General features: G+C 39.2%; 1 protein-coding gene and 2 pseudogenes across 1 annotated transcript; all 3 read left to right on the top strand.

Annotated features, from left to right (window-relative positions):
• The first annotated feature begins 7,755 nt into the window (after positions 1-7,755).
• On the top strand, positions 7,756-10,334 carry LOC134756850 (eukaryotic translation initiation factor 3 subunit F-like; annotated as a pseudogene).
• Positions 10,335-36,056: 25,722 nt separating this feature from the next.
• Positions 36,057-37,288, top strand: LOC101130153 (putative vomeronasal receptor-like protein 4; annotated as a pseudogene).
• A 9,973-nt stretch (positions 37,289-47,261) lies between these two features.
• On the top strand, positions 47,262-97,860 carry LOC129524656 (B melanoma antigen 3-like). The gene is made up of 4 exons (XM_055350934.1): positions 47,262-47,321; positions 49,911-50,011; positions 89,090-89,252; positions 97,778-97,860. Exons 1-4 carry the CDS (start codon positions 47,262-47,264, stop codon positions 97,826-97,828), a joined length of 375 nt encoding a protein of 124 aa, XP_055206909.1. The 3' UTR covers positions 97,829-97,860.
• The last annotated feature ends 46,319 nt before the right edge of the window (positions 97,861-144,179 follow it).

The raw sequence follows: 144,179 nt of genomic DNA, 5'->3' as shown, positions 1-144,179 counted from the left end.
TGTAAATGTGTGTGATTGTGTGTGTGAGTGTATGTGTGGGTGTTTGTGGGTGTGTGTGTGTGAGTGTGAGTATGGGGGGTGTGGGTATGTGTGAATGTGTGTGATTGTGTGTGGGTATGTATATGTGTGGGGGTGTGTGTGTGTGCGTGTGTGTGTGTGTGCACGTGCACTGGCCCAGGAAGCAGGAGCTGTGTGTGTGGGCTTCAGCACCTGCAGGGCTTGAGCGCAAGGAGACAGCCTCAGGGTCCTTGCACAGAACAGGTGGCAGGGTGTGCCCGTGGGGCAGATGGGGACTTTGGGACAATGGTGGTGTGTGAGTCCATACCTGGCTCCAGGATTCAGGAGGCCCATTTGCATATCCCAGGTGGGAACCTGTCTGGCCCCGCCTGACCCTGCTGGCTGGCGCAGGCCCCTTCAGTGAGGCCAATTCTCCAAGGCTGGGGTCTTCTCCCAGGGTCATGGGTGAAGGGGTTTGGAGGCTCCCTGCGTGGTACTGGCCTGCTGGGGTACACACAATGCTGCCATAGCCAGTCTGCCCCAACAACCAGCCCGGGGCCACATCTCAGATCTCTCAGTCCTGAGGAGCCCGGTGCCCCACCCCTCACATCCTCTCTTCCTGAGTCAGGGCCTGGGTCTCGTGAGCTGAGTGACTGATACTTGGTGTCCTGGATGAGGTCGTGATGGAGAGGGGCCACAGTGGGTGTTTCCTGATCCTCTTTCAGGAAGGTGCTGCTGCCACTGCAGGGAGGACACATACAGGATGCCCCTTCCTGCCCCCTGCCTCCCATTGGGCCCACAAAAGCCAGGGCAAGCCTCCCCTCCCTGCTAGCCACCTGGTCTGCTTCCCAGAAATTCTGTCTTGCAGGCTGTTGGGAGGATCTCAGTACTTTGTAAACTAAAGCAAGGGAGGAGTGGCCATTCTCTCTCTTTGTTCATTTATTCACCTTTTCATTCATTCCTTCTTCCCTCCATTCCCCCATCTGTCCATCCTTCCCTGTCCTGATTGCTCACGCCACCCCCCTAGCCCCTCCTGACCTGATCCTTTGGTTTCTCTTCAGGGCTTTCTGTCTCCTCCCACAGGGCTGAGAATGGCAGCTCAGGGACAAGTGGGGGCTGGGGACTGCTTAGTCTCCCCAGTGGCTCTCAGGGGATTTGAGGGTTTGACGCCAGCTGCCACCCCGGGCTGTGCCCCTCCTCTGCTCAGGAGGACATACAGGGATGCGACACCCACTTAAACTCGAAGTTGCAAAGATGCAAACGAGACTGGGGTATCAGGCACCAGAGATCACCCGTGGGCACGTGGCTTTTGGGAGTGGGGACCTGCTGCCACAGATCTCTGAAGAGTCTGGACCTGCTGGGTCTCACCGAGTGACTGTCTGGGGGTCTCCATAGCATGCCCTGCTGTGTGCGTGACGGTCACTGGTTGGGTAGGGGTCTCTACTCTAAAGCTCCCTCTGCCGGCATCCCCTCGAACTGTCCCTTGGTGAAGAGAGGATGTGGTTTGCCCCAGTGTTTTATCAAACAACTCTCTCCACTTCCAGTTTTAAGAAGCTGAGAGTGGAAGAGAGCCTGGGGCTGGCCCCAGCTGCTGCTGTGAAACAGGGGTCACTGGATGCTGGGACCCTGGCCGGGCTGGCTGGAGGCCTCAGGAAGAGGCCTGCTACAGCGTCATCCTGGCCAAGATTCCTCCCTGCAGAGGACCCTGGCCACACTGCCACAGGGTCTGCTGGGGCCACCAGAAGCCCATGCTCCTGCCTCCATCTCTCCCCTCTGTGCTCACCTCTCACCAGGAGGCCCTCCCAGAGTTCAGTGTCCTGCTTTTTTTTTTTTTTTTTTGAGACGGTGTCTCACTCTGTCACCAGGCTGGAGTGCAGTGGCGCGATCTCAGCTCACTGAAACCTCTGATTCCTCGGTTCAAATGATTCTCCTGCCTCAGCCTCTTGAGTAGCTGGGACTACAGGTGCCAGCCACCATGCCCAGCTAATTTTTGTATTTTTAGTAGAGACGGGGTTTCACCATGTTGGCCAGATGGTCTCTATCTCTTGATTAGCCCGCCTTGGCCTCCCAAAGTGCTGGCATTACAGGAGTGAGTCATGGCGCCCGGCCTCATCTCCTACTGTTTCAGCACCAGGTTTTATTCTTAGGATTCTGCTACAGCCGGAGCCCCTGGGTGCGACCTCCTAAGATTTCTGTGAGTGTGGACCCAGCACCGTGCCTAGTAGACATACAAAAGGAGCATGGTGACAGTGAGGTCTGTCATCTCCAGCATAATGACTGCTTTGATCCTTGTGAAAAAGGTGATTTTTGGCTGGGTGTGGTGGCTCACACCTGTAATCCCAGCACTTTGGGAGGCCGAGGGGGTGGCTCACTTGAGGTCAGGAGTTGGAGACCAGCATGGGCAACATGGTGAAAACACGTCTCTACTAAAAATACAAAAATTAGCTGGGCATGGTAGCGGGTGCCTGTAATCCCAGCTACTTGGGAGGCTGAGACAGGAGAATCACTTGAACCCAGGAGGCAAAGGTTGCAGTAAGCCAAGATTGTACCACTGCGCTCCAGCCTGGATGACAGAGCAAGACTTGGTCTCAAAAAAAAAAAAAAAGAAAGAAAAGTTTATATTTTTGTTCTAATGGTTATCTTAATATCTTCATTCTATAATTATATGTTTTATATAATTATAATAGCTATATAAGATATAATACCCCTAGTATGTTGTTTTTTGGATATTCTACTCGTTCCTGATGGTTAATTTATGTGTCAACTTGGCTAAGCTATGGTGCCCCGTTGTTTGGTCAAATACTTGTCAATATCTTGCTGGGAGGTTATTTCATAGATGTGGTTAATACTGACAGTCAATTGACTTTAAGTAAAACAGATTACCCACCATAATATGGGTGGACCACCTCCAATCAGTTGAAGGCCTTAAGAACAAAAACAGGTTTCCCAGAGAAGTAGGAATTCTGCTTCAAGACTGTAACACACAAACCCTGCCTGAGTTTCTGGCCTCCTGACTGCTCTACAGATGTGAGGTTCCAGACTTCGAGATCAACTCTTACCTGAATTTATAGCCTGCTGGCTTGCCCTACAGATTTTAAACTTGCTAGTCCCCACAATCATGTGAGCCAATTCCTAAATAAATCTCTCTCTATGTATAATCTATTGGTTTAGTTTCTCTGAAAAGCTTTCACATCCAGTTTCCTGGATGTTAAAAATTACTGAAACTAGCTAGTAACTTTTTTTTTTTTTTTTTGAGACAGAGTTTTGCTCTTGTTGCCCAGGCTGGAATGCAATGGCACAATCTCAGCTCACCACAACCTCCACTTCCTGGGTCCAAGCAATTCTCCTCCCTCAGCCTCCTGAGTAGCTGGGATTGCAGGCATGTGCCACCATGCTTGGCTAATTTTTGTATTTTTAGTAGAGACAGGGCTTCTCCATGTTGGTCAGGCTGGTCTTGAACTCCCAACCTCAGGTGATGCACCGCCTTGGCCTCACAAAGTGCTGGAATTACAGGCATGAGCCACTGCTCCTGGCTCCTAGTAAATTCTTCTTTTCCGTGATGTGTCTCTTACTGCTAATAATACTTTTCTTCTTAAAGTCTACTTCATTAAAAATAGTTATGCTGGGCATGGTGGCTCATGGCTGTAATCTTGGCACTTTGTTGGAGTTCGAGGTGGGTGGATCACTGAAGCCCAGGAGTTCAAGACCAACCTGGGCAACATGGCGAGACCCTGCCTCTACAAAAAATATGAAAATTAGCTGGGTGTGGCTATATGATATATTTTGTATCATATTTTAGATACTATATATCATATATGTTATATATCTTATGTTATATATCATATATTTTCTATAATATATATAATATTATATATATTATATAAGAAATATATTATATATGTGTTATATATGATATATAATATACAATATATCGTATTAATATATTACATATTATATATTATAATATATCATATATATTATATATTATATATGTAATATATAGCACATTATAATATGTAATATATATTATATATGTCATGTAATATAATATGTCATCTTATATATTATATATAATATGACATATAATATATTTTATATATCATATATATTATGACATATAATATGTATTATATGTTACATATATAATATATTATATCTTACATATATATTATATATGTATATAATTTTTTTTTTAGACAGACTCTTGTTCTGTTGCACAGGCTGGAGTGCAATGGCACCATCTTGGCTCACTGCAACCTCTGCCTCATGGGTTCAAGCAATTGTCCTGCCTCAGCCTCCCAGGTAGCTGGGACTGCACCACACTGGGACTACACCAGCTGCCACCATGCCTGGCTAATTTTTTTGTATTTTTAGTAGAGACAGGGTTTCACTGTATTGGCCAGGATGGTCTTGATCTCCTCACCTTATGATCCTCTTGCCTTGGCCTCCCAAAGTGCTGGGATTACAGGCCTTAGCCAAGATACATGTTTTTTAAATGAAGAAAAATTTCAAAGGTACTCTGCTTGGTACAATAATCAAATATGTAAATTGAGGAATAAAACATAACCATGAAACATATTTATAACTGCATATGGAAAATACAGAGGATAATTTTTTAAATAACATATTTTGAAAGCATTAACTATTAATTTGAAGAGTTCGCATTTGACAGGCCAGTATGAACATACCTTGAATGCAGCACACAGATTCCCCATAAGAAATCAAAATCAGGGAAAATGAAACCACGAAGGTTCAATCTGCTCTGACCTTTGAAAAACTCAGCACAGACAGTGGCACTTAGCACCAAGGGCAGGAGATCCCTAATCCCATCACGATGGCGATAGGGCATAAACATTCCAGGGTGAAGGCACAATCCACATTGTGAAGTCCAACTGCTGCCATGTAGACAGGTGTGCTTTTACATGTATAGGAAGGTCATTGAAGGCTCAGTGTTTTGTTTCAAAAACTGAATCCCAAGCGCACTCATTATTTTGCTGTGCTTCTTAAAATAAGTTATGAGATGGGAAATAGGGCACCCCCAAATATAGCCAATAGTGGGAGTTTCAAATTGAAGAGTGGCACAACTGATACGTCGAGAATAAACAGAGATTCCATTCTGTTTTTTCTTTTTCAACTTTTATGTTAGATTCAGGGTGTACATGTGGAGGTTTATTACCTGGGTATATTGTGTGGTTCTGAGGTTTGGGGTATGAATGATCCCAACATCCAGGTACTGAACATGGTACTCAGCAGTTTTTCAACCTTTCCTTCCTCCCTCCCCCTCCTAGCAGTCCCTAGTGTCTATTGTCACCATCTTCATGTCCATGGGTACTCAGAATTTAGCTCCTACTTATAGGAACATGAGGCGTTTGTTTTCTGTTACTACATTAGTTCACTTCCTGGATTCCAGCTCTATCCATTTTCCCTCAAAGAACATAATTTTATTCTTTTTTGTAGCTGCATAGTATTCAATGGTCTATATGTACCATATTTTTATCCAGTCCACTGTTGATGGGCACCTAGGTTGATCCCATGTCTTTGCTAACGTGAATAGTGTTGCAATAAACAAACCAGTGCATATGTCTTTTTGGTGGAATGATTTGTTTTCTTTTGGATACATATTCGGTAATGAGACTGCTGAGTTGAATGTTAGTTCTGTTTTATGTTCTTTGAGAAATCTCCGAATTGCTTTCCACAGTGGCTGAACTAACTTACATTCCCACCAAAGGTGTATAAGCATTCCCTTTTCTCCTTATCCTTGCCAGTATCTGCTATTTTTTTTTTTTTTTGACTTTTCAAAAATAGTCATTCTGACTGGTGTGAGATAATATCTCATTGTGGTTTTGATTTGCATTTCTCTCATGATTAGTGATGATGAACTTTTTTTCATGTTTGTTGGCTGCATGTATGTCTCCTTCTGAGAAGTGTCTATGTCTTTTGCCCCTTTTTAATGGGGTTGTGTTTTGCTTGTTGAATTATGTTCCTTATGGATTCTAAATATTAGACCTTTGTTGGATGCATAGTTTGTGAATAATTTCCCCCATTCTGTAGGTTGTTTACTCTGCTGATGTTTTCCTTTGCTGTGTGGCAGCTCTTTAGTTTAATTAGGTCCCATTTGTCAACTTTTGCTTTTGTTGCAATTTCTTTTGAAGACTTAGTCATGAATTATTTCCCATAGCCCATATCCAGAATGGTACTTTTGAAGTTTTTCTTCTCGGATTATTGTTGTTTGAGGTCTTAAATTTAAATCTTTAATCCAACCTGAGTTAATTTTTGTATATGGTGAAAAGGTGACCAGTTTTTTGTTTTTTTGTTTTTGTTTTCTGTTTGTTTGTTTTTTGAGAGGTAGTCTTCCTCTGTCACCAGGCTGTAGTGGAGTGGTGCCATCTCAGCTCACAGCAACCTCCACCAGTGGGTTCAAGCGATTCTCCTGCCTCAGCTTCCTGAGTCGCTGGGATTACAGGCACGTGCCACCACACCCAGCTAATTTGTGTATTTTTAGAAGAGACAGGGTTTCACCATGTTGGCCAGGCTGGACTCGATCTTCTGACCTTGTGATCCTCCCACCTTGGCCTCCCAAAGTGCTGGGATCACAGTCATGTGCCACTGTGCCTGGCCAATAAGGTGCATTATTAACATCAATAAAGCTCTGGAACCAGCTTTCACCATATTTGTGTTTAATTTACAGTTTTTCTCAGAGTCTTTGGAATAGATTCCTCCCTCCATGAGCCAGAGAACTTACAATGTTCACTGCAGTGTCTTTAAATGTAGCAGTAGCAGCTGTGGGTTGAGAACACAAGTCTTCCACTTTTCCTTTTAGAGACAGCCATTCACGGTGCTCTGTGTTCTTATTCAGCATTGGGTAGGGGCATCTGGGTGCTGGGCATAGCACCAGTGCCCCATGGAGGAGGGAGGCAGGAAGCCCCTTTCTTCCTTCTCTAAAACCTTTTTTCTTTATGTAGATCCAAGTTTTTAGCCTATATCATTTTCTTCTCTCTGGATAACTTCTTTTAATATTTTGACAGATCTACTGACAGCAAATTTGTGTTTGTCTGAGAAAGTCTTTATTTTTCTTCACTTTGGAAAGATAATTTTGCAGGATACAGAATTTTAGGTTGGTGGAATTTTCTTGCTTGCTTGCATGGGTTCTGAAGAAAAGTTTGATGCAACTTTTATTCTTATTCTAACATGTGTTAGGCCCTGCTAAAGCCCAAGGTGGTTAGACTCTTGTGAAATAGTTTCCCTGGGGCAGGCTTTTGCTAAGGAGAACGGAACACCCAGGGCGTATTTCAAAGTAGTTACTTTTCCCCTTCCCTGTGGGAAGCAGGAGGGAATTTTTCTGTGATGTGCATAACAGCGTCTGGCAGAGCTCTTGGAGGTTCATGAAAGTGTAGGGCCCCCTAAGACTGGGCTCCCTTAATTCTTAATTCTCAAGTTTATGCGCATGGAGCCTCCAGCGATTTGTTGTTTACATGTAAGTCTTCCCACCGTGGTTCTGGCTCCAGTGGCCAGCCTCCGATCCTGTTAGGCTAGGACTCACTGCCTCTCCAATTTGGGGGATAACGGTTTGCCCCGTTAACCTCAAGTCTCTGATGGATCTAAGAAAAGTTGTAATTTTCAGTTTGTTCAAGGTGTTTTTTGTTGTTGTTGTGAGGACAGGAGTGACAGCTTCCAAGCTGGAAAACAGAAGTCACATTTGGGTTTTGTTTCAAGATATTTTTCCAATGACAGAGAATGATGCCACACACATTTCCATAGATGTCTTTTGATGCAGATGTGTGTGCGTTTCTGTTATCCTAAGAGTGAAATACCTGAGTCCTAAATGTGCTCCTTTCTAGAACCATTATTCAATGCCAAACACAGTATCCCCTCCAGCAGTGATGAGAGTTCTTGTTGCTCCAGATTCTCTCCAACACTTGGTGTTCTATCTTTTACATTTTAGCCGTTTTGGAGGATATGTTATCCTGTTGTGATGTTAATTTGCATTTACATGAATATTAAGAAAGCTGAACACATTCAAGTTTTGCTTTTATAAATTACACATTTAAGTGTTTTACCCATTGTTCTTTCTCTTAGTGATTTTTAAGAGCTCTTTACATATTGTTGATGTGAGCCCTCTGTCAGTTCTATGTGTTCATAGATCTGTTTCCACTCTGCAACTTGTCTTGTCACTTAGTGGTGTCTCTTAATAAACAGAAATTCTTAATTTGAATATAGTCTAATTTATCAATTTATTCCCTTAGAACTATGGCTCTTTGTGATCTGTTTAAGAAATCTGTTCCCATTCATGGTCATAAAAATCGGCTGGGCACGGTGGCTCACACCTGTAATCCCAGCACTTTGGGAGGTCAAGGTGGGAAGATCACCTGAGATCAGGAGTTCGAGACCAGCTGGCCAACATGGTGAAACCCTGTCTCTACTAAAAATACAAACATTAGCCAGGTGTGGTGGCAGGTGCCTGTAATCCCAGCTACTTGGGAGGCTAATGCAGGAGAATCACTTGAGCCCAGGAGGTCAAGGCCGCAATGAGCAGTCATTGTACCACTGCATTCCAGCCTGGGTGACAGAGCAGGATGCTCTTTCAAAAATAAACATAAAAGTAAATCTAATGAGCTCTAGGATTTCTAATTTGAAGATAGAAGCAATAAACAAAATGAGAAACCAAAATACATTCGTTTTGATTAAAGCAGAGGTCAGCCATAACTCTGAACCTAAAAAGGAGGTCACCTGAAGCAGCTGTGAGTGAGCAGGGTAAGATAGGAAGCAGAGAACCGATGCTCATTGCCAGATCTTAGGAAAAAAATAATAAATTAGGATGACTTACTTTTGCAAAATTAAAGAAATCCCCTGAGGTGCTAATACAAAATTTCATTTGTGATAGGACTAATAAAGAAATTCAGCTAGTAGTGCGATCTGTCATGGACTGAGCTTGATTCCAAGAACAGAAGAGGCAGGACCAGTGAGAAATAGCACAGACATATTTGCAAAAGCAGCCCTCCCACGTTAGGAAGAAGGGATACTTTTGCACAGTGAACAGCACTACAACTGCTCATCTCTTTCATGTACTATCACACATGGAATGACTGAGATAATCCTGTGTTCCACACATAGTCCTCCCCGCCCCTACTGAATAGAGAAACCCAATTTCACCTTGGCTATCTCTAGATCAATTACCTGTTAATAGGCCTGCTGTTTTCTTTACCGTTAGTTTCCAGAAGAACTAAATATCCCCAAATGGTATTTCAGCTTCCACTTAATGAAACCTGTCATCTAAAGCCAGACCCTGGCCTCAGTGCAAGCTCCAGCACAGACCCCAGCACCCGCTCTGCTTGGTCCTGCTCTTCCAGGGCCCTTCCCTGGTGGCCGTGTGGTCAGGCTGCATCCAGTCATTTTGGCCTCCACTGTGGACAGCTACGAGAGACGCAACAAGGGTGCTGCCCGAGTTATCGGGACCCTGTTGGGAACTGTCAACAAACACTCAGTGGAGGTCACCAATTGCTTTTCAGTGTCACACAATGAGTCAGATGAAGTGGCTGTTGACATGGAATTTGCTAAGAACATGTATGAACTGCATAAAAAAGTTTCTCCAAATGAGCTCATCTTGGGGTGGTACGCTGCAGGCCATGACATCACAGAGCACTCTGTGCTGATCCATGAGTACTACAGCCAAGAGGCCCCCAACCCCATCCACCTCACTGTGGACACAAGTCTCCAGAACGGCCATATGAGCATCAAAGCCTATGTCAGCACTTTAATGGGTGTCCCTGGGAGGACCGTGGGAGTGTTCACACCTCTGACAGTGAAATACGCATACTATGCACGGAATGCATCAGAGTTGACCTGATCATGAAGACCTGCTTTAGCCCCAACAGAGTGGTTGGACTCTCAAGTGACTTGCAGCAAGTAGCAGGGGCATCAGCTCGCATCCAGGATGCCCTGAGCATAGTGTTGCAATATGCAGAGGATATACTATCTGGAAAGGTGTCAGCTGACAATACCATCAGGAAGGTGGGCCACTTCCTGATGAGCCTGGTTAACCAAGTACCAAAAATAGTTCCCGATGACTTCGAGACCATGCTCCACAGCAACATCAATGACCTGTTGATGGTGACCTACCTGGCCAACCTCACACAGTCACAGATTGCCCTCAATGAAAAACTTGTAAACCTGTGAAGGGACCCCAAGCAGTATGCTTGCTGGTCTAGGTCTTAACCCCAGGACTCAGAAGTGAAGGAAAAATGGTTTTTTTGTGGTCTTGAGTCACACTGAGACAGTCAACTGTGTGTGACTCTAATAAACGTAGCCTACCTTTTGTAAATTAAAAAAAAAAAAAAGAAGTTAGTTTCCTCCCTGGGGAATCAGTATCTCTAAATGAGGAGAACCCAAAGTTTCACAAAAGGGAAGAAAAAGTCTGCAAGTGCAAATTAGGCATAATAGTGCAGGGAGCCCCCTCCCCTTGACTTTCAGATTCATGTGTTTTTGTTGTAAGATAAATAACACTACACGGTGGTCACTGACTCTAAGTTTATACCACACACTGTAGGACAACATCCCAACCTCACTATGTGTTGTTTACCAGCTGGGAGCATTAACTGAGTTACACGATTCCATTCCATCATGTCAGATTCTTCTAGGTGATGGGGATTATGTTGTAAATCCAATGAATTGCACAAACATGAGCCTAATACCCTATTTTTTTTTGCAGTGAAATGAATTCCTTAGTCAAAAACAATGTTGTATGGGATATCATGATGGTGAATAACAAATTATTTAAGTTCACTCATGGTAGTACCAGCAGAACAATTGCAAATGTAAGGGGTGAGTTCGTACCCAGAATAAGTGTCTATTTCGGTGAGAACAAAATCCCTGAGGGATGGGTTTCAATGTCATCAATCTGCAAGTTGACTTGGTAGCCCCTGAGGGAAGGCTGTCATATTAGCCTTAGTTGTTCTACATTGGTCCAGATACAATTTGATTATGTAAAGTCGTGAATACCTTCTAACCTTAATATTATGTGCATTTGTCCATGAGCCCATTGAACAAGTATCAGCTGACTAACATCTATTATATAACATGTCATTGTACGCATATGATTACTCCTCTTCAGTGGATTCCCTCTAATAAGAATTTACTTGGGCTACAAGTATTTTCATACTTTGTGTCTATTTTAAGAAGTCATCTTCGGCTGGGCGTGGTGGCTCACATCTGTAATCCCAGCACTTTGGAAGGCCAAGGTGGGCGGATCACGAGGTCAGGAGATCAAGAACATCGTGGCTAATACGGTGAAATCCAGTCTCGACTAAAAATATAAAAAATTAGCTGGGCCTGGTGGTGGGCACCTGTAGTCCCAGCTACTCAGGAGGCTGAGGCAGGAGAATGGCATGAACCCAGAAGGTAGAGCTTGCGAGCTTGCAGTGAGCTGAGATCGCGCCACTGCACTCCAGCCTGGGCGACAGAGTGAGACCCTGTCTTGAAAAAAAAAAAAAATCCAACTATTCAAAAGTAAAGAAAAAAATATGTCAATCCCCCATGTGTCCACTGCACAGCATCACAAATTTTAAACCATGCATGAGCTCACATTTTGAATAGAAGGATCTTGGGGACAGGGGACACTAAAAGCCCCAAATATGATCCTGTGTGGCATAATGGTTTTTTGGTAAATGCTATACTGCAAACAATGGTGGTCGCTTAAGATAACAGAGCTGAAAAATTCTTACCATCTAGTAACACTGTGGCCATGATGACATCATAGCACAACGCATTACTCATGTGTTTGCAGTGAGGCTGGTATAAGCAAACCCACTACATTTGTCAGTGGCATTAAAGGTTAGCACATCTAATTATGTACCATATGTCATACTTGGTAATGATAATAAATGACCATGTGACTAGTTTATGTACAGTTGCTCCTTGAACAGCATGGATTTGAAATGCACAAGTTCACTTATATGCAAATTTCCTTCTGCTTCTCCCACCCCTTAGACAACAGGATCAACTTCTCCTCTTCTCTTCCTCAGGCTGCTCAACATGAATATGCAGACGAAGACCTTTATGATGATCCGCTTTCACTTAATGAACAGTAAACATATTTTCTCCTCCTTATGATTTTTTTAATAGAATTTTCTTTTCTCTTTATTATAAGAATACAGTATACAATTAACAAAGTATGCATTAATTGTTTATTTGATCAGCAAAGCTTGCAGTTAATAGGCTATTAGTAGTTAAGTTTGGGGATAGCCCAGAGTTATATATGGATTTTCAACTGCACAGGAGCTGGTCCCCTAACCCTTGCACTGTTCAAGGATCAACAGTATTTACAATACTATACATTTTATTCATATTTTAGAGTGTAGTACTTCTACTCATTAAAAATAATTAACTATAAAACAGCGTCGGGAAGGTCTTTCAGGAGTTCTTCCAGAAGAAAGCCTTGTTATCATAGAAGATGACAGCTGCATGTATGTTATTGCCCTTGAAGACCCTGAAGACCTTTCACTGGGACAAGATTTGGAGATGGAAGACAGTGATATTGATTATCCTGACCCTTACAGGGCTAAGCTAGTGTGTGTGTTTGTATGTTTTTAATACAAAAAAGTTTAAAACATAAAAAATAAAAATAAATAAAGCTTATCGAATAAGGATATAAAGTATTTCTGTACAGCTGTTCAATGTGTTTTTGTTTTAAGATGTGTTATTATAAGAATCAAAAAGTTAAAAAAATTAAAAGTTTATAAAGTTACAATAAGCTAAGATGAACTTGTTAAAGAAAGAAAAATTTTAAATACATTTAGTGTAGCCTAAGTGTACAGTGCATATAAAGTCTATAGTTATGTACAGTAATATCCTAGGCCTTCGCATTCACTCACCAAGTACTCACTGACCCATCAGAGCAACTGCCAGTCCTGCAACCTCTGTTCATGCTAAGTGTCCTATACTGGTGTACTACTCTCTCTAACTTTTGTAATATATATATATTTTTTTCTTTCTTTCTTTTTTTTGAGAAGGAGTTTTATTTTGTTGCCCAGGCTGGAGTGCAATGGTACGATCTTGGCTCACTGCAACCTCTGTCTCTGGGGTTCAAGTGACTCTCCTGCCTCAGCCTAACGAGTAGCTGGGATTACAGGCCCACGCCAGCACGCCCAGCTAATTTTGTATTTTTAGTACAGATGGAGTTTCTCCATGTTGGTCAGGCTGGTCTCGAACTTCTGACCTCAGGTGATCCGCCCGCCTCGGTCTCCCAATGTACTATGTTTTTACTGTATCTTTTCCATGTTTAGATATTACTATTGTGATATAACTGCCTACAGCAGTGGTCCCCAAAGTTTTGACACCAGGGACTGGTTTTGTGAAAGATAATTTTTCCACGGAGTGGGGATGGCTTTGGGCTGAAACTGTTCCACCTCAGATCATCAGATCATCAGGCATTAGATTCTATTTTTTCTTTTTTTTTTTTTAGATTGAGTCTCCCACTGTCGCCAGGCTGGAGTGCAGTGGCACAATCTCGGCTCACTGCAACCTCTGCTTCCCGGATTCAAGTGATTCTCCTGCCTCAGCCCCCTGAGTAGCTGGGACTACAGGCATGCGCCACCACACCCAGCTAATTTTTGTATTCTTAGTAGAGACGGGGTTTCCATGTTGGCCAGGATTGTCTTGACCTTGTGATCCACCTGCCTCGGCCTCCCAGAGTGTTGGGATTACAGGCGTGAGCCACAGCACCCAGCCTAGTTAGATTCTTATAAGGAGAACACAACCTAGATCCCTTGTATGTGCAGTTCACAATAGGGTTTGCGCTCCTGTGAAGGTCTAATGCTGCTGCTGATCTGATAGGAGGTGGAGCTCAGGCAGTAATGCTCGGCTGGCCAGCCACTCATCTCCTGCTTTGTGCCCAGTTCCTAACAGGACACGAACCGGTGCTGGTCCATGGTTTGGGTGTTGGGGACTACTGGCCTACTGTATTCAGCACAGTGACATGCTGCACAGGTGTGTAGCCCAGGAGCAATAGGCTGTACGATATAGCCTAGGTATGTAGTAGGCTACACTGTCTAGGTTTGTATAAACTACACTCTATGGTGTCCGCACAGCCACAAAATCACGTAATGATGCATTTCTTGGAATATGTTACCATTAAATGAGATTTACCTGTATTAGTGTCATCTCAGGTTTATTGTCTAGTAATTTTAAAAGTATTTGTATATTCTTTCCCAGACACATCATCATACTCCGGTGCATATCTCTATTTTATTCCCTAGACCCACTCTTAATTTTTCTACGTTCTGCTTTTTTCCTTAGGAGACTCACCTGAATTGGATACTGCAGAGATCTCCCTTACCCTCATGCTTTTACTGGGGTTCAGCTAATGGAGGGGGTGACAGAAGATAGGTGAGAGAAGAGTGTGTTTATCCCCCACCTCTGCCCCTGCAGGGTCAGCACAGGCAGACTGTGTCCCTTTGCTGAAGATCACAGCTTCTGTCTGGGGCCTTCTTGGCAAGCTGGCACTGTCTCTAGTCAGGTGACTGCTTGGCCCCTTACTACTTTCACTCTTCTGTCTGGTTCCTTTGTGTCTCTCCTGCTGTGCTGTAAGTAGTCCCTTTATTAGAATCCATCCACATTACCCAGTTATATAAAGACAAATGGTTGGTCACTGATCTAGTTCACTCCCTGAGAATCAGCCTTCATCAAAGATCCCTAACAGTCAGATATTCTGTTGGCCACTCCATTCCTGCTCCCCATTATTCTAGTTGTGCCTTCCTTGTCTCTAGTGCAGTCACAAAGCATAAGCGCCTCCACTGTCACTTGTTCTTTGCAACTCTAGGATCACATCATTCCCCTTGAAATCAGAGAACCCTCAATCTCCCCAAGCCCACAAAATTCAGCCGTCACAGTACTTTTCAAGCATGCCAGCAGCCCTCCCCAAAAAACGAATCCTTGATTTCTTAGAGAAATATCTTCTGGGGCTTCCTGTGGGACACAGTGGGGGTCGGCTTGGCATGTGGATCACACCTGATATTTTTACCCCCACCTCCTACTATTCCTATTCCTTTGTATGCACCTCTCTTTATTATGCTAGGAAAGCTCTGGCAACACAACCTCAAAATAAGCAGGCCAGTGTGGATTCACAGTTTCTGTCAGACAAACTTGAGCACCCCTTCTAACTTCCTGGGCTAAGACTTTAACTTCAGAATCTCTATGTATCCATGTTGATAAACTTAGCCTATGTCAAGATTATATTCTGCATGCCTTAGTCAAACACCATGTAAACCTATGCCTCATATATTCTCTAGGCTTTAGCTGATAGGGATTAGCAAAGTAGTGTGGTTGTTTTGGTCTTTAAACAATGTCCATTTTGTACCAGCTTTCCATTGCACTCTTTTTTTTTTTTTTTTTTGAGATGGAGTCTTGCTCTGTCGCCCAGGCTGGAGTGCAGTGGCACAATCTCGGCTCACTGCAAGCTCTGCCTTCTAGGTTCACGCCATTCTCCTGCCTCAGCCTCCCGAGTAGCTGGGACTACAGGCGTGTGCCACCACGCGTGGCTAATTTTTTGTATTTTTAGTAGAGACGGGGTCTCACTGTGTTAGCCAGGATGGTCTCCATCTCCTGACCTCATGATCGGCCCGCCTTGGCCTCCCAAAGTACTAGGATTACAGGCGTGAGCCACTGCGCCGGGCCGACTCCATTGCACTCTTACAGACCATGTTGACAAAATTATAACTGCAACAGTTAACTACAATAGCAATTTTACCTCTCATATACCACTTGAAAAAACACATCATTCCCGATAACCACATTTGATGATTTAAGTAATCGCAATACCACCGTACACTACAGATGATCAGGTTTCTGTCTCCTCCTGACAAGAAGGTCAGGAATTCATTCTGACTAAAACAGGTCAGCAAACCAGTTCCAGATTCTCATCTGTAAAGATCTATTTCTAGAGGTGTCCACCTGGAGCCTGGTGAACATTGGACATCAAACACCAGGTTGACACTGTTTCTTGATCTTCAACAAAAGCCACACAAACAAGCTTTGGAGAAAGAACTCCCTCCTCTCAATAGATGGTGCTGGGATAAAATGGCTAGCCAGTTGCAGAAGAAAAACTGTGGGCCCCTGTGTCTCACCATGTACAGAAATTAACTCAAGATGAATGAAAGCTGTAAATGCAAGACCTCAAACTATTAAAAGCCTGCAAGGGAACCTAGGAAATACACTTCCTGACAGAGGATTTGGCACAGCATGGATATGCCTAAGTCCCCAAAAGCAAGTGCAACTAAAACAATTATTGACAAGTGGGACCTAATATACAAAAGAGCTGCTGAACAGCAGAAGAAATTACCAACAGAGTAAACAGAAAGCCTACACAATGGGAGAAAATATCCCCACGTATGCATCTCATGAAGTCTGATATCCAGGATCTACCTCAAAAATGTTAAGCAAATAAATCAGCAAAACGAAAACTCAGTGAAGAAAGGGCAAAGGGCATGAAAACACACATCTCAAAGGAAGGTTTATAGCAACCAACGGACAGGACATTTTTCTACCTCAGTAATCATCAGAGAAATGCAAAGCAAAAGGCCCATGAGATAGTATTTCACACTGGTCAGAATGACAATTATGACACAGTCCACAAGAATGAATGCCAGCGAGGCAGAGGAGGAGAGGATGCTGGTCTGCTGTTGGTAGAAATGCAAACTAGTTCAGACACCATGGAAAACGATGTGGGGATTTCTCAAATAACTTTCTCGACATCACCAATCCTCACAAAAATGTCCACAAAAACCACACTAAGAGTCCATCTCATTCCACTCAGAATGAATACTACCAAAAACAAACAAAACACAAATTTTTAAAGGTGACAGCCAGTGTAGACTTACAGAAGAGAAACCTCTTAAATGCTATTGGTGGGGATGTAAATTAGTATACACACTATGAAAAACAGCTAGAGGCTCCTGAAAAAATTCACAGTACAACTACCATGTCAGCTAGAAGCCCCATCACTGGTTCCACAATTAAAGCACTTGAAATCCCTAGGTTGAAGAGAGTTACCCGCCTTCCCATGGGTACTAAAGCACTCCGAACTGTGGCCAAGGTACAAAACCAACCTACCTGTCCGTACACAGCTGCAGGGATGAAGAAACTGCCATAAAGATACACCACGGAATATGTTTCAGCCATAAAGCTTTGGGAAATCCTGCCATCTGCAGCCACATGAAGAAACCTGGAGAACATCAGGTCCAACAAATGAGCCTGGTAGAGAAAGTCCCATGCCACGTGATCTCAGACATGTAGACTGAAAAAAGCTTTATCTCCTAGAAGTAGAAAGTTCAATAGGGATTACCAGAGGCTGCTGGGGAGGTGGAGAGGGTCTGGGAAGGAATCAGTAATGGATACAAAGTTACTCTTAGATGACAGTAATCAATTCTGGTCTTCTATTCTACAGCAGAGTGACTAGCCTTAATAAAAATGTATCATATATTTCAAAGTAGCTAGAAGGAAAGATTCTGAATGTTGTCACCACTCAAAAAGTAGTAACTATGAGGTGAAGAGATGCTAAATAACCTGATTTTTTCATTACTCAACATATATATGTATCGAAATCTTCCTTGTACCCTCTACTTATATACACTTAGTATACGGCAAATAGTGTTTTAAGAAATACAAAGAAACAATGCCAAAATTTATGTGGGAATATGAAACACCCTGAATTTCTAAAGCAATCCTGAGAAATACAAACCATATGGGCTGCATCACACTCCCTGAGCTCTAATTAAACGAAAATCCCTAGTTAACCAACCCATATGTTACTGGCATACACAGAGAAACACAGACCAGTGAGCAAAATGAGGGCGCTCAATAATAAACACAAATTTACACAGAGTGAACACATTTTTCGAAACTCCACCAACACAACACAATGGGGAAGGTTTCCAAAACTAGATATCCATATGCAAAAGAATAATACAGGACTCTTGTTGTACTAAATAATACAGGACTCTTGTGGTACCAAAAAAAAAACCACTTTAACTCAAAAGGATTAAAGATTATTCACAAAACTTGCAACCATAAATCTCTTATAAACACAACCTCGAGTGTGTGTATATTTAGGGAAACTTGGATGTATGCTCACGGTTTGCAAAAAGTGTGGTACTAAATAATACAAATAGTGTGTATTAAATAATAAAAAATATTTTTATTTTGTATTATTTTGTATTTATACTAAATAATACAAAATATATTTAGTGTACTAAATAATACAAAAAGTATGGTACTAAATAATACAGAAATAATTCACAAAACTTGCAACCATAAAGCTCTTATAAACACAACCTCGAGTGTGTGTATATTTAGGGAAACTTGGATGTATGCTCATGGTTTGCAAAAAGTAACAAAAATACAAGGGAAAAATCACTGACAATGGACTGCTTTGGCAGTGATTTTTTTTCTTGATTAGTAACCAATAGCACACTAACCAAGAAATTATACACATGTGGGACCGCATCAAACTGAAGAATTTGTGCCCAAAAAAGGAAAGAAACAACGAACAAAATGAAAAGGCATACTAAAACTTATAAGAAAAGTTTGGGCAAACATACAGTGGATAACAGGTTACTTTTGAAAAGGCACAAGCCAGTAACACTAACAGCTGGCAAAAAACCAAAACAACAGAGGAATAACCAGACCAAAATTGGGCAAATAACCTGAGTAGATATTTGTGCAAAGAAGACAGAAAACGGATTCAACATTTATAAAAACGTGGTTAACATTACTACTCATGAGAAAAATGTAGATCAAAACCACACTCAGATCTTATCTCACTCCAACTAGAATGAACATCACAAAAAGATTAAAATATTTAAAAATAAAATTCCTGGTATGAATTTCCAGAAAGGGGGACTGTTTGTGGAAATGTAAATTGGTATTAACACTATAAAAAACAGTTTGGGGTCCTGCAAACAGTAGGAAAAAAAAGAAATACCATACCATCTAGCAGTCCCACTACTGGCTATACATTCAACCTACCTGTTCACCCACAGATAAAGAGATCAAGAAACTCTCACATACATACACTGGGGAATATTCTTCGGCTATCAGAATAATCAAACAGTGTCATTTAGAGCAACCCAGATGAACCTGGAAAACATTATGTTAAATGTGATGAGCTAGGCCTAGAAAGACAAACACTGCATGATACCACTCATGTGAAATCTTAAGATGTTTATCTTAAAGAAGTAGAAAGCACAATATTGGTTACCAGAGTCTGGGAGACAGAAGGGGAATGGAGAAGGATTGGTTATGGAAACAAAGTTATCTTAACATTAAAGGAATAAATCTGAGTGTTTTCCTCAGCCTGGTGACTGGACTTAACCGTATTACATTTTTCTAAAGAGCAAGGAGAATTTTGAATGTTCTCTTTACACAAAAATAATACCTGTATGAGGGAATAGAGATCCTAAGTACCCTGATTTGATCATTACCCAATTTATATGTATAAAAATGTACCCCTAATTATGGCCCTTTATGTTGTAAAAAAATTAACAGAAATAAATACATAGTGCTAAAAATCACAGGGAACCACAAAAGCAATGAATATCTAAAGGAATCCTGAGAAATACAATCAAAGTGAGAACCCACAATCCTTGATATCAAATTAAATTGCCAAGTTGTAGTTATGCAGTAGATATATGGTACTTGCATAAAAAGAAATATCTAGAACTATGGACAAAAACAGGGAGGACAAAAACAACACAAATATGGACACAGTCAACTGACTTTGATAAAGAACACCACAACGTGGAAGGCAGAGTCTGATCAATGAATACCTTTGAGAAAAATGATATCCGGATGCAAAAGCCAGAAACAGGACCCTTATTTTACACGATGTATGAAAATCAACCGCACCCCAATCAACTGAAGGCCAAAACAAAATACCATAAACCACAAAATGTTTTTAAGTAAAACACAGGTTGAGCATATATTTTAGGTCACTTGAATCTCTGCTAACCTTTGCAAAGAGGAAAAGAAACAAACACCCTGGAAGAAAAACCTCATTGAAAATTAAATGCTTTGTTACTGATGCATATTTTCTAATATGGGTGACCATTATGACACGCATAAAACGCAAAAAAAAAAAAAAAGCATATGGGACTACATCAACGTGAAAAGTTTCTGCATAGCAAAGAAAACTACTTTCCAAATAAAAAAGCATCCCATAGATTACGCAAAAATTTCAGGCAATCATGTAATTCACGAGGAGTTGTCAACTAACGTGTACACAAAAAACACTACAAAGTAGAAAAAGAATCCAATCTAATATTTCACAAATAACCTGAACAGACAATTCTGCACAGATATAAAATTGAACAACAGATAAGAGATAAGGTCCTCAAAATTAACTATTCATTAGAATACTGTAATTCAAAACCACAAGCAGATAATCTCACACTTATTGAATATTCCTAGACAAATTTTTTAAAAATAGGAGGGGCTGGGAGCCGTGGCTCACGCCTGTAATCCCAGCACTTTGGGAGGCCAAGGCGGGCGGATCACCTGAGGTCACGAGTTTCAGATCAGCCTGACAAATATCGTGCAACCCCCTCTCTACTAAAAATAAAAATACAAAAATTAGCCGGGCGTGGTGGCGGGCGCCTGTAGCCCCAGCTACACAGGAGGCTGAGACAGGAGAATTCCTTGAAACCGGGAGGTGGAGGTTGCTGTGAGCCGAGATGGCGCCACTGCACTCCAGCCTTGGAGACAGAGCAAGACTCCGTCTCAAAATAACAAAAACAAAAACAAATTGGAATGGGGGTTTGGTTTTGGAGAACGGGGAACTCATACACTGTAGGTGGAAATGAAAATTAGGGTACACACCATGGAAAACAGTTAAATAGCTGGAAACTCCTCAAAGAATTGAAACTACAGATGTCCCCTGCTCTAGCGAGGTCTCTTTCTAAAGGTCCTGAGGCATAAAAAATAACCCTACACCCCAGCTCAGAGGCCCGTGGGGCTCGGAAGGACCCAGCCCAGCGCTTCACCGCCGGCTCTGGGCCAGGGCCCTCCTATAGGCTGGACGCGGGTCGGAAAGGGGCATAGCCTTCCCCGCGGGGGTGTGGACGCTGCCGAGGCCAGGATCCCACAACCGCCCCAACGCTGATGACTCGGGCCCAGGTGCCCACTTAGAAGTCAGGGCCCGAAAGCAGGGAGCGGCCGAGAAGGAGTAGGGAGACCCAGAGGGTTCCAGGTGGGGTTCATCCCCCTCCACTTACCGCCGAGGCCTGCCACCTCCTCCACCAACAAACGGAAGCCACCACATCTTCTCCGAGACTCGCTCTGACCACGCCGCCGATGCTGCCCGGGCCTCGCACGAAGCGCAGTCTCGGCTTCCGTCGGGGCCTGCGTGCTGGCAGCGTCCCTGGCGCCAGGCTGAAGCACCACCCCCTCTTAAAGGGGCCGCGGCTGGGACTGGGCAGAAGCAGCTTCGGGTTGCACAGGCTGAGCGTCTGCCCAGCCCCAGGGGTGGACGAAAGGCCCCCAGTCTCTCATCCTCCCAGGCACTAGGGCCCTAGAGGTCGCAGAAGCCCCTCCTGTGACCCCAGCCCCTAAATCGGCTCCCTTTGCCTGATGAGCGCCCGGGACCTGCCCCTGCCCTCCTCGGGACCTCAGCTTCACATCCGCAAAGAAAGCTGCCTGGTTGCAGCTCTGGGGTCCCTCAAGCTCGGCGCCTCAGGATCCAGGGTGGGCTCCCCTGCCTCTCTGCAGAGGGGGCCCAATAGCCACGGAAAGCTGGGGGCTGGAGGGACAGTCCCGAGGGCAGCAGGACGTCCTTGGCCTCACCGTCTACATTCGTCCTGTGGGATCCCGGGGGCGTCGCTAGGGCCCAGACTCCTGCGGCCTCACCAGGGCTGCCTGGGTCGCCGGGCTCCCCAGGAGGCAGGCAGGGACCCTGGGGTCCAGCGCTGCCCCCACCTCAACTCCATTCTGCGTCAGCGTCCGCGAGGGGGTCGTGCGGACTGGACCCAGACCCACTCCTTCCCGGGGAGCGGGACCCGCATCGGTCTCTGTGACACCCACGGGAGGGGCCGTGCTGACCTCTCCCGGGGATCTGGGGGCGAGGTGGGGGAATCTCGGCCACCTCTTGAAGCTTGCTGAGCCCCTCACCCCAGAGAGCCCTCAGGAGCAAAGGAAAGGATGGAGAGCCCACACATTTTCTATCTTTCATTTCCGTTTTTTCTTTTTTCCCCACTCCAAAATGAAAGACATGTGTAGCTTTGTCCCCTGTACACCATCCATTCCCCAGGGCCGCTGTGCGGATCCAGACCGCTGGTTGCCTCTAGGGTCCTGGGCGCCCGGCGGTCCGCATGCAGCCCGGGGCCTGCCCAGGTGAGGTCTGCGGCCGCCACAGCGCTGAGGTCCCGCCTGGCTGGGGCGCACGGGCCGCTGGGGATGCTGGCTGCGAGGCTCCGGGGAGGTGGAGCGGGAGGTTGCCCCAGGCCCTGGCTGCAGAGCTCTTGATGTCACGCCTGACACCCTCCATCCACCGCCTCGGGGCAGCGCTTCAGAGCCCCAGCAGAGGCAAGAAGTCGATCACTTCGTTCTTCATTCGTTGGAAAAATGGAAAAGCACATTATAATCCCTGGAACAACCACTTCAGAGATAGAGCAAAAAATTAAAATAGGATTGTAAATGACACACTGAAATAAGTTTCTTTTAAAAATGGTAGTCAATGGAAAAACAGGATCAGAAGACAGGAGAGACAGGGAAAACAAGTAAGTTATCTGACTGAAACAGAATTAGAAACTAACAACAGTAGGAAATATTGGACATCTGAAAATATGTGAAAATTTAACAACCCACCTCTAAATCATTGGATAAAAAAAAAATCACAAGATAAATTGGAAAATATTTTGAGCTGCACCCCATTTTGGGTAACAGACTGAGACATTGTTTCTAAGAAAACAAAACAAACTTCAAAAAGCTATAAAATTAAATGCCAACTTTCCCCTTTACCCAAACTCTCCGTGGCTCTCCTTTGCCCTCAGAGTCAAGCCCATGCTTCTCACTGTGGACTCCAGCACCTAGGTGGCCTGACCAGTGCACACCCTATCACAATCCCCTCCTCTGCCCACTTGCTCACGCTGTCCAGTCACACACACTCTTTATTTTTCCAAATGCCAAGCTCCTGATCACCGCTGGGCCTTTGCCACTGTAGTTCCGCCTGCCAGGACCAGTCTTTCCCTAGACCTTCCCATTCCTGCCTCTTCCTGGCTTGGCTGCCTCTTTCTGGTGCTTCAGGTCTCAGATCAAATGTCACCTCTTCAGAGAGGACTTCATTGAAATCTCTGCCTAACACAGCCCGTATCAAGGTCAACACTTTTCTCTTTTTAGACTTAGGTTTTGATATAAAGAAGTTTCATAAAAATGACTTGGGCAGCTATCATCTGTTTAAAAGGTCCGACTTTGTTGAAATAATTTGGGCTTTCCTGTTCTTTGAGTTTTGATAAAACAACTGTAAAACCATCTGCCTTTTTAAAAAAAGTTGAGATTGATGTATACTTTCCGTTATTACTATTTTTTTACTTTCTGTCTCCCAGGCTGGAACACAGTTGCTCATAGCTCATTGCAGCCTCAAATTACCTTGCCTGTGTAACAGTAGGTCCTCATTCACCTTTCTCATCTACAGATGTTGGTTTACTTAAGCTTTCTAATTACTTGGAGGTCAGCTTAGCTCAGTGGTTAGCACAAGTTGCTAATAAATGCTCGAGTATGAGGGTGCAAAGAAAGGGGTAGGGAGGTGCAAGACTCTTGGCTTCAAATGCCCAGTCCCCTACTCATCTGCTCAGGCCCCTGTCTAGCCTCTGTATCTAAGCCAAACTACACGCCTCCTCCCCTGAGAAGCCCTCTTGGATTTCTCCTGTCCCATCTTCCCTGCTCTATCCTCGGGTGAGTGGATCCACCCATCTGCCTCTGTGCTGGGCAGATGCCACTGCTCTCTGCTTTCTGGCTGGACAAGGCAAGGGGGCAGGTGGGTGTGTAGAAGTCCCCCTAAACCTTGGCCTTTGCCTCATGCCTGGCACATTCAACCTTTGCTGACACCTCCACAGAAATACCAACCTCACCAACATCTGCAGAATGGGCCGCCAGGGTCTGTCTGGAGCTTGGGTGGGATTGTCACTTGACTACAAATACACACACATACACCCTAGGCTTCCAGGTCTGCATTCCTTGGCTGGCTCTTCACACTTGAGTCCAAGACAGGTCAATGGTTAGTGGCTGGATTTGCAAGCATGTGTGTTTCTGGGCAGGATATCAGCTGGGGCAGTCTGAGAGGAAGCTGTCAAGGGAAGCTAAAGAGGAGGGAGTCAGTCACGTCTCTCTTCACCTGTTGCACTCTCTAAATTTTACTGTCCACTCCTAGGCCTGATCTAGAGGGCTGTCTAGTCTAGGGGAGACAAAGTTGGATATATCTACTGCCAGCCCCATGGGGTCAGAACTACAGGGGAAGGATGGGGACTGTGGGATTCCAGAGGAACAACAGGGAGGGCTTCTTGGAGGAATGCTTGTTCTTGAGCTGAGTTTTTTTTTTTCTCTGTAGCTCAGTCTGAAATGCAGTGGCACAATCACTGCTCACTGCAGCCTTTACCTTCCATGCTCAATTGATCCTCCTACTTCAGGGTGGGACTACAGGCACATGCCACCACACACAGCTAATTTTTGTATTTTTTGTAGAGATGGGGTTACATCATGTTGTTCAGGCTGGTCTCAAACTCCTGGGTTCAAGTAATCCTCCTGTCTTGGCCTCTCAGAGTGCTGGAATTACAGGCATGAACCACCTCGTCTGACCTGAGCTGAGTTCTGAAGTATGAATAGGAGTTGGCTAGGTGAAGAAGGGAAAAAAGGACCTTCTAGACAGAAATATTTGTCAAAGATAGAGAGAAGTAGGCAGGAGCTGATTAGGGCAAGGTGTTTGAATGTCAGGCTGGATGCAGAAATTTTCTTACAAGGCCAATGTGGAACCATGGAGAATGTGTGAGCAAGGGAGGCCATGATTAGAGCTTGATCTCTCAGGGGCAGAGTAGGGGACAGCTTGGTTCTTTGGTGATGGGATCAGGAGAGTTCCAGTGTCATGGGGGGTCAGGAGAGTTAAGCCCCGCATCAACTCATCTGCACCTGTCACCTCGCACCAGAGTTGGTGGGGGACATCCTGATGTTCTGGAGGGCCAAATAAGCCATGGGATCCAGTGACTTACAGTGTGAGGTACAGACCAGCACAGAGAGGGTACCGCCCCAGGCTCTGCTCAGATGGACACAGCCCTGACCTCATCTCCAGCCTCCTGCCATCTCCACCCCAGCCCTGATAGTCCTGCTTTCCATGGTAGCCATGAGCTGCGTGTTAAAATGATAAATCAGCCCCATCCCTTCTCTCCTCAAAACCCTCTCATAGCTCGTCTTTGCTCTTAGACTAAAACCCAGAGCCTCCTGCAGCTCAGAAGGCCCAGTGTGGCCCAGCCTCTGTGGCCTCTTGCCCTCCCCACCCACTCCAACCTCACTGCTGTTTCTCTCCTCCTTGGGATCCTTGTAACTGCTGTTTCTTCTGCATGGAATTCACTTCCTGTCTCAGCTCTAGGACTTCAGTCCAGAAAGGCCCCCAACTTCCTGCCTCTCGGGGTTCCCCTGTCACGTGACCTCTGCACTAGCCATAGTGTCCCTATAACTAAAATTGAAACAGATTGAGAAGGGGCTTAATTGAGCCTTCTATGCTCAAGAGACTCAGGCCCAAGCTCAGCCCCAGTCCCTGCTCTCATGAGACCACAGGCATAGGGGTCATTTGGGGGATTATCTTGGCGCTGGGTCCTGTGGGATGGTGTCACCTCCAGCCTCCAGGGACTCATCCTAGCCATGGGAATGTGTCCAATTCCTGCCCAGGATTAAAATTAGCCCTGGAGATTACATTTAGTAAGTCAAGCTGGAGGTCAGGGGCTGGAGCCCACAGCCTGGGCTCTGCAGAGCTGTGGCGGCTCAGAGACTCAGCCCAGAGAACATGGAGGTATGCTTAGGGTCATACAGTGGGCCACAAGTGCCACCTGAGGTGTCAGATACTTGTGGGCCTGGGACACCTGGATGATGAAGGGTCCAGCATGGGCTGGAGCAGTGCCAGGGGTTGGGGTTCTGAGAAGCATCTGTGGCCACTCCCAGAGAATGACCTGAATTTCCTGAGAGTTTGTTGCCAGGCCTTGTGGTGGGCGCTTGGCATTTCATGCCTGCCATAGAGGTCTGTTACCTGTCCCATTCACAGAACAGCACATAGAGGCCTAGAAATCAGCCTCCTGTGCTGAGAGCCACCTCAAGGGTCATAGAAGAGGCTGGGACCCAAGCATAGGCCCATGTGACTCTGGGGAGTCACTCATCTGAAGCCTCAAGTCATCTGTGACATGGCAGAGGCTGGGAGGTAGAGTGTATTCACACAGTTAGCAGAGCAGGGATGTCCCCTGGGGGTCTCAGGGGCCTGGGATGGCATGCCTGCTGTGCAACGGGCAACATGATTTCTTTCTATGGAGGAACCTTGCATGGGGGTGCCGGAGAAAGCCTTGTCCCTGCTGTGGCCCAGCAGCCTCCTGCTTCTGAGACCCCCACCAGGGGATCCAAGATTCCTTGAGGTGGGGTCCAGGGTTTCTCCTGAGTCACCAAGTGGACCCCTGGACCTAAACTCTGGTCTGAGGGCTCTAAGCCAGAGTCTTTCCAGGGAATCCCTGTAGTCTCCCACTGGAACAGGGTGGGTTTCCATCATTCTCTTTTCAAAAACAAAAAATAATTAGCAGAAATAATTCACTGGTGGTTGGGGGGAATTGGAAGATTCAGATAATCAAAGAGTTAAAACAGGCTGGGCATGGTGGCTCATGCCTCTAACCCCAGCACTTTGGGAGGCTGAGGCAGACTGATCACCTGAGGTTGGGAGTTCGAGACCAGCCTGACCAACAGGTAGAAACCCAGTCTCTACTAAAAGTACGTAATTAGCCAGGTGTGGTGGTGCATGCCTGTAGTCCCAACTACTTGGGAGGCTGAGGCAGCATAATTGCTTGAACCTGGGAGGTGGAGGTTGCAGTGAGCCAAGGTTGTGCCATTGAACTCCAGCCTGGGGGACAGAGCGAGACTCCATCTAAAAAAAAAAAAATTGGAAAAGTTGTTGGGAATATAATCCACACAAAAATATCCTCAATCACATTAGAGTGGTCAACATGCCAATTCAAGAAATTTAGAGTACCTTTGTGAAGTACTATACAGGACAACAATCACCAAGACACAGTTATCAGATTCTCCAAGGTCAACATGAAAATAAAAGCCTTAACAGGAGTTAGAGGAAAGGGTCAGGTCACTTTCGAAGGGAACTCTATTAGGCTAACAGTAGACCTATCAGCAGAAACCTTACAATCCTTAAAATCTTAGGAGCCTATTTTCAGCATCCTTAAAGAAAATAAATTCCAACCAATAATTTCATATCCTGCCAAACTAAGCTTCATAAGCAAAGAAGAAATAAAATCCTTTCCCGGCAAGAAAATGCTAAGAGAATTTGTTATCATTACACTAGCCTTACAAGAGGTTCTTTAGGGAAATGAAAAATAAAACCTGCTAACATAAAACACACTTAAATACATAGCCCAAAGACCATGTAAAGCAACTACCCAGTTGAATCTACAAAACAACCAGCTAACAAAACAATGACAAGATACAAATCTCACATATCGATATTAACCTTGAATGTAAATGGTCCAAACACCCCACTTAAGAGGGACAGAGTGGTAAGTTGGAAGACTCAACCATATACTATCTTCAAGAGACCTATCTAATATGTAATGCCATCCATGGGATGAAAGGAAAGGGTTGGAGAAAGATCTCTCATACAAATGAAAAACAAAAAGACCAGAGGTTGCTATTGCTATGTCATATAAAACAGACTTTAAACCAACAACAGTAAAAAAAAAAAAAAATAAAAGTCCTTACATAATGATGAAGCATTTAGTTCAACAAGAAGACATAAAAATCCTGAAAATATAGGCATCCAACATTAGGGCACTCTGATTCATAAAACAAATACTTCTAAACCTACAAAAAGACTTAGACAGCCACACAATAATAGTGGGGGCGAGTTACTGGGTGCAGCACACCAACATGGCACGTGTATACATATGTAACTAACCTGCACGTTGTGCACATGTACCCTAAAATTTAAAGTATAATTAAAAAAAAAATAGTGGGGGATTTGAACATCCCACTGACAGCTTTAGACAGATCAATCATTGTGATGAAAACTAACAAAGAAATTCTTTTTTAAAATGTATTATTATTATTATTATTATTATTATTATTATTATACTTTAAGTTTTAGGGTACATGTGCACAACGTGCAGGTTTGTTACATATGTATACATGTGGCATGTTGGTGTGCTGCACCCATTAACTTCTCATTTAGCATTAGATATATCTCCTAATGCTATCCCTCCCCGCTCCCCCCACCCCACGACAGTCCCCGGTGTGTGATGTTCCCCTTCCTGTGTCCATGTGTTCTTATTGTTCAATTCCCACCTATCAGTGAGAACATGTGGTGTTTGGTTTTTTGTCCTTACGATAGTTTGCTGAGAATGATGGTTTCCAGCTTCATCCATGTCCCTATAAAGGACATGAACTCATCATTTTTTATGGCTGCATAGTATTCCATGGTGTATATGTGCCACATTTCCTTCATCCAGTCTATCATTGTTGGACATTTGGGTTGGTTCCAAGTCTTTGCTATTGTGAATAGTGCCACAATTAACATACGTGTGCATGTGTCTTTATAGCAGCATGATTTATAATCCTTTGGGTATATACCCAGTAACAGGATGGCTGGGTCAAATGGTATTTCTAGTTTTAGATCCCTGAGGAATGGCCACACTGACTTCCACAATGGTTGAACTAGTTTACTGTCCCACCAACAGTGTAAAAGTGTTCCTATTTCTCCACATCCTCTCCAGCACCTGTTGTTTCCTGACTTTTTAATGATTGCCGTTCTAACTGGTGTGAGATGGTATCTCATTGTGGTTTTGATTTGCATTTCTCTGATGGCCAGTGATGATGAGCATTTTTTCATGTGTTTTTTGGCTGCATAAATGTCTTCTTTTGAGAAGTGTCTGTTCATATCCTTCGCCCACTTGTTGATGGGGTTGTTTGTTTTTTCTTGTAAATTTGTTTGAGTTCATTGTAGATTCTGGATATTAGCCTTTTGTCAGATGAGTAGGTTGCAAAAATTTTCTCCCATTCTGTAGGTTGCTTGTTCACTCTGATGGTGGTTTCTTTTGCTGTGCAGAAGTTCTTTAGTTTAATTAGATCCCATTTGTCAATTTTGGCTTTTGTTGCCATTGCTTTTGGTGTTTTAGACATGAAGTCCTTGCCCACGCCTATGTCCTGAATGGTATTGCCTAGGCTTTCTTCTAGGTTTTTATGGTTTTAGGTCTAACATGTAAGTCTTTAATCCATCTTGAATTAATTTTTGTATAAGGTGTAAGGAAGGGATCCAGTTTCAGCTTTCTACATATGGCTAGCCAGTTTTCCCAGCACCATTTATTAAATAGGGAATCCTTTCCCCATTGCTTGTTTTTGTTAGGTTTGTCAAAGATCAGATGGTTGTAGATTCGTGGCATTAATTCTGAGGGCTCTGTTCTGTTCCATTGGATTATATCTCTGTTTTGGTACCAGTACCATGCTGTTTTGGTTACTGTAGCCTTGTAGTATAGTTTGAAGTCAGGTAGCGTGATGCTTCCAGCTTTGTTCTTTTGGCTTAAGATTGACTTGGCAATGCAGGCTCTTCTTTGGTTCCATATGAACTTTAAAGTAGTTTTTTCCAATTCTGTGAAGAAAGTCATTGGTAGCTTGATGGGGATGGCATTGAATCTATAAATTACCTTGGGCAGTATGGCCATTTTCACGATATTGATTCTTCCTACCCATGAGCATGGAATGTTTTTCCATTTGTTTGTATCCTCTTTTATTTCATTGAGCAGTATTTCGTAGTTCTCTTTGAAGAGGTCCTTCACGTCCCTTGTAAGTTGGATTCCTAGGTATTTTATTCTCTTTGAAGCAATTGTGAATGGGAGTTCACTCATGATTTGGCTCGCTGTTTGTCTTTTATTGGTGTATAAGAATGCTTGTGATTTTTGCACATTGATTTTGTATCCTGAGACTTTGCTGAAGTTGCTTATCAGTTTAAGGAGATTTTGGGCTGAGATGATGGGGTTTTCTAGATATACAGTCATGTCATCTGCAAACAGGGACAATTTGACTTCCTCTTTTCCTGATTGAATGCCCTTTATTTCTTTCTCCTGCCTGATTGCCCTGGCCAGAACTTGCAACACTATGTTGAATAAGAGTGGTGAGAGAGGGCATCCCTGTCTTGTGCCAGTTTTCAAAGGGAATGCTTCCAGTTTTTGTCCATTCAGTATGATATTGGCTGTGGGTTTGTCATAGATAGCTCTTATTATTTTGAGATACGTCCCATCAATAACTAATTTATTGAGAGTTTTTAGCATGAAACGTTGTTGAATTTTGTCAAAGGCCTTTCTTGCATCTATTGAGATAATCATGTGGTTTTTTCATTGGTTCTGTATATATGCTGGATTATGTGTGTTGATTTGCATACGCTGAACCAACCTTGCATCCCAGGGATGAAGCCAACTTGATCTTGGTGGATAAGCTTTTTGATGTGATGCTGGATTTGGTTTGCCAGTATTTTATTGAGGATTTTTGCATCGATGTTCATCAGGGATATTGGTCTAAAATTCTCTTTTTTTGTTGTGTCTCTGTCAGGCTTTGTTATCAGGATGATGCTGGCCTCATAAAATGAGTTAGGGAGGATTCCCTCTTTTTCTATTGATTGGAATAGTTTCAGAAGGAATGGTACCAGCTCCTCTTTGTACCTCTGGTAAAATTCGGCTGTGAATCCATCTGGTCCTGGATATTTTTTGGTTGGTAGGCTGTTAATTATTGCCTCAATTTCAGAGCCTGTTATTGGTCTATTCAAGGATTAAAGTTCTTCCTTGTTCAGTCTTGTGAGGGTGTATGTGTCGAGGAATTTATCCATTTCTTCTAGATTTTCTAGTTTATTGCATAGAGGTGTTTATAGTATTCTCTGATGGTAGTTTGTATTTCTGTGAGATCGGTGGTGATATCCCCTTTATCATTTTTTATTGTGTTTATTTGATTCTTCTCTCTTTCCTTCTTTATTAGTGTTGCTAGTGGTCTATCTATTTTGTCGATGTTTTCAAAAAACCAGCTCCTGGATTCATTGATTTTTTGAAGGCTTTTTGTATCTCTATTTCCTTCAGTTCTGCTCTGATCTTAGTTATTTCTTGCCTTCTGCTAGCTTTTGAATGTGTTTGCTCTTGCTTCTCTAGTTCTTTTAATTGTGATGTTAGGGAATCGATTTTCGATCTTTCCTGATCTCTCTTGTGGGCATTTAGTGCTATAAATTTCTCTCTACACACTGCTCTATATGTGTCCCAGAGATTCTGGTATGTTGTGTCTTTGTTCTCTTTGGTTTCAAAGAGCATCTTTATTTCTGCCTTCATTTCGTTATGTACCCAGTAGTCATTCAGGAGTAGGTTGTTCAGTTTCCATCTAGTTGGGCCGTTTTGAGTGAGTTTCTTAATCCTGAGTTCTAATTTGATTGCACTGTTGTCTGAGAGACAGTTTGTTGTGATTTCTGTTCTTTTACATTTGGTGTGTAGTGCTTTCCTTCCAACTATGTGGTCAATTTAAGTATAAGTGAGATGGGGTGCTGAGAAGAATGTATATTCTGTTGATTTGGGGTACAGAGTTCTGTAGATGTCTTAGGTCCACTTGGTGCAGAGCTGAGTTCAAATCCTGGATATCCTTGTTAACTTTCTGTCTCGTTGATCTGTCTAATGTTGACAATGGGGTGTTAAAGTCACCCATCATTATTGTGTGGGAGTCTAAGTCTCTTTGTACATCTCTAAAGATTGGCTTTGTGAATCTGTGTGCCCCTGTATTGGGTGCATATATATTTAGGATAGTTAGCTCTTCTTGTTGAATTGATCCCTTTACCATTATGTAATGGCCTTCTATGTCTCTTTTGATCTTTGTTGGCTTAAAGTCTGTTTTTCCTGAGACTACGATTGCAACCCCTGCTGTTTTTTGTTTTCCATTTGCTTGGTGATCTTCCTCCATCCCTTTATTTTGAACCTATATGTGTCTCTGCATGTCAGGTGGGTCTCCTGAATACAGCACACTGATGGGTCTTGACTCTTTATCCAATTTGCCAGTCTGTGTTTTTTAATTGGAACATTTAGCCCATTTACATTTAAGGTTAATATTGTTACGTGTGAATTTGATCCTGTCATTATGATGTTAGCTGGTTATTTTGCCCATTAGTTGATGCAGTTTCTTCCTAGCATCGATGGTCTTTACAATTTGGCATGTTTTTGCAGTGGCTGGTACTGGTTGTTCTTTCCCTGTTTACTGCTTCCTTCAGGAGCTCTTGTAGAGCAGGCCTGGTGGTGACAAAATCTCTCAGCATTTGCTTGTCTATAAAGGATTTTCTTTCTCCTTCACTTACGAAGCTTAGTTTGGCTGGAAATGAAGTTCTGTGTTGAAAATTCTTTTCATTAAGAATGTTGAATATTGGCCCCCACTATCTTCTGGCTTGTAGAGTTTCTGCTGAGAGATCCGCTGTTAGTCTGATGGGCTTCCCTTTGTGGGTAACCCGACCTTTCCCTCTGGCTGCCCTTAACCTTTTTTCCTTCATTTCAACCTTGGTGAATCTGACAATTCTGTGTCTCAGGGTTGCTCTTCTCATAGAGTATCTTTGTGGTGTTCTCTGTATTTCCCGAATTTGAATGTTGGCCTGCCTTGCTAAGTTGTGGAAGTTTTCCTGGATAATTTCCTGAAGAGTGTTTTCCAACTTAGTTCCATTCTCCCCGTCAATTTCAGGTACACCAATCATAAGTAGATTTGGTCTTTTCACATAGTCCCATATTTCTTGGAGGCTTTGTTCATTTCTTTTTACTCTTTTTTCTCTAAACTTCTCTTCTCACTTCATTTCATTCATTTGACCTTCAATCACTGATCCCCTTTCTTCCACTTGATCAAATCGGCTACTGAGGCTTGTGCATGTGTCACGTAGTTCTTGTGCCATTGTTTTCACCTCCATTTGGTCATTTAAGGTCTTCTCTATGCCGTTTATTCCAGTTAGCCATTCATCTAATCTTTTTTCAAGGTTTTTAGCTTCCTTGCGATGGGTTCGAACATCCTCCTTTAGCTTGGAGAAGTTTGTTATTACCAACCTTCTGAAGCCTACTCCTGTCAACTCATCAAAGTCATTCTCCATCCAGATTTGTTCCATTGCTGTGGAGGAGCTGTGACACTTTGGAGGAGAAGAGGTGCAGTGGTTTTTAGACTTTTCAGCTTCTCTGCTCTGGTTTCTCTCCATCTTCATCATTTTATCTACCTTTGGTCTTTGATGATGGTGACCTACAGATGGGGTTTTGGCGTGGATGTCCTTTTTGTTGATGTTGATGCTATTGCTTTTGTTTGTTAGTTTTCCTTCTAACAGATTCCTCAGCTGCAGGTCTGTTGGAGTTTGCTGGAGGTCCACTCCAGACGCTGTTTGCCTGGGTATCACTGGCAGAGGCTTCAGAACAGCAAATATTGCAGAACAGCAAATGTTGCTGCCTGATCCTTCCTCTGGAAGCTCTGTCTCAGAGGGGCACCTGGCTGTATGAGGTGTCAGTTGACCCCTACTGGGAGGTGTCTCTCAGTTAGGCTACTTGGGGGCCAGGGACACACTTGAGGAGGCAGTCTGTCCATTCTCAGAGCTTAAACTCCATTCTGTGGGAACTACTGCTCTCTTCAGAGCTGTCAGACAGGGAAGTTTAAGGCTGTAGAAACTTCTGCTGTAGAAAGTTTCTGCTGTCTTTTGTTCAGCTATGCTCTGCCCCTAGAGGTGGAGTCTACAGAGGCAGGCAGTCCTCGTTGAGTTGTGGTGGGCTCCACCCAGTTCAAGCTTCCCTGTGGCTTTGTTTACCTAGTCAAGCCTCAGCAATGGCAGATGCCCCTTCCCCAGCCTGTCTGCTGCCTCCCAGTTCGATCTCAGACCGCTGCGCTAGCAGTGAGCAAGGCTCCATGGGTGTGTGATCCTCCGAGCCAGGTGCGGGATATAATCTCCTTGTGTGCCATTTGCTAAGACTGTTGGAAAAGTGCAGTATTAGGGTGGAAGTGTCCCAATTTTCCAGGTACCATCTGTCATGGCTTCCCTTGACTAGGAAAGGGAAATCCCCCAACCCCTTGTACTTCCTGGATGAGGTGATGCCCCACCCTGCTTCAGCTCACCCTCTCCGTGGGCTACACCCACTGTCCAACCAGTTCCAGGTACTTCAGTTGGAAATGCAGAAATCATCTGTCTTCTGTGTTGATAGTGCTGGAAGCTGTAGACCAGAGCTGTTCCTATTTGGCCATCTTGGTGCCTCCCCTTGTTTTTTTTTTTTTTTTTTTTTTCTGATTTCAACTTGACAGCAGAACTCAACCATGCTGATGGTGCAGACGCATGTTGGTGGGAACTTTTCATTGTTTGATTCTGACATTTATGATACATGGATTCACTTACTAAAGTTTTGTAGAGAGAGTAATAACCATTTAATCACCTAGATGATATTTCCTTTATAAAATCAAACATATCTGGTGGTTTTAGAGCAATATTTTTTACCTCAGTCACTTGTGTTTATTAGACAAGAATACTAAGTGTCAAGATGTTTGCATTGCCTTTCATATTTTTATTTAGGGGACAATGTAATGATAAATGACTTTGAATATATAACCAGACACACCTTCATACACCCCCAAATCTGTGCTAATTTACTGTTTTTTATATTTCATGCATGAAGCTAAATTGTTTTTACCCATGGATTAAAGCCAAATGATACAATGATACCTGAATCCTGGCCAAATAACATGAAATGGCAACTGCAAAATTGTTCTGCAAAATTTTACAAGGTATTATGGTATTGAGGATATCCCAAGAATACTTGAGAGGCATTATCTTTCTCATTGGAGACTGACATTCCTGTATCAAGTAAAGTCTCAGGAAAAAGAACCATGTGTGACTATTTTAATGCAACCTCTTGGTTGAAATAAAATGATTAAAAGTAGTGTTTATCTTGTTGATAACTGAGAAGCAAATATTAAAAATTTTGTTCTGAGATGAAGAGAGTTCACATGATAAGTCTCTGGGGTGTGAACTAAACTGGGAAAGCACCAGGACCATTTCTAAGACATACAGTTAATTAGGGTTTGGATAAACAGAATAATGTTCCCCACTCCCTAAAAAAGATATTTGCATCCAAGTTCTTAGATACTGGAAATACATTACAATTCATGGCAAAGAGAATATAAGGTTGCAAATGGGATCAAAATTGCTGATATGCTGATGAAAAATAAGAAGACTATTATGAATTATCATGGTGGGCCCAGTAGAATCATAAGCATCAAAAACCATGGAAGAGTGAAGAATAAACCGTATCAAAGTGATAGATCATGAGAAAGACTCAATTGGATATATTTTTAATTGTTTGCTTTAGTGAGTCTTTCCACTTTAGCATACATTTTATTCAATTCAACTGTGCAAATGTGATTCATTTTATATGCCTGTCACTGAATTGGGTGCTAAAAATACAATGAGAGAACACAAAATAACAAAAATTGATTTCTAAAGATGGAGGGCAAAGGGCATTAGGAATATAGATAGTGTGCACCCTATACAGGCATGATTGTAAATGTATTCATTATATATAGAGAGTAATAATTATATATATATATATAATTATTTGGCTTAGAAAAGAGTGCAGGGGGTATATTATCAAGAATTTAGCATCAAGATTAATCAAGAATAAGTGAGTAAAATAAAAATAATAATGATGGTAATAATTTCAAACACTGAAGAAAGAACATTGATGATATGAAGTCATTTTTTTTTCAGATCTACAAAATATGTTTCTTCTATGCCATTAGGATGAACACAGTTTTCACTTATGTTATCTTTTAAAAATGCCTTTAATTGTCAAGCTAGCATTAGAATCTCAGCCAACATCTTCCATCTTCTCTTCCACATTTTTACATTCTTTCAGGATCACAGGCCTAAGACCCATGACCTGGTCACCTGTCATTTGGCCTTTGTCCACCTAGTAATGCTCTTCACTGCAATGGAGTTTTTGTCTCCAGACATGTTTGAGTCACTGAATTTTCAGAATAACTTTAGATGTAAAGCTTTCTTTTTTTTTTTTTTTTTTGGAGATGGAGTCTCACTCTGTTGCCCAGGCTGGAGTGCAGTGGCACGACCTCAGCTCACTGCAAACTCCACCTCCCGGGTTCACGCCATTCTCCTGCCTCAGCCTCCCATGTGGCTGGGACTACAGGCGCCTGCCACAACGCCCGGCTAAATTTTTTTGTATTTTTTAGTAGAGACGGAGTTTCACCGTGTTAGCCAGGATGGTCTTGATCTCCTGACCTCGTGATCCACCCGCCTCGGCCTCCCAAAGTGCTGGGATTACAGGCGTGAGCCACCGCGCCCGGCCTAAAGCTTTCTTCTATTTGCACAAGGTGATGAGGGGCCTCTCAATCTGCACCACCTGCCTCCTGAGCATGCTCCAGGCCATTACCATCAGCCCCAGCACCTCCTGGTTGGTGAGATTTAAACATACATTTACAAAATACGATATCCTGGGCTTATTCGTTTTTTGGTTTAACAATTTGTCTTTCAGTAGTGACATGATAATCTACACTGTAGGTTATTCCAATGACCCAGATGATTTTGAATATCAGCAAATATTGCACATTTTTCCCAATGAATGTCCTCATCAGGGCGCTATTTCTTATGCTGTCATTATCCAGAGATGCCTTCTTCATAGGAATCACGCTGCTCTCAATTATATACATGGTCATTCTTTTGTCCAGGCATCAGAGGCACTCCCAGCACTTTCACAGCAGCAGCCTTATATTAAGGACCTCTCTAGTGAAAATGGCCACCAAGACCATCCTGATGCTGGTGAATTTCTTTGTGCTGATGTACTCAGTGGACTTCATCCTCTCATCATCCGCAATGCTGTTATGGGTAATTGGCCCTGTCACCTATGGTGTCCACAAGTTTTTGGTCAATGCCCATGCCACTGTCAGTCCTCTGGTGCTAATCAGATCTGATAAAAGAATCATCAATATTCTGCAAAAGTTGCAATGGAAGTGCCATCTATTTTTAACAAGTTGGTGATAAAATTTTCTAAAAATTATTTCTTTGTAATCAAATAAATTATACAAAAAGCACATAATTTTCTTTCTGATTTAAATAAAACATGTGAATTGTACTTTTATAATATCTCAATATCTTTTAATTTTTTGGTGCCAAGAACTTTGTGCTTTCCTCAATTCAATGTCCACTATGATTTTGTATTCTCAAGGTCTGTCTCTCACCCCTTCATTTTAATTTTACCTTTATACAGGAAAATGTTATTTTCTTCTTGAGTACACTCTTACGCAGCTCCTATTGGCAAGCAAATCTCTTAGTTTTAATTTTTGAAATTATTTTAATTTTTCTTATTTATTGAAGATATTTAGCTATATTCAAATTCTAGCTTGAATAAAAAATTTTTTAAGCATAATTTTAAAATTTGTTTTTAATTGAAAATAACATTGTGTAAGTTTATTATGTATGTTTTGAATTACATATAGATTATAAAATGATTAAATCTAGCTAATTAACAAATGCATGATCTAAAAGTTATTGTTTTTTGTGGTGACAACACTTAACATCAACTACCTTTTCATTTTTCAGGACTGCAATATATCATAATTAAGTATGGCTGCCGTGCTGCATAACAGATCTTGTAAAATATATTGCTTCTATCTAATAATAATTATGTTTCCTTTGACCAACATCTTTCCATCCTGTCCTCCCCACTAACCACCGCAGGCTCTGGTAACCACCATTCTACTCTCTACTTCTAAGAGATAAGCTTGCTTAGATTCCACATTTAATAAATTCCTGTGTTATTTGTCTCTCTATGTCTGGCTTATTTCACTTAACATAATGTCCTTCAGGTTCATCTATGTTGTCTTAAATGGCAGAATTGTATTCTGCCATTTATTTTAATATGCCATATATTTGTGGCCAAATAGTATTTCATTATGTTTACATACCATGTTGTCTTATCCATTTATTCTTTGATGGGCACTGTGATTGATTCCATATCTTGGCCATTGTCAATAGTGCTGTAATAAACATGGGAGTGTAGCTATCTCTTTAACATACTGATTTTATTTCTTTTGGCTATATGCCTAGTTGTGGAATTGCTGGAACATACAGTAGTTCCATTTTAGGTTGAGAAACTTCCATACTTGTTTTTCATAGTGGCTGTATTAATTTGTATTCAAACCAACAGTTTATAAGAGTTCCCTTTATTCCACATCCTTGCCAACACTTGTTCTCTTTTGTCATTTTGATTATAGCCATTCTACTTAAGATAAGGTAATGTCTGGTATTGTTTTGATTTGCATCTCCCTGGAGGTGATAAACGCCAAGACAGAGAAACTGGGAGATACAAGAGGACAGAAATGACTCAGTGATAGACACCATGGAGTCTCATCCACAATCTGCACACTCTGATCCTCTAACCAAATGACAAGCCACAGTTCAACTACTCCTTTTAAAGAAAAATGAGAAAAAAAATCTCTAAAATCGAGGACAGGCAAGGAGAGTGTCCCCCTTTGGGCACCCCAGCTGGTTTTATGTGTGATAATTACAGCACCTCTTCTTGCAAACATTTATGTAAAGGGAGGATTTTACTAAGGACGACCAACATCTAAGGTTCCCAAAGTGAAGAAATTTAAATATTCCCAAACTGGTCTTCTCGTATGCTAAATTAGAGAAGTTAGGTTTCCGCATCAAGGAAAATAAATGAGGGTTGTATTTTAGCTGGCACCTAAAAACATCCAAAAGTAGAAACGACAAACTTATTTCTTTCCAGAAAGGTAACAACAAAATATTTGAAACTACCTCAGAATTAAAGAAAAGTAGCAAAATCAGCTTCTAAAATCAGGAAGCTGCCAGAAACTGTCTCTTCTTTTTCTTCTCCTAAACCTCTGCTTTCTAAACTTCCTTGCCTGGATGATTTCTTTTTTTTCTCTTTCTCCTCCCTGTATTCCTTCTTAAACCACAAAGCGTCCAGAAATAGCTACAGAAGACAAAATAGTAGTCATTTCTTTTAAAACAAAACCCACAGGAAGAGTGGGTTCAAACATAAGATATACACTTTACACCAAGTCCGAATTAAGTGCTCTGATGTTTGGATTTCCTGATCTGACTCAAGACACCTTAGGTTTGCCAAGGAATTCCAAATAATGCTTAAGACCTATGATTCAGGGTTTTCAAACCAATATCAGCTAACTGATTTACTAGTCCTCCAAAACAAAGCCAAAGAATGCTACAAAGTAGTGAATTAGAAACAGCTTTAGCAGATTTTAACAAACTAAAGTGCAAATGGGAGAGAGAAGTGTAGGGAGTTTTGCAACTGCCTCTGTGGGAATTTACCACAGCTATTCCCCCTAATCCTATAGACTAGGCAAAATACAACAATGTAATATATACCCCAGCAAAACCATACCTGATTATTATATCACATTTATTTTTATTTTTTGTGGGTATACAGTAGTTGTGTGTATAAATGGGGTACATGAGATACTTTGATACAGGCATGCAACGTGTAACAATCACAGCATGGTAAATGGGGTATCCATCTCCTCAAGCATTTACTCTGTATTACAAAAATTGAATTATATGATTTCAGTTATTTTCAAAGGTACAACTAAATTATTATTGATTATAATAATTGTCAATTATTGACAATTGCAGTGTTGTGGTATCAAGTACTACTGTTGTGCTACCAGTACAAACTGTGTTATCAGTACAAATACTACTGTTGTGCTATCAGCACAAATACCCTGTTGTGCAATCAAATAGTACCTCTACCTCTTATTCATTCTTTTTAACTATTTCTTGTACCCATTAGCCATCCTCACTTCCCTCCATGGCCCTACCAAACTGCCCCCCTACTATGCTTCTCAGCCTCTGGTAACCATCCTTCTACTCTCTATCTCCGTTGAGTTCAACTCAATGGGATCCTTAGCGCCCATAAATAAGTGAGAACATGCAAAGTTTGTCTTTCTGTGCCTGGCTTATTTCATTTAGCATAATAACCCTCATCCATGTTGTTAAAAATGACAGAATCTCATTCTTTTTTTCTGGCTCCACTGTGTATACATACTACATTTTCTTTATCCATTCATCTGTTGATTGACACTTATGTTGCTTCCAAATCTTGACTATTTTCAACAATACTGCAACAAACGTGGGAATGTAGACATCTTTTCAACATACTGAGTTCCTTTCTTGTGAGTATATACTTAGCAGTGAAATTGCTGGATTATGTGGAAGCTCTAGTTTAGTTTTATGAGAAACCTCCAAGCTGTTTTCCATAGTGGTTGTACTAATTTACATTTCCACCAACAGAGTACCAAGCTTCCCATTTCTCCACATTCTCACTGGCATTTGCTGTTGCCTGACTTTTGGACAAAATTCATTTTAACTGGGGTAAGATGATATCTCATTGTAGTTTTGATTTGCATGTTTCTGATAATATAACTGCTTGCAATTCATATGCCTTCTTTTAAGAAATGTTTATTGAAATATTTTGCCCATTTTAAAGATCAGATTACTAGATTTTTTTGCTATACAGTAGTTTGAGCTGCTTATCTGTTCTAGTTATTCATCCTTTGTCAGGTGAATAGTTTGCAAATATGTTCTCCTATTCTGTGGGTTGTTTCCTCACTTTATTGATCATTTCCTTTGACATGCAGAAGATTTTTAACTTGATGTAACTTCATTTGTCCATATTTGCTTTCGTTGCCTGTTCTTGTGGGGTATTACTCAAGACATTTTTTCCAAGACCTGGAGAGACTTTCCCCAATGTTTTCTTGCAGTAGTTTTTTAATTTGAGGTCTTAGATTTAAGTATTTAATCCATTTTGATTTGACTTTTGTATATGGCAAGAGTTGGGGTTATAATTTCATTCTTTTGCATGTAGATATCCAGTTTTCCAAGCATGATTTATTGAAGAGATTGTCTTTTCCCTAATTTAAGTTCTTGGCACATTTGTTGAAAACGAGTTCAGAGAAAATGTATAAAATTTTTTTCTGGGTTATCTGTTCAATTCCATTGGTTTATGTGTCTATTTTTATGCCAGTACCAGGCTGCTACAGTTACTATAGCTTTGTAATATAATTTGAAGTCAGTTAATGTGATTCCTGCATTTAATCTGTGAATTGCTTTGGGTAATATAGACATTTTAACATACTAACACTATCAATCCATGAACATGGAATATCTTTCAATTTTTGTGTCTTCAAATTATTTTATGATTGTGTTATAGTTTTTGTTGTAGAAATCCTTTACTTCTTTGGTTGATTTCTATGTATTTAGTTCTATTTGTGGCTGTGATAAATGGTATTTCTTTTTAAATTCTTTTTCAGATTGTTCACTCTTGGCATATAGAAATGTTACTGATTCCTGCTGGGCGCGGTGGCTGATGCCTGTAATCCCAGCACTTTGGGAAGGTGAGGTGGGCAGATCACGAGGTCAGGAGATCGAGACCATACTGGCTAACACGATGAAACCCCGTCTATACTAAAAATACAAAAAAAGTTAGCCAGGTGTGATGGTGGGTGCCTGTAGCCCCAGCTCCTTGGGAGGCTGAGGCAGGAGAATGATGTGAATCCAGGAGGCGGAGCTTGCAGTGAGCCAAGATTGCACCACTGCACTCCAGCCTGGGTGACAGAGCGAGACTCTGTCTCAAAAAAAAAAAAAAAGCTACTGATTTTTATATATTGATTTGTATCCAGAAACTCTACTGAATTTATCAGTTCTAGTAGTTTTTGTGGAGTCTTCAGGTTTTTTACAAATATAAGATTATATCATCTGCAAAACAAGGATAATTTGTCTTCTTCCCTTTAGATGCCCTTTATTTCTCTCTCTTGTCTGATTGCTTTTGCTAGGACTTCCAGTACTATGGAGAATAACAGTGGTGAAAGTGGGCATCCTGGTCATGTTCCAGATCTTAGAGAAGGGGATTTCAGTGTTTCCCTTGTCAGTATGATACTAGCTGTGGGTATGTCATATATGGCTTTTATTATGTTAATAATGTTCTTTCTCTACCCAGGTTTTTGAGGGTTTTTAATCATGATGGGATGTTGAATTTTAGCAAATGCTTTTTTTAAAATGCCTTAATTTAAATGATTATATAATCTTTTCCTTCATTTTGTTGATGTGATGTATCATTTGGATTGATTTGCAACCATTCTTGCATCCTTGTGATAAATCACAAGGGTGTGATAAATCACACATGATCATGAAGAATGATATTTTTAATGTATTGCTTAAAGGTTTGCTAGCATTTTGTTGAGGATTTTTGCATCAATATTAATTGGAGATATTGTAGTTTTCTTTTTTTAAAGTGTCTTTGATTTTGGTATAAAGGTAATTCTGGTGTTATAGAATGAGTTTTGAAGTATTCCCCATCTCTATTTTGTGGAATAGTTTCAGTAGGATTGGTGTTAGTTCTTTAAATATTTGTTAGAATTCAGTAGTGAAGCCATAGAATATTGGGGCTTTTCTTTACTGGGAGACTTTTTATTACAGCTTTGATCTCATTATTTGTTATTGGTCTGTTCATGTTTTGTATTTCTTTGTGTTTCAATTTTGTGTGTTTCTTGGCCCTAGTCTGGTCCACTCAGACCTGCTCCATGCTCACCATCAGGCAGCTGGTGGTCCTTCTTGAAGAGTGAGTGCAGCAGGGACCAATGGTTGGGCTGAAGCCCCTTCACCTCATGGGGACTCTCCAATACTCATTGAACTTCATGGTGAGGGACAGAGGACCCACCCTGGCTCTCAGCGGGTGAGCAGGGAATTCTTATTCAAGGAAGCCCCTGGGGCAGCAGCAGGAGGCAGCCCTTGGGAAAAAGCGCCCAAGACCCCCCTCAACCGGCCATCCTGCCTCCTCTGCAGGACCTTCTCTTCCCCTCTTTCCCTCCCTCCTGAGGTGAAAAGGAGGGGAGGAGACCACGGAGCCCGCTGTGTCAGGGAAACCTGGCCCTTCCTTTTGAGCGTCCAGGGGACTCGCATGGGTCTCGCCCCTTCTCCAGGACCTGGAAGCTTCTCTCTCTGAAGAGCCCTGAGTTCCAGTCTCAAGTGTCTCATTCCCCATTGCCTCCTGCTTCTCCTTTCATCCCTGCCACCACCACCTGGGGCTCACACTCCCTGCCTTTGGGCTTCAAATGTTGTACTACGTGCTTGACCCACTAGCCTGCTTAATCTTCAAAATCACTCTATCAAAAAGACATTTTAGGCTGGGCATTGTGGCTGAAGCCTGTAATCCCAGCACTTTGGGAGACCCAGATGGGCTGATTACTTGAGTGTATGAGTTACAGACCAGCCTGGGAAACATAACAAGATCCTGTCTCTACAAAAATAGAAAAAAAATTAGCGGAGTGCTGTGGCACATGTCTGTAATCCCAACTACTTGGGAGGCTGAGGTGGGAAGATTGCTTGAGCCTGGGATGTCGAGGCTGCAGTGAGCTGAGATCACGTCACTGCACTCCAGCCTGGGCAACAGACTGAGACCCTGTCTCAAAATAAAAATAAAAATAATTTAAAAAGCAAAATTGCCGAAATCATTCATTTAACCAATAAGATGAGCACCTACCTATCAGGGACAATAAAAGTTTAAAGGGGCCAACAATTATGAAGGCAGTATTGAATTCACTTGAAATATGAAGAACACCACATTGGGTGAATTTAGATAGGAAGGCCAAGGAGATATTCCTAGGAATATCATTATATATGGAAAACACTGAAAAAATACACTGCGGTGTTTGAGAAAATAATGGCCATAGAAAGAGATTTCATGGGCCTTCCAGCTTATGAAAAAATCAACTGAAATTGCTCGACATTAGGTTAGAACATTAAAAAGGAAAAATAAGCCATTATAGAAGGAGAGAATTGGAATAGGGGACAAGAATGACCCATTTCCCAGTCTCTTCCTAGAACAGGGCTGGGGAAAAATCTGTGGTCATCACATTCACCATTGCATAAACACATATTCTTTCTATATGTCAGCAAGGAGCAAGGGCTACCAAGACAAGGCAAGGAAAAGGAATAGAGAATATTGCTGGGTGCTTTTCTGTAGGGTGATCAGGAAAGGCCTCACTGAAAAAGAGACATTAGAGCAGAGCAAGTGAGAGAGAGAGAGTCATAGAGAGATCTGTGGGAAGAGCATTCCATGTGAGGGCAACAGACACTGCAAAGGCCCTGAGGCAGGGAGTGCTTGGCATGTCTGAGGAGCCAGAAAAAGGCCAGTGGGGCTGAAATGGAATAAGTGAGGAGTAATAGGGGCAGAACACTTATGGCCTTAGAGATAATGGCTCTAGGTGTTTTGTTTTATTTTCCAATTTTTAAAATTGTGTTAAAATACACATAACATAAGCGTCTGGGATCCCACAGGATGCTGGCCCCAAACGGGCCAATTTGTCCTGTCTCTGTGGGATTTCTTGGTTCTAGAAGATCAGATTTGGTCTGGGTCACCCAAATCTGTCTGTACCCCAACCTCCACTGTCTGCTCTTACCTGCCTAGGTGCTGGCTCAGGTACTGGGCAAACTTTACCAGGAATATATACATTGTGTGGAATTTCTTAGCTTCCATTTCAACAAAGTTGAAACTTGGGGGAAATGATTTGCCAAGGGTTACAACTTGGGGAAAATGATGATAGTTTGCTTTACAAATTGTTCTAGTTAACCATTAAAAGTATGGCATGTGTACCCAGGTACAGTGGAATTCGAGGTAAACAGCAGAACAGATGCATGCTCAGGTACATTTGAGTTGGAGATGAAACAGCAAAACAGATGCGTGCTCAGGTACACTTGAATTCGAGGTGAACAGCAGTATGCATGCGTGCCCAGCTACACTTGAATTCGAGATAAACAGCAGAAAAGATGCGTGCCCAGGTACACTTGAATTTGAGATAAACAGCAGTATGGATGCATGCTCAGGTACACTTGAATTCAAGGTGAACGGCAGCACGATGTGTGCCCAGCTACACTTGAGTTCGAGGTAAACATCAGCACGATGCATGCCCAGATACACTTGAATTCGAGATAAACAGCAGAACAGATGTGTGCTCAGCTACACTTGAATTCAAGGTAAACAGCAGAACAGATGCGTGCTCAGGTACACTTGACTTCAAGGTGAACAGAGCACGAGGCATGCCCAGATAACACTTGAATTCAAGATAAACAGGAGAACAGATGTGTGCTCAGCTACACTTGAATTCGAGGTGAACAGCAGTATGCATGCATGCCCAGATACACTTGAATTCAAAGTAAACAGCAGCCCAGGTACACTTGAATTCAAGGTAAACAGCTGTATGCATGTTTGCCCAGCTACACTTGAATTTGAGATCAACAGCAATATTGAATTTTCTACCAAAAATGCATACGCTCTGTCTCTGAATAAATGTGCAAGAAATGAAAGTTCTACATGCCCAACAACTCTTTGCTTCCATTTCCTTACGGTCATGAAGCCACACCTGCCTGGAGCTACTAATCTATTTCCTGAGTATCAGAACCCTCTTGCTCATTTGGGGAATCCATCTCCCTGCAGTTGACCTGTGGACCTCCAGCATCCCTGGGCAGCCTGAGGACCCTAAACCCTGTAGTTCAGTTTATGACACGTAGGCTTGGAGGAATTTCCCTCCATAAGGCTGCTGTGAACTCCCACGCCAGGAGAAATTAAAATTTGTAATACGGCGGAGATCCCTGAATGAGCTTTTCTCCCTGATACATGTCAGCGAACTCAGTGTGTCTTTGGAAATCCGGAAACCTCCTTTTCTCAGTTCAGGCTGCCTGCATCATGCTGGTTTGCTTCCTGCAACAAAACAGATCATCCAGACATCTCTCTGTTTTCCTTCGAATATTCCCCACGCTACCACGCCATTCGTGGGCAGGACCTCAGTGCCTGAGGTCAGAATAGAGACACCTCTGACATCCCATGGCTGTACCTGCAAATAACCCTTCCTCGGCAGTCGCTGAAGCCACACCTCTACACAGCTGTCTGTTGTCTTACAGTGGCATAAGCATAAAAGAGATTTTTTTTGACATGTATTATAGCACCTGCTGGCTTTGTTTCCCTCCCTTATACCATAATATTGCTTGTTGATTTGTATCAACGGATTTGCATCTTCTGCTCACCACACACACACACACACACACACACACACACACACACAGACACATCCACCCCACTCCCCCCACTAGTGACTAGGTACACTTGAATTCGAAGTAAATAGCACACACAAGAGATATGTCCAGCACGTGATTCTCACAGGCCTGATTTCACAGCGGTGCTGGAGGCAAACCTCGCAGCCTCCAGCCTGTGCAGACGGCATCATGACAAATTGTATAAATATGTGCAAATTGTCCAAATGATGTCATGTGTGCCCCAGCCTGCTCTCCGAGCGGGCAGAACGCTTCAGCGGAAGGTCAGGGCAGGCCTTGCTCTGAATTCAATTGAGGTAATTGCATTCAATTTGCTTAAATGTATCACAGAGAAAAGCCCTGTCTGTTGATCTCAATCGTATTAAGAAGTTTATTTTCCTCCGGGGCCGGACTCCACGGCCTCACGGAGAGGAAGCCTTCTCTCGGTTATGTCCTTCTTTCTCCTGCTTGATTCCAGGTCCTGGGGGCAGCCCTGGGAATGCCAGGGAGGGCCCCCCGCCCCCGCCACAAGAAATACCTTATGGCTCTCTCCCTAGCCACCTGCAGGTCTCGGAATGGCCGCAAATAAGCGTGAGGATTTCTGTGCTTAGGGAATAGTTTGCCAGCTCTTTGCAGGTGTGGTTTGACGACGCCAGTGAGTGAACAAAGCCTGAAGTTTCACCCCAAAAGATCGTTCTGTGGTTTGCCTACCATGATTCAACAGCCCAGGATCTGCTCGGCACAGACAACCTGAAGTGTAAAGAGGCTCCTGAGAGCCGGGTCCCACCTCGGCCCCAGACACCCCTCCTGCACCGACCCAGTGAGCCCCCAAAAGTCATCTCTACCAGAGGTTCTCCTCATTTCTGAGAAGAGGGAAGCAGGGCCCATGCGTTTTGAGGTTGCCTCTGGCTCCAACGCGGTGTCACGCAATGCCAGCCTCATGAGGGTGAGAGTCCTCTGAATGGCCCACGCTCTCCTGTGACAATGCCACTTGTCTGTGAAGGAGAAGGCCAAGCTGACTCGCACGCTGAGTGACCCAAGGATGGAGGGGGTCCCTGGGGTGGGTACCGCACCTCCCTCTTTGCAGACAAGGAGGGGGCGGCTCTGAGACCCATAGGGATGTACCTGAAATCATATCAATTATTTTTTCTGACCGGAGTGGAAGATTATTAAAAAATCAGTAACAGGAGGAATTTTTTTCCCGACCGTCTTTGGCTCCCTCTCTCGCCACCCTTTTTCTTCCTCCATCTACCCAAAAACATTTTCCCGCTGTCTTTTTGCAAAGCCTCTTCTCTACTCCTGCTCACCACGCTCTTTTAACCCATCTACCTCCCCAATTTTTCCCTGCCATCTTTTCACAAAGCCTTCCCCTCTTCCCGCTCGCCCTCTTCTTCCTCTATCCTGCTTGCCACCCTCTTTTTGCCCTCCATCTACCCCAAAGTATTTTCCCCATCGCCTTTTTCCCAGTCCTCTTTCCCCACTTCCTCTGGCCACACTTTCTATTCTCCTCCCGCTTGCCACCCTCCTTTCCCCCTCCATCTACCCAAACACTTTTTACCCACTGTCTTTTCTTTCTACACTTTCTTTTCTGCCTAACATCTTTTCGCAAAACCTTTTCTCTTTCCCGCTCGGCACCCTCTTTACCCTTCTCCCACTGGCCACCCTCTTTCCCCCCTCCATCTACCCAAAAGCTTCTCTCCTCACTGTCTTTTCGCAAAACCTTCTCTCCCTCCTGCTCGCCACTCTCTCTTCCCCCTCCCTCTCTGCAACCTCTTTTCTCCTCCCACTTGTCACCCTTTTCCTCCCTCCATCTACTCAAAATCTTTTTACCCACAGTCTTCTTTCCCTTTCTTCTCTCCCCACCATATTTTTGCAAACCTTCTCTCCTTCCTGCTCATCCCCGTTCCCCCCTCACAACCCTCTCTTACCCCCTTCCATCTACCCAAAAACTTTTTCCCCACCATCTTTCTGTGAAACATTCTCTCCCTCCTGTTCACCACCCTGTTTTTCCCCCTCCATCTACCCCCCAATTTTTTTTTCCCAACATCTTTTCCTCACCGTCTCTATGCAATGCCTTCTCCGGCTCGCCATCCTTTTTTCCTTTTGACACTAACCACCCTCTTTACTCGAGGTCTAGGAGAAGGTGGGGACCGTGCCCAACGCTGGCGGCTGGAGCCTTGGCCACCTTGGCTCGCCTGGCTGCGGTTGGTGGTGGCGACGGAGACTGCATCTCTGTTAGAGTAGTAGAAAGGTGGCAGGGTAGGTGCGCTCTCTGCGGCCGCACTGCCCGCTTGCGGGGTGGTGGGGGAGCGGGTTTGGTGTGCTTTTGGAGCTGCACTGCCTGCCGCGGGGGGCTGGTGGGTGGCACTATCAGGTGTTGAATTGCTGGCAGTGGGGCAGGTTTGCTGCGCTATCAGAGTCTACACTGCCTAAGGTGGCGGGGGGTTGGAGGCAGGTTGTGTGTGCCGTCGTGCACTGCCAGCGGCGGGTGGTGGGGTGTTAGGGGCATTATTAGCTGCTACACTGGCCGATGCAGGGGGCGGGTTGGGTGAGCTATCGTGAGCTACAATGTCAGCAACAATGCCAACTGGCAGGCAGTCGGGGGTGCTTTAGGGGAGTTGTGAAATGTTGCATTGTCCGTGGGGGAAAGGGGAAGGTGGGGTCGGGGGGTTAGTTGGGTGCACTACCCCGGGCGTTCACTGCCCGCGACAGGAGCAGACTGGGGGCGCTATCTGGGGCTATACTGCTTGTGGTCCGGGTGGGGGGCGGGTTTAATGGGGTGCTATTTGGTGCTGCAACACCCGTGGCAGGGATGGGTTGTGGACACTATCGAGTGTTAAACTGCCAGGAGCAGAGGGGTCGTTTGGGGGCGCTATCAGGGTTACACTGCCTGCAGCAGTCTCTGGGTGTGTTGTGGGCACAATCCGGGGGCTAAGCTTGTGGTGGAGGGGGCAGGTTAGGGGCGCTATGGGGGGAAGCTGTACTGCTGCTTCCAGCGGCAGGTTGTGGAGGTGGCCACGACAGTGGTGGCCTCTGAGGAAGGGGCCCTTCTCCTCTTCCCGGACTCAAGGCTCTAGAGGGTGAACAACTTCTGCTCATTTTGGAGCGCGGAGGGTGCACAGAGTTTTTGCGGCAATCCTCTGACCACTGCAGGGCCCTCACACCCACCATGGTTACCCGGCCCTTGCCCTCTTGCTCTGTGTTGTGGGGACCATCTGGGAGCCCCAGGCATGGAGTAGTGGGCACCACGGGGGCTCAGGGTCCTGTGGGTGGAGGAGTCAGGAATGGGAACTGGTACTTGGATGGGGAGGACTGCCTGGGTCTGAGTTTCTGCTGTTCTTGCTCCCCAAGGAGCCGCGGACACTGTGGTGTCTCCAGTCCCCACCCCAGGTCAGGAGGCCAGCTTGGTCAAGGAGGAGAGGCTGGACTTTGGAGGGTGGGTGTGAGTGCCTTCGCTGAAACTGGTCCCAGCCACCCAGTGGGCAGCATGACAGGGTGAGGCTCTAACACTGCCACTTTCTGCACCCTATTGTAGGTTTTTCTGGCATTGTCTGCCCAGCTGCTCCAAGCCAGGCTGATGAAGGAGGAGTCCCCTGTGGTGAGCTGGAGGTTGGAGCCTGAAGATGGCACAGCTCTGTGATTCATCTCCTGTGGTTGTGGCGGCCACGGTGATGGAGACGGCAGCTCAACAGGAGTGGTAGGAGGGTACCCGTGGAGGCCAAGTGGTAGGAGCCTTGGAGGGTGGGCAGGTGCATGGAGGGTGACAGCAGCGCTGATTCCTTTGGCGTCGGTGCTAATGGTGGCAGCAGCAGCAAGTCTAGGGGCCAGGAAGGAGAAGTAGGAGAGCTTTGGGTCCCGGCCCGGCCTGGGGTGGGTAAGAAGCTGCTGGTTCTGTACTGCAGGCCTCAGTGACAGTGGTGGAGGTGCAGCCAGGGCAAGGAGGAGTCCTCCCCCTTCTCCTGTGGTCTCTGGTCTCTGGACGGTGCCCTCCTTCTGCTGGCATCTGAGCCAGGTGTGAGTGGCAGCATTGTTTCATTCTTAACAGAATTTAGGGGCTTGCTATTTGTGTATCTTTTTGTTTTTGGTTGTGATAACCCTTAAGGGACAAAAGGCTTCTTTGGCTGGGTTTTGGTGTGGTGGGATCCCCCCATGTAAGACACAGGGTGCTTTCCTGGCAAGCTGTGTGTTGGAGGGAGTTCACCAAGGGGAAGAAAGGGAACCTCTCAGGAAGGTGGCTGCTGTGGCAGGTCCCCTGCCTCTGAGCACCCTTTGGGACACCTAGTTTCCCCTGTAGAAGAGGGGAGGCTTAGACCGGTATCACTTGTATCATCATAGAGGCATCCTGGCTGGGCCAGTTGATTTGACCTTCCCACTTCTTCAGCCCACCTGCCCATGGTGTCACCTGGGGAAAGTGGAACCTCAGGCCACAGGGGCAGAGGCTTCTCCGGCAGACTGATTGCTATAGCAGATTCTGTTCTGCCTGCTGCTCAGGAGGGCTTCTATGGCCACTGATCACTGCAATCTCCACCTCCTGAGATCAAGCGGTTCTCCTGTCTTAGCCTCCCAAGTAGCTGGGATTACAGGTGCGCTACCATGGCCGGCTAATTTTTTGTTGTTGTTGTTTGTCTTTTTTTGAGATGAGTCTCGCTCGAGATGAGTCTCGCTCTGTTGCCCAGGCTGGAGTGCAGTGGCGTGATCTCGGCTCACTGCAAACTCCACCTCCTGGGTTCACGCCATTCTCCTGCCTCAGCCTCCCTCCCGAGTAGCTGGGACTACAGGCGCCTGCCACCATGCCCAGCTAATTTTTTGTATTTTTAATAGAGATGGGGTTTCACCGTGTTAGCCAAGATGGTCTTGATCTCCTGACCTCATGATCTGCCCACCTCAGCCTCCCAAAGTGCTGGGATTACAGGTGTGAGCCACCATGCCTGGCCTATGCCTGACTAATTTTTGTATTTTTAGTAGAATACTAAAAATACAGGGTTTCACCATGTTGGCCGGGCTGGTCTTGAACTCCTGACCTCAAGTGATCTCCTCTGCCTTGGCCTCCCAGAATGCTTGGATTACAGGCATGAGCCACCATGCCCAGCTCTGATCTCTTATTTTTATTAAAGTTTTGAAATGCCACTCCCTAAAAAGGCTGCATCAATTTGTAATGTCATTAGCAATGTGTGATAGGTCTAGTTTTATCAAACCTTTGTCAAGTATAATATACTAAAATCTTTATCTTAACAACTGAAAAAAAGTACTTTAGTTCTAAGTTTTTGCTTACTTGATTAGTAGGACAAACGAATATTTTACATTTCTTTTTCTTTTTTCTTTGAGACCTGAGTCTCACACTGTTGCCCAGGTTGGAGTGCCGTGGTGTGATCTTGGCTTACTGCAACCTTTGTGTCCCAGGTTCAAGCAATTCTCCTGCCTCAGCCTCCCCAGTAGCTGGGATTACAGGCACCCACCACCACGCCCAGCTAATTATTTGTATTTTTAGTAGAAATGGGGTTTCACTATGTTGGCCAGGCTAGTCTCGAGCACCTGATCTCATGATCCACCTGCCTTGGCCTCCCAAAGTGTTGGGATTACAGGCATGAGCCACCGCGTCAGCCTTTTTTTGAATTTTATTATTTGTGTTTCTTGTGAATTGTCCAGTCGTGTTTTGTCCGTAGTTCATTAGGGTGGGGGCATTCTAACTGTTTCATATTATTAATTTAGGCTTGTTGTATGACATACTTTAAGACATTTGCTCTAAGAATTTCACCTCATTTCATTGTATAGGTAATTATCTTTTGTGTAGTGAAAAGTCCCATTATTTCTTTTAGTTCCTTTAAGATTTTATTCAATTATTTATAGAAGTAGTAAGATAAATATTTGTAGATTAGGTAAACAAAGCATTCGAATTTTTGACTTTTGGAAAGTAAAAAACATTTGATTTAATGTCTATTTTTGTTCATTCCCATTTCTTATCTAATTAATAGAACACAGTACTGGGAGGAGGAACAAAAATTTAATCATGATATTGCTGTTTTTCATAATAATCTAGGACTAGTGATAAGTCCTCTCTTTCATCAAGAAAATATTGAAGGCCGGATGCCATCACCTGTAATCCCAGCACTTCAGGAGGCTGAGGCAGGCTGATAGCTTGAGCTCAGGATTTCAAAATCAGTCTGGGCAAAATCGTGAGATCCCGTCTCTACAAAAAAATAAAAAATAAAAAATTAGCTGCATGTGGTATGCACCTGTTGCCCCAGCTGCTCGGGAGACTGAGGAGGGTGGATCACTTGAGCCTAGGAGATTGAGGCTGTAGTGAGCTGTGATCATGCCACTGCACTCTAGCCTGGTGGCAGAGCAAGACCCTGTCTCAAAAAGAAAAAAAAAAGAAAGAAAGTATTGAGAAGTTAACTTATTTCATTACCTTAATGAAAAATAGTTAAGGCCGGGTGCAGTGGGTCACACCTGCAATCCCAGCACTTTGGGATGCTGAGGTGGGTGGATCACCCTGAGGTCTAGAGTTTGAGATCAGCCTGACCAACATGGCGAAACCTCTTCTCTACTAAAAATACAAAAATGAGCCAGGCATTTTTCTGTTAAGTTGATCATCCTTTTTAAATGATTTGTAAATAATTTTTGCATGCTAAGAAAATAAGTATTTGTTATATAATTCTAGATTCTAAATATTTTGAAGCTGTAAATGAGGTTTTAAACTCTGAGATCAGTTTTCTAATTTTGAAATAAAGGGAATCTCCATTGAAATTTACAAGTAGGGGCTGGTGATTGCAGAGTCCAATGCATAATTTATAGTTTTTCCTATTCTGGGTGCAGTTGTCATTTTAACCTGAATGCCAGGTAGTTATCTATATAAAACTATCTTTTCTGAGTTATAGAGGTAGCATTGGGGTGGTGGAAAAAAAAACACCCTGTGCGTCTATATGTGCAGTTTTGCCAGAGGCAATTTTTATTTTTATTTATTTATTTATTTATTTATTTATTTATTTATTTATTTTTTGAGGTAGGATCTCACTCTGTTACCCAGGCTGGAGTGCAGTGATGCAATCATGGCTCCTTGCAGCCTCAACCTTCCTGGCTCAAGTGATCCTCCCTCTACTCAGCCTCCACAGTAGCTGGGACTACAAGTGCATACCACCACACCCGGCTAATGTTTAAATTTTTAGTAGAGACAAGATATCACTATGTTGCCCTTTCTTCCTTCACCAAAAAAAGCTGATAAACTGGCTTATTATATAACAAGGAATTCTCATTTTATTCTATTTATATTGTATTATTATTCTTTAATTTCAGTGATGCGAAGCAGTGTTTTTTGGAGGTTTTGAGTGTGAGCTTTCTCATCAGACACTGAAGAGTTTTTGAGCCTTAACTCCATTACTTAATTAGCTGTGTGACCCAGACCACTTCATTGTACAGCTCTGTTCTTGTGCTGGGGAGGGCATTCACACAAAATACAATGAAATTGTGCTTCCTGGTGGTTCTGATGTGGCTTTAGGCAAGTTCATTAAACACTGCGCTTTCAATAAGATAATGCATGTGGAATGCTGAGTACAGTGCCTTTAAGGCACTTAACGGGATATGAGAACAGTTCCATAGCCCTTCATTTTTACTTTTGATTAAGAGTTGTTTACTAATAACTAACTGGGTGAGTTATAAATGGGGAAGTAGGGTCACTGTGAAGTGGCTATGAAATAGCATAGAGGATATATATAAAAAGGTGTATTTTTACTACATATTTTCAAACTACATATTTCATTTTAGTTTGGAGAACTTTACTGAAGAATAAAGAAGTAGTAGTATGTGAGTTTGGATCATTTCTATGGTTAGGTGGTGGCTGCACTAAGGCCTTTCCAATTCTTAGTCCTGTGAGAGGTAGATAGGGTTGTGGGGGGTAGGGGAGAACAGATAAATGAGATACATTTATATTTTTTTGCATGGTAACTTATAAGGCATTGTCAAGAGAGGGAATTCATTGGAGGCAAAGAAAAATATAAAACATAGTGTATATAGGGCTTTGTAGCATCCGTGGTTTCAGGCATTTATGGGAGCCAGGCAGGGGTGGGGTATGGGGTTGAAATGTATTTCCTATGGATAAGCACAGGACTACTTTATATCACTTAATCCAAGACCCTCTTACTGGTGAGGAATCCAGCATTTAAATTTATGTATGCATATGATAAAGCTAGAGTTTTTCCAGATCTGAGGCTCAAAGCTCTTTGTATTTTCATTTATACTCCAGCTCTTTTGAGGAGCTTTAAAGTCTATTTACAAAGACAGGAAAAACAAGAACGGACATAGTGGCTCACGCCTGTAATCCCAGCACTTTGGGAGGCTGAGGCCGAGACCAGCCTGGTGAATATAGTGAAACCCCGTTATCTACTAAAAATACAAAAATTAGCCCGGTGTGGTGGTGTGTGCCTGTAATCCCAGCTACTCAGGAGGCTGAGGTAGGAGAATTGCTTGAACCTGGGAGGCAGAGGTTGCAGTGAGCTGTGCCACTGCACTCCAGCCTGTGTGCCAGAGACTCTGTGTCAAAAAAAAAAAAAAAAAAAAAAAAAAGGCCGGGCACGCGGTAGCTCATGTCTGTAATCTCATTGCTTTGGGAGGCCAAGGCAGGCAGATTACCTAAGGTCAGGAGTTTGAGACCAGCCTGTTCAACATGGCAAAACCCTGTCTCTACTAAAAATACAAAAATTAGCTAGGCGTGGTGGCAGGCATCATAATCTCAGCTACTCGGGAGGCTGAGGCGGGAGAATGGCTTGCACCAGGGAGGCGGAGGTTGCAGTGAGCTGAGATGGCACCCGTCAGCGCACTTCAGCCTGGGTGACAGAGCGAGACTCTGTCTCAAAAACAAAAAGCAAACAAAAAACAAACAATAACAAAAATCCTAGGAAAAACATACATGCAACAGAATGTTAAAGACGAGATTCTAAGGCTTTTTTTTTTTTTTTTTGGAGACAATCTCACTCTGTCGCCCAGGCTGGAGTGCAGTGGTGCGATCTTGGCTCACTGCAGCCTCCGCCTCCCTGGTTAAAGCAATTCTCTGCCTCAGCCTCCCAAGTAGCTGGGATTACAGGCGCCTGCCACCAATCCCGGCTAATTTTTGTAGTTTTAGTAGAGATGGGGTTTCACCATCTTAGCCAGGCTGGTCTTGAACTCCTGACCTCGTGATCCATCTGCCTTGGCCTCCCAAAGTGCTGGGATTACAGGCATGAGCCACTGCTCCTGGCAGAGATTCTACGTTTTTTGAGAATAGTGACTGTGTTTCTTGGGTCATGGCTCTATCTTATACATCTGGCACAGTGTGTGTGTGTAGCAGGTGTTTAATATTTGTTAAACACAAGTGGTCCTTAATATCAAACAGCATGGGATTTAAGACATGAACTTGGGTTTGAGTCTCAGCACTTTCACTTCTTAGTTGTATGACCTTGGCCATTTAATCCCTTTGATCTTGAATTTCCTTATCCGAAAAATAGGGGACGTACTAATTAACATCTATCGTGATGGGTTGTAGTGAAAATTAAATGATAATGTGTACAAAATACCTAACTTGATTGGATTTGTGGTACGCAGTAGCTATAAAGACCATTTTAACCCCAATATGAGAAGGATTCACTCATCACACTGTTGTATACTTCGTAGCTATTACTTCTTTAATCCCCAAGGACTTGTTTAAAAAAGTGTTCTTCAGTTTCTACTTCCCAGTTCCCTTGTGGAACTGGTAAAAATTTAAAATATCTTAACATAATATTTTATTTCAAATGATAAACAGTAAGGTAAAATGTGGTTTTTCTTGGACAACATATGGTAGAATGATGTCTGGAATATTTAGTTATGTCATTTAATACTTTTTTCCTTACCAGTTTTTAAAAAAATTATTTTATTTTAGGTTCGGGGGTACACATGCCGGTTCGTTACATGGCTAGATTATGTAATGCTGAGGTTTGGCCTGCTAGCGCAGCCATCATCCAAAGTGACCCTAGTACCCAATAAGTAGTTTTCACCTGTGTACCTCCTCTTCTACCTTCTCTTTTGGAATCTCTGGTCTATTACTTCCATCTTTATGTTCACATGTACTCATTGTTTAGCTCCCACTTAGAAATGAGACCATGTGGTATTTGATTTTCTGGTTCTGAGTTACTTCTTTTAGGATAAAGGATGAAAAAGAATGTAGCCTCCAGCTCCATCCGTGTTGCTGCGAAGGACATGATTCCATTCTTTTTTATGGCTGTATATTTTTACCTTTTTTGCAAGGGGGAGAGGATTTAAATATGGACCAGCATAATGAAGAAAATATCTGTAATCCCACTATTCACATAACCCCTGCTAGTTTAAAAAAAGTTCGTGTAGGCTGAGCATGGTGGCTCACACCTGTAATCCCAGCACTTTGGGAGTCCAAGGCTGGAGGATCACTTGAGCTTAAGAGTTTAAGACCAGCCTGAGTAACATAGTGAAACCTCATGTCTAAAAAAAATAAAAATTAGCCAGGTATGGTGGTGCATGCCTGTAGTCCCAGCTACTTGGGAGGATTGCTTGAGGCCAAGAGTTCGAGGCTGCAGTAAGCTGTGATTGTGCCACTGCACTCCACCAGGCGTTTAAAAAAAAAAGTAAATAATTAGAAAATTTAAATAGTGTAAACTAGAGGCCTCTCCTATTAGTTTGCTAGAGCTACCATAACAAAATACCACAAACTGAGTGACATAAGTGACACTATTTTTTTTTTTTTTTGAGACGAAGTCTCACTCTGTCGCCAGGCTGCACGATCTCGGCTCACTGCAGCCTCTGCCTCCCAGGTTCAAGTGATTCTCCTACCTCGGCCCCCTGAGTAGCTGGGACTTCCAGCCTCCAGAATTGAGAAATTTAATTTCTTTTAATTTTAAAAAATTAAGAGTGACACTCGGCCGGGTGCAGTGGCTCATGCCTATAATCCCAGCACTTTGGGAGGCTAAGGCAGGCAGATCACGAGGCCAGGAGATTTAGACTATCCTGGCTAACACGGTGAAACCCCGTCTTTACTAAAAATACAAAAAGTTGGTCAGGCGTGGTGGCTCATGCCTGCAATCCCAGCACTTTGGGAGTCCGAGGTAGGCGGATAACCTGAGGTTGGGAGTTTGAGACCAGTATGACCAACACGGAGAAACCCCGTCTCTACTAAAAATACAAAATTAGCTGTGCATGGTGGTGCGTGCCTGCAATCCCAGCTACTTGGGAGGCTGAGGCAGGAGAATCGCTTGAACCCGGGAGGCAGAGATTGCACTAACCCAGATCACGCCATTGCACTCCAGCCTGAGCAACAGGAGCAAAACTCCATCTCAGGGGAAAAAAAAAAGTCTAAGTAGTCCCAAAAACATAAAATTTGAGCCTCAAATAAGAACTGTTTTAAAATTTTAATATATTGTGTTTTTTCGCCATATAATCCCAGGTATTCTTCAGGTTAGAACTCAGTTTCACAAAAAAGGGTGTGCTTGAAAAACTTACCAAAATCTCCTGATTAGATACTTTTTTCATTTGTTTCTGTTTTTTTGAGACAGAGTCTCACTCTGTTGCCCAGGCTGGAGTGCGGTGGCACAATCTTGGCTTACTGCAACCTCAGCCTCCCGGGTTCAAGCGATTCTCTTGCCTCAGCCTCCCGAGTAGCTGGGACTACTGGCACACACCACCATGCCTGGCTAATTTTTGTATTTTTAGTAGAGACAGGGTTTCACCATGTCGACCATGCTGGTCTTGAACTCCTGACCTCAGGTGATCCACCCACCTTGGCCTTCCAAAGTGTTGGGATTACAGGCGTGATCCACCACGCCTGGCCACAACATACTTATTTAGCAGGTGTGGATATGTGTATTTACACAGACTTACTTGTAAATAGATGTATAAATGTATACCCATAATGAATGAAATTGATGAAATTATATATATTTATATATTCATTATAAGGGGTTACATTTTTCCCCCAGCCTAGAAAGCTTCACTACATAACATGATTATGTGGGAATTTGAGAGTTGGATCGCTTTGCATTACTGTAAATGATAGAGCTTTATTTTAAAGTACTTTTTATTCTAAAGGTATATGTGCTTTTCATAAATTCAAATTCTAACAAAAGGTATACATCACAAGTTCAGTTTTACTCCCCAGAGGTTATCACTGGAAACTTTTTTTGTATATTTTTCCAGATGTTTTTGGTTTGTAGATAAGACATGTATGTACTTAGAAAAAAAGTACAGACATAGGCATATATGTTCTTTGAAAACAAATGGAATTAGGCCGGGCACGGCGGCTCACACTTGTAATCCCAGCACTTTGGGAGGCCAAGGCGGGCGGATCATGAGGTCAGGAGATGGAGACCATCCTGGCTAACACGGTGAAACCCGGTCTCTACTTAAAAATACAAAAAATTAGCCGGGCATGGTGGTGGGCGCCTGTAGTCCCAGCTACTTGGGAGGCTGAGGCAGGAGAATGGCGTGAACCCGGGAGGCAGAGCTTGCAGCGAGCCGAGATGGCACCACTGCACTCCAGCCTGGGCCACAGAGCGAGACTCCGTCTCAAAAAAAAAAAAAAAAAAAAGGAACCACAAATGGAATTATACTATAAATACTGTTTTGTAACTTACTTTTTTTTGGCATACTAGTATATGTTACACATCTTTTCATAGGTATATCATTATTAATGTAGGTGCAGTTCAGTAATGATTGAAATGAAGTTTTCATTATATTCTATTTTTGAAAAATTACCAATAACTACATATATAACTGAAATCACATTATGTAACTGTCAGTATAAAGGAATGGCTCAGGTAAAACCCAATAGAAGTTGTATATTTAATATTTTTAATAATTTTTTTGATTAAGAAGTTAAAACTTGTACTACATGGCTATTAGGGTAAGGAAGTATGATCTCTTTAACGTACATGGTATTTTAAAAATATCTTATTCTGGTGTGTCTTCTTGATTGTAAAACCCCACTTAACATTTTGGGCTTCTATTTACATCTTTTTACTTTAAAGTAACACTATTCTGTGGTTATTCTTGTAGCATATTAAAGTGATATTTTAAGGAATACTTAACCAAATTCTATATAAAATGTATCTACTCTAAGTTAGAAATCTTGGTGCACTTACTGGTCTTATGATCTCAGAAGTCACTTAAGATCCTGAGCTCTGTATTAAGCCAGTGCTGGTTCAAGTTCTGGATCTACCATTGAATAATTGACCATGACTTCTTTATACTTCAGTTTCCCCAACTGTTGAATAGAAATAATGATTGTTGTGATGAGTCCATAAAAAATACAGTCTTACTGACTTTATGGTGGCCGAAATTTCAAGAGTAACACAGTAACAGTTAAGTCATACTGGGACCCAGGCTAATCTTTTCTCCGTTGCCCTAGGCATTGATGTCCACCTGGCAAATGAGGGTGAGAAGTGGTGAGGGATTGCATGGGAGGTTTGGGGACAAGGCCTGCGAGTAGTAAAGAGGCATCTTTCACTTTTGCCCACATTTCATTGTCCAGACCAGTCATGTGAAAGGGAAGCTGGGAAATGTAGTTTAGCCATATGCCAGGAGGAAAAGGAAACGCTTTGGTAAATAGACAGTTTTTGCCACCAGTGCTAAGCACAGTTCCTGGAAGATGGTTTTCAAGTCATTAAGCAAGTCACTTTTCACCTCTCCAGGTCCGTGTTTCTTTCTGTAAAGTGGGAAGGGGGATGATAATGAAAACTTCTATGAAGCACTGTTTTGGGAGAACTATATGTTATAACCATCTTAACTCACTTAATTCTTACAAAAGTCCTCTGAAGTAAAGACTATTATTGTCCTTTTTTTTTCTTTTTTAACAGCTGAGGAAGCTAAGGCTCAGAGTGAGTCATGGACACAGGATTTGAACCCAGGCAGTCTTTTCTGTAGGGTCTGTGCTTTTATTTATTTTTATTTTTATTAATTTTTTTTGAGATGGAGTCTCATTCTGTCGCCCGGGCTGGAGTGCAGTGGTGTGATCTCAGCTCACTGCAACCTCACCTCTCAGGTTCAAGCACTTCTCCTCCCTCAGCCTCCCAAGTAGCTGGGATTATAGGTGAGTGCTACCACGCCAGGCTAATTTTTGTATTTTTAGTAGAGTCGGGGTTTCACTGTGTTGGCCAGGCTGGTCTTGAACTCCTGACCTCAGGTGGTTCACCTGCCTCAGCCTCCCAAAGTGCTGGGATTACGGGCATGAGCCACTGCACCTGGCCTCAGGCATAATGTGATATCATTTATAAATATTAGAGAATGTAGTTCTAAAAAGTGAAGGCTTAAGAAAAACCTAATACCACCATCATACTTAAAAAAAAATGGACAGTTAAATCCATAATATCATCAAATATTCTATGTTCAGGTAAACATGTCTCAGTTTTTAAAAGTATTTGAAGAAGGCTTACATATTGCGATTAAGTCTCTTAATCTGTAGGTTACCGCCTTTCTTTTTATTCTCGCAATTTATTTGTTAAAGAAATGGGTTATTTGCCCTGTAGAGTTCCCGTAGTCAGGATTTTGCTGATTCCTGAGATTCAATACCAGGTTTATCCCTGATGTTTCTTTATTTTCTGTATTTCCAAATGAGTAGTTGGAACCAGAGGCTTGGTCAGAGTCAGGTTCAGTCTTATTTTACAAGACTGCTTCGTAGTTGTGGTGCATTCTTTCATCAGGAGTCACAAAATGTGATTTTCTCTTTTTGTGACACTAGCAACTGTTGGTGACTAATCCCTAGATCCTTTGATTCATTAAGGGTTGTAAAATGATAATGTTCTAGTTGTGTTACTCCTTCATTTTATTATCTGGAATACTGTTTTATAAAAAGAAAAGTTTCCATCACCTCTTACTTGGTTGCCCAGTGTAACTGTTCATATGGGAAAGGCAGAATAAATGTTTGCTTGTTTACCTTTCTTTACCAGTTTCCAGTGTAGTCAGTAGGTTCACTGTATTTTCCAGCTGTGATTAATAAATTTTTAAAATTATTATTTTTAATGTATCTGTTACTGTATAGGACAGTATCTGGAAATACCCAAAGACAAGATCTCTAAAGAAGTCATTGGCTAGTGGTGGATCAGTGCAGTGTGGTGGTGGTGGTGGTGGTGTTGGTGGTGATGGTGATGGTGATGGTGGTAGTGGTGATGGTGGTGGTGGTGGTGGTAGTGGTGGTGGTGGTAGTGGTAATGGTGATGGTGATGGTGGTGATGGTGGTGGTGGTGGTAGTGGTAGTGGTGGTGGTAGTGGTGGTGGTGGTGATGGTGATGATGGTGGTAGTGGTGATGGTGGTGGTAGTGGTGGTGATGGTGGTGGTGGTAGTGGTAATGGTGATGGTGGTGGTGGTGGTGGTAGTGGTGGTGATGGTGGTGGTGGTAGTGGTAGTGGTGATGGTGGTGGTGGTGGTACTGGTGGTGGTAGTGGTGGTGGTGGTAGTGGTAATGGTGATGGTGGTGGTGGTGGTAGTGGTGGTGTTATGCACATGGGGGATAATATAGCAGAGGCATTTAGCTTGAAATCAGGAAAGAGCTCTGGAGTTATCCTTGAGCTGTGTTTTGAAGGTTGAGTAGCAGTTTGTTATTGGAGGAGGTAGAGGTTACTTTTCAGGCAGAGGGAGCAGCATGTGCGAAGGCTCTGAGATGTGAGAGTTTGTTACTGAAGGAATTTGGTAGGGCTGGAAGCTCAGTGAGCTTCGTGCGAGAGAGTCAAGAAATGAGGCTTTAGAGGTAGTATGGGTTTTAAGTCATTGAAGGAATAGTTTTGATTTAACTCTGAAGGCCATGGAGAGACATTGAAAGGTTTTATCCAAGTGAATGGTGGAAGGAACAAACTGTGGAACCCTTCGGGCAGCACTGAGAAGAGCGACTCATGATGCCCCTTTTCTGAACTGCTTATACAGATTTGATTCTCATTCTTAGCATTACTCCTGATTCCTCCTTCGTCTACATGCACACGCACCTACACACACACACAAACACACACAGAGACACACGTCTGCCTCTCGGATCTCATTCTAGAGTCTTAGTTCTTGCTTTTTTCAGAATTTGGGCAACTAGCAAGGCTAGAAAGGAGGCCATCTGAAAAAGTGATTGGTGTTGAAAAGTTGCTGCTCCCGTCCTAGCAGCACAACTCTTGACGTCATAGTAATGGGAGTAACGACGATGATGAGTGTGGACAACTAATGAGCACTTAACTGTAGTACCAGGGACTATTCTCAGAATTCATTAGTGTGACAACCCTCTAAGGTAGGGTCTGTTATCCCCATTATACAGATGTGGCAGAAACGGCAGGGAGAAGTTAAGTGACTTGCTTAAGGTAATAAATATAGTAAGAAGCAGAGGTGGGATTGAATCTGAACAGTTTGCATCTAGAGTTCATGCTCATAACATTCTATTTATTGCCTTTCTTGTTTTATGACCCCTTTCTTATCCAAGTGTATGCTCTGTGCCCCGCACATACAAACTAGTTCCCATAACATGTGTAATATAATCCCTCCTTTCCCAGGGTTTCCCGGCTTCCTATCCTTCCCCTTAGCTTTCTGTCATCAGTTTTTCCTAGGATTTCTGGTTCAGCCTATGTCAAAGTGAGAGTCACCAACATAGTTGATGATAAATACTGTTTGATTACAGGAATGTAGGAAGATGTGCAAGCATTCTACTAAAAATGCTTTTCCCACAGATAGAGTAAACCAAGGTTGCTTAGGTTTTGTAAGACTGCCATTCAACTATAAATAGGCCTTATGTATGTTTACTAAATCAGAAAAAATTTAATATAGCTAAATTTTAAATAATCAACAACAGAAAATAAAAATATTTTGCCCCACCATCTTAAGGTTACAAAGACTTAGAGGTATATTATATTTACATGCATGCATACACACACACACACACACAAATTATACATAGATGTGTAGAAAATATAGAAAAGTAGAAAAATGTATACAAATATTTGAAATACATTATGTGGAATCATGTTTGTATTTTTTTAGCTTAGGAAAGAAAGCCATTAAAAGAGTTACATGTCAATAACCATGATACTATAGGATTTTAGTAGTTGCAGAGTATTACATTACTTAAATAAATGATTCACGGAATAGTCTTTTTTTATTGGACAAGGAATTTTCCCCTCCCCCTCAATCTTTGAGAGTTAGAAACAATGCAGAGATGAGTGTCTTTATAGTTAAACCTTTGTACATTTTATAATTTACTTATGATAAATTTTCAAGTTGAATTCCTAGGCCAAAGGGTATACAGATTTTAAAGACTTTCAATGTTGGCAGATATCACTGTAGGATAATTATACCAATTTATACTCTTACCAGTAATATATGAGTGTATATATTTACCTATTACTTGCCAGTTCTGGAAATTGTGAATTGAACAGAATCTTCCAAAAAGCACTGAAAATTGGCCTGGGAATGTAAATATCCTTTTCTTCCCCATTCAGCTTACTAATGAATCTATCATAATCTCAGCTGTCTGAATCTAAAAGAGAACCAGTAAAATTGAGATAACAAGTTTATTGCAAAATAAATGACCTGAAAGCCACAGGCATTGGGTGGGGTAGGAGAAGGGCAGATAGTGGTGACTGAGGTGACTCTGTGTTTGGGTTTTTGAAAAGATTGTAGATTTGAAGGATAAGGAGTTCAGAGAAGTAGAAAGGCAAATAGGGGCTGTTATAAATAAGGACAGTGGCATGAGCCAACGGGATTATCTCTCATATTTAAAGAACATGGCTAGATCTGGTTTCCCTATAAGTTGATTCCTTATTGTTATTCTGAGTTGAATGCACATCTTTTGTCTCAGTGAAGCCTGAATGGCTTTTGATGTCTCTGATCTGGAAAGGTTGTTTGTGTATCTCAGAATAAGTCATTTTGCTAAAAAAGGCTACTCCTGAGGGAGAGCAGTGGAAAAAAGAGTTGGAAAAGTGGATTGTAGCTAGTTGAAAAAAGGATTTGAATGTCAAGCTTTAGGAATTAGGTTCTTATTTGGTATGTTACAGGCAACCATATGGACTTTTGAGCAAGTGAAAAGTACAGTATTAATGGGTAGGGATAGCTTGGGAGGGAAGGAGACATGAACATTGAGCTTCAGAAAAACCAGTTAGTAAAATGTTTCAGATAATACATTGGTACTAGAAAAAGATCCATTGAAGTGTGAGGCATTCACATGGAAAGAACTGGCAGAATGTGGTAATTAAGTGCTATAAGGACCCCAAAATAAAAGGAGTAATCAAACATCACTCAAAGCTTTTAGCACAGTTTTTGAGAACAGTGTCAGAAGGAGAAGACAACTTTGTTCCTAAAAGTTATATTGTAAAATAAATGTAGCTTATACATTTTTGAAAGTGAAATCTCAGGATTCATGGTATCTTTACTTCTACTTGCCAAATTATTAAAATGGTGTTATATTTCTTAAGCTATTTTAAAGCCTCTATTGTAGAACAGAAATAGTAGAAAATGGAACTAATGTTTATTAACAGTTACTATGGAAGAGGGAATAGAAATGTGTTGCTCTTGAACAGGTTTATTCAACTTTGGCACTATTGACATTTTGGGCTAGCTAATTCCTTGTCACGGGCAGTATGTCCTGTGTGTAGGATGTTAAGCAGCATTCCTGGCCTCCACCCACTAGATATAGTAGCACACCCACGTCCCTCCCCTCCTCCCTGCCCCCGTGACAACCAAAAATGTCTTTAGACATTGCCAGATGTCCCTTGGGCAGCAAAAATTGCTCCCTCTCCCCAGTTAAGAGTCATTGTTCTAGAGTACAGAATCAGTACCACTAAATAAATGTTATTGGCGTGTTTAGAACAGTGCCTAGCACATGGCTGGTACTCAAATATTTGTTGAATAAATGAGTAGTCAGATTTTCATTGTGAATTAAAAACAGAACAAAACTTGATGACTGACCTTTCAAGTTGCTTTTACAAAAGAAATGTGATGTCCATTGAACATCTGTTTTAGATCTGATTTCCCAATCTGGATTATTAAAATGAGGAGGCTATTTTTTCCCAGTATATAAATGATTCTAATACTTTTTGCCGTAAAACGTTTGGAGTCTCTCTGCTAAATTATGTTCCAGTTTCTTAGCTTGGGATTCAAGTCATAAATATACTAGGTCTGTCTTACCTTTCAATGCTTTTATTTGTTCCCTTTTGAACATGACTGAATTTTACCTTTCTGTCTACCTGCCTGCCATTCTTGCTACCCCTCCTTCCTTTTTCCACTCTCATCTTTTTCCCATTTTCCAGTCTGTAAATCCTACCTATCCTTTTATTTTTTAAATTACATTATCTCATTCTGTTACTTAGGCAGGAGTGCGTTGGCACAATCATAGTTGACTGCAGCTTCGAATTTCTGGGCCCAAATGACCCTCCCATCTCAGCCTCCCAAGTAGCTGGGAATACAGGTGCACAATACTGTGCCCAGCTAGTTTTTTTTTTTTTTTTTTTTTTTGAGACAGAGTTTCACTCTTGTTGCCCAGGCTGGAGTGCAATGGTGTGATCTCGGCTCACTGCAACCTCTGCCTCCCGGGTTCAAGCGATTCTCCTGTCTCCGCCTCTCGAGTAGCTGGGATTACAGTCTCATGCCCCCATGCTCAGCTAATTTTTGTGTTTTTAGTAGAGGTGGGGTTTCATCATAGTGGTCAGGTTGGCCTTGAACTCCTGACCTCAGGTGATCTGCCTGCCTCGGCCTCCCAAAGTGCTGGGATTATAGGTGTGAGCCACTGTGCCCAGCTTAGTTTTTTTTTTTTTTTTTTTTTTTTTGAGATGGAGTCTCGCTCTGTTGCCCAGCCTGGAGTGAAGTGGTGTAGTGGTGTGATCTCAGCTCACTGCAACTTCTGCCTCCTGGGTTCAAGTGATTCTCCTGCCTCAGCCTCCCAAGTAGCTGGGACTACAGGCGCATGCTGCCACCCCTGGCTAAGTTTTTATATTTTAGTAGAGATGGGGTTTCACCTTGTTACCCAGCTGGTCTCGAATTCCTGAGCTCAGGCAATCCGCCTGCCTCGGCCTCCCAAAGTGCTAGGATTACAGGTGTGAGCCACCATGCCCAGCCATTCCTGGCTAGTTTTTGTAGATACTGGGGTCTCGCTGTGTTGCCTAGGCTGGTCTCGAACCCATGGGCTCAAGTGATCCTCCCATTACAGCCTCCCAAAGTGCTGGGATTACAGGCATGGGCCACTGTGCCCTGCCCTGTCCTCCTTTTTGAAGTCTCGCTCTCTCTGTCTTTACTTTTATACTTATTTTTTCTCTCTTATCATGTCTTTGCCCTTGTCTTTTTTGGAGTCTTACTCTGTCACACAGGCTGGATTGCAGTGGCACAGTTCTAGCTCACTGCAGCCTTGAACTCCTGGGGTCAAGTGATCCTCTAGCTCAAGTGATCCTCCTACTTCAGCCTCTGAGTAGCTGGGACTCTATGTGTGCACCACCACGCCTGGCTCCTTTGCCCATTTTTGTTTGTTTTTTGGAGACAGAGTCTTACTCTTGTCACCTAGGCTGGAGTGCAGTGGCATGATCTCGGCTCACTGCAACCTCCACTTTCTGGGTTCAGGCGATTGTCCTGCCTCAGCCTCCTGAGTAGCTGAGACTACAGGCGTGCACCACCATGCCTGGCCAATTTTTTTGTTTTTAGTAGAGACGGGATTTTGCCATGTTGGCCAGGCTGGTCTTGAACTCCTGACCTCAGGTGATACACCCGCGTTGGCCTCCGAAAGTGCTGGGATTATAGATAGGAGCCACCATGGCAGGCCTCCTTTGCCCATTTTGAAATTGAGTTGTTTTCTTTTCTTTTGATTAACAGGTTCCCCTCCCCCACCCACACACACAGTCTTGCTTGTTGCCCCAGGCTGGAGTGCAGTGGTGCGATCTTGGCTCACTGCACCCTCCGCCTTCTGTGTTCAAGCAATTCTCCTGCCTCAGCATCCTGAGTAGCTGGGATTACAGGTGCCTGCCACCATGCCTGGCTTATTTTTGTATATTTAGTAGAGATGAGGTTTCACCATGTTGACCAGGCTGGTCTTGAACTCCAGACCTGTGATCTTCCTGCCTTGGACTCTCACAGTGCTGGGAATACAGGCATGAGCCACTGGACCCTGGCCTTAACTACATATTTTTTACATCTGCACAGTGTTTTGGAAAAAAGTGGTTCAACTGAAAGAATGAAAAGTTGGGGGCAGAATTTGCTTTTAAAAAAAAAATTTAAAAAAGGGCATTGAAAAAAGTTTCAGTGGTGTTGGGAGGGCCTTGGAACAAGGAGTGAATGGAAGATGAGGGAGTGGAGGGAGGCCATGTATGGACTCTTTCTACAGACCAGTCTGTTGAAGGAGAGAGGGCTAACAGGAAATGAAGTGCAGGGGGAAGTTTTTTGAAGATGGGAGAAAGAGGACAACTTTTATATATTTCATTTCATTTGATGCCTTATAAATTTGTAAGGAAGATAGAGCTTGTATTATGTCAGTGAAGTTGAAAATAGAGTACAGAAAAATTAAGATACAGCACCCCCAAAACAGAGAACTTCTGACATAATACACGTTGGAAATATTTATTTCAGAGTGAAGAAAATATTGGAAGTTAGGCTTGTTAATTGGTCTGCATGGTTCATAATTACTCTTTCTTATTAACTATTTAAGGAACATGAGACCAGGAAGTTAAATACCCAAGTATATGCAGATGTATATCTAGAATTGGTACCAAAGTAAATACAGGCATACCTTGGAGATACTGTAGGTTCCATTATAGACTACCACAATAAAGTGAATATCACCATAAAGCAAGGCACACAAATATTTTGGTTTACCAGTGCATGTAAATATTATGTTTACATTCTACTGCAGTCTATTAAATGTTCAATAGCGTTATATTTAAAAAACCAATGTGCATACTTTAATTTAAAAATACTTTATTGCTAAAAAATGCTACTGATCATCTGAGCTTTCAGTAAATTGTAAGATTTCTTGCTGATAGAGGATGTTGGTGGCTGCTGACTGATCCCAGCAGTGATTGCTGAAGGTTGGGGTGCCTCTGGCAGTTTCTTACAATAAGACAACAATGAAGTTTGCTATATTGATTGCCTCTTTCTTTCATGAAAGATTTCTCTGTAGCACTTGATGCTGTTTGATAGCATTTTTTACCCAAAAGTAGAACTTTTTTTCAAAATTGGAGTCAGCTCAAACCCTGCCACTGCTTTAACAGCTAAGGTTATATAGTATTCTAAATCCTTTGTTGTCATTCAATAATTTCACAGCCTTTTCACCAGGAGTAGTTTCCATCTTTAAGAAACCACTTTCTTGGGTCATCTGTAAGGAACAACTCCTAATCTGTGCAAGTTTTATCATGAGATTGCAGCAATTCAGTCACATCTTCAGGCTCCACTTCTAATTCTCTTGCTGTTTCCACTACATCTGCAGTGACTTCCTCCACTTGAGTCTTGAACCTCTCAAAGTCATCCATGAGAGTTGGAATCAACTTCTTCCAAACACCTGTTCATGTTGATATTTTGACTTCCTCTCATGAATTATGAATGTTCTTAATGACATCTACGGTGGTGAAGCCTTTCCAGAAGGTTTTCAGTTTATTTTGCCCAAATCTACTACAGGAATCACTTTTTTTTTGGAGACGGAGTCTCGCTTTGTTGGCGTGGCTGGAGTGCAGTGGTGTGATCTTGGTTTACTGCAACCTCTGCCTCCCAGTTCAAGCAATTCTCCTGACTCAGCCCCCCGAGTACCTGGGACTACAGGTGCGTGCCACCACGCCTGGCTAATTTTTGTATTTTTACTAGAGATGGGGTTTTGCCATGTTGGCCAGGGTGTTCTCGAACTCCCAGCTTCAAGTGATCCTCCTGCCTTGGTGTCCCAGAGTGCTGGGATTACAGGCATGAGCCGACGTGCCTGGCTGAAATGTATTTCTTAAACACTAAGACTTAAAAATTGAAATTACTCATTGATGCATGGGCTGCAGGATAGATGTTGTATTGTACTGGCAGGCATGAAAGTAACATTCTTCTTTCTGAACATATCCATCAAAGCCCTCGAATGACCTGGTCCATTGTTAGTGAGTGCTAATATTTTGAAATGAATGTTTTTTCCTTAGCAGTAGGTCTTGACAGTGGACTGAAAATATTCAGTAAGCCAACCTCTAAACAGATGTGCTGTTATCCAGGCGACTGTTGTTCCATATGTAGACAGCAAGCAGATTAGATATAGCATAATTCTTAAGAGCTCTAGGACTTTTTGAGTGGCAAATGAACATTAGCTTCAATGTCAAGTTACCAGCTGCATTAGCCCCTAACAAGAGAGTCAGTTTTTTTTTATTTATTTATTTATTTATTTATTTATTTATTTATTTATTTATTTATTTATTTTTAAAAGAGACAAGAGTCTCGCCTTGTTGTCCAGGCTGGCCTTGAACTCCTGGGCTCAAGTGATTCTCTTACCTTGGCCTCTCAAAGTGCTGGAATAACAGGTGTGGCCCCAGTCTGACCTTTGAAGCAAGGCATTGATTTTCCCTCTCTAGCTGTGAAAGTCCTAGATGGCATCTTCTTCTAATGGAAGGCTCTCTTGTCTACATAAAACACCTTGTTTAGTATAGCCACCTCCAGCAATGATCTTAGATAGATATTCTGGATAACTTGCTACAGCTTCCATGTCAGCACTTGCTGCTTCACTTTCCACTTTTATGTTATGACAAGAGCATTTTTCCTCATGAGCCAACCTCTACTTGCTTCCAGTTTTTCTTCTGCAGTTTTCTCACCTCTCTCATCCTTCATAGAACTGAAGAAGGTTAGAGCCTTGCTGTGGATTAGGCTTTTTGCTTAAGGGAATGTTGTGGCTGGTTGGATCTTCCATATGGACCACTAAAACTTTCTTCATATTAGCAATAAGATTGTTTCATGTTCACTGACATAGTGCTTTTAATTTTATTCAAGAATTTTTCGTTTACATTCATAATTGGCTGAGTGGTACAAGAGGCCTAGCTTTAGGCCTTTCTCACTTTTTGATATTCCTTCCCCACTAAGATTAATCATTTGTAGCTTTTCAGTTAAAGTGAGAGGCACGTGACTTTTCCTTTCCGTGAATTGTTTGGGCATTATATATGACTTCTGTTGCACTACAGTGTCAGAGTTGGTTGCTGCAGAGAGCACATATATTTCAAATTGCTGCTCTGCATTCTACGAATCACAATGACATAGTTACTGCTTGTCAGTATGTGTGTGTGTGTGTGTGTGCCACACATATTGCCCTGGCATCTTATTTATTTCTCTCATTACCAGTGCATACCTACCTATCATGTTAAAACAAGAAAAGGAGAAAAGTGGACTTTATATGTAACACTTTAGAGGCATAGTGGAATGTATATTATTATTAACAAATTAGATAGCAAAGCATTATATTTGTTATGCTAGAAGACTATGGCTGTGCTAAAAGAATATAATATATGTCAACATTGCCAGACTGGGCACTTCTCACAATATTCCCAACCAACAGGAATAAAACTAAAGGTCAGAAAAAAAATAGTAAATTAAAACAAAATTTTATCACAGCAGAATTTCTTCTCAAAAACAAAAAATGGAAATTAGGCTATAATTAAAGTAAGTTTTTCAATGGCTTGTTAGCCAAGCAAGGAAAACCATTACCAACAGTAGTTAATTAAATTATGTTTTATTATGGTAACCAAAGATGTGTCCATAGAAAATAAACTTTAAAAAAGACTATTAGCCTTTCAGTGAGAGTAATTGCTCTAAAAGTTAAGGACATTGGGAGTAGTATCAAGTCATTTTGGAAAGAAGGGTGAATGATTTTTCATGGTTTTCTTAGGCTTTTGATGGATGAATAGGTGTTACCAGTACTGTTCAGTTGTTACATATTCCAGAAGTCAGTGCTGAGTTTGAAGTGATTGAAGAACTAGTGTTTATGCATAGTCTATGTGAAACAACTACAAAAGAAAATATTTTCAGAAAAGTTGAGCAAACACTAACTTAGTACAACCTGAAGTGGAATCCGCTAAGATGCGTTACAGTTGATAGTGGCAAAAATAACTGTGGAGCAGAAAGACTTGAGTTGGACAAATTTACAAAGCTTGTTAAATGTCAGGTGTTTAAAGCCTGATTATTCATTGTATTATTTATAAGCAGGTACTTTGCAGAAAATATTTAAATCTGTCATGTTTTAGTGAACTATTATATAATAGTGTCAGCAGTGATTTTGACTTGCATTTGTGGACTTTATCATCAAATCCTATGAATTTTTGTTAGATATAGAGGCAGAATATACTGAATTGCCATTCTACATAGCAATTTAATGACTTGGCAGTGGTAAAGTTTTATTTCACTTTTTTGCGCTGAGGAATGAGATTGAAATTTTTCTGAATAATATTGCCCTCAACTGTTAAGTCAAATGTTTAATAGCTTTGAAAGTTGGCTTTTCCTATAGATTTTGTAATATTTTGTAACAAATTCACCTAAAATTACAAGGCAGAACTGTGATTATAAGTGAACCTTATACTGTGGTAAGGTCACTTCTACAAGAATAATGAATCATGAAAATCAAGAGAAAGAACAAATAGTAGGAAAATGTCTTCCAATTCCTTTTGGCCCTTCATATTTCCACTTAAACTCATAAGCTTTTAAAAAGATAATTATTTTTATTTATACTTAAAAAGATAATATAGGATAATATTTTTGTAAAAGAGTTCTTGAGATACAGCACTGAATGTAAAGGAAAATATTGGAGCATTCAACTACATTTGAGAAATAACTTCTGTTTATTAAAAGATACTGTAAGAATGAAAGCACAAGCCCTAATGAATATTCCTGTTTGATACTAAACCAAAGCTTGAGAAGTGGTAGTTTCTCAAGTTTTTCAAGTGGTTTGGTGCAATCTGAAGACTGCAATCCCATCAATGAACTTTATATCTTTACCCTTTAAAATTATAATTTATGGGCTGGGCGCAGTTGTTCACGCCTGTAATCCCAGCACTTTGGGAGGCTGAAGCGGGTGGATCACAAGGTCAGGAGCTCAAGACCAGCCTGGCCAAGATTGTGAAACCCCATCTCTACTAAAAATACAAAAATTAGCCAGGCATCGTAGCAGTCACCTGCAATCCCACCTACGGGGGTGGCCGAGGCAGAGAATCACTTGAACCCAGGAGGTGGAGGTTGCAGTGAGCCGAGATTGTGCCACTGCACTCCAGCGTGGGTGACAGAGTGAGACTCCATCTCAGACAAAAAAAAAAATTATATATATGTATATAAAATTTATTAGACTACCTTGCAATTTCAGGGGATCTTTTACCCATATATGATTTTATAAGATTACTAAGTGGTCTTTGGAAAATATTGGTTCACTGAGTGATCCAGATATTCCAACTATTGATACAGTTGTTTTTATTTGTTTTGTTTTGTTTGTTTGAGACAGAATCTCACTCTGTTGCCCAGGCTGGAATGCAGTGGTGCGATCTCACCTCACTTCCGTCTCCTGGGTTCAGGTGATGCTCATGCCTCAGCCTCCTGAGTAGCTGAGACTATAGGCATGCACCACCAGGCCCAGCTAATTTTCATATTTTTAGTAGAAATGGGGTTTCACTATGTTGGCTAGGCTGGTCTTGAACTCCTGACCTCCAGTGATCCCAAAGTGCTGGGATTACAAGTGTGAGCCAGCTTACCTAGTCCTACGTATTTTTAATAAGTAACAAAATTCACATTTGTTATAATCGACTGATCTCATCAGAAAAGTCTTTAAGTATTGGAATTAGTTAAGCTTACATTGTTGGTTGTAAGTTTTTCAAATCTTCTTATTGTCCACTCATGTTCTAAGTTGTTTTCCTTGAAGTGACAGGCTCACTTTATTCATTTTTGAAGAAATATGTCAGATAATCAAGTTTTAATAATTGTGGTTTCTTAGTTGTTCTTACATGTAAAAACAGTGTTCCATGAAAAAAGCAGTTATTTCAGTTTATAAATCACATGATCACAAATTCTTTCCTCAAGAAAAACTATGGTGTAACAATTATTTTACGCTTTATTTCTCGTTTTGTCACATAAATAATTAAAAGATGTGTATTCATGGATCAAGACTTAAAACATTAAAGATTTTTGCTGCTTCATCAGTGATATGCTCAATGATACTCTACATTATTTTTACTGTAGTTGTAATGCCAGTTGAGAATGTGACAACTTCTAATACAGCTTGGTGCCAGCTGCCTTCAGTTTTGGAAATGCATCAACAGTATTACCCACCATAGCTTTTGCATCATGTAACAATTTTTGCTTCAATTGTTAAACATTATTTTGGAAACTCAAGGAACAGTAAAGCCTGTTTTATTGCCCATATTTTTACTATTTGTTTGTTCTTTCTTCCTTCAGGATGTTCTGAGAATCCTTCTTTTTATCATTCTCCTTTCTGGTTCAATAACTTTTCTCACTATTCTTTTGGTGTAGTTTTGTCTCATGACTAATTTTTACTTGTCATTCATCTCACAATTTCTTGATTTCCCTTTCATTACTAATGGATGTTTTTGCTGGATGTAGAATTCTTTGTTGTCAGTTCTTTTAGGACTTGCAAAAATGTTATGCTGCTTTGTTCTGGCCTCCATCGTTTCAGGTGAGAAATCTGCTGTCATTTGAGTTGTTTTTCATCTGTGGATAAGGTGTCATTTCTCTTATTTATCTCAAGGTTTTTAAGTTTAGTCATTAGTTTTCAGAAGTTTATGATATATATTAGCATTGATTTATTTGTGTGTATCCTCTTAGGATTTATTCAATTTCTTGAATCTGTGGGTCTTCAAATAATTGTTCAGCTGCATCATGTTCCTTTTCTGAGATTCCAGTGACAGGAATGTTGCATCATTTATTATAGTCCCACAAGTGTCTTTAATGTCTTTTTAAATATATATATATATATATTTATTTGTTTATTTATTGTCAGAGTTTTGCTCTTTTGCCCAGGCTGGAGTGAAGTGGTACGATCTCAGCTCACTGCAGCCTCTGCCCCTGGGTCTAAGTGATTCTCCTTCCTCAGCCTCCTGAGTAGCTGGAATTATAGGTGTGTGCCACCATGCCCAGCTAACTTTTGTATTTTTATTAGAGACAGGGTTTTGCCACGTTGGCCAGGCTGGTCTTGAACTCCTCACCTGAGGTGATGCACCCATCTCGGCCTCCCAAAGTGCTAGGATTACAGGCCTGAGCGACCGCACCTGGCCACTGTTTTTTTTTTTTTTTTTTTAAATCAGTTCATTTTCTTCTCTAGGTTGGGTAATCTCTCCCATTTTGTTGTTCAGCTTAGTTTGTATTTTATTATTGCTGGCATATTTTTTAATTTTCAACTTGGTATTTGTTTCTTTCTTGATTTCTTTGCGAAACTTTGTATTGTTTCCTTTGTTTCAAAATTATGTTTGTAATTGCTTTTTTTTTTTTTTTTTTTTTTTGAGGTGGACTCTTGCTCTGTTGCCCAGGCTGGAATGCAGTAGAATTATCTCAGCTCACTGCAACCTCTGCTTCCTGGGTTCAAGTGATTCTCATGCCTCAGCCTCCCAAGTAGCTGGAATCACGGCGTGAACCACCATGCCTGGCTAATTTTTGTATTTTTAGTACAGATGGGGTTTCACAATGTTGGCCAAGCTGGTCTCGAACTCCTGACCTCTAGTGATCCAACCACCTCTGCCTCCCAAAGTGCTGGGATTACAGGCGTGAGCCACTGTGTCCAGCTGTAATTGCTTGTTGAAGCAGTTTTATAATATATAGTTTAAAATCTTTGATAGATAATTATGACATCTATAAATTCTCATGGTTTGCACGTTTCAACTATATTTTCAAATTCTTGTTCACATTTTCCTGGTTCTTAGTATGGTATGACATGTTATATTTGATTGAATCATTTGCATTTAAGTGTTGTGTTTTGAAGCTCTGCATTTTATTTAAATCCCCCCTTTTAGTAGGATTTATCTGAAACTTTGCTTTTGGGGTGGAGGTGGGGCCCAGCCTTGTTACTACTCCCAGGTGTATGTGAAGATTCCAGTTTCATAGTAGGCCTTTGTTGACTCATTGATGGAGACGTACACCTAGTAAATGCTGAGTCGGAATGAAAACTCTGGACTTGCATTATACCTTTGTGAATACCACCCTGGCTCAAAAGGTTCCTGCTTTTCACTTGGCCTCCACTGACACTGGGATGGAGGGGTGGTTAAGTTATCACTGGGCAGTGCTTTGAGTTTGGATTCTCCAGTAGGCCTCTCCTGTCATATCTCTGTAGAGGGAGGGATAGGGATATGTCCTTATCATTGGGTGGGTGTTGAACTCAGGCTCCCCACTTTTTTTCCACCCACACTCTAGAGGGAGGAAGCCACGTTACTGCTCAGTGGGTATGAGTGTCCTGTGTCCCCACTTGGCCTGCTGTGGTATCATGTTGTCTGTGGGTAGGAGTGGGGAATGGCTGACTATGTCCTCCTTTTAAGTCTTTGCAAAAGGTATATGGCTTGGGGTTTTATTTGTACCCTTTGGCTTAAACTGGTTGGTTGTTGTCTGTGAGTTTTTTTTTCTTGGTAGCCTGCCGCTTCCCTGCTTTTTTGACAAGAGACAGCCGAATTTTCTTGGAGTTTTACATATGCGTGTGCCTGTTGGTGTTTCTGAGTTGTCTGCTTCTCTAGAAACTTTTCTTGTATATATGAGTCAGAAAGGAAACCTAGGGAATTCATCCTCTTGTGTTTCTTGGCACCTGAAGCCCTAATTGGTCTGCCATCTCTCTACATTTTGTTGTCTTCCTTTGTTTGTCTTATGTATCACGGCCAAGGGTTTTTAAAGCTGTATTTAGTGGAAAGAACAGGGAAAAGTACATTTTCTGCATTTTGTCTGGAAGTGGAAGTCTGCATTCATTTTTGCCTTTTTTTCCCTGAATATAGAGTTCTGGGATGATTATGTTCTTCTTCTTCAAGCATTTAAAAGATGTTGCATTGTTTCCTGTCTTCCATGGTTTCTAATGAGAAGTCAGGTGTGGTGTCAGTAGTATCATTATTCCCATGTATATAATAATGTTTCGATATTCTCTGGCTGCTTTCAGGATTTTCTCTTTATCTTTGGTTTTCAGCAGTCTGACTATGATGTGCCTAGGTGTGGTTTTCTTTGTATTCATCGTGCTCGGGGGTTGCTGAGCTTCTTGAAAGTGTAAGTCGATATTTTTCACCAAATTTGTGAAAAGCTTGACTTTTATTTCTTACTCTTTTTCTGTCTCATCTCTCTCTCCTCTTCCTCTGTAACTCTAATTACATGAATGTTAGTATATTTGATATTTTGTAGATTACTGAGGGTCTGTTCATTTTCTTCCCAGTGTTTTTACTTTTAGTTCCTCAGAATAGATACACTATTCATGTATTTTCAAGGAGATGGACCAATTTTCTACCAATCTCTTGTTAAGCCCATCCACTAAAATTTTCATTGAAATCACTATACTTATTAGTTGTAGAATTTTCTTTTCTTTTATTTTGAGACAGGGTCTCTGCCGCCCAGGCTGGAGTGCAATGGCGCGATCTCGGCTCACAGCCACCTCCACCTCCCAGGTTCAAGCGATTCTCGTGCCTCAGCCTCTCAAGTAGCTGGGACTATAAGGTGCCCACCACCACACCCAGCTAATTTTTGTATTTTTAGTAGAGGTGGGGTTTTGCCATGTTGGCTAGGCTGCTCTCAAAATCCTGGCCTTAGGTGGTCCACCTTCCTCGGCCTTCCAGAGTGCTGGGATTACAGGCAGGAGCCATCGCGCCCAGGCTGAAACTCCATTTAAATATAGATTTTAGCCAACGATATTCCGCTTTTTTTCCAAGGGTAAAATGTCCTCCCATTCCAGCCAGTTTTTGGTTATTTACAGGTAACTTCAATTAGTTAGCTTTTACATTTTCTTCAGATTTGAGACATTTTAGGAAAGTTATTCTGATATTGGTCCCTATGCTGTTACCCAATAAATAAATAAATTTATGTGTGAGAGTCATTGTTTTGTTAAGGTATATTTTGCATACACTATAATTCACCCTTTCTAAGGTGTGTATTGAATGTGATTTGGTAAATATGAACAGTCATGTAATTACCATCATAGTCAAGATACAGAATAGACCCTTTACCCATAAATTCGCTCATGACCTTTTGAAGTTACTGCCTACCTCCCACTCCAGCTCCTGGCAATCACCGATCTGTTGCTTTCCTATAGTTTTGCCTTTTCTAGACTAATATATGAATGGAACCGTACAGTATAGAATCTTTTCCGTCTGCCTTTTTTTTGCTTAGCATAATCGTTTTGAGATTGGTCCATTCACTAGCTTACAGTTAAGTTTCGTTCAATTTTTGGCCAGTATATAAAGCTGCTGTGAGCATTTATGTAACATGCTTCGTTGTAGCTGTATCTTTTCATGTTTCTTGGGTAAATACCTAGGACTGGAATTTCTGACTTGTTGGAAATAATATTCTTAACTTTGGAAAACAGTTTCACAGTTTCTTAAAAAATGTCTGTATACTTTTCCATTTCTAGAGATCTGAGAGTTCCATTTGCTGTACATTGTTGCCAGCACTGGATATTGCCACTGTTTCTAAATTTTAGCCATCTGGTTGGCATTTAGTGACAATTTATTGTGGGTTTGATTTTGCATTCTCTGATGATTAATTAGATTGAGCCTCTTTTTATGTGTTTTTTTGCCATTTGTGTATCTTTGGTGACATGTCTGTTAAAGTATTTTGTCTCTACCACCATTTTTTTCCAGTTGATTTGCTTGTCATCTTCTTGAGTTGTGAGTTTTTTTTATATATTATTCACACAAGTCAGTTATTGGAGATGCATTTTATAAATATTTTTGCCTAATGTGTGACTTGTTTTCATTTATTTAGCAATGTTTATTGAACAGCAGAGGGTTTCATATTGATGACATTTGTTATTTGTTAATTTTTTGGAAGTTGAAAAAATTATGCTCTTTATGCTTTATTAAAAAATCTTTGCTTGCCGCAGTGTTACTTGTAGGTTTAAAAAATCCATTTATGGTTAAATTACACATGATAAGAGAATACAAGATAAGATTCATGTTTCTTTGTTTTCCATATGAATTATTTGGCAGTTCAAAAATCATTCTAAAAGATTATTTATTGCTCTCTTGAATTATCTTGGCCCCTTGGTCAAAAACTAATTGAATATGGGAAAGTTTGACTATTTCTGTATTTTCTGTTCTTCTGACTTATTTGTCTCTCCTTTTACCAAAACCAAACATAAAAAAGACTTTTTTTTCAAAATCATGAGTTGATATTTATGTTTTCATTTTAATTCAATAGCACAATTACATATCTTTAAAACAATTTTATACCTGTAGCTAAGCTATAGTTGTATACTTTCTTTTAATATCATCTTTCCTATAACTGAAAAAGTCATTAAAAGAAGAAAAGATTATTGTTTTTGTTTCAATTTCAAAGTAATCAAAACTAAGTGTACTAGTATTAAATAGTTAAAGATAGTAGATCAATAGTGAAATTTAATGTTGTTGCTTTTTGCTATCTTTTTTGAGTTTACTAGTGATGTAAAAGATTTGAGTTATTTGCTGTGATTATATAAATACTCTTTTGATGCATAATTCAGCTGTTAACATCATGTTAATTTGTGGCATTAATAATTTTACTGATAGCCCTTCTGTGATTCTGATTTTTGGTAGTGGTTTTTCCCTGGTAAGTAACATTTTGTCAGCTGGCAGGTACTGGAAATCTGCTTTATCACTTCTTTTTTAAGAAAAGTGGAAAACACAAACAGTTTGTTCACCAAAGTTATATTTCAAGGATTCCATTCAACCAGAATCTGGTTCACCTTATTGACTCAACTTGGGGGTATATGTACTAGATTTTTACATGCATCTGTTTGGAGAAACTCGTTTTATCTGTGTAATGTTTGTAAGACCAGAAGTTCTTTTACTGTTCTTGAAATAAAACTTTTAAGAAGCTGAGTATTCTTCTGTTAGTTTCAAATTTGGACTAAAATTACACCAAGGTTTTGGACTAAAGAGGAAGCAAATAATCTGTTCTTATGTTCTTAAAAGACATGATTTAAATTTAAGTGTATCCAACTAGATTCTTAGTGTGTCTGTGTTTACTCCTACTCAAATGAAAGCTTTTAAATTTTTTCCCACTTTTTGAAGTATTTAACTCTTCTGTAATATGCAGTGTTTTCTTATTAACTTTAAAGTTGTGTTAAGCAAACATGTTTAAATTAATATTTCAATTTCAAAAACCCTAACTTGAAACAATAAATTTTATCATTGTATACATTATGAACTTTTAAGAATAACCAAAAAAATGGGGGTGGATGTTTTATGTGGAAGTTATGTGTATCCCTTTTCTGCTTTTGGCTAAGGACAGATATCTTAGAATTAGCTTTATGGTGCATTCATCTATCTGATTATTTCAGTTAATATCATCTTAATATAATACAGGTTACTTGAGAAGAAAAACTCTTAACCCAGTATTGGAGAGATGCCAGGTAGGACACTAACCTTGATATAGGATTTCATGTGAGAAAGATAAAGGAAAATATTTTCCATTAAAAGTTGAGTTTTTATCTAAAATTCTCTTAATTTTCTAAAAAAACTTAATTTTTCTAAAAATATGTTGAAGAATTATATATAAAATTCACTTTGCTATATATAGAGCAAGTGAATAATAGGTACACATTTCTAGGAATACCCAAAATATTAGAACCTATATACCAAAATCACATCAGGAAACAAATAATAGCGTCCCAGACATTCCATTCAAGCCTCCTGTTGGTTACTATTCCTAACTCCCCAGAGACATGCACTATCATCTAGTAACAACATAGGTGAGTCTTGCCTATGTTTGTACTTTGCGTAATTGGCTTTGTACTTCGTATAATTGAGCTACTAAGTACTGTTATCTGTCATCTTTCACGTATATATTTGTGAGATAAATCCAAATTGTTCCTTCCAGTCGTTTATTTTTCTCCTTGATATATAGTATTCTGTTGTTAAGAGTACTATAATTTATTTATTTTACCGTTGGGCATTTTGAGGACTTTCAATTTGAGGTCATTATGAATTGTGTTCTGTGAACATTGCAGTACATTTCTTTTGGTTGACACTGAGAGTATTTTATGGATTCTAACCCCAAAGTGGTTACTTTCTTTTCTTACTTTCTTTTTTATTTTTTATTTTTTTGAGACAAAGTCCAGCTCTGTCCAGGCTGGAATGCAGTGGTGCAATCTTGGCTCACTGCAACCTCCACCTCCCGGGTTCAAGCGATTCTCCTACCTCAGCCTCTCGAGTAGCTAGGATTACAGGTGTGCACCACCACGCCTGGCTAATTTTTGTATTTTTTTTTTTTTTGGTAGAAATGGGGTTTTGCCATGTTGGCCAGGTTGGTCTCGAACTCCTTGTCTCAAGTGATCCGCCTGCCTTGGCCTCCCAAGGTGCTGGGATTACATGCACGAGCCACCGTGCCTGGTTATATGTTATTTTCTTACAACCTAAATAAAAGCCATTATGTAAACAAGACAAAATACTCAGTACATTTCCATAGTCGATGAATTTGTCTTTATTACTTGTATATAAATAATTATGAACTCCTTGAGTTCAGTTCCTTTTTCATTTCCTGACTCCATGGACTTGAACAAGGAAATTTAACCTCTCTGCTTCATTTGTAAAATGAAAAATAGTGATATCTACCTAAAGTGGTGGTGGTTAGATGGGAATAAAGTAATTTCTTTTTTTTGTTTTTTGTTTTTGTTTTTGTTTTTGTTTTTGAGATGGAGTCTCACTCTGTTGCCCAGGCTAGAGTGCAGTGGCATGATCTCAGCTCACTGCAACCTCTACCTCCTGGGTTCAACTGATTCTCCTGCCTCAGCCTTCCAAGTAGCTGGGATTACAGGCGCCTGCCACCAGGCCCAGCTAATTTTTGTATTTTTAATAGAAACGGGGTCTCACCATGTTGACCAGGGTGGTCTAAAACTCCTGACCTCAGGTGATCCACCCACCTCTGCCTTCCAAAGTGTTGGGATTACATGCGTGAGCCACTGTGCCTGGCATAGATGGGAATAAAGTAATTCTTATAAAGTACTTGGCTTAGCTGCTGGCAAATAATAATGCTTACTGATTCTTGCATATTACCCATAGTTTATTGGCTAACTTTATGTCTTCCTTAAATTATGAAATTGTATAAAGTATCCTTGTCTATTTTAAAATTATACTCATTTTTATAACTTACATGCTTTATTTGTATATATCCAGGATTCCAGATATTTGTAATTCAAATTGGAGGTTATTTTTTGTCATTTGATTTTTTTTTTCTGTAATGTGTGTTCTCACCACATAGAAGTTTTTACATTTTTATGTAGTCAGATTTATTCATGTTTTTATTTATGGTTATGTTAAAGATTATAGCTATTAGGGACCTATTTCTTCAGGGTTTATAATTTATGTATGTTGTTACAAATAGAGAAATTACTTTTCTTTGACCCAATAGGTAGAGGGCACTTTTGTGGACTCAGAAAGCTTGCCTCTCCTATTTTATTTTAGGAAAATTTCTGAGATTCTGCCTCCTCATTTCCAAGCCAGAGTTTAAAATATTTACATTTTTACTTCATAGTGTTAAGACATTGTGTAATGTAAGTATAATGTGTAAAAAAAAAAAAAATCTTAAAAATCTAATAGTGATTTGGCAGAGACCAAAGCATGGAGGGCCTTGAAATGCTGCTCTATTTGTTATCTATTATTATAAAGCAATTAACATAAACTTAATATCTTAAAACAGCACCCATTTACTTAGGTCAGAACTCAGGGCAGGCTCAACTGTGCTCTCTGTTTAAGGTCTCACAAGATTCAAATCAAGGTGTTACCTGGGTGGAGGCTCCAGGGGTGAATCCTCTTCTGGTGCACTCAGGTGTGGGAGGAATTCAGTTCTATGCAGTAATAGGGCTGAGCTCGCCATTTTCTTTTTCTTTTTTTTTTTTTTTTTGAGACAGAGTCTTGCTCTGTCGCACAGGCTGGAGTGCAGTGGTGCAGTCTCAGCTCACTGCAACCTCTGCCTCCTGGGTTCAAGTGATTCTCGTGCCTCAGCCTCCCAAGTGGCCGGAATTACAGGCGTGCACCACCACGCCGGCTAACTTTTTTCTTTTTTTTGTATTTTTAGTAGAAACGGGGTTTTACCATGTTAGCCAGGATGGTCTCGATCTCATGACCTCGTGATCCGCCTGCCTTGGCCTCCCAAAGTGCTGGGATTACAGGCATGAGCCACCACACCCTGCTGAGCTCACCATTTTCTTACTGCCTATTGGCTTGGGTCACTCTCAGTTCCTAGAGGCCACTCTTTGGTTTTTGCTCCTGGCTCTTTTTATCTTCAAAGATTTGTATTTTATCTTCAAAGATACACTGTATTTCAAACAGTGTATTGAAATGTTCCCTTGCTATGAATTTCCCTTTTGCTACTAGGTGGAGAAAACTCCACTTTCAAAGAGGTTATTTGATTAGATTAGGCAAATCTCCCTTTTGATTAATTGAAAGGTAGTTGATTGGTGGCTTTAATCATATCTGCAGAATTCCTTTGCCATATAATATATTAATGGCATTATCCTTGCCATGATATTTCATCATATTTACAGCCTCTGTATTAGGGTAGGAAATTTGGTGGGGTTGGTGGTATGCGGGCATTTTAGAATACTGCCTACCACACATTCTGTATTGAGGGGTTTGCGTGTGATTCAGAATATATTTGTATTCCTTTAGAAAGATTGCTGTGGCAGCAGGGAGGAGGATGTGGCAGAAAGGAAAGATACTGGCAGGAGAAAAATCCCACTCTTAGCAGTCTCCATTTTGATTTTGTAATGTCGTTTGATGTTATTTTTTAGCAGATGTTTCAATCAGAAATGTGTGTTTAATAGTATGCCAACTAGAATGATTAGCCTGGACCAGAACAAGAGTCATGAGTCAGTCATTGAACTGTTCATTACTTCAGGTCAATTCATATACAGAATAATTTCATAGATTAGGCTTTATTTCAGTCAGCTTTATTTCACTTTCTAAAGTGAGCAGTTGTTTAAACCTCGGATCTCATTAACAGCATTTTAATAAACACAGTATTAGGGTGGGTTTACTTCCCTAGATTGCGAATCTCATGGATTATATGTTGATTCTTATTGGCTTAATTTTTGAATCGGGCATTATTTATTGTAATTCTTTAGTCTTACAGTTTTGCATGTTTGAAGCTATATTTTTTTCCTCTGAATACAACATTTGCCACGTCTCAGAGATTTTTTTGATGTTTCTTAATCATTTAAAAATAATACATGATTTTTCTTCTTGATTGAAACTCTGCCGTTATATAGAAAGGACTTTTAAATTTTGCCAGTGGATAGATTTGGAAGTTTTTCCTTATATTGTGAATTTCTAATTTTTATTGTATTAGGTCTAGGGACGCATCTGCTTTTACTGGATATAACCTAGGAAATACCTGCTTTTTAAAATATGTGGACATTTCTTTATGACCATACATGTGAATTTTTTTTTGAAAATTCTATGTACATTTGAATAGAATGCTTTCTCTATTTTTGGAATTCAGAGATCTGTGTGTATTTTATGTGTCTGTTTGAATCAAACCCGATCATTGTTATTATTTATTTCATATCTACTTAATATCCTGATTTGAGAGCTATGTTAAAGTCTAATCTGTGCATGTTATTTCTACTCAGCTTTACTTTCTACATGTGACATATATTTATTAGGTGTATAAACTTTAATGACTATGGCTTCTTTTGGAATTTACACTGTAACATAAAACTTATGTTATTATGAATTATTATCTTTGACTTGTTCACTGCTTTTTAGTTTAAATTCTGTTTCTTTGAAATTATTGCTGTACCTGCATTTTTTGGATAGCGTTTGTGTTTTTTCCCCTCAAGTCTGTTTTTGAATTGTGTATGTCACTGTGCATTGTGCATATGTATGAGTATATATATATATATAGCCGCTCCTGTGTTGCTGTAAAGAAATACCTGTCGCTGGGTAATTGATAACAAAAAGAGGTTTAATTGGCTCATGATTCTGCAGACAGTACAGGAAGTGTGGTGCTGGCATCTGCTTCTGGTGAGGGCTTCAAGAAGTTTGAAATCATTTAGCTGGGTGCGGTAGCAGGTGCCTGTAATCCCAGCTACTCAGGAGACTGAGGCAGGAGAATCGCTTGAACCTGGGGGGCGGAGGTTGCAGTGAGCCGAGATCGGGCCATTGCACTCCAGCCTGGGCAACAGAGTGAAACTCTGTCTCAAAAAGAAAAAAAATAATAAATAATAAATTTTAAAAAAAAGTTTGAAATAATGGTGGAAGGAGAAGGGGGAGCAGGCATCTCACATAGCAAGAACAGGAGCAAAGGAGACGGGTGGAGATGCCATACACTTTTGAACAACCAGATCTTGTGAGAACTCACTCGTTATCGCAAGGACAGCATCAAGCCATGAGGGATTTTCCCCCATGACCAAAACACCTCCCATAAGGCCCCACCTCCAACATCGGGGATTACATTTCAACATGAAATTTTGGTGGGGACAAATATCCAAAGTATTTCATTCATTTTATATTATATATGTGTACACACACACACACACACATACATAAATGAAGTCTGTAGTATAGTTACATGTAAAATATGTGTATGTGTTAAGTAGTATATTTTGCATATTTTGAAAGTTGCTGCCTTTTACTAGAGAATTTAACCTATTTACATTTGTTATCCATGGACTTGAATGTTAGCTTAACAGACATTAAAATTTTGGTTTTAAATAATTTTTTATAGACCTAGGAAAATAATGATTTTTGGGGGGTTTCTTTTTAATTCAGTATTGGTAATGAGAACTGATGCCCGATTCTTCTTTTTTTGTAATGTTCTGTTTCCTTTTTTATGTGGCTCCAAGAATTTTCCTTTTATCCTTGTTATTTCAAACTTTCTGGGAAGTTTTTACCTGAAGCTGCCATTCAGGGAGTTTAAGGAGGCAGTGTTACAGATCAAGAGTGAGTATTTTTGTAGGGATATAGAGATAAGTGGAATAGTGATAATGACTCTTTGGGTTTTAGGTCCCTCATCTGTTGAATGAGGATTATGCTTAATTAAATGTTAGCTTTTATTATTAGATATATACATAACTTTTCCTTTAGAATTTTGGTGATTATAATCCCTCCTATTTTCTCCCTTTCTGGTACTCATGTAAAACAGACGTTGCACCTTCTGGATCAGATTTTCATGTCATTCTACCTCTTTCTCTTGCTTTCCATCTTTGTTCTTTATTACTGCATCCTGGGAGAATCCTAGTTGCCTAACACTGGAAACAGATTGGTGAAGATTAAAAACAAATTTGGAGCATGGGGAGCCTTACAATACTTATTTATTAGAGCACGTAGCTTAAAACCATTGCTATAGTTGGTACAGAATAAATACTGGATAATTAATTAAATGAACTGTGGAATATTTAACTTCTTGGTATTTTTTTATGATACAACTTTAATCTCAGAAATTTTGTTCATTCTGTTGTGTTTTATAGATACATTTTGACAGATTATTTCAATCTATTAAATAAAAGTTTTCAAAATTCCTCAGACTCATTCTTAAAATTGGTAATATGAGTTCTCACTGAATTTTTGTTGTTGTTATTGTGTTCTTGGATTAATATGGGAAAATATTATTATAACATGTTACTTTTTTTCCTTTTCTTACTCCCTGTCTTTTTAATGATGAATAGAAGTAAAAAGAAAAAATGCTGTCTAGGAATTTTCATTATTGATTCAAATAAACCATTTAGTTGATAAACCATTTAAGGGCTTTTTTTTTTTTAATTTTTATAGACAAGTTCTCACTTTTGTTGCCCAGGCTAGAGTGCAGTAGCGTGATCACAGCTCACTGCAGCCTCAACCTCCTGGGCTCAAGCAATTTTCCCACCCCAGGCTCATGAGTAGCTGGGACTATAGGTGCATGCCACCATGCCTACCTAATTATTGTATTTTTTGTAGAGATGGAGTTTCACCATGTTGCCCAAGCTGGTTTCGAACTCCTGAGCTCAAATGATCCACCTGCCTCAGCCTCCGAAAGTGCTGGTGTTAAAAGCGTGAGCCACCATGCCCGGCCAAGAGCTGTTTACTTTATCCCTCCTCCCCAAATGTTAATTTGCTTTGTAATTGTTACTTATGTATTATATATTACTTATTATATTATTAATATCTTAACTTGCTTGATTTCTTTTATGTGTAGTATATAAGAGTGTTGACATTTGAGAAGTTCCCTGTAGAAATCTATTCTTTGATATTGTCTATGATTTTACAAGTCCTTTTTATTTGGTGTAGGAAGATACATTCCAGACTGTGTATATATAGTAAACATGTTCTTTTAATGCCGAGTGCTCTTCATTAGCTATTTAATTGTAACATATGGGTTTGAGGCGTTCCCCTAAATGTAGTGTTTTATTTTCCTTCTTTTATTCACTGATATCTTTATATGATATTGTAAATTAGTATGTTAGATATATTCCAGTACTTTTCATAATAGTTTAGCTAATATAATATTTTTCATTGCAGATATGATTAAGAGAACATATTGGTGTTTCTAAAATGAGAAAGACATTGAGAAGCTGGTCAATTTAAATTATTTTCTGTTATTATATACTTACCTCTCATTATATTTTATCTGCCAAGATTATTTTTAGTGCAAAAGGCTTCTGCAAAACTTGCCATATGGTATCAAAATAAGCGATTTTAGATTTTAACAATTTAGCAGAAATTAGTTATGTTAATGAGTTGTTACAAACATTTTTCAACAGATTGTACTTTTTCTTTTGACATTTATGTGACCTTTCTGTTTGGACATTTAGACTACCAAGGTGTTGTATTTGCAGTTAATTCTGGGTTCTGTTAATGCACTAAACATATTTAGATACCTTGGGAGTTACAATATAAAAAATTACCTGTTTTGTAAAAGCTGGTTATTACACTTTATCAATGAAGACAAATATTTATTTTTTTCTGTGTTTCTAATGCATTAATACCCTTGAGTGCCAAAATAGCACTGAAATGTTATTCTGTATACTTATAAATATTATATAAAATTAAAGTGTCACAACAGTAATTAGTGTTTATGAGTTATTTAGAAGCTTCTCCTGCTTCAGCCTCCTGAGTAGCTGGGACTACAGGTGCCCGCCACCACGTCCGGCTAATTTTTTGTATTTTCAGTAGAGATGGAGTTTCACTGTGTCAGCCAGGATGGGCTCGATCTCCTGACCTCGTGATCCGCCCGCCTTGGCCTTCCAAAGTGCCGGGATTACAGGTGTGAGCCACCGGGCTGGCCAAAGTTTTGTATCTCTTTCTTTTCTTCTTTCTGATTCAGCCCTCAGGAGTCATTTAGCTTTGTTACGTTGATTCAATGCAGTAGACTGATGACAGTGATGAAGAGTTTGATAGTATGTGAGATACAGATTTACGCAGAAAACATTGAAAACAATTATAATTTTAACTACTGTAGTCCCTGGTTAATTAGCAGAATATAAAGTCAGTGTAGTAACATGTGAAGATATCCACAGTAATGTTAGCAGGGTCCAACTGTCTCTGCTACGTGAGGCTCCAGTTATCTCAGCTAAGCTGTTTATGAGCCACACTCACAAACAAGATCACCAAAAGTTAAGTCTTTTTGGTATATGTATAGGAACACCTATCTATTAGGAACTGTTTGAAGCAGCATTTTTGGTGCTTTGGATACAAGGATAGTATGTTGCCTCAATTGAAGGATCTTGGATTAGGATGAGAAAAAGGTAAACTGATCATGTAATGGCATAATCAAGTAGGTACCATGTAACGGTGTAAACAAAAATTTATGTTAGTCATTTCCCACAGAGAGATTTAATACTGTATAGTACAGGGCCCATCAGACTCTCTTCAAAGAAAATAATGCTCAAAATGGGCTTGGGAGAATGAGGAAGAGTTTGTGAATCATTCTAAGGGAAAACTGAATAAGTAAATGCAACATTTTACATAATTTCTTCTGACTTCTTATGTGTTCACTTGCCCTAGACTGCCCCTCTTCTTTGGGGCTTATTTCTGTGCGTTTTACCACTTGCAAGATAATGGAGGCAGGTTGAAATGGGAAAGATACCAGATGACTAATTTTTTCCCCCACATTTCCATCTTTTGTTAAGAAATTTGAAGTTGATTGCTACATTGAAGTATGTAGTTTTGTTGTTTTTTTTTTGTGAGTCTTTAACCATTTGTGTCCCTGTTAACTTATAATTGATGAGTTTATTTTGTATTTATTTTTAGGCAGGGTAAAAAATAGTAATATGTCTCATAAATAATATATGTTCCTATTACTAGTTTTGGTGGGATTTAAAAACTTTATAATAATCCTCAATATAGAAACCTGCCCCTTTAACCATATTACTATTTGCTTTTAAAAAAAAAAATCTTTAGGTTTTGTTTCAAAAATGCTTCACAATTTATTTTTGAAAATATAAGGAATGAAATTCTAACTTTCTAATTTGAATGGAAGGATGAGTTCGTAGCACACGAGGCACTAAATTGAGTAATGTAGATTTTATTATTTTTAACGAATCTTTTGTTTAATATTTTGCAGGTTCAATTTGTTTACTTGTGATGCACAGAGAGTTTTTTATACCTTCCCAGCTTATATTTGAATATTCCTTTTCAAGGTTTTATAAAGAGATTTCTCTCCTTTACCCCTTTCAGCGATGTGCATTTTGTAAGCGCTTTGGGGCCACTATCAAATTCTGTGAAGAGAAATGTACCCAGATGTATCATTATCCTTGTGCTGCGGGAGCCGGCTCCTTTCAGGATTTCAGTCACATCTTCCTGCTTTGTCCAGAACACATTGACCAAGCTCCTGAAAGATGTAAGTTCACTACGGATAGACTTTCAAACTTCAACCAATGTATTTACTGAAAATAACAAATGTTGTAAATTCCCTGAGTGTTATTCTACTTGTATTAAAAGGTAATAATACATAATCTTTAAAATCTGAGGGATCGTTGCCAGGGATTGTTGGGTAGGGAAATGTTATCAACGGTTTCATTGAAATTAAATCCAAAAAGTTATTTCCTCAGAAAAATCAAATAAAGTTTGCATGTTTTTTATTCTTAAAACATTTTAAAAACCACTGTATAAAGATGTAAATAGGGACTGTGCAGTATTTCTGACATACACTATAAAATTATTAAAAAGCCAATCAGTATTCAACATCTTTTACACTAAAAAGCCATCCAGTTGAAGAATTAGAAGACAGTTCACTCAGGTGTTATTTCAGGATTTACGTTAATAGGAACACCAAATACTTCTGAAATTCTTGGAAATTGTGTATCCCTGATAGGTGTGATAGAAATCTCTGCTGGCACATTTTCATGATTCATCTATCTTAGTCATCTGTAATCTGCAGTTGTGCTGTTTTTCTTTCTTTTCCAAATAGTATTTTATAATTCAATGAAAATGTTTAAATGCTTGAAATTTACATTATACAGGAAATTATAACTCTACTATTGTATCATTAAATAGAGATCTCTCCTTTTTCTTACTATGTGTTTTCCCAATGAGCATGTATATTTTGGGATCTTTTTTCTCCTAGTCTATTGAATTTCCAATCTTATTATGAAACTTCCATGATATTTTATTCAGTCTTTTTTATGTCACCTCTTAGTTACCTAATGTTAGCTTTTACCTGTTCCTTAGCAATGTTGATAAAAGCTTTTTTTTCCTATCTTCTCCAGGTCTGTGAAACATAAGTATAGCTACCCCAGGCTTAAACTAATCTCAAATATGGTTAGTGTACATGATCATTACCCTTTATCTTTGTTGAGTACCCTAATTTCATTTTCCATTAAAATTATTTTGTGTCCACATATGTAATCATATCACCCTTAGTAACCTAGTGTACAGACAAATTATAGGTAAGGCAAACTAAAATTTTAAATTATATTTAAGCTAATAAGGGATTTAAAGTTTTAAAATGCTTTAGATTGTACACTCTTCAATCTGGAAGAGAAGAACTTTCATGCACAGCGACTGATGTGGCTACTATTTATGTACTGAGTTACTTCAGCAAGTGCATAAACTGGCAGTTATCAGAGTGGATTATATTCTGGGTGGCATAATAAATATACTTTGTCATCTCAATAAAACAATTTTATGTGTATGTAAGAATCTGAATTTCATTCAGCCTTTTGTGTAGTCATACTTTAGACCTCAGTAAACAACATGCAAACTTGTATAAGAATGTTGCTCTAATGTTAGAACAGTTTTTTACTCAATGGCAGTGCTACTTTCTACTGAAAACTGTGTTCTAATAGTGTATACCTTCAGTTACATGTTAGCAATCATAAATCAGTTTGTAAAATAATAAACTAAATACTGAGGTGAGATAATTTGCTGTTGTTGATCATGTATATAATGAAAGGTTTATGGCAACATAAAGCTAAAAGATATACTAAAATTATGAGTACTCTGCCTTTTTCCAAAATAGACTTATGGAGACTCATAAAAATACATGAGCAATAGGATAAAACTAAAAATAAGTAAGGAAATTTGGCAATGGAAAATTTAGATAGGATAAATATGAAGATAATAGAGAGACCCCCCAAAAATATGTAATTCCAGACAAACCACAAATTTGGCCCCATACCTTTTCAACAGTCAATACAAAGGACATATGAGCCCTTAATCTGATTCTTACTATTTATAACATCACTTGATATAATGGTATAATAATAAGACATCCCTTGATAGAATGCAATGAAAAATTGTCTTAAAGTAGCCAACTTGCAGTAGAAAAATACCAGTTTCATAGGGCTGTTTCTTATAGCAGCCTTCAAATTAAGTCAGTGGTATAAAATCAAGGCCTAAATGACTAAATTAGATTCCTTTGTTTTTTTTTTTTTTTTTTTTTTTGAGACGGAGTCTCGCTCTGTCACCCTGGCTGGAATGCAGTGGCATGGCCTTGGCTCACTGCAAACTCCACTTTCCGGGTTCAGGCGATTTCTCCTGCCTCAGCCTCCCAAGTAGGTGGGATTACAGGCGCACACCATAACACCCGGCTAATTTTTTGTATTTTTAGTAGAGACGGGGTTTCGCTATGTTGGCTAGATTTGTCTCGGACTCCTGACCTCATGATCTGCCCGTCTCAGCCTCCCAAACTGCTGGGATACAGAGGTGTGAGCCATCGTGCCCGGCCTCCTTGGGGATCTTAAACAGTGCATTCTAACTACACAGCGTTCTGACCCATCTGTTAAGACGATCATAATCTTGGATTAAGTTCCAAGGATATAATTTAAAGAATATTGCAGATAGGATGTTTTGTCACCTTTTTAACATCTTTTATAAATATTTCTTCCTATCCTAATTGTGTGTCATGGCAGAAGTTACTTTTTATGCTTTTAAAATGATACTGTCTGAAATCATAGTGTTATTATGAGGGTTAAATGAAAACAATGAATGGAATTCACATAACATTGTGCCTTGTATATATTAATTGCTTTAAAAAGCGTAGTTATTTTACCTCCTATCTAAGGCTTAAGTTATGAGAATGATAATACATATTGAGTATATGTATTTTCTGTTGCTTCCTAAAGGGCAGAGCAGTAGCTGTGATAGTTGACTGAGTTAGGAGTAAGGTTGACATCTTTTTATAAAAGTTGAGAAATTTAACAAAATCATGCATCTCATTATAAAGAAATCCACTAAAGAGAGTATCTGCGAAGAAGGCCAAGATTTTCATCAGGAAACACTTTTAGGGTGCTGTGTCATAGGTAAATGGCTGGTCATTGTTGCAACATTATTTTCATGATGATACAAGGATACATTAACCTTGTCTGGAAATTTTACACTAAAAATCCATCTAGGAGATACAACCAGATATACTTCCTGAATAGGAAAAGTGAATGGTAAGAAGCCAATCATGCAAGATAAGAGGAAAGAACATTCCAGGGAGAGGGAACTGACCACTACACAGACCTTGAGGAGTGGACTTGGCATGATTCATGAACAGACAGCATGTCATTTTACTTGGAGCATAGTAGCCTACTAGGTGGGGGTAGTAGAGACATCATCAAGGTGAACAAAGGCTAGATCATGTAGGCTTGTAAGCAAGGGAAGGAGTTTGGGTTCTGTTCAGTCTGCAATGAGAAGTTTTTGCAAGGTTTAAACATGGAAATGCTACATATCTTAATTCACCCCCTGTTCCTCAATGTATTTACTCATCATTTAGCTTTAATTCCTTTTACTTCACTTAAGCTTTAACTCCAGCCTCTTTTCTTTGGTTATCTTTGTATTTCTTGGCATTAAGTCCTGCTGCTTTTCTTTTACCCTAAATTCTGTCAGTCTTCTGACCTTTCTTATCTACCTGCCAATGATATGGTCTAGCCTCTTTGGATGACATCCATGATTTATTTTTTCTTTCCAGAGATTCTCTTTTATAGACAAATCACTCAGCCCAGTGTCCTGCCAGTAATGAAAATTGGCAGATGGTAGGGTGTGATGGAAATTAGAAAGCAATGCTGATTTGGTCCTTCTTCAATTTACACTATATGACAGCTATTTTGACTTTTCTTGATGTTCACCAATGCTTTTATTCTTATGTGTTGTCTGGGCTTTCTTAAGCAATAGTTTCATCAAGTTTAAGGATCTGTGATAAGCTCTGTTCTAATTTATGCTCAATGTTTTTGTCTTTTTTATTTATCTCTTCTCTTTTTACAGCTGTCTCTTAGGAAATGACCTTCTCTAAAGATGATCATTTTGTTTCCTCTCACTTTTCTCCTGCCATAAGAACCTTGCTCCCTTTACTCCATTTAGCTTCATTGTATGCCACTGTTGGCATTTCATGTCTACTTTTGTGTATACTCAAATACTCATCACTTTCATTGATCACTAGTAAAGTTTACTGAGGAGTCAATTTGATTAGTAGTCAAGAGCCTGATCTTAGAAGCCAAATAGACCTGGATTTTACTCCTCTCCCCTCTTAAGTTATCTTTAGTTATAGCCTGTCTTTTTGCTTTTTCAACTGTTTAAAGAAAAATTTCTTAGTTGATTATTGCTTTAAACTTAATGTCTCTGGCTTACAGACATGTGTGTCTAAATATTCATATTTAATTTCTGTGATGACACCAAACCTATCCAGTAGTATCGATAATCTTCTTATACATGACCTCCATAAGGTTGTTTCAGTATTCCCACACATCTTCTCCCTGACTGGGAGGGTTGGAACCAACCTCATTTCTTTGTGTAGTGCTTTTAAAAATAATATTGTTTTCCACATAAGGCATATTAAGTGCTTTTGCCCCAGATGTATTACATGGATGTTTTTCTTTGACTAATTTATTACCAATGATCCATAGTAATCAGATAAGACAGCAAGGTTGTCAGTAAGGAATTGGTGGAGATCATCATAGTCTAAAAAGTGATTTTTGTGACAATGACAGTTGTCTTGTTGCAGAGTGAACTTTGTTGTATATAACAGTGCTGTGCAGTATAAATATAATGTGAGCAACATAAGTAATTTTTCTAGTGGGTATGTTAAAAATTTGAGGAAAAGGAAACATTTGGGAACAATTGTAGTAAATTTTATTTAATTCAGTAACCCAAAATAGTAATATTTCAAATTTTGAGATACTTTTTCCCCATTAAGATTTTGGAATCCAGTGTGCATTTTATGCTTACTGCATACCTCGATTTGAACTAATTACATTTCACTTGTTCAGAAACCACATGTCGCTAGTAGCTACCATGGCAACTTGAAGTGTCAGGGGAGCAAACTCTAGAAAGTTTCACAGAAGCATTTTAGTGTTCCTAGGAGAGTATAATAGAAAAATGAATTGATTATCTGATAATTAGTTTCTGATAATTAGTTGAGTATTCCCCCAATTTTTAAAAGTTTTACGGTGAGCAAAAAGAGATCAATTTTTCAATGTACATATTTTGAAAGATAAATACTAGTACTCTCTTAATATTAAGAAACATAACATCCCAGTTATGTCTTTTCTATCAAAAATGAACCAATTTATGATGCTTCCATTGTTAGATTAATGATTTATTTTAAATACCTGTCACTTAAAGAGCCATTTAAAAGTGATTTTAGCAGTAAGTCCTTCACTTAAAATATGTTCAATAAGACTTGATTCATGTTAGGCAGTTGGGGATAAAAAAAAAAAGTTAAGGCCCCTGTCCTTCAAGGATTCACAGAGTTGTGCTGTAAATAAATGATTATGTAACAGAAGTTTCTTGTAAGCATATGGGTAAAAGTAATATTCAACAACTAAATGGGTATTTGGGTGTGGTAATAGGTATTCAGGAAATAATGTGCAGAGTTTTTTTTTGAGACAGGGTCTCACTCTGTCCCCCAGGCTGTAGTGCCATGGCACAAACTCTAGTCACTGCAGCCTCCATCTCCTGGGTTCAAGCGATTCTCCTGCCTCAGCCTCCTGAGTAGCTGGGACAGGCATGTGCCACCACACCCTGCTAATTTTGTATTTTTAGTAGAGATGGGGTTTCACCATGTTGGCCCGGCTGGTCTCGAACTCCTGACCTCAAGTTATCCATCTGCTTTGGCCTCCCAGAGTGCTGGGATTACAGGCGTGAGCCTCTGTTCCCAGCCATGAGCAGAGTTTTGAAGGCTGGGAGCACAGCAGAAAAAGAAAATTTCAAGCAGAGGGAACAGAATGTGTAAAAGCACACAGACATGAATAGCATGTTATGTGAGGTGCATGGCAGACAACCCACCATGACCACGAAATAGTGAGTGGTTCTGAGATTCAGTTGGAAAGGGAGATAAGGACCTTTTTGCCTCATACTTGAAAATTCTGATTTTCTTTTAGGTGAAAAATGAGGTATTGGTGGAGTTTTAATTTATAAAGAGGTTAACAGTTAGATTTACATTTTTGAAAGATTGTTCTGGATGTGTAGAAAATGATTTAGAGAGGATGTCAGAACCGTAAGTAGAGATGATTTGATGCAGAAGATACTGCAGTTAGCGAGACAGAGTATTAGGTAGGTGCAAAGCTAATTGCAGTCTTCGCCATTAAAAGTAATGCCAAAAACTGCAGTTACTTTTGCACCAACCTAATATGATAGACTAAACTATAAACATATAAGGAAGAATTATGTGTAGGAAGTTTAATACATGAGAATTGGGATCTGGCTGGATGTGTTGGGTCAGGGCTGAGTTCAGAGTCAACAATGATACTAAGGTTTCTGCCTTTATCTATTCTTGAGAAAAATGGATGATGTTTCGGGTTTTTAAAAAAGTTTCACTTTAGAGCAGTTGAGATTGAGTGTTTAGAACACCTGGCTATTGAGATCCAGTAAGACTTGAAGAATAAAGGTTTGGGGTTTATGAAAGAATTCTAGGGCCAATAATACAGATTTAGGAATCATGGTGGCATTTTATGGCATGAGAGTTGATGTGATCACAAAGGGAAACTATGGGGGATTAGGAAAGAAGGAAAAGGATGAAATCCTAAGAAACTCCAGCATTTAGAAAGATTGTATAGGTACAAAAGCCAACAAAGGAGGATGAGATGAAAGTGGGGGAAAACTAAGGAGAAATTAGGAGAGAGTTGCCATGATAGAAACTAAGGAAAGGGGCGTTTTAATGTGGGAGTGGCTAACAATGCAAATGCTGCAAAGTGCAAAAAAGCCAAAGACTAAATCGGGTTTCCTATGGGCATTGGCAGCCTCACTAATGTAGCTTCAGATGAGTATTAGGTGCTAAGCCAGCCTTCGTGAAGTATGTCAGAGGTCCAGCCAGCGTCCACATTTTGAAGCCTGTTTTTGTACTGCCCTCAAGCGAGGAATTATTTTTACATTTTTAAAAGAGTGTAAATAAAAACAAAAGGTCTGACTTTTTGTCAGAGACTGCTATGGCTCACAAAGCCTAAAATATTTACTATCTGGCCCTTTTCAGGAAAAGTTTGCAGACTCCGGTACAAATAAAAGAAATATATTTTTACTCTGTTTCAAGATGCTTGACTGGAAAAGAAAGAATGTATGAGTCAGAGAGAAATTGATAGGATTGACCAAACTTTCAAAAAATGGAAAAAAGTCTGAGTGCGGTAGCTCACACCTGTAATCCCAGCACTTTGGGAGGGTGAGGCAGGAGGATTGCTTGAGCTCAGGAGTTTGAGACCAGCCTGGGCTATGTGGCGAAACACCGTCTCTACTAAAAATATAAAAATTAGGTGGGCATGGTGGCACACGCCTGTAATCCCAGCTACTGGGGAGGCTGAGGCGTGAGAATCCCTTGAACCTGGGAGGCGGAGGTTACAGTAAGCCTAGATCGCGCCATTGCTCTCTAGCCTTGGTGACAGAGTGAAACTGTCTCAAAAAAAAAAAAGGAAAAAAAATGGTTCATATACTTTGTGATACTTGTTAAATACAGGCATATTTATATATATTATCGAAGGTTGGTATGATAAGCTTGACTGGAAAAGAAAGAACATATGAGTCAGAATAGTAGATAGGAATGATCAAACCTTCGAAAAATGAAAAGATTCATATACTTTGTGATACTTGTTATATACAGGCATATTTTTTATACATTATCTAAGATTGGTATGATTTTAGAATACATTATTTTCCTTCTTATTTTGCAATATGCATAAGTTTAACTGTATATTTCGCAGGGCAGTTTATCCTTATATTTTCTGTTTTCTATGGTAAAAGAACTGTTAGTACATTTTCTTTTAATCCACATTTAGGGATGGATGATGCCCATAATGATGTGGATTTTAATGCTTTTACAACTAGAAATTAATATAGAAGAATATATAATTAGTATATTAAGTAATGTGTTTGTGTATGAATATGTAGCTTCTGTCTTTAATGTTCTTCCACATAAGACATTTTCCAGTAATTAAAAAAAAGCCCTTATGTGATTTGAATAGTCTGTTTATGCTTAAGAAGCATCTTAGTCTAATTGATATTAACGTTTCTTAATTTTGTCTCTTGTCTGATTTTGTAATTTCAAAATATATTTAACATTCAAAGAAAATGTTTATGTTACACTGCAAAGCATTTCTTAGTTGGTATTTTCCTTGTTTGGTTCTTTCCAGTGAGCATATATTGAGCATTAATTAGGTGTCCAGCATTATCATTGGCATTAGGAATAGAAAATTAAAGAAGACCTGCTTATGGTCTCAAGTAGATATAGCCACAAATAATTGCAAAACTATACGATTAAATTTAATGTGGTTACATTTAGATTAAATACCCTACAGTGTTTTTATTGATGCCTCTTTCTGATTAGATGACAATTCAAGGTGAATAACTTCAAATGTCTGAAAGGTTCATGATGCAAATCCTTTCAAATGATTTTACTGTATAGTCAGAAAAAATTTAAATTCTTATACAACAATTTCATTGTTTTACTGTTAATTATAGCGAAGGAAGATGCAAACTGTGCAGTGTGCGACAGCCCGGGAGACCTCTTAGATCAGTTCTTTTGTATTACTTGTGGTCAGCACTATCAGGGAATGTGCCTGGATATAGCGGTTACTCCATTAAAACGTGCAGGTTGGCAATGTCCTGAGTGCAAAGTGTGCCAGAATTGCAAGTAAGTTTTCATTTCAATTCAAAGCTGTGTATTGGGTTTAAGAGGGACCCTATTACTAGGCGCTAAAGGTTTGTGTAATATAATAGAGGTTGTTCATATTTTGGCTGTATTCATTCAGAGTAACTTCATCATACTTAAGAAAATTACTGGATATTAACGTTTATATTATTTTGAAAGAAGTCTAAACAAAACTGATTTTAATCATTTAAATTGCTCTGGTAGTCTAAAGAGCTAATTTAAATTTACCAACAGTTTAAAAAATAAGCGATATTAACAATTTAAAACAAGCATGAGAAGAATAAAGTAGCTTGTCTTCAGGGGCACCGGGGAGGGGATGTGATAGGATTTAAACCTGTTACTACAGACGTAGAAGAATTAGAGTTGAGCCAAAACGTCAGTCATGTGTTTGAATTTCCATTCCAGGAAGGACAATTTCTACTATTATTTTAATGTACATCTGCATCTCTCTAAAAGGCACCTTGAATAGATCCTGGTCAGCATAATTCGAAAATGAAATATGTAGCATTTAAAAATTTGTAAGGGGGTTATCTTTTCCTATTGTATTTCATCTCTTGGTCATTTCTCCAGTCTTTTCTGTGATTTCCGCTTGCACCCCCATGATTCTAATGAGCATGATAATTTGGGGATGTTACCAGCATCTTCATTTACAGGCTGAGAATTTTTGTTGAAACCAGCAAGAATTATGCCCAACTGCCATGATCAGCCTGTTTTTATTATTTAGTTTTATAAGAAATAAGCATCAATATCTTAGAGTTACGTGACATAAATAGGAATATGTACCTTCATATTTTGGTAAAAATTAGATAAAATATTCAGTAAACATTTATTCAATACCTTGTATCTGCAATCAGTTTCTTGGGAAGGATTAAAAGAACTTGAAGGAAGAGTACTTGTCCTCCAAGATCTTTCCATGTAGCTGAAGAGATAAAACATGTGACTTTTTATGGAGAGGTTGAACTGAATAATAATTGGAGGCCAACTGACCCATCTTCCTGTTGACTTCTGTTTATCCCACAGATTTCATTCAGAGATTCCTCTCTCAGCTCTTCTTGCTTTCCCCGTTTTTTCTCTTCCCCTCCTCTTGAATTTAAAATCATAGTATCTGAAAGTGATTATAGTCAAAAATCTCAACAGAGATAACGCTGTAGGACAGGGGCCCAATCTTTGGGGGCAGAAGAGTGTTTAAAGAAAGGTTTTAGGTTTTCAATTATAATTCTTAATAATTATGACAAGGTTCATCTTTTGTAATAATTATTCAGCGTTTAATTGCTTAATAGACATCCTAAGCACTTGAAACTGCATTACATTTAATTATCACAGTAATGTTTATTATTCCCGTTTTATACCTGAAACTCAGAGAGCTTTAGTCTAAGTTGTTTAGTGACACAGCTAGAAAACAGCAGCCTGAATACAAATAGAGATCTGATGCCAAATTTGATCCTCTTTACGTTATATGACAGTCTTTTCAATTTGCTGTGCCAAGATTTGTTCTTTCCACACAGTAGCACCTAGCAGTTATAGCGCCTTCCTCTCAAAAATTATATTTTAAAAGTAAAGATCAGAGGCTATTCATCTTGCCTCAACCCTTCCTCCTTTGCAGGAATCCTAAAATGGCTAGAGCAAGTTAACCGTAGGTGAGCATTGAGTAAAGATCACCATTTAGGAGGCAATCCTTATAGCAGGGTTACCTCTGTTACTATCTGCAGAGACGAAACAGATACTGAGGTATTTATGAACTGTGCAGTTCCCAGGACTGATGATTTTCATGATTACTTATGTTGCAAAACATAAGTTTAAAGATAAGCCATCATTAATGCTATCTTACTTTTTAGACAATCGGGAGAAGATAGCAAGATGCTAGTGTGTGACACGTGTGACAAAGGGTATCATACTTTTTGTCTTCAACGAATTATGAAATCTGTACCAACCAATGGCTGGAAATGCAAAGTAAGTTGTTTATTTACTTTTTTAAATCCTCTGTACGTTTTATATGGAGAACAGACAAATCGGATATCTATTCAAATCTATATATTACCATCACCTTTTTAAAAGCAGCTTTATTGACATATAACTGACATACAGCAAACTGTACACTCTTCAAGATAATGAACATAGTCATCACCGTCAAAGTTTCCTGGTGCCTCTTGGCTTGCTTTGTGGCTGTTCAAACCCAAACCCTCTGTCTTCCTAGTCTGCTTTTTCACTATAGATTAGTATTCACTTCCTAGAATTTTTAATAAAAGCTTCATATAGTATATACTCGTTTTTGGTCTGGCTTCTTTAACTCGGTGTAATTATTTTGAAATTCATCCCTATTGCTGCACAGATCAGTAGTGATTCTTTTGTATTACTGAGTGCTGGAGATACCACAATTTGTGTATTGAATCACCTGTTGGTGAACATTTGGGTCGTTAAAATTTTGAGCTATTATAAAAAATGCCGATGAACTCATTAACTAACTTCCTACCTCACTTGGCTTCTGCCCCTTCAGGGTGAGGTGTTCAGAGCCGGGTTGGGGGCAGTGGGGTAGTGGAGATAGCCCTTGGAATCCAAGGTGCGGTTTAGCTTTTAAGCTTAGTCTTCCTGGGCTGCTGGTGTCGCGAGGTTGAGGGATGGAGTTGACCCTCAGGTGCTGCATGGGCCTGGAGCGGGTTTTCCCTGGAGCTGGAGAGGGCTTGATGGCCCGTGTGCGGGAGTGGAAGGCACAGCATTGTCATTGCCCTTCTCGGAACTGCTTTCTCTAGGGAGGAGGTGGAGGGCCTGGGAAAGGAGGGTGATGTGGCCAGAACCCCTGGTCCCTGGCGTGGGGAGGAGGTGGGAGCAGACGCAGAGAGATCCTGTACCTGCACCCTGTCCTCGCCAGTGAGGTTTGGCACCTAGAACTGCAAGCAGTATTACCAGGTTCTGCTGTCGTCTTCAGCAAGTTCTACTAGACGTCTGCCTGAGTGGTGGGGGTTGAGGGGAGGGGCTTTCTCTCCTTGGGGGAAAAAGAGCTGCTGGGTAACTGTGCTCAGCTGTGGCTGCCTGGGAAGTGGGGCCTGAGGGCTGAAGGATTGTGATGAACTCTGGCCTGCTTCCTCAGGTAGTTCAGATTCCTTCTCTTGCTGAATGACTTATCATTGGAAAGGAAAAACTCTGCTGTTTGACTGATTTGTATATTTACACTCTTATCTTCACTCAGTTCCTCTACTTGCCTTTTTACTTTAATATGAAGTTGAATTTGTAATTCATTTTCTTTCCTAAGGAAAAAGGACATTTAAGACTATAAGTTTACCTTAGGCTATAGCTTTGGCTGAAGCCAAGTTTATTGTATTTGTAACTTTATGTATGTATATACCTTAGCTAATAACTTTATGTTTTTTTAAGTTGTGCTGAAGTATGTTAATTTATGCTTTCATTTCATTTAAACAGAGAATTTAACTAAGGTAGGTTTTTTAAAATAAATGTTTTGATACTTGAAGTATTGACTTTTTAAAGGTGTAGCATTTGTGTTTATTAATTTCATTTAGTTAGATGAAGTCCTTTTACCTTATTTTTTGACTTGTTGATTCAACAAGTTACAACTGACCACTATTAATTGTTCCTATCAATTTATCATATTTTTAAACAAATAACTTGTGGCTGTTATTTAGCAACAGTGTTAATATGTTGTGCTTTTTACCAGTATAAAATTGTTCTTTATTCTATGTAATGTGTTTTTTGTTGAGGGATCAGGAAGGGCAGGTATTTTGCTTTGCCTGACACTATGGCCACGTAGGGTGTTAGTTTAACAGTTGAATGGTTATCTTTTCACATCTTATTTTGGATTCTTTTGTGTTATAAAAATGTATCTTTTGAAAGCTTAATAGAGGTCACTGTTTGGATTGATGGTTGCAATTGAAATGCTTGGCTGTTTTGAGGCAAAATTTTTCTTATAATTTCTTTCTATTTTTCTCTTCTTTTACTTCCTGCAATGATTTATAATTCAGAATCTCATTTTGTGAATGTAAATGATTATAAATATTAAAGATATAAATTTTCTCCCATTCCCCACTGAAAATGAAGTTTTTATTCCCCTTTTCTCTGATTCGATTAACCTAGATTGTAAACCTTGTCACAATTTTCTTGCAAAAATATATTTCCTCTGTTAATTCCAACTTTACCCTCAATCTTTTGGAGTCTTGGTTGTGATCCTTTAAAAATAATTATAAATTTTTTGAAACCCTACATGTCGGAAAGAGACTGTTCCTTTTAGGCTATAAGAACTTGGCACAGTATAATGTTTCATATTACAAATTTTTCTTTTTTATACTCTGAAAACATTTTCTTCAGTTTTTTCAGTTTATGCTGTCACGAGAAAAATCTTAACTTGAAAAAATGTAATCATAATCCTTTTTTTCTTCCTGAAAGCTTTGGGAGATGTGTGAATCCCCATCCCCGCCCCCACCCCCTGCCCCAGCACCTTTTTAAAAAAATATATTCACTTAAAAAATTACCTTCTTTACACTCTCTAATAATATCTAGTCTAGTAACTACTGGATAATTTTTGTCTCTTGCTCTTAATCTTCTTTATTATGGTTTTCATTGTCTTGAGAACTGGTAGAGAATTCTGGGTGTCTTTCTCAGCTTGTTCTGTCTCCCCTTTGGTGTGCTTCTTTTCGATTTGCTCTTTGTAATCTGCTATTCTCTTTTGAGAGTGACAGAATTACATAAATTCTGGGAATACTATTGGATACTTAATCTTTTTATTCTGCTCTATGAAGGCACTATAGTGTGGTGGTTCAAAGCTTATGCTGTGGAGTCAAACTGCAGTTTTTTCAGTTACTAAATTGATGATCTTTGGCTACCTGTTGAACTTCCCTAAGTCAGTGTACAGAAGGTTAACGGTACTTACCTCACAGGGATGTTGGATTTACTGAAGTGGTATCTATAAAGTGCCCAGCACAATGCCTAACACAAAGTAAGTACAGAAACAGTTACCATAGAGTTTTTCATGGATTGAAAGGTTTGTCCTTTGAACCATTTGAAGAATGATCATCTTTCTCTGCTGTTGAATTCTTCTGTAGTTCTCTCTGTAGTCTTGAGTCATAATTTGCTCATTTGTTTGCATTTAACATTTGAGTGTTTACTGTGTGCGAACATCACTGTAGTGAAGGCTGGAGATGTTGGGGCAAATCAGTGTGCCCCCACAGGGCTGTCAGTCTAGTTTGGGGCTGCTCCCTGGTGAGCTGGAGTGGGGGTGATCTTTTCAGGATCTTTATTGTAAAACAGTCATTGTCAGATGGGTTTCTTTTTCCTATTTTTATCTCAGGAATGTCTGTTCGTTGGTATATTATGCGTTTTTAGAAAGTTTTTACTTGAAAATAAGTTCAAACTCTAAAAGTTGGAAAAAATAAAAATAATACGTGTATCCCATTTACTCAGATTTATCAGTTGTTAGCATTTCATTATCATTGGGCATGCCCTCTCTCGCTTTCTGTGTGTGTGTGTGTGTGTGTGTGTGTGTCTGTGTGTGTGTCTTTATTCCCCCAACCCCCTACTATTTGAGGGTTAATTACATACATTGTGCCTTTTTACCACCATTTCAGTATGTATTTCTTAATAGTAGGAATATTCTTTAAAAAAATCACCATCCTGCTATCAACTTCCTAAACTTACATCAATGTCGTATGTTTATCTAATGTACTAGCCATGTTCCAGTTATGTCATTTGATCTTATGTCCTTCATAGCCTACCCCTTCCTCCAAGTAGATTCTAGGATTTAGTTTTTGTCATTGGTATTTTTGAAGAATAGAGTTCTTCTCGATATACTTCTTTTTTCTTTTTTCAAACAGAAATTTCCCCATGTTGTTTTTGATAACCCCTTACAATTAGATGAGAGGCATGCATTATTGGCCAGAATACTGCAAAGTGCTGATCCATCCTCAGGGTATCACAGCTGGAAGCACACATTATTCCACTTTCCCTCATGAGAATCACGTGGTCAGGCTGTTGCCCAATTTCTATTCCCCACTCCTTTGTATCTAATAAAGCAGTATGTGAGGATACTTTAAGACCATGCAAATATCTTGCTTTTCCTCAGAATTTCCTTCTAGATTTGAAAAACTTACTCCCTAGCCCGGGTGTGGTGGCTCACACCTGTAATCCCAGCACTTTGGGAGGCTGAAGTGGGTGGATCAGTTGAGGTCAGGAGTTCAAGATCAGCCTGGCCAACATGGTGAAACCCTGTCTGTACTAAAAATACAAAAATTAGCCAGGCATGGTAGTGGGTGCCATGTAATCCCAGCTACTCAGGATGCTGAGACAGGAGAATCGCTTGAACCCGGGAGGCAGAGGTTGCAGTGAGTCGAACTCATGCTACTACACTCCAGCCTGGGTGACAGAGATAGACTCTGTCTCAAAAAACAGCAACAACAACAACAGCAACAACAACAACAGCAACAACAACAACAAACTTACTGCCTGATGATGCCATTTTAACATGCTTTCTTTTGATTGCAAATGATGCATTTCCAGCTCTCGCACTCCCACCACATTTACCAGTTAGCCCTCTGCTTTCTTTCGTAAGCAAGAACACTTCTTTCACATGTTAAACTTACTTACTATTAATATTGGCTCATGAACTCCTATTATCTTCAATCATTTACAACTCATTACCTAATTATTTTTTGGCTCAAATAGTCCCATACTTGCTGTCAGTTGCTCCTTCAAGCTGGCACTGGTGTTCTGCTCTCACTGCTTATTTGAACACTTCATACTTTTTGGTGTAACAAGATGTTACAAGCTCATCTTATACCTCCCGTGCCCCAGTCCTGGAATAAGTCCATTGTTAAATAAGTAATCCACATTCCTTTAGTGGGGAATGGGTGCTGGGTGTGTTCATTGCTACTGGAGGGTGTTTGCTTCTTCACCCTTTCAGTAGGTGACGTCAGGAAATACATGCATGTGTATACACTTACAGAAGTTTGTCCAACCCATGGCCCGAGGGCTACATGTGGTCCAGGATGGCTTCGAATGTGGCCCAACAGAAATTCATAAAATTTCTTAAAACATTATGAGGTGTTTCTTTTTTGGGGGGTGTGTGCGTGTGGGTGTGTGTGTGTGTGTAGCTCATCAGCTATCATTAGTATTAGTGTATCTTGTGTGTGGCCCAAGACGATTCTTCTTTCAATGTGGTCCAGGAAAGCCAAAAGATTGAACAACCCTACATGTTATGTATATACACATAAATATTCATATACATATACATAACTTAGAAATAATGAATTTATACCAGCACCTCCAGTTCTTATCCTTCTCCATTGAGTTCTTTGCCTTTTCATTCTTGCATGTCTGTTCTTCTACAGTAAAAATTCTGGGTTGTAGAACAGCACATTTATTCAGTTGCTCAATCTAAAAAGCAAGTCTGCTTCAGTTTGCTCTCAGTAATAGATTTTATTCCCCTTTCTTTTCTTAGTGATTTAATTTTTTAAATATAGAAGGTATGAGTATACTTTCAAAACTCAAAACTATATGAAGTTTTACTCAGAATTGTCACTGTCTCTTGTTTATTACTTATACCGCATTTTCCCCAGCCTCTTGGAAGTAACTAACTTCATTGTTTTCTGTTTTAAACCTCCTGTTATTTTTCATCTAAGAATAAGAGGATATATTGCTCTTTCAGTGAAGGTAGCATGTTGTATATGTTCTTTTGCATGTTGCTTTTTTCATGTAATAGAATCTGGAAATCACTTCCAGGCAAGTTAGGCAAGTTCAAGAGATCTCATTCTCCTTTTAAACAGCTGCATAGCACTCCATTGTGTATCTGTGCTATGGGTTACTCAGTAACCCATGGTATTTCAGTAGTTTATGATATTTTGCATTATAAATGATTTTACACTCCCTGGCTTTGTGCATGTGTGTTTTTGAATTCTCAGGGACAAATCTGTAGGGTAAATTCCTAGGATTATTGCCTCAGGAGTGTACACATATGTAGCTTTGTGAGATACCGTCAAATTCCCTTTTTTGGGGCTTACGGTACTTTGCATTGCCACCAGAGATGTGTGAGAGAACTTTTCCTACGTCTTTGCTAACAGGATGACTTGTTCAGCTTTTGAATGTTTGTCTGCCTTCTGGGTGAAAAGTAGTGTATCAATGTAGTTTTAATTTTTGTTTATCCTAAGAGTGAAGTTGATCATTTTTTCATGTGTTTAAGGGTCAGTTTTTATTTCTTCTCATGAATTGTCTGTTCATGTGTTTTGCCTGTTATTGAAGATTTTGGCATTTTTCCCTAAATTTAAGAGTTCTTTATAAGTGAGGGATGTAAGCCCTTATATGTGTTACATGATGCAGATACTTTCTGCTAGCTTATTTGTTCTTGTTTTTTTTTTTTTTTTTTGCTTATTTGTGTGAGACTGTGTCTCACCCTGTCACGCCGGCCATAGTACAGTGGTATGGTCATAGTTCACTGTAGTCTTGACCTGGGCTCAAGCAATATTCCTGCCTCAGCCTCCCGAGTTAGCTAGGAGTTATGTGTACCACGAAGCCCAGCTAATTTTTTACTTTTGTAGAGACAGGGTCTCACCATGTTATCCAGGCTGTATTATGTGTCTTTTGACTTTGTTTTTATTATTTTTTTTGCCATGCAAAAGTTTCTTTTTTATGGAGTTGATTTATTAATCTTCTTTTGCTTCTGGATTTTTGAGTCATATTCAGAAAGCCTTTCCCTACACTGAGGGTATAGAGGACACAGATAGTCTTCTCATTGCTGGTAAGCAGTATGTTCATATTGTCTAATTTGTTTGAGTCATAAGATAATGTCTTTATCCCAAAGATTTTTTTGCAATTGCTGTATGTATATACATTACAGTAACTAAATCTTTTAGTTAAGAGATTCTGGAAAAGAATTGACAATGGATCTAAAGTAGGTTAGTTTCTCTTGAAAGTTTTTTTTTTTGGAGGGGGGAGGTCATGATTAAAAATATTTTGTACTATCAGATCTGTTATTTGGTAGTTTTCTTTTATCCTTACCTGTAGTCTTTCAATAAAGTGGGAAAGAAGATGAGATTTCAGTTTGGTATCAGAACATGTATAGGCCTGGGCAATATAGTGAGACCCTGTCTCTACAAAAATAAAAAAAATCTGGGCATGGTGACACATGCCTGCAGTCCCAGCAGTTTGGGAGGCTGAGGTGGGAGGACCACTTGAGCCCACGAGGTTGAGGCTGCAGTGAGCCATGTTTGTGCTACTGCACTCCAGCTTGGGTCACAGAGTGAGATTGAGATCCTGTTTCAAAAAAAAAAAGAACATAGATAAATAGATAAATTTTAGTCACTGATTGGTAAATGAGGCTAGCAGTGTCTTTTTACTATAATTTAAAAATTACCTTGATGAGATTGAGTTAAAGGTTTAACATACTGGTATCCTGATTTAAAATTTACCAGTGACTATGTTTCTGATATCTAAGTTTCTAGATTTTCTGAGATTAGTCTTTTAATTTATAGACAATGATGAAGAGCAAGGATTATATCCAAAGAATATTTTGGCTAGGTTGGCAGGTATGGTTAAGCAAAATAAATATTGGTGGTTAGCAAATCTTTTCTGTCTGTGCTTTTGAGTCTATAGTAACTTTGTTACATCTGGGTATCTACTATTAGAAAATGCCTACACATTCTAGATCAGTCTTTACTTTTTAACTTAGGTACCTCACATAACATGATTGATCCTCATTTTCTTAACTAAAAAATGAGTATGAGAACTTTTCCTGTGTAATTTTCAATCCATTTGGAAGTACTTAAGTTATAAAACATGTTTTCATTAGGTTTTCTGGTATGTGGCTAATTCTAATCCATAAATCCTTGTATACTTTGGCTTTCATTCACTTAATAATTGTCTGCTTTGATGAATACCTTCTGATTTAAGTTCTAGTGTAGCCAAATGTTTTATATATCTATAGTTAGAAAATTTAAAATTTGTTTGTACCTTACCATAACAAATGTTCTGAATTTTGTAGTATCATCCCAACATACAGTGAATACCGAATTGGAAAAACAGATTTCTAATGAGGTTGATAGTGAAGAAATGAAAATGTCTTCTGAAGTGAAGCATATTTGTGGTGAAGATCAAATTGAAGATAAAATGGAAGTGACAGAAAACATTGAAGTCGTTACACACCAGATCACTGTGCAGCAAGAGCAACTGCAGTTGTTAGAGGAACCTAAAACAGTGGTATCCAAAGAAGAATCAAGGCCTCCAAAATTAGTCATTGAATCTGTCACTCTTCCACTAGAAACCTTAGTGTCCCCACATGAGGAAAGCACTTCATTATGTCCTGAGGAACAGTTGGTTATAGAAAGGTTACAAGGAGAAAAGGAACATAAAGAAAATTCTGAGCTTTCTACTGGATTGATGGACTCTGAAATGACTCCTAAAATTGAGGGTTGTTTGAAAGATGTTTCATACCAAGGAGGCAAATCTATAAAGTTATCATCTGAGACAGAGTCATCATTTTCATCATCAGCAGACATAAGCAAGGCAGATGTGTCTTCCTCCCCAACACCTTCTTCAGACTCGCCTTCACATGACATGCTGCATAATTACCCTTCAGCTCTTAGTTCCTCTGCTGGAAACATCATGCCAACAACTTACATCTCAGTCACTCCAAAAATTGGCATGGGTAAACCAGCTATTACTAAGAGAAAATTTTCTCCTGGTAGACCTCGGTCCAAACAGGTAGGGTGATTTTAATGATACTGAGAGAAAAGACATTGGAACAATTCTATAAAATCAGAAGGTATATGTGTAGTTTTGGTGTGGATGGCAACTTTTTCTGTCTTCAGATAGAACTTCAGTGTAATGTTGATTATGTGTTTCAGCCATTATTTTTTAAATGCTGTTAATGAAGAATGCCATTTATTAAATTTGAAGGGATCTTATTTGGAATTTCAACTCAGTTGGGCCATAAAGATGCAACCTATTGATAATAGTTTCTAATAGAAAGAACTTTAAAAATTCTTTTAGTTCTGTGCCTCAGTAAATATAGAGCCTAAAATACGTATAGTTTTGGGTATACGTAACTAACATCTATTATTTCCTTCTAATACATTTATTTATTGATATTATTCGTTGTATATATTTTTAACTGGATAAACATCAACATTTATGACAGGAATTTTCCATGCTGGGGAATTTCTCATTTTGGTGTTTTTATTAATTGCTAACTCTTGTGGGATTTCTCTTTTCAAGTAGGACTTATTTCAATAGTTTCATGGAAAAAATCTTAGAATTATACTATTGATTTTCAGTAAGTAAAGATAAATCTTCCTGTGTCTGCTTTACATCATGTACATTCTACCCTTTAAGAATGAGTTCCATTTCTTTTTAAGTGAGATTTAAATAAAACTGCATGGCAAAATGAGGATACTATAGGTACGAATTATTTATTGTTTTACAAATTTGCTACTTTCTGAAGTGTTTTTAAAATTGCAAGATAAATAGTGGAGAAGTGTTAATTCACAATAGTAATTTGGAGTTTTAAGTTTCATGATTGAAATCGCTTCAAGTTAAGTTTTAAGTTTCATGATTTAAATGGATTAAAGTTTGGCTTTTTATAGGAATAATATCTTGATTTTAATCGTATAATTTTTAAACTGTAAGGCCAGGCTTTTAAGAAAATCATTTTTTAATGTGAAAATTAGTCTCCTCTATATCAAACCCAGATATATTTTATTCTCTAAAGACAAGGTACACGAAAGGGAAAGTAGTTGTCAGATGGGATTTAGCTGTTTCTGCATGGCAAAGACGTGTGCAGTAAAACTAGGCCACTCTTTATATATGCCTTTTTCTAAGTATTTTCCTTGACAGTTATTTCTGCTCTACCACGAAAAGTTTTTCGTCTCAAACCAGTTGTTCTCCTTTCCAGTAAGTTTTTGGTTTTGTTTTGAATAGCTATATAATAATTATGTCGTTCTGACTCTGAAAAGACTTTAGCAATGGAAATTTGAATCTCAAATTTACTTTTGGTTGATATATTTACATTCTTTAAAGATACTGCTTCATATGTATTCCTGTTAAATTTTATGTATCTCTCCTTCCTTGAAGACTTTTGTTTCAATGGAGAAACCAGGTTCAATACATTAGGACTCTCTTTCTGTAGATTTTATGTTCTGAAATATTGGGGAGGGGGGTGTATTTCCAGGCTTATTCCATCTTATATGAGCCATGTCCTAGTATTTTGCTGAGCTCTCTTTGAATTCCCAAGTCCGATGATAATCTTTCTATTTTTCTGCCCCTCTAGTTACTACTTCATCATTTGCTGCTAATCTTGTAAGCATTTTGTAGGCTGTGTTTTCCCTCCCTCCAGCTTTTTAGTTTTCCAATCTTGGTTTTGGTTATCTAGCAAACAGCCTTCACTTGATGATGAACCTGCTAGTATAGTGCTGTTATTAGAGAGAGTATGAATTGAATAGTACAAGATAGATCTTCCATTGGTGAGGCACTGGGACCATAACTTGCAGGAAATATTCTACAGTTAGCAGGAATGTGTATATACATGTATTAGAAATACTGAAGTTCAGTATTCTGTTACATGAATTTCTTTGATATTAGGCATTTCTGTATTATATTTCTTTTTTTATTTACTGTTGCTTCTACGTATTCTTCACATTGGGGACTGGCTGTAAAATAAGCTGCATTTTCCTGGCTGTGATTGTGACGTAAGCAAGATTCTTTGGTTTCCAGCTATTTTTTGTTAACGTCACTGGCATTTTCATATTTTGTTGAACATTACCAATTCTTTGGTCTTTACCAGTACAATAAATACTAACCAAACAAATGTAGATTTACCTTAAGTTCTGTTTCATGTTGGGCAAATTATTAAGTTGATTTTAATGATTTTCTATAATAGTATTATATGAGCTTTTCTAGGAATTCATTTCAAAATTAAACGAACATTTTAATAGGAAACATCTGAAAGATCTATTTTGTGATAGCTAGTGATTGGATTATCAGATGTTATCTGGAGGTACAAGCTAGCCAACCAGTAGAACGGTGAGCCAGTGCTGTCTAATAGAAATATGATGCAGACCATATGTGTAATTTTAAATTTTCCAGTAGTTACACTTAAAAAAAAACAGGTGAAATAAATTTTAATCTATTTTATTTAACCTGGTATATTCAAAACAATATTTAAGGATTTAGTATAAAAATGAACAAGATGCTTTATACTTAAAACATCAGTTCTGGCTAGCTGCATTAGAAGTGCTCAGTGGTCACATATGATGGTGGCTGCCTTATTGCACGATGCAAGACAAAACATTTTGAGAAATACAAAAAGAGCAGTTCCAGAACTATTGGTGAAATTAAAATACCAAAAGAATTCAAGATTGACAAACTAAGACTGTGGCTGTGCTTTCACAATTTTTAAGGACTGAAGTAGAAATATTCTTTTTCTGTTCTTCATGGAACACATTTTAATGCAGATAATTGCTAAACCATTTGTTGCAGCAACAAATCATTCATATCTTCAAGTATATTCAGTTTTAAATATATAATCCAAATAACCCAATATTGGAGATTTTCTGAAGGTGAGATGTTAGGACACAGAAAATGGGATTTAAATCTCAGGTATAGGACATCCATTATCAAATATCTAATCGCATAGAATTCTTTTTCTTTAAGGAGGTTAGTAATTAAAAGTTAAGTTTTTTGTATTTTTCCTTTCATATGGAATATTTCAGGTGCTATTTAGTGAGAAATATGATGCTTATTTTCTTTATGACGTGTTTCAAATATTTCTCAAATGTATGATTTAGAACCTAACTGACTACAGGAATAGTAACACATTTTTCTGATGGCTGTGAATAGAATAAGATTCCTTTTGATTTTTGTTTTTTTGCCTACTGTAGATGCAGGAATTCACAAAGATGAGAAAAAATTAGACACGATAAGGTAGGAGAAGTAACAGACAGCAAATTGGATATTGTTTCATACAAATTGTCCTAATGACCTAGGTGCATTTTCTCATCTTTTATTGAACTTATATATTCATAAATAATTTAGTATTTCATTTTTCAGCAATTAAAAATATTTTTTATTTTTTTATAGAGATGGGGGTCTTGCTGTGTAGACCAGGCTGGTTACAAAGTCCTGGCCTCAAGCAATCCTCCATCTTGGGTCTCCCAGAGTGCTGGGATATATCATATATTAAAAAAATATATATCATATGTTATATATAATATATAACATATATTGTATAATATATAGCATGTATTATATAATGTATATCATATATTGCATAATATATAGCATATATTATGTAATATATAGCGAATAATATATAATATATATCATATGTCATATTATATACCACATATCATATAATATATATCATACATTATATTACATATATCATACATTACATAATATATTTCATATATTTATTATATATGGTATATATTACCTGTAATAAATTATTTACATATCATATAATATATAATTTATATATTAATATAATATATATTTTATGTAACATATATTATATATAATATATATTATATATATTATATATTATATATAATATATAATACATATTATATATATTATATATTTAATATATAATATACAATATATATATTATATACATGCCATAAAATATAATATATACTATAGTTCATTATATAATATAAATAATATATATTATATGTAATATAGATTATGTCATATTATATTTATATTACATATAATATGTAATATATGATAAATATAATATATATTTATTATATGTAATATATATAATAAATGTAATATATATTATATATTATATGTAATATATAATATATATAATATATGTTATATAGAATATAACATAATATATAATATATTATATATATTATATATAATATAACATAATACATAATATATATAATATATATTATATATAATATAACATAATATATATAATATATATTACATATATTATGATATATTATATATAATATATATTATATATTATATATTACATATATAAAATATATATTATATGTATATAATTGTTTTTAGACAGAGTCTTGTTCTGTTGCACAGGCTGGGGTGCAATGGCTCCATCTAGGCTCACTGCACCCTCTGCTTCACGGGTTCAACTGATTGTCCTGCCTCAGCCTCCCAGGTAGCTGGGACTACACCACACTGGGACTACACCAGCTGCCACCATGCCTGGCTAATTTTTTTTAGTATTAGTAGAGACAGGATTTCACTGTATTGGCCAAGATGGTCTTGATCTCCTCACCTTGTGATCCTCTTGCCTTGGCCTCCCAAAGTGTTGGGATTAGAGGCCTGAGCCAAGGTACATATTTTTTAAATGAAGAAAAATTTCAAAGGTACTCACCTTGGTACAGTAATCAAATATATAAATTGAGGAATAAAACATAACCATGAAACATATTGATAACTGCATATGGAAAATACAGACGATAACGATAATGTTTTAAATAACATATTTCAAAAGCACTAACTAGTAATTTGAAGAGTTTGCATTTGACGGGCCGGTATGAACATACCTTGAATGCAGCAACACAGGTTCCCCATAAGACAAATCAAAATCAGGGAAAATGAAACCACAAAGGTTCAATCTGCTCTGACCTTTGAAAAACTCAGCACAGACAGTCGCACTTAGGACCAAGGGCAGGAGATCCCTAATCCCACCACCATGGCGATAGGGCATAAATATTCCAGGGTGAAGGCACAATCCAGATTGTGAGGTCCAACTGCTGCCAGGCAGGCAGTAGTGCTTTTACAGGTACAGGAAGGTCATGGAAGGCTCAGTGTTTTGTTCCAAAAACTGAATCCTAAGCCCACACATTACTATGCTGTACTTCTTAAAATAAGTTATGAGATGGGAAATAGGGCACCCACAAATATACATACATATATACATATGTGTGCATATATATATATAATTATATATAATGTAATACGTATAACATGTATAATAGGTATAACATATATAATTTCCTTTCACATCCTGAATCCTTACATTCTATATAATATATTATCTATAATATAATGTATAATAATGTGTAATTATGATATACACTATAATACATATAATGTATAATTATTATATATAACATAATATATAATTATTTATATAACTAAATGAGTATATATATTATTATATAATTACATATAATTATATATCACATAATATATAATATATATCATGTATAATATATGATATATGATATAATATATAATATCATATGTATAATATATAATATATAATATATAATAAATATAATATGTGATGTATTATATATCACATATAACACGTAATATATTATACATAAAATATACTATATAATATATTATATAGTATATACTATATAATATATTATATAGTATATAATATATTATATAGTATATAGTATATAATATATTATATAGTATATAATATTATATATTATATAGTATATAATATATTATATATTATATAGTATATAATATATTATATATTATATATTATATAATATATTATATATTATATAGTATATAATATATTATATATTATATAGTATATAATATATTATATATTATATAGTATATAATATATTATATATTATATAGTATATAATATATATCATATAATATATAACATTATATAACATATATCATAATATAATATATATAATATATATGACATATATTAGATTACATATGATATTTTGTTTAGTAATAATATAATATAATATATAAAACATTATGATATATTATTTATACTATATAATGACATATGTATTATACATTAAGATGTATTATATATATCTATATATCTATATAATATATATATAATATAATCATACATAACAGAATATTATATAATTATGTATAATTGATAACGTATAGAAGATATATCATATATATAATATGTATCATATATTATACGAATCATATATTATATCCATAATATATATCATATGTTATAATATATATCATGCATTGTATAATATGTAGCATATGATATATAATGTATATCATATTATATAATATACAGTATATAGTATAAAATATATATCATACATCATATTATATTCCATATATCATATAATATACATCATACCTCATATGTATATCATATGTTATATTATATATCGTATATTATATTTATTATATATGGTATGTATTACCTATAATGCATTATTTACATATATAATATATAATTTAAGTATTATATAATATATGTTTTAAAATATGATATATATAATATATATTATATATTTTATATATGATGTATTTAATATATAATATATGTAATATATAATTAATATATACATAATATATAATATATAATATATATAATATACATAAAATATATAATATATGTATATAATATTTAATATATAATATAACTTATATACATGTCATAAAGAAGATATATATTATAGTTCATTATATAGTATGCATCTCATATATTATATAATATATATAATGTACTTATTATTTATATTATATATAATTTTAATACATATTATAATATATATTGTGTCATATATAAATTATATATTATATAATATATGCAATATATATAATACATATAATATATATTATATATAATATGACATAATATATTATATATATTGTTTATATTATTAGATAATATATTATATATTGCATATTATATATATTATATATAATACGTATATATAATTTATATTATATATATATAATTGTTTTTAGACAGAGTCTTTTAGTGTTGCACAGACTGGGGTACAATGGCGCCATCTTGGCTCACTGCAAACTCTGCCCGACGGGTTCAAGTGATTGTCCAGCCTCAGCCCCCCAAGTAGGTGGGACTGCACCACACTGGGACTACACCAGCTGCCACCATGCCTGGCTAATTTTTTTTAGTTTTAGTAGAGACAGGATTTCACTGTATTTGCCAGGATGGTCTTGATGTCCTCACCTTGTGATCCTCTTGCCTTGGCCTCCCAAAGTGCTGGGATTAGAGGCCTGAGCCAAGATACCTATTTTTTAAATGAAGAAAGATTTCAAAGGTACTCTACTTGGTACAATAATCAAATGTATTAATTGAGGAATAAAACAACCATGAAACATATTGATAAATGCACATTGAAAATACAGAGTGTAATGTTTTAAATAACATATTTGGAAAGCACTACCTAGTAATTTGATGAGTTTGCATTTTGCAGGCCAGTATGAACATACCTTGAATGCAGCAACACAGGCTCCCCATTAGAAAAATCAAAATCAGAGAAAATGAAACCACAGAGGTTCAATCTGCTCTGACCTTTGAAGAACTCAGCACAGACAGTGGCACTTAGGACCAAGGGCAACAGATCCCTAATCCCATCACCATCGTGATAGGGCATAAAAATTCCACGGTGAAGGCACAATACACATTGTGCGGTCCAACTGCAGCCAGGCAGTCAGGAGTGCTTTTACATGTACAGGAAGGTCATGGAAGGCTCAGTGTTTTGTTTCAAAAACTGAATCCCAAGTCCAAACATTACTATGCAGTACTTCTTAAAATAAGTTATGAGAATGGAAATAGGGCACCTCCAAATATATGTAAATATATATGGGTGTATATATATACATATAATTATATAAAATGTAATATATATATCATATATAATATGTATAACATATATAATTTACTTTTACATCCTGCATCCTTCTATATATTATGTATATTATAAAATAGTATGATATATTACTATTATATACAATATAATACATATAATAATGCATAATTATTATATATAACATAATATATAATTATATATATAAGTATAAAATTACATAATTACATGTAATAGAATAAATATCTATAATACATAATATATAATTTGTAATATATTATATAATATGTAATATATGTATAACATTATATGACATGTAATATTTCATATATAATATATAATGTACTGTATATTACATATAATATGTAATATACATAATATATAATAGATATAAATTATATAATGTGTATAAGATATTATATACTCAATAACATATTATATATTATATCATAATATAATATATATTATATTACGTATATGATATATTAGATTAAACATATAATATCTTACATTATGTAGAGTAATAATATACAATATATGATATATTATGACATATATAATATATTATGATATAATATATAGTATATATTAAGATATATAATATAGAGTATGATCATATACAATAGATTGTTATGTAATTATATATACTATATAACATATATAATATGTATCATATATTATATATAATATATATCATATATTATATAATATATGATATATATAATATATAATATATATCATATATATTATATGTATCATATTATATATATCTTACATTATATAAAATGTATATCATATATGTTATATATCAGATGTTATTTTTCATATATTATCAATGATATATATCATATGTTATATATACTATATATTATACATTATATAATATGCAGCATGTTATATATTATATATCATTATATAGTATATAGCGTATTACATAATATAAATCATATATCATATTATATAACATAAATCATATAATATACATTATACATTGCATTATATATATCATATATTATATAGTATATGCCATATATTTAATGTAGATGATATATATTACCTATAATATATTATTTACATATCATATAATATATAATTTATATATTATATAATACATTATTTTATTTAACATATATTATACATAATATATATTATATTTTATATAGTGTACACTTAATATGTAATATATACTTTATATATTTAATATTTTATATACAATACATATTATATACATGTCATAAAATATAATATATATTATAGTTCATTATATGATACATAATATATGTTATATAATATTTATAATAGTATAGATTTCATATATAATATTAAATATATATTATATATTTTATATATTATATAAATAATATATAATATGTAATATATATGATGTCATATTATATATATTATATATTATATGTAATATATATAATACATATAATATATATTATATAAAATATGACATCGTATATATTACATATATTGTATATATTATGACATATTGTATATTATATGTTTTATATAACATGTATAATATATTATAAGCTATATAGTATATATGTTATATATATGTTATGTGTATGATATATGTTATGTATATTACGTTATATATATTTATATATATATACACGCTCACATATATATATATATATATTTATATATATATGGGGTTGCCCTATTTCCCATCTCATAACTTATTTGAACAAGCACAGCATAGGAATATGTGGGCTTGGGATTCAGTTTTTGAAACAAAACACTGAGCCTTCCATGACCTTCCTGTACATGTAAAAGCACTGCTGTCTGCCTGGCAGCAGTTGGACATCACAATATGGATTGTACCTTCACCCTGGAATGTTTATGCCCTATCGACATGGTGATGGGGTTAGGGATCTCCTGCCCTTGGTACTAAGTGCGACTGTCTGTGCTGAGTTTTTCAAAGGTCAGAGCAGATTGAACCTTTGTGGTTTCATTTTCTCTGATTTTGATTTTCCTTCTGGGGAACCTGTGTTGCTGCATTCAAGGTGTGTTCATACTAGCCTGTCAAATGCGAACTCTTCAAATTACTAGTTAATGCTTTCCAAATATGTTATTTAAAAAATTGTCCTCTGCATTTTCCATCTGCAGTTATAAATATGTTTCATGTTTATGTTTTATTCCTTAATTTATATCTTTGATTATTGTACCAAGCAGAGTACTTTTGAAATTTTTCTTCATTTAAAAAATATCTATCTTGGCTCAGGCCTCTTATCCCAGCCCTTTGGGAGGATAAGGCCGGAGGATCACAAGACAGGAGATCAAGACCATCATGGCAAATGCAGTGAAGCCCTGTCTCAACTAAATATACAAAAAATTAGCCAGGCATGGTGGAAGCTGCTATAGTCCCAGTGCAGTGTAGTCGCAGTTACCTGGGAGGCTGAGGCAGGACAATCACTTGAACCCGTGAGGGAGAGGTTGCAGTGAGCCAAGGTGGCGCCATTGCACTCCAGCCTGTGCAACAGAACAAGACTCTAAGAAATAATTATATGTAGATAATATATATCATATATAGTATATATTAATATGTTGTATGTCATAAATAATACATATGTAATACATATAATATATCATAATACATATAATATATAATATATATTGTGTCATATTATATATAATATAATATTTTATATATATTATATATAAAATATTATATATTATATACTATATAAATTATTATATATATTATATATTATATAACATATATATTACATAATATATAATATATTATATATATTATATGTTCTATAATATATATATAATGTAATAAGTTGTATATATGATATAATATATTATACGTTATATAATATATTGCATATATTATACGTTATATAATATATTGCATATATTATACGTTATATAATATATTGCATATATTATACGTTATATAATATATTGCATATATTATACGTTATATAATATATTGTATATATTATACGTTATATAATATATTGTATATATTATTTCTTATATAATATTTTGTATATATGTTGCATAATACAACATGACAAAATATATAACATGTAATATATTATGTAATGACATATAATATATATAGTATGACATGTAAAATATATATGTTATATGTATAACATATTATATATTATATATTTAATATTATATATATTAAATATATGATATATATGATATATAATATATTACAGTTATTTTTGATTAAATATAGATTATATATATTAAACATATGATATATATTATATATAATATATGCTAAATAAAGTATGTAATTTATTATATTATCTATAAATATTATATTATATGATATGTAAATTATATATTATTTGTAATATATACCATATATAATATATAATATATGATATACATTATATAATTCATGATATATATTTAAAACATGATGCATACAATATAATATGTGAGAAATTATGTAACAGATGATATGTAATATAATATATGGTAATTACATAATATATGATATGTATTACATAATATATGATATATACCATAGATAATATATGATAGAAAACATAATATCTGATATATATCTTATAATATGTGATATATATTAGATATAATGTATGGTATATATTATATACATTATGTGATATGTCATATATGATATATATTATATATCACTTATGATATATCATATATGATATATATTAAAAATCATACATGATATATCATATATGATATATATTATATATCATATATGATATGTATTTTATTTGTTATATATTATATATAATTATATAATATTCCTTTAAAAGTGATTATATTATTATTATATATAATATATCATAATAGATTATATATAATATATGATAATATATTTTATATTATATTACATTATTAGTATACATTCTATAATATACATCATATATAGTATAATATATGTCATGTATGTAATGTTATAATATATATCATATGATGTATGTAATATATTATTTAATGTATAACATATAATGTATAATATATTTTATATCATATGCAATATATTACTTATAATATAGAAAATATAATATATTATATATAATATAATATAATATATCACATATAATATAAAATATATAATATATATTATGGCTTACATAATATATTATATATTACATAACCTATTATGTATTCAATATTATATATATATCATATAATATATTAGATATTAGATATACATTATATAATATATTATATATTAGATATATATTATACATATTATATGTTGTTATATTATAAATAATTACATATGTAATTATATATGTAATTATATATTGCATTATATATAATGATTTTATATTATTATACTTATTTTATTATATATAATGATATATTATATATTATATTACACATAATGTATTATATGTAATATAAGGAGGCAGGAGGTAAATGGAATTTATCTGTATGTTATGCATATGATATATGTTATATATATTACGTTATATATAATTACATATATATATGCACACATCTATATATATATATATTTGGGTTTACCCTATTTCCCATCTCATAACTTATTTCAACAATTACAGCATAGTAATATGTAGCCTTGGGATTAAGTTTTTGAAACAAAACACTGAGCCTTCAATTACCTTCCTGTACACGTAAAAGCACTGCTGTCTGCGTGGCAGCAGTTGGACCTCACAATGTTGATTGTGCCTTCACCCTGGAAGGTCTAACGCCTATCACCATGGTGATGGGGTTAGGGATCTCCTGCCTTTGGTCCTAAGTGCCACTGTCTGTGCTGAGTTTTTCAAAGGTCAGAGCAGATTGAACTTTTGTGATTTCTTTTCCCTCATTTTGATTTTTCTTCTGGGGAACCTGTGTTGCTGCATTCAAGGTGTGTTCATACTAGCCTGTCCAATGCGAACTCTTCAAATTACTAGTTAATAGTTTCGAAATATGTTATTTAAACAATTGTCCTCTGTATTTTCTATCTGCAGTTATAAATATGTTTCATGGTTAGGTTTTATTACTCAATTTTTACATTTGATTATTGTACCAAGCAGAGTACCTTTGAAATTTTTCTTCATTTAAAAAATATCTATCTTGGCTCACGCCTGTTATCCCAGCATTTTGTGAGGACAAGGGAAGAGGATTACAAGGAAAGGAGAACAAGACCATCATGGACAACACAGTGAAGCCCTGTCTCTACTAAAAGTACAAAAAATTAGCCAGGCATGGTGGCAGCTGCTGTAGTCCCAGTGCGGTGTAGTCGCAGTTACCTGGGAGGCTGAGGCAGGACAATCACTTGAAACCGTGAGGGAGAGGTTGCAGTGAGCCAAGTGGCGCCATTGCATTCCAGCCTGTGCAACAGAACAAGACTCTGTCTAAAAATAAATTACATATATAATATATATAATATATAAAATATATTATGTAATATATGTCATATACAATACATATATATAATAATATCTATAATATATAATATATAGTATGTCACATTATATGTAATATATATAATATACTATATATAATATTTCTTACATGTAATATACAATGTATTATATACACTCATATATTATGTATTATAGATAACATTTATTACATATATTATATAATATATAGTATATCACATTTTACATAATATATAATATATATAATATGAGAAAACGTATTACATAATATAAATTATGTAATGACATATAATATATATTAAATTTTATGACATGTAAATAATATACATTCTATATAATATATTATATATAATGTATTAAATATATATTATATGTATTAAATATATGATATATATTGCATTTAATATATTATACATATTAAACATTGAATATACATTATATATTAAATATATGATACATATTATACATAATATATGTTAAATAATATATAAAATTTATTATATAATATGTAAATATTACATGATTTGTAAATTATATATTATATGTAATATAGACCATCAACAATATGTATAATATATGATATATAATATATGATATATATTTAATATATGATACATATGATATATGATGTAATATATGATATATAATATAATATAATATATGATATATAATATAATATGTGATCTATGTTACATAATATATGATATATATTATGTAACATGATATATATTATATATGATATAAAACAATATACGATATATAACATATAATATATATTTATTACATATAACATAAGATATATGTTATCTATAACATATGATAAACATTGTATATAACATATGATATGTATTATATAAAACATATGATATATATAATACATGATGAATGTTAAATATATGATATATTATATATCATATATATGATATATTATATATCATGTATATGATATATTATATATCATGTATATGATATATAATATACCATGTATATGATATATGATATATGATATATCATGTATATGATATATGATATATCATGTATATGATATATGATATATCATGTATATGATATATGATATATCATGTATATGATATATGATATATCATGTATATGATATATGATATATGATATATAATATATCATATATGATTTATATGATATATAATATATGACATATATCATATATGTCATATATTATATACAATTATATAATATTGTACTGCAAATAATTATATTAAATATTATATGTAATATATCATACTAGATTATATATATCAGAATATATTATGTTATATTATATTAGTACACATAGTATATTATGTGTCATGTTATATATAATATAATCTGTCATATATACTATTATAATATGTATTATATTATGATATCATATATCATATTACTTAATATATAATATATAATGTATTACCTATACTATAAGATATATAATATGTATGTTATATATTACATAATATATTATATATTATATATTATGTAATATATTCTATATTATGTGTTATACATTAGATATTAGGTTTTATACATTATATAATATGTTATATAACGGATATATGTTGTATATTATGTTATTATATTACATATACAATTATATATATAATTATATAATTATATAAGTAATTATATATAGTATTATATATAATAATTATTTATTATAATATGTAATATATTATATATAATAATTATATATTTTTATATGTCATACATAATATATGTAATATAATGATGCAGGATATTAAAGGAAATTATATATATGTTATACATATGATATATATTATATATATTATATTATATATAGTTATATATATATACACACACATATATATGTATATATACATATATATATATAAACATATATTTAGTGTTGCCCTATTTCCCATCTCATAACTTATTTCAACAAGCACAGCATAGTAATATGTGGGCTTCGGATTCAGTTTTTGAAACAAAACACTGAGCCTTCTATTACCTTCCTGTACATGTAAAATCACTGCTGTCTGCCTGGCAGCACTCGGACCTCACAATGCGGATTGTGCCTTCACCCTGGAATGTTTATGCCCTATCGCCATGGTGATGGGGTTAGGGATCTCCTGCCCTTGGTCCTAAGTGCCACTGTCTGTGCTTAGTTTTTTAAAGGTCAGTGCAGATTGGACCTTTGTGGTTTCATTTTCCTTCATTTTGTTTTTTCTTCTGGGGAACCTGTGTTGCTGCATTCAAGGTATGTTCATACCAGCCTTTCAAATGCGAACTCTTCAAATTACTAGTTAATGCTTACCACATATGCTATTTAAAAAATTGTCGTCTTTGTTTCCCATGTGCAGTTGTAAACGTGTTTCATGGTTATGTTTTATTCCTGAACTTATATATTTGATTACTGTACCAAGCAGAGTACCTTTGAAATTTTTCTTCATTTAAAAAATATGTGTCTTTGCTCAGACCTGTTATCCCAGCACTTTGGGAAGACAAGGCAAGAGGATCACAAGGAAAGGAGATCAAGACCATCATGGCCAATACAATGAAGCCCTGTCTCTACTAAAAACACAAAAAATTAGCCAGGCATGGTGGCAGCTTCCGTAGTCCCAGTGTGGTGTAGTCACAGCTAACTGCGAGGCTGAGGCAGGACAATCACTTGAACCCTTGAGGGAGAGGTTGCAGTGAGCCAAGATGGCGCCATTGCACTCCAGGCTGTGTAACAGAACAATACTCTGTCTGAAAAAGAATTATATGCATATAATATATATCACATATATTATATATCATATAATATATATCACGTATATTATATATCATATAATATATATCACGTATATTATATATCATATAATATATATCACGTATATTATATATCATATAATATATATCACGTATATTATATATCATATAATATATATCACGTATATTATATATCATATAATATATATCACGTATATTATATATCATATAATATATATCACGTATATTATATATCATATAATATATATCACGTATATTATATATCATATAATATATATCACGTATATTATATATCATATAATATATATCACGTATATTATATACCATATAATATATATCACGTATATTATATACCATATAATATATATCACGTATATTATATACCATATAATATATATCACGTATAATATATACCATATAATATATATCACGTGTATTATATACCATATAATATATATCACGTGTATTATATACCATATATAATATATCACGTATATTATATATCATATATAATATATCACGTATATTATATATCATATATAATATATCACGTATATTATATATCATATATAATATATCACGTATATTATATATCATATATAATATATCACGTATATTATATATCATATATAATATATCACGTATATTATATATCATATATAATATATCACGTATATTATATATCATATATAATATATCACGTATATTATATATCATATATAATATATCACGTATATTATATATCATATATAATATATCACGTATATTATATATCATATATAATATATCACGTATATTATATATCATATATAATATATCACGTATATTATATATCATATATAATATATCACGTATATTATATATCATATATAATATATCATATATATTATATATCATATATAATATATATGTCATATATATGTGATGTATGATAACATATATAATATTTAATATATATTATGTCATATTATATATAATATATATAATATATATTATATATAATATATATAATATATATTATATATATTTAATAGGTATAATATATATTATATATATTTAATAGGTATAATATATAATATATTATCTCCATTATATATTATATCATATATAATATACAGAATATATAATATATATGTCATATTGTATATTATAAAACATATAATATATAATATGACAAAATACATAACATATAATATATGCTATGTAATGACATATAATATTTATTATATTTTATGACATTTAAAATACATAAATTATATATAATATATCATATTACATATTAATTATGTATTATATATTAAATACATGATACATACATTATATATAGCATATTATATATATTATATATTTAATATAGATTATATATATTCAACATATGACGTAGATTACATATAATATATGTTAAAAAATATAAACAATTTACTATGTAATATAAAAATATTATATGTGTAAATTATATATTATATGTAATATATACCGTATACAATATATATCATATATAATATATGATATATATTTAATACATTATACATATAATATATGTGATAAATATGTAATATATGATATATAATGTAATATACGATATGTATTATACAATATATGATATATATTTAACATATTATATATTATATATAATATATGACATAAAACATATGATATATATCTTGTAATATCTGATATATGTTATGTGTAACGTATGACATACATTATAATATTACATATTATATATTATATATGATATATGTTATTTATCGTATATGATATATATTATATATCATGTGTGATATATATTATATATGATATGTATTATATATCATATGATATATATTATATATAATATATGATATATAATATGTGGTATACACTATGTAATATATGATATACATTATATGTATTATATATTATAGATAATTATATAATCTATTATAAACGATTATATTATATGTTATATATAATATATCATAACAGATTACAGATAATATATCATAATATATTATATTACATTACATTAGTATACATTGTATAACATTATGTATCCTATTACATATAATGTAATATATGTCTTATATATAATCTTATATATTATATTATGATATAACATATAATATATTAGTAAATAATATATAGTGTATAATATATTATATATCATATATAATATATTACATATTATATGAAATATATAATATATTACATATTATATGAAATATATATTATATATTATATATTATATTATATAGTATATTATATATTAGATATCATATATTATATGATATTTTAAATAGTAGCTATTAGACATTATATAATGAATGATATATTATATGTTACATGTTATATAAATTATATATTAAAATATTATATATAATAATATATAATCATACAATTATATATGTAATTATATATGTTGTAATATATATAATAATTATATATTTTTACCTGTATTATATTATACATAATAGTTATATATTATTATATATTATATTATACATAATATATTATTATATATTATATTATACATAATATATTATTATGTATTATATTATACATAATATATTATATGTAATATAAGTATGCAGGATTTAAAAGGAAATTATATATATTTGATACATATTATATATGTTGTATATAATACGTTTTGTATAATTATATATACATACACACACATATATAAATATATCTATATATATATTTGGGGTTGCCCTATTTCCAATCTCATAACTTATTTCAAGAAGCACAGCTTAGTAATATGTGGGCTTGGGATTCAGTTTTTGGAACAAAACACTGAGCATTCAGTGACCTTCCTGTACATGTAAAAGCACTGCTGTCTGCCTGGCAGCAGTTGCACATCACAATGTGGATTGTACCTTCACCCTGGAATGTTTATGCCCTATCGCCATGGTGAAGGGGTTAGGGATCTCCTGCTCTTGGTCCTCAGTGCCACTGTCAGTGCTGAGTTTTTCAAAGGTCAGAGCAGATTGTGGTTTCATTTTCCCTGATTTTGATTTTCCTTTTGGGGAGCCTGTGTTGCTGCATTCAAGGTATGTTCATACTAGCCTGTCAAATGCGAACTCTTCAAATTACTATTTAATGCTTTCCAAATATGTTATTTTAAAAATTGTCCTCTGTATTTTCCATCTGCAGTTATAAATATGTTTCATGGTTAAGTTTTATTCCTGAACTTATATATTTGATTATTGTACCAAGCAGAGTACCTTTGAAATTTTTCTTCATTTAAAAGATATGTATCTTGGCTCAGGCCTGTTATCCCAGCACTTTGGTAGGACAAGGCAAGAGGATCAGAAGGAAAGGAGATCAAGACCATCGTGGCCAAGGCAGTGAAGCCGTGTCTCTACTAAAAATACAAAAAATTACCCAGTCATGGTGGCAGCTGCTGTAGTCCCAGTGCGGTGTAGTCGCAGTTACCTGGGAGGCTGAGGCAGGACAATCACTTGAACCCGTGAGGGAGAGGTTGCACTGAGCCAAGATGGCACCATTGCACTCCAGCCTGTGGAACAGAAAAAGACTCTGTCTAAAAATAAATTACATATATGTAATATATACCATATATACATTATATATTCTATAATATATTATAGATGTCGTATATAATACATATATAATATATAATATACCATAATATAAATAATATTTAATATATATTTTGTAACATTGTATAAAATATGTACTATATGTAATATTTATTTCGTATAATTTATAATATATTACATATAATTATACATTATATATTACATATAATATTTATTATATATAATATATAATGTATTATGTATATTATATTTTATATAATATATAATATATACAATATGACAAAATATATTACATAATATTTGTTATGTAAAGACATACAATATATTTTATAATTTATGATATGTAAATAATATATGTTGTATAAATTATATATATGACGGTGGGGACTTGGTACCCAGAACTTCGGAGGATAATGGGTTCCTTCAAACACGGTAAGGATGGACGACGGACGATTCGCTTAGAGCTGATGGTGGTGGTGGTCTTGCATGCCATCCCTGACCTGTTGCGCGTCTTCCCTGGCTGTCTGCCGACCTTGGAGCCACTGGAGCGTTGGCTGCTGCTGGCCACCCGGGTTCTCTTGGCATCTGTGTAACCTGTGACCAAGCAAGGGCTGGAAGAGTGGGCGATCGTCTTCCTCTTCCTGGGGGCTGCGATGCGGACTCCCGAGGGCCTCTCTGACAGCCTTGAGGCGCCTGGCAAGCAGCAGGCCGATCCCCTCTGCGCAGGGAAGTAGCACGCCTCCGTCACCATCTTGGGCCACGCTGGGGGCACCGCCGGACCCCTGTTCTGGGGCTCCGCCTGGATGTCCACAAATGCTGAGGCCTGGCTGTGCATCTGGGGCACCCGGAGCCCGAAGCTCTGGGCAGGCTGATGAGAGGGCAGTGGGAATTCTGGAGCCTCCAGGGCCGCCTCCTCGGCCACCTTCTTAGCTTCTGGGTACCCAGGTGGGAACCAGCAGGGAGCTGTGGCTCGCAACATCTTGCTGCCTTCGGGAGCACCGGCCTGGCTCTGCTCCACTCCCAGCTAGCGGCTTGCCTCCAGGGCCGCCTCCTCGGCCACCTTCTTAGCTTCTGGGTATCCAGGTGGGAACCAGCAGGGAGCTGTGGCTCGCAACATCTTGCTGCCTTCGGGAGCACCGGCCTGGCTCTGCTCCTCTCCCAACTGGCGGCTTCAATGAGTGCCGCGGCCGCCACGCGTCGCCTTTATAGACGCACAGGGCAGAGTGGGTGGGACTTCTCCTTGATAGGTTGCTGCTTCAATCCAATCACACTGAGCCTCATCTTCCACCAGACTGCAGCTTGGGAATGCCCCAGGGGGTGCGCTAGCGGAATCAACTGGAACTCCTGGTTGCTAACCTTGGAGCTAGGTTGCTTTTCCTGAGTTAATTAACTGTCCGTGCAGGGCAGTCCTATAATGGCTACTGGAATTGGGCTACCTAGGATTAAATGAAGGTTCAGGAAGGTTGGTCAACTTGCTTGGGCCCACACAGCACCCCATGGAGCCAGGACTGATCCAGCAGTCTGCTGCATGCTGGAGGGCAGGATCTCTCTGGGGTTGCCTTTCCCTGCTCTGTGCACTCCTCCGCTGTGGGCAAATTGAGGACAGGAAGTGGACCGCACCCACTTCTCTCCCAGGACTCGGGCAATGTTCAACACAGGGGGTCTTCCAAAGGTTCATAGAAAATGCACATGCTGAAGAAAGTATGCATGGATTTCCACTGGTTTGCACTCAAATAAACTTGTCCTAACTTCTTATCACCTTTCTGAACTAGATCTAGTTTGAGGCACTGAGAAGGATGAGACATCCACTGAAAAGGACTCCTATCAGAGCAACATGAATTCCACGAAAACTGCAGCAAGAGCAAACATCAAATTTCTGGTGAAGCTTGGGTGGAAGAATGAAGAAATCATTGATGTTTTCAGAAAAGCTGATAAGGACACTACTCCAAAGAAATGAACTCTCTACGAATGTATAGCTTGTTTCAAGAAGAGGTGAGAAGATGTGGAAGATGAATCCTGCAGTGGCTGTGAAAACCACTGTGCCCAGATCAGCTGCAGTTACGACGAGAGCTATCAGTGGAAATTTTAAACAGGAGGGATCACGATCCTGACGCATCCCTCTGACAGATTATAACCGGAAGTTGGAACATGGCTTTACCAATATGATCTCGAGGGCAGGGCATCATCAAAGCGGTGGCTACCAAGAGGTGGCAGTGGTCCAGTCAAAGGAAAAAGAGGCCAGTCAGGAGCCAACATCATGGCATCAGTGTTTTGGGACACTCAAGGCATTTTGCTTGCTGACTTTCTGAAGGGCCAAACATCTGCTTTTTAGGAGAGTGATCTGAGAAGCTTAGATAAAGCTTTGGTAGAAACATGCTGGGAAAGTCTCACCAGATCCTTGTTCACCACCTCAGTGCTCTGCTCATTCCTCTCATCAAACAAGGGCAATTTTGTCAGTTTCAATGGGCAGTCCTTAGGAATTCACCTTACGGGCTGCTTTCATTCCTTCTAGACTCTTTTTGATTCCTAATTATAATAAGTCACCCTGCCTTGCTTGGAAAGATGAGAGAAAGTCTCCTTGCCTTGCTGGGACAGATGAGAGATGAGATCCTCCTCTTCTCTCCCAGGACAGAATGGTCAGACTTGAGTTTCCTTTCTCCTCACTCTTCTCCTCCTTGAGGGAGGTGCTGTACCGGACAGACCTACTCCCGTGTCTAGACACGGGTAGACTCATTTAAGATCCTCACAGGCAATCCTCCATGGGGTCAAAGGGGAAGGACTTATTTCTTCAGGGCTCAGTAGTCCACATCCTTACGCGCACCTTCACCAGCCCAGGGCGGGGTAGCGGTGGGTGAAAGGGCGTGGCTCAGAGCCCGCTTCTTCCGCTCGGGCGTATCCTGGGAGGAACCCTTGTCCAGTGAGCAGGTCTTCGTCTCCACCAAATTCCCTAGGGGGACATTTCTGGCAGCCCTTCTTGTTCAGCAGCTTACGGGGGTCAGGTGGACCTCTGCTGGTCACCAGCCTGAAGCCCTTTCTCCATTTCAGCTATTTTTGCAGTTGCCTAGGTGACTTTTGAACCTCATTACCCAGAACAGCAAACGGACGAGGGGTGAGAAAAGTGGCCATCTGGGTTTGCAGCATAGTGCTGCCTTAGAGGAGTTGTGCAGTCTTCGGGTGTGTGAAACTTCACCTGGCTGATTTGTGGGAATGCCTCCACAAATTCGCTAAATTCAGTAGCTTTTGCCTTCCAAGATTCATTTACACAATGTTGAATGCTTTAAATGAAGGAGCGTGAAGAGTGCTGGGCTGGAAAGTGATGATATGGGTGGTAGGGACTCCTCGGAGTAGAGGAGTAGAGTTTTACTATTATAACTGGGAGGCAAATAAAAAGGAGCTGAACGTGATCCATAATAAAAGAAGCACACACTCACAAAGCTCCGTACCAACTACATTAAAATGGAAATCATGATATTTGGAAATACGACTTAATTGGAAATCATTAAGTAATCTCATCAAACATTTTTCAGTGGGTGGCAGGGCTATGGCGGGAAAACGGCAATGCTTCTGACACCTACTTAACTTGATTCCATGAAATTCACCCAACAGGCCTCCAGAGAAGATATTACTGCTCTGATATTACAAAGGGAAAAACAGCTATGGCGTCTCTAAAAAGCACAACGTTCTAGGACTGGAATGACTTGAAATCCACACATAAATTTCTGAGTGTTTTTTGCCATAAGGTACTTTCCACCTTACTGTAAAGCACATCCTAAAATTGTCTGCAATGCAAATGGATTATGTGCATCCAACAGGAAACAGCACAGGTTGAGAAGCTGTTACTTCATAGCTCATTGTGACCACTAGTGAAAAGTGTGGGGTCTCATCACTTTTGCCCCCACGTTTTGCCTGTTGGTTTCTCCACACTGTCAGGAGGATTTGACCAACTCCCTGTGGCTCAGGTTCGCTTATGCAGCCTGGTGGGGAAACCAGTGGGTATTGAAGACCTGCCTCTGGTGTGCCAGGAAGTTGTGCCTGCCGGCCACTCTGACTTGCGATCTTCCGCCTCAGTGTATGGCATCCTACACCTGGGTAATTAACACTGCCAGCATGATAAGAAGGTCCCTTCATCACTATTGCCACTAGTCCTTCCGACTCCTGTGCCCTGTTCCTTCTTTATTGGAACCCAAGAACGAGCAAACATAGTATTTTCAAACATCTCTCCCCCTTCCCTGGTACCACCAATATTCCACCATCCTAATTCCCTCAGAAGCATTCAGTCTCTCCATCCTGAGGTGGTGAAATCCCTCTAGGCATTTATAAGTATACCAGGACGTAAGAAATACAAGATACCGTTGTATTAACTAAATATAGTGTTGCTAAGTTCGTCCTTTTCCTTGGTTGATTTTATTTTATAAATAGGTATCACTGGCATTTTTCAAAATGCGGTAGGCACAGAGAGTATATATGATGGAATTACATCCTCCTTCCCTGCACTCAGCAACCGAGATCTTCCCCCTACGGGCACTCAAAGGTTTCATTGTCTGAAATATCAGCCTAAACGTAGTTTATGTTTAGTAAGCAACAACTGTAAATAGTCCCACCTCCAAACGGAGTGGATTTAGGTTTCACTTTTCCAAGGAAAATCCATCAAAGAATTTTTCCACGTACTTTAAAACCATCCCACGTATAGAATCCATTATTATTGATGGGGACAGGCCCGAGGGGCAGTGGCGGGGATTCCGGGGTACTGGGAGTGGGGGGTTGGGGTTACTCTTGGCTTTTTGCCCTCTCCTGCCACCGGCTGCTCCAGTTTCTTTCGCTTTGCGGCGCGGTGGACAGGGTGAGCTCTCGGGACTGATGGCGGTTTTGGAAGAGGCCTGGGGCTAAGGACAGGCCAGGGCGGAGGGAGAGGCGGACCGGTGGCGTGGCTGGATCTGGGCGCGCTGTCGGACCTTCCACATCACCAGCTGCAGGCAGGCGTTTGCGTCCTCGCTGGAGTTGTGGCCGTCCTGGCTGTCCTGGATGATCTGTCCCAGGTAGTCGGCCGCGAGATTCCTGAGGGAGCGCTTGTAGGGGAAACCCAGGTAGTGCGGGAAGAGCACGGCCGTGTCCACCACGGTGCTGTGGATGAGCTTCAGGGCCAGCAGATCGCTCTCCAGGCTGTGCCCGATGAGGATGGTTTGGGCGCTGAAAAAGCTCAGCAGGATGGCTTGGACTTGGGGCAAGGTGATGCTCGTCTTGGCGACGTCGGCCTCGGTGACTCCGGAAAACCTGGTGTTGTAGTCCACGATCTCGTTGTCGGGCTTGACGAAGGTGTCGTACACCACTCGCATGTCGGCGTCCACCACGGTGACGCGGGTCAGCTCTAGGCCATGCGTGGTGTAGCACATCTCACAGTCCAAGGCGTAGATTCCTGGATAAGCGTCTCTGGACAACTCTTTCTTGAAGGTCTCCACGAAGCCATCGAGGCTCTCCTTGCGGCCGTCCCGCACGTGCTGCTTTGCCACCTGGCAGCCCACAGAGCCAGGAGCAGCTGCACAGCAGGTGTACTGGCTAACCCGGCCTCCAGCCACCTGGCTCGAGCGGACCCGCCCCCAGTGATAATAACACAACTGGTCGCGTACACAGCGGCCCGAGGAGGACACCAGGTACTCGGTGCCACAACGGCAGCAGACCCTGCAGCAGGAGTCGCCGGGCCCCTTCCCCTGGCCAGTGAAGAGGACGGCGCCTCCGGGCCGCTCGGGGTGCGGGAAGGGGTAGCCGTTCTCCTTGAGCTGGTCCTGGGTGAGCAGGAACTCCTGGAGGCGGCCGTACAGGGCGGCCCTGCTGAGGTCGGGCATGGAGCTGGGGGTCAGGCCCTTGAGTCTCTTGAGGGTTTTCAGGACCACGTTCAGGTACCTGTTCTTGTTGGGGCTGCAGTCGTAGGCCACCTTCTCCTCGTTCAGCGCCTTCTTCTCGGCCTCCTGCATGGAGGCGCAGAACTTGAGACACTCTTCTGTGAACAGTTGGAGATAGCCTCGGCGGATGACGGTGGGGACTTGGCACCCAGACCTTCGGAGGATAATGGGTTTCTTCAAACTCGGTAAGGATGGACGACGGACGATTCGCTTAGAGCTGATGGTGGTGGTGATCTTGCATGCCATCCCTGACCTGTTGCGCGTCTTCCCTGGCTGTCTGCCGACCTTGGAGCCACTGGAGCGTTGGCTGCTGCTGGCCACCCGGGTTCTCTTGGCATCTGTGTAACCTGTGACCAAGCAAGGGCTGGAAGAGTGGGCGATCGTCTTCCTCTTCCTGGGGGCTGCGATGCGGACTCCCGAGGGCCTCTCTGACAGCCTTGGGGTGCCTGGCAAGCAGCAGGCCGATCCCCTCTGCGCAGGGAAGTAGCATGCCTCCGTCACCATCTTGGGCCACTCTGGGGGCACCGCCGGACCCCTGTTCTGGGGCTCCGCCTGGATGTCCACAGAAGCTGAGGCCTGGCTGTGCATCTGGGGCACCCGGAGCCCGAAGCTCTGGGCAGGCTGATGAGAGGGCAGTGGGAATTCTGGAGCCTCCAGGGCCGCCTCCTCGGCCACCTTCTTAGCTTCTGGGTACCCAGGTGGGAACCAGCAGGGAGCTGTGGCTCGCAACATCTTGCTGCCTTCGGGAGCACCGGCCTGGCTCTGCTCCTCTCCCAACTGGCGGCTTCAATGAGTGCTGCGGCCGCCACGCGTCGCCTTTATAGACGCACAGGGCAGAGTGGGTGGGACTTCTCCTTGATAGGTTGCTGCTTCAATCCAATCACACTGAGCCTCATCTTCCACCAGACTCCAGCTTGGGAATGCCCCAGGGGGTGCGCTAGCGGAATCAACTGGAACTCCTGGTTGCTAACCTTGGAGCTAGGTTGCTTTTCCTGAGTTAATTAACTGTCCGTGCAGGGCAGTCCTATAATGGCTACTGGAATTGGGCTACCTAGGATTAAATGAAGGTTCAGGGATGTTGGGCAACTTGCTTGGGCCCACACAGCACCCCATGGAGCCAGGACTGATCCAGCAGTCTGCTGCATGCTGGAGGGCAGGATCTCTCTGGGGTTGCCTTTCCCTGCTCTGTGCACTCCTCCGCTGTGGGCAAATTGAGGACAGGAAGTGGACCGCACCCACTTCTCTCCCAGGACTCGGGCAATGTTCAACACAGGGGGTCTTCCAAAGGTTCATAGAAAATGCACATGCTGAAGAATGTATGCATGGATTTCCACTGGTTTGCACTCAAATAAACTTGTCCTAACTTCTTATCACCTTTCTGAACTAGATCTAGTTTGAGGCACTGAGAAGGATGAGACATCCACTGAAAAGGACTCCTATCAGAGCAACATGAATTCCACGAAAACTGCAGCAAGAGCAAACATCAAATTTCTGGTGAAGCTTGGGTGGAAGAATGAAGAAATCATTGATGTTTTCAGAAAAGCTGATAAGGACACTACTCCAAAGAAATGAACTCTCTACGAATGTATAGCTTGTTTCAAGAAGAGGTGAGAAGATGTGGAAGATGAATCCTGCAGTGGCTGTGAAAACCACTGTGCCCAGATCAGCTGCAGTTACGACGAGAGCTATCAGTGGAAATTTTAAACAGGAGGGATCACGATCCTGACGCATCCCTCTGACAGATTATAACCGGAAGTTGGAACATGGCTTTACCAATATGATCTCGAGGGCAGGGCATCATCAAAGCGGTGGCTACCAAGAGGTGGCAGTGGTCCAGTCAAAGGAAAAAGAGGCCAGTCAGGAGCCAACATCATGGCATCAGTGTTTTGGGACACTCAAGGCATTTTGCTTGCTGACTTTCTGAAGGGCCAAACATCTGCTTTTTAGGAGAGTGATCTGAGAAGCTTAGATAAAGCTTTGGTAGAAACATGCTGGGAAAGTCTCACCAGATCCTTGTTCACCACCTCAGTGCTCTGCTCATTCCTCTCATCAAACAAGGGCAATTTTGTCAGTTTCAATGGGCAGTCCTTAGGAATTCACCTTACGGGCTGCTTTCATTCCTTCTAGACTCTTTTTGATTCCTAATTATAATAAGTCACCCTGCCTTGCTTGGAAAGATGAGAGAAAGTCTCCTTGCCTTGCTGGGACAGATGAGAGATGAGATCCTCCTCTTCTCTCCCAGGACAGAATGGTCAGACTTGAGTTTCCTTTCTCCTCACTCTTCTCCTCCTTGAGGGAGGTGCTGTACCGGACAGACCTACTCCCGTGTCTAGACACGGGTAGACTCATTTAAGATCCTCACAGGCAATCCTCCATGGGGTCAAAGGGGAAGGACTTATTTCTTCAGGGCTCAGTAGTCCACATCCTTACGCGCACCTTCACCAGCCCAGGGCGGGGTAGCGGTGGGTGAAAGGGCGTGGCTCAGAGCCCGCTTCTTCCGCTCGGGCGTATCCTGGGAGGAACCCTTGTCCAGTGAGCAGGTCTTCGTCTCCACCAAATTCCCTAGGGGGACATTTCTGGCAGCCCTTCTTGTTCAGCAGCTTACGGGGGTCAGGTGGACCTCTGCTGGTCACCAGCCTGAAGCCCTTTCTCCATTTCAGCTATTTTTGCAGTTGCCTAGGTGACTTTTGAACCTCATTACCCAGAACAGCAAACGGACGAGGGGTGAGAAAAGTGGCCATCTGGGTTTGCAGCATAGTGCTGCCTTAGAGGAGTTGTGCAGTCTTCGGGTGTGTGAAACTTCACCTGGCTGATTTGTGGGAATGCCTCCACAAATTCGCTAAATTCAGTAGCTTTTGCCTTCCAAGATTCATTTACACAATGTTGAATGCTTTAAATGAAGGAGCGTGAAGAGTGCTGGGCTGGAAAGTGATGATATGGGTGGTAGGGACTCCTCGGAGTAGAGGAGTAGAGTTTTACTATTATAACTGGGAGGCAAATAAAAAGGAGCTGAACGTGATCCATAATAAAAGAAGCACACACTCACAAAGCTCCGTACCAACTACATTAAAATGGAAATCATGATATTTGGAAATACGACTTAATTGGAAATCATTAAGTAATCTCATCAAACATTTTTCAGTGGGTGGCAGGGCTATGGCGGGAAAACGGCAATGCTTCTGACACCTACTTAACTTGATTCCATGAAATTCACCCAACAGGCCTCCAGAGAAGATATTACTGCTCTGATATTACAAAGGGAAAAACAGCTATGGCGTCTCTAAAAAGCACAACGTTCTAGGACTGGAATGACTTGAAATCCACACATAAATTTCTGAGTGTTTTTTGCCATAAGGTACTTTCCACCTTACTGTAAAGCACATCCTAAAATTGTCTGCAATGCAAATGGATTATGTGCATCCAACAGGAAACAGCACAGGTTGAGAAGCTGTTACTTCATAGCTCATTGTGACCACTAGTGAAAAGTGTGGGGTCTCATCACTTTTGCCCCCACGTTTTGCCTGTTGGTTTCTCCACACTGTCAGGAGGATTTGACCAACTCCCTGTGGCTCAGGTTCGCTTATGCAGCCTGGTGGGGAAACCAGTGGGTATTGAAGACCTGCCTCTGGTGTGCCAGGAAGTTGTGCCTGCCGGCCACTCTGACTTGCGATCTTCCGCCTCAGTGTATGGCATCCTACACCTGGGTAATTAACACTGCCAGCATGATAAGAAGGTCCCTTCATCACTATTGCCACTAGTCCTTCCGACTCCTGTGCCCTGTTCCTTCTTTATTGGAACCCAAGAACGAGCAAACATAGTATTTTCAAACATCTCTCCCCCTTCCCTGGTACCACCAATATTCCACCATCCTAATTCCCTCAGAAGCATTCAGTCTCTCCATCCTGAGGTGGTGAAATCCCTCTAGGCATTTATAAGTATACCAGGACGTAAGAAATACAAGATACCGTTGTATTAACTAAATATAGTGTTGCTAAGTTCGTCCTTTTCCTTGGTTGATTTTATTTTATAAATAGGTATCACTGGCATTTTTCAAAATGCGGTAGGCACAGAGAGTATATATGATGGAATTACATCCTCCTTCCCTGCACTCAGCAACCGAGATCTTCCCCCTACGGGCACTCAAAGGTTTCATTGTCTGAAATATCAGCCTAAACGTAGTTTATGTTTAGTAAGCAACAACTGTAAATAGTCCCACCTCCAAACGGAGTGGATTTAGGTTTCACTTTTCCAAGGAAAATCCATCAAAGAATTTTTCCACGTACTTTAAAACCATCCCACGTATAGAATCCATTATTATTGATGGGGACAGGCCCGAGGGGCAGTGGCGGGGATTCCGGGGTACTGGGAGTGGGGGGTTGGGGTTACTCTTGGCTTTTTGCCCTCTCCTGCCACCGGCTGCTCCAGTTTCTTTCGCTTTGCGGCGCGGTGGACAGGGTGAGCTCTCGGGACTGATGGCGGTTTTGGAAGAGGCCTGGGGCTAAGGACAGGCCAGGGCGGAGGGAGAGGCGGACCGGTGGCGTGGCTGGATCTGGGCGCGCTGTCGGACCTTCCACATCACCAGCTGCAGGCAGGCGTTTGCGTCCTCGCTGGAGTTGTGGCCGTCCTGGCTGTCCTGGATGATCTGTCCCAGGTAGTCGGCCGCGAGATTCCTGAGGGAGCGCTTGTAGGGGAAACCCAGGTAGTGCGGGAAGAGCACGGCCGTGTCCACCACGGTGCTGTGGATGAGCTTCAGGGCCAGCAGATCGCTCTCCAGGCTGTGCCCGATGAGGATGGTTTGGGCGCTGAAAAAGCTCAGCAGGATGGCTTGGACTTGGGGCAAGGTGATGCTCGTCTTGGCGACGTCGGCCTCGGTGACTCCGGAAAACCTGGTGTTGTAGTCCACGATCTCGTTGTCGGGCTTGACGAAGGTGTCGTACACCACTCGCATGTCGGCGTCCACCACGGTGACGCGGGTCAGCTCTAGGCCATGCGTGGTGTAGCACATCTCACAGTCCAAGGCGTAGATTCCTGGATAAGCGTCTCTGGACAACTCTTTCTTGAAGGTCTCCACGAAGCCATCGAGGCTCTCCTTGCGGCCGTCCCGCACGTGCTGCTTTGCCACCTGGCAGCCCACAGAGCCAGGAGCAGCTGCACAGCAGGTGTACTGGCTAACCCGGCCTCCAGCCACCTGGCTCGAGCGGACCCGCCCCCAGTGATAATAACACAACTGGTCGCGTACACAGCGGCCCGAGGAGGACACCAGGTACTCGGTGCCACAACGGCAGCAGACCCTGCAGCAGGAGTCGCCGGGCCCCTTCCCCTGGCCAGTGAAGAGGACGGCGCCTCCGGGCCGCTCGGGGTGCGGGAAGGGGTAGCCGTTCTCCTTGAGCTGGTCCTGGGTGAGCAGGAACTCCTGGAGGCGGCCGTACAGGGCGGCCCTGCTGAGGTCGGGCATGGAGCTGGGGGTCAGGCCCTTGAGTCTCTTGAGGGTTTTCAGGACCACGTTCAGGTACCTGTTCTTGTTGGGGCTGCAGTCGTAGGCCACCTTCTCCTCGTTCAGCGCCTTCTTCTCGGCCTCCTGCATGGAGGCGCAGAACTTGAGACACTCTTCTGTGAACAGTTGGAGATAGCCTCGGCGGATGACGGTGGGGACTTGGCACCCAGACCTTCGGAGGATAATGGGTTTCTTCAAACTCGGTAAGGATGGACGACGGACGATTCGCTTAGAGCTGATGGTGGTGGTGATCTTGCATGCCATCCCTGACCTGTTGCGCGTCTTCCCTGGCTGTCTGCCGACCTTGGAGCCACTGGAGCGTTGGCTGCTGCTGGCCACCCGGGTTCTCTTGGCATCTGTGTAACCTGTGACCAAGCAAGGGCTGGAAGAGTGGGCGATCGTCTTCCTCTTCCTGGGGGCTGCGATGCGGACTCCCGAGGGCCTCTCTGACAGCCTTGGGGTGCCTGGCAAGCAGCAGGCCGATCCCCTCTGCGCAGGGAAGTAGCATGCCTCCGTCACCATCTTGGGCCACTCTGGGGGCACCGCCGGACCCCTGTTCTGGGGCTCCGCCTGGATGTCCACAGAAGCTGAGGCCTGGCTGTGCATCTGGGGCACCCGGAGCCCGAAGCTCTGGGCAGGCTGATGAGAGGGCAGTGGGAATTCTGGAGCCTCCAGGGCCGCCTCCTCGGCCACCTTCTTAGCTTCTGGGTACCCAGGTGGGAACCAGCAGGGAGCTGTGGCTCGCAACATCTTGCTGCCTTCGGGAGCACCGGCCTGGCTCTGCTCCTCTCCCAACTGGCGGCTTCAATGAGTGCTGCGGCCGCCACGCGTCGCCTTTATAGACGCACAGGGCAGAGTGGGTGGGACTTCTCCTTGATAGGTTGCTGCTTCAATCCAATCACACTGAGCCTCATCTTCCACCAGACTCCAGCTTGGGAATGCCCCAGGGGGTGCGCTAGCGGAATCAACTGGAACTCCTGGTTGCTAACCTTGGAGCTAGGTTGCTTTTCCTGAGTTAATTAACTGTCCGTGCAGGGCAGTCCTATAATGGCTACTGGAATTGGGCTACCTAGGATTAAATGAAGGTTCAGGGATGTTGGGCAACTTGCTTGGGCCCACACAGCACCCCATGGAGCCAGGACTGATCCAGCAGTCTGCTGCATGCTGGAGGGCAGGATCTCTCTGGGGTTGCCTTTCCCTGCTCTGTGCACTCCTCCGCTGTGGGCAAATTGAGGACAGGAAGTGGACCGCACCCACTTCTCTCCCAGGACTCGGGCAATGTTCAACACAGGGGGTCTTCCAAAGGTTCATAGAAAATGCACATGCTGAAGAATGTATGCATGGATTTCCACTGGTTTGCACTCAAATAAACTTGTCCTAACTTCTTATCACCTTTCTGAACTAGATCTAGTTTGAGGCACTGAGAAGGATGAGACATCCACTGAAAAGGACTCCTATCAGAGCAACATGAATTCCACGAAAACTGCAGCAAGAGCAAACATCAAATTTCTGGTGAAGCTTGGGTGGAAGAATGAAGAAATCATTGATGTTTTCAGAAAAGCTGATAAGGACACTACTCCAAAGAAATGAACTCTCTACGAATGTATAGCTTGTTTCAAGAAGAGGTGAGAAGATGTGGAAGATGAATCCTGCAGTGGCTGTGAAAACCACTGTGCCCAGATCAGCTGCAGTTACGACGAGAGCTATCAGTGGAAATTTTAAACAGGAGGGATCACGATCCTGACGCATCCCTCTGACAGATTATAACCGGAAGTTGGAACATGGCTTTACCAATATGATCTCGAGGGCAGGGCATCATCAAAGCGGTGGCTACCAAGAGGTGGCAGTGGTCCAGTCAAAGGAAAAAGAGGCCAGTCAGGAGCCAACATCATGGCATCAGTGTTTTGGGACACTCAAGGCATTTTGCTTGCTGACTTTCTGAAGGGCCAAACATCTGCTTTTTAGGAGAGTGATCTGAGAAGCTTAGATAAAGCTTTGGTAGAAACATGCTGGGAAAGTCTCACCAGATCCTTGTTCACCACCTCAGTGCTCTGCTCATTCCTCTCATCAAACAAGGGCAATTTTGTCAGTTTCAATGGGCAGTCCTTAGGAATTCACCTTACGGGCTGCTTTCATTCCTTCTAGACTCTTTTTGATTCCTAATTATAATAAGTCACCCTGCCTTGCTTGGAAAGATGAGAGAAAGTCTCCTTGCCTTGCTGGGACAGATGAGAGATGAGATCCTCCTCTTCTCTCCCAGGACAGAATGGTCAGACTTGAGTTTCCTTTCTCCTCACTCTTCTCCTCCTTGAGGGAGGTGCTGTACCGGACAGACCTACTCCCGTGTCTAGACACGGGTAGACTCATTTAAGATCCTCACAGGCAATCCTCCATGGGGTCAAAGGGGAAGGACTTATTTCTTCAGGGCTCAGTAGTCCACATCCTTACGCGCACCTTCACCAGCCCAGGGCGGGGTAGCGGTGGGTGAAAGGGCGTGGCTCAGAGCCCGCTTCTTCCGCTCGGGCGTATCCTGGGAGGAACCCTTGTCCAGTGAGCAGGTCTTCGTCTCCACCAAATTCCCTAGGGGGACATTTCTGGCAGCCCTTCTTGTTCAGCAGCTTACGGGGGTCAGGTGGACCTCTGCTGGTCACCAGCCTGAAGCCCTTTCTCCATTTCAGCTATTTTTGCAGTTGCCTAGGTGACTTTTGAACCTCATTACCCAGAACAGCAAACGGACGAGGGGTGAGAAAAGTGGCCATCTGGGTTTGCAGCATAGTGCTGCCTTAGAGGAGTTGTGCAGTCTTCGGGTGTGTGAAACTTCACCTGGCTGATTTGTGGGAATGCCTCCACAAATTCGCTAAATTCAGTAGCTTTTGCCTTCCAAGATTCATTTACACAATGTTGAATGCTTTAAATGAAGGAGCGTGAAGAGTGCTGGGCTGGAAAGTGATGATATGGGTGGTAGGGACTCCTCGGAGTAGAGGAGTAGAGTTTTACTATTATAACTGGGAGGCAAATAAAAAGGAGCTGAACGTGATCCATAATAAAAGAAGCACACACTCACAAAGCTCCGTACCAACTACATTAAAATGGAAATCATGATATTTGGAAATACGACTTAATTGGAAATCATTAAGTAATCTCATCAAACATTTTTCAGTGGGTGGCAGGGCTATGGCGGGAAAACGGCAATGCTTCTGACACCTACTTAACTTGATTCCATGAAATTCACCCAACAGGCCTCCAGAGAAGATATTACTGCTCTGATATTACAAAGGGAAAAACAGCTATGGCGTCTCTAAAAAGCACAACGTTCTAGGACTGGAATGACTTGAAATCCACACATAAATTTCTGAGTGTTTTTTGCCATAAGGTACTTTCCACCTTACTGTAAAGCACATCCTAAAATTGTCTGCAATGCAAATGGATTATGTGCATCCAACAGGAAACAGCACAGGTTGAGAAGCTGTTACTTCATAGCTCATTGTGACCACTAGTGAAAAGTGTGGGGTCTCATCACTTTTGCCCCCACGTTTTGCCTGTTGGTTTCTCCACACTGTCAGGAGGATTTGACCAACTCCCTGTGGCTCAGGTTCGCTTATGCAGCCTGGTGGGGAAACCAGTGGGTATTGAAGACCTGCCTCTGGTGTGCCAGGAAGTTGTGCCTGCCGGCCACTCTGACTTGCGATCTTCCGCCTCAGTGTATGGCATCCTACACCTGGGTAATTAACACTGCCAGCATGATAAGAAGGTCCCTTCATCACTATTGCCACTAGTCCTTCCGACTCCTGTGCCCTGTTCCTTCTTTATTGGAACCCAAGAACGAGCAAACATAGTATTTTCAAACATCTCTCCCCCTTCCCTGGTACCACCAATATTCCACCATCCTAATTCCCTCAGAAGCATTCAGTCTCTCCATCCTGAGGTGGTGAAATCCCTCTAGGCATTTATAAGTATACCAGGACGTAAGAAATACAAGATACCGTTGTATTAACTAAATATAGTGTTGCTAAGTTCGTCCTTTTCCTTGGTTGATTTTATTTTATAAATAGGTATCACTGGCATTTTTCAAAATGCGGTAGGCACAGAGAGTATATATGATGGAATTACATCCTCCTTCCCTGCACTCAGCAACCGAGATCTTCCCCCTACGGGCACTCAAAGGTTTCATTGTCTGAAATATCAGCCTAAACGTAGTTTATGTTTAGTAAGCAACAACTGTAAATAGTCCCACCTCCAAACGGAGTGGATTTAGGTTTCACTTTTCCAAGGAAAATCCATCAAAGAATTTTTCCACGTACTTTAAAACCATCCCACGTATAGAATCCATTATTATTGATGGGGACAGGCCCGAGGGGCAGTGGCGGGGATTCCGGGGTACTGGGAGTGGGGGGTTGGGGTTACTCTTGGCTTTTTGCCCTCTCCTGCCACCGGCTGCTCCAGTTTCTTTCGCTTTGCGGCGCGGTGGACAGGGTGAGCTCTCGGGACTGATGGCGGTTTTGGAAGAGGCCTGGGGCTAAGGACAGGCCAGGGCGGAGGGAGAGGCGGACCGGTGGCGTGGCTGGATCTGGGCGCGCTGTCGGACCTTCCACATCACCAGCTGCAGGCAGGCGT

The sequence above is a fragment of the Gorilla gorilla genome, chromosome 13, assembly GCF_029281585.2.
Source record: "Gorilla gorilla gorilla isolate KB3781 chromosome 13, NHGRI_mGorGor1-v2.1_pri, whole genome shotgun sequence".
In the NCBI taxonomy this organism is placed as follows: domain Eukaryota; kingdom Metazoa; phylum Chordata; class Mammalia; order Primates; family Hominidae; genus Gorilla; species Gorilla gorilla.
Note: the sequence above shows the minus strand (reverse complement) of the source record. Positions and strands in the feature narration are given on the sequence as shown.

What these genes read in the sequence shown, in the direction of transcription:
- LOC129524656 (XM_055350934.1), top strand. Translation starts at nt 47,262, where the DNA reads ATGCGTTTTGAGGTTGCCTCTGGCTCCAACGCGGTGTCACGCAATGCC. An exon ending in CCTGAAGATGGCACAGCTCT is followed by an intron (nt 50,012 to 89,089) that starts GTGATTCATCTC and finishes TACCCCTTTCAG; the next exon opens with CGATGTGCATTTTGTAAGCG. An exon ending in TGACCAAGCTCCTGAAAGAT is followed by an intron (nt 89,253 to 97,777) that starts GTAAGTTCACTA and finishes TGTTAATTATAG; the next exon opens with CGAAGGAAGATGCAAACTGT.